Here is a 144,179-nt window from a genome sequence, read left to right on the forward strand (position 1 = left end):
TAGACCACTCGCCCCACTACTCTTTTAATGGACCTTTTCTTTTATTTATTAGATAACAGATCTATCACTGTTAAGTACGACCTAGTACGAACTGTATTTACAATGTATAATATTGATTAGCATTACTTTATCATGACGTGATTAAAAAATATCACCAAAGTCTATCACTTCATTAGCAAATCAGTTAATCTGTTCAATGGTGTTGGTAACATAGCAATATACTTTTTAAAAAAAAGAGGGGGTTGGGTACAAGGAATGCACAAAGTACTAAAATTTAATCCGAATGTAATGTGTTTAGCGTACTCATGTATGGAAATGTAATGAATTTAACGTACTACTTGGAAATGTAATGCGTTTAACATACTACTGTATGGAAATGTAATGCGTTTAACGTACCTCTACACTGAAATTGGTTGCGAAATTGGGACACGATTCCCACAGTTTGTTGTAAGAGGGTTTGCCCCAAGCGTTGTACTACATCAGGTACAAGTGGAGGTTGTGGGCATAACAAAGGTCAGTTCAGGGGCCCATAAATGAAAGGCTTCGTTCTCCATTTACGACGCAGACTATTGAAACACTATAAGTGGATTCTAAAGCTCACATTTTATTTGTTATGGGGTCACCATTTCGTCCATGGGCTCATCAACTAACATTATATGAACGCAGAACGAACAAAATAAAATGACAAAGTGAGTGACAAAACTACACCTTGACACTCGAAATCAAATCACAAGGTTTGTCATTCGGACAAGTAGCGTGGTCTCGATTCTCCGGGGGAGGGGGTGGGGGTGGATGGCCGAATGGTTAGCAAGCGCGCGCTGTATCATACGGTCTGTCATTGAGTCAACTGGCGGGGTTTCGATTCCCCGGTTGTACGTGACAAGGAGTAGGGTCGCCAGTCCAACCTCGTGGGTTTTCTCCGGGTCCTCCGGTTTCCTCCCACTGCTAAAGACCCTACGCGCAAGCGAATTATTGAAATAAAATTGAACCATATGTTAGTCCCGAAATGACCTAGTTTGTGTCGAGTGGGCGTTAAACCCATCTCTCTCTCTCTCTCTCTCTCGATTCTCCGCTTGGACGTGACAATGAGTATGTTATCTGTTTAACTTCGTGAGTTTTCTCCCTGTCCTCCGGTTTCCTCCCACTGCTAAAGACCCCTGCGCTCAAGCGAATTATTGAAATAATCCCAAAATGACCTAGTTTGTGTAGCATTTCTCTCTTACACACACCTTACCACGTACAAGCTTGGAATCGACCACGCCACTCGGTTCAGTAGTAATTGCGGACCGAGCTACACGCACAACATAACCGATAAGACCTCATGATGGATATTCGAATTAAAAAGCGTTTTCGGATCTTCGATATCCACTGTTCCGCGGCAAAGTTGACCCCCTGTTGATTTTCAGTAAATATTATTTTCAGAGATACATTATGTTTCCGAACAAACAAATGAACACGATAGAGATTTTTTGAAGGGTGTTAGATCCTTATTCAATTTATTCAACATCCAAGTTTTCCTTTCGGATAATTTGCAGTTGAGACAAAGATTCTGTGTGGGCGTAATTCCACACTTTGCGACGCTTTGCGTGGCTATCTTTGGTCATGAGCGAAGGATCACTATTGATTTTCGACGTTCGTGGTATTTGTCCTTTTGAACGGATAGAAGCTCGATTTTTGGAAGGATTGTTGCAAGTAGATAATGGACCTTATTGATTTGCAACGTTCCCTGACTTTTCATTATGGCTGTATCCCTCTTTCCCTGTAAACCTTGCGAACGCGATAAAGCACAGAGTTTTTCATGATTATTGTTTTAAAATCTGCTGCAAAGCATTTGGAACACTAGACAATAAACCCTGTGTCTAGCTTTATTCTAAAAGAAATATGATCTAAAAAGCATGCACAAAATGACACTTTCAATAAAACGTCACCAACATATAAATTAAAATTCAAAGCTTCACATATTCAAAGCTATTACTAATGCGGTAGGGGTTTATTTTCAACTTTGGTGCGAAGCATTGGGTCCAAAAGACGACTAACCCTATCGATTTTGATCATTTTCTGTATTTTTGTTTTTGACAAACTGGGTCAATGATTGGTTCACTACGTGGAGACACTGTCATAGGGTTTCGGGAAAACTAGAACTGGGGACATTATCATAAGTCGTCAAGATCTCGACAATATTTATATTCGAGATCTCGGGAAAATTTACACCGGATATTAATATCTCGAGAACATTAACCCGAATTCTCGAGATATTAACACAGGATGAAACTATCTCAGGAAAATTATCAAGGGATTTCGATAACATTATAATTGGATCTCGAGAAATTGCCAGGCGATTACGGGATTTCGACCAAGTATCACATGATCACTCATGCATGCAACGGACAGGCACAACGGCGTTCTTTGCTTTGATTACAGTTTTACAACTGTAAATAGAAGATTATATTCCTTTCCCTCATTGTCATTATCCCGGCCTGTGCAGAAACATTAAATACCATTTCATTCCCATTCCTTTCCATTGACTCTCTTCGAACGAGAGCGTAAAACTTATAAGCAATGACTATTTGGTATTGTTGATGTAGTCCAAAGCTGAATATCACACGATAAATTCTATGTTATATAAGATTACATTCTAAGAATTTTGTCTGTATACAGATACATCATTTATTTATCAAATTTGGTTTTAAGATAACGATACAAACTGATTGATAACGATACGTTCACCTATTTATTTATATGCACTGTCATTATCAGTAGACTGTATGACCACACCCCTCATCTCCTTTCACTTTTCTTTCATATTTCAAGAAAATTTAACGGCAAAAATTTCTTAGTTTATGATTTCAAAAAGAAAACGTCGAGAGAGGGGGAGAGAGAGGGGGGGGGGTGACGCCAACTCGACACAAACTAGGTCATTTCGGGACATGATTCAATTTTATTTCAATAATTCGCTTGCGCGTAGGGGTTTTTAGCAGTTGGAGGACACCGGAGGACCAGGGGAAAACCAACGAGGTTGGACAGGCGACCCTACTCCTTGTCACAAAAAAACGTGGCATAAGTGTACTAAAAGTAAAATATCAATGTATAACCTTCAGTAATTGTGACAAAATCAGCTAGCCTTCTACGATTAAAAAACAAACCTTTCTTATCTATCCGTTTAGATCTACGTATCATTCTCGCAAAACTGGAATTAAATTTGATATTCTGCACCTTGATTTTAAATAAAATGTCTCTAAAATGTGTGGTATGTCATTAAGTAATCTAACGCAGTAACGGCCATGCAACTCCGTTAATTAATCATCGATCAAAAGTTTTCAGCAATTCTGCAATTCCTTGACATGCGGTAACACCAGGTGGTGATTTCATTACGACACGCTAACTGATCTATTGTTAGCACATATTACAAAACATATCACATAAAGTAAATTAATTACAGAAAATAATGATATTTTAGTTGTTTTTGACGTAAAACCATTCAAGGAATCACAAGAAATCATATAAAAGATTCAAATTTTCTTGGTAAAATCAGCTCTTTACTGACAGCTCAAGGTGTTTGATCTGTTAGTATAGAATATCAAGATCTGTTCTGGTGGTCTGAGATCTTAGAGATCTGAGATGAGAACGTTCACAGTAACTGTCCTTTTATTAGGACTGGTTATACTTGCTTCAATCTTAGGAGGTAAGAAACCTTTCTACTTTGTTTTTGTTATTGTAATGGTTTCTATTACTGCCATGTAGAGGGCTGTATTGTCCGCTGAGTTACACCGACGTTCCCTTGAGTTTCGTTTCGAGACAAGCATCTGGGACCAGCCAGGGTGTACCTTCTCGTAGTTTGGAAGCAACTCAGGTGGTCTTGGGTTCGATTCCGGTGTTGGCCGAGAAAGTTGCTCTGGAATATCCCGGTGTGGATTCCCCTTAGAGGGCCTAGCAGAGCACATTTTCTGGTCTTTCGTATGTTGTGAAAAAAGAGATGCCGAAGACACCTTGGCGGGGTTTGTCCTTTTCAGTGGTACAGGACGGAGAGTTTGGCAAAGGGAGGAATGAAAAACCAAGGCCCTGTGTACAAATTGGCATGTCTTCCCCTTTTCAGCTGTGCAGGACGGGTGTCCAGGCAAAGGTGGGGCGAATTACCGAAGTCCCGTGTACACTTAAAAGACACCTTGACAGGTTGAATTCAAAATAAGAGTTAGTGCCGCCGTCCTCATAGCATACTGCATGGCATATGCCCATCTTCATTAGCCCAGTTGGTGCAGACAAGTAAGACATTAAACCCATGCACTTTATGAAATGGTAATTTCTGTTTGTAGATTTGGGAAGTTCTTATAGTTGATAACGTGACTGTATAATATCGTTTCAATAGTCAGTTGCTACACTCTGTTGCCACCCTATCTTTTCTTTAAATAAATGTGTGAACTATATTATTCATTTTCATGAACCGTCTTTTATTTTATCTTTTCAGATGCCGAAGCGCGTGAGTAAAACCCATTATTTTGCTATAACGGTAGTTTGTCGGATAGTACGATAAACTGTATGTATGATGAGTGTCTGTACAGAGATTATTATCACGTACATTCAACTTCTATTTTAATGAAAAATATGGGGTTATATATTTTTTAAACAAAACCCCCACAAACAGTGGGCTTTATATTTAAATTTTCGAGTTTAATTAATAACTATTTATCTGATATATGCATAAAAAATAAATATATCGCAATTTTATTCTTTCGCAGAAGAACGAAGAAGAGTAAGACGACGACGAAAAGGTAAATAAATTATTTGCCATCATACAGTCTGTATACATGTTGTTGGGAGCCAAGGTGGCCAAGATTTAAGGCGCTGGCTCGCTAACATGGACGAACCGCAGTGGCTCAGTGAGTGAGATGTTGGTGGCTCGCTATTCTGAAGGTCCCTTGATCAGCCCCACCGTTGGCCGAGAAAGTGGTTCGCCTTGTCAGTGGTACAGAAAAGAGGGTCTGGCAAGGGAAAACGTATAGTCGTTTGGAAGGGACAAAAAAACGAAGTCTGTATACATGTTGTTGGGAGCCAAAGTGGCCAAGGTTTAAGGCGCTGGCTCGCTAACTTGGGTGAGCCGCAGTGGCTCAGTGAGTGAGACGTTGGCTCGGTATCCTAGAGGTCACATGATCAGTCCCGTTGTTGGCTGAGAAAGTGGTTCGCCTTGTCAGTGGTACAGAACAGGGGGCCTGGCAAGGGGCAACGTATAGTCGTTTGGAAGGGACCAAAAAACTGAAGTCCAGAGTAGACATTGGCGTGCAGGTAAAAGAACCCTTGCATAACGTTAAATCCCATTTGGTGGCCGAGAAAGATCCTCGAGATTTACGCGCATTTTATCCCGGTATCAGTGGCGTATGGCAAATGGGATGGCCTGGCAACGCACAGCGTCTAGTCATTCGGATGACACGAAAAACGGAGAACCATTGACAGCTGGAATTGGAAATAAGAGTAGTCCGTAGTGCCGTTCTCCTGGCAAAATTTACCGCATAACACACCGCATGACGCTTGTCAGTCTTCATTAATAGTTCGGTCGGAGCAGACAAGTAGGGCGTTCATTTCACACAATTTGATGAAATTTATGGTTCCATTGTAGATGGTAATGTTGGCAATTTTGGTGTTGTAACCCATTTAAAACCATTTTATGAAAATCACTTTATTATTGTACATCCATGACAAGAACGAAACCTATCTAATTCTATTCATTCTGTTTTATTACTTTTCAATAGTTGTCTCATATGAATACGGTAAGAAAATTGTACCCTCAAATAGATTTGAAAAGTCTTATGACTGTCAAACTGTGCCAAAATTGACACCAGATGGACACGCGTTAAAGCAAATGTTCAAATTCGGCTCTGATCGTAAAAACGCGAGGGCATCTTAAGCCATCGTGCTGTGGAGTTTCTCGGGTTCCTCCAGCAACTTCGTGAGCGCTGACAAAAACTTTGGCATGCAAAAAAATTGCCGAAAGACTTTGTTATGGTTCATCATCGTGTTGAATTCGTGTTTCCATTTTGCCCCTCACAAGGTCATCTTGAGGGCATCTTGACAAATCGTGTCATCTTCGTCTTGACTTCGTGTGATCATCTGTGCCAATGGGCATTTTTCTCCCCGCGAAGACAATACAAAGTAAAGAAAAATCTGCCCGATTGTCTTAGGAAGGGAACACGACTAGGCGAAGCCCCCGAAATGCCGCCGTGTAGCCATCGTATGAGAAAAAGGTGTCAGAAAAGACAGCCGAATTTGAGTAAGTGAGTAAGAGCAGAGGCATGTGTAACTCCCAAATTTTCAATCACAATTCAGTTCCTGCAGCCATTGTGTGGCCTTTGTGTGTCCTGTGGGTATAAACTACTATTAAAATTTTCGTCTTCGTGTTACCTTCGTGTGTGGTTCGGGTGCATTCGCGTGACCTTTTGTATGCATCGTACTTGCTTCGGTTTTTGATTGGTCGTTTGTCAAGTTAGGGGCCATCTTTGCGCGAATTTCAAAATTTCATATGGCCACCTGGTGTTAATTTTGGGACATTGTGACGCCACCATAACAAAGGACAGAAGGATCCCTCCCAAACCCACAGGCTTACAACAGGGTCTGTGTAGGTTTATGTTATAATAGGCAATATATCTTTTATGGGTTTATATTATAAAAGGCAACATGGTTTTTTTATGGTTTTATATTCTAATAGGCAACAAGTCGAATAGGCAACTACTCTGTTATGAGTTTATATTAAAAAAGGCAGCAGGTTTTTGGGGTGGGGTGGGGGATTTTTATTGTATTATAACAGGCAACAGGTATTTTATGGGTGTATAATTTCATACTTGGCAACTGTTTCTACTTTCTTGCTGAACTTATATTAAAGATACATTATGGGAGATTTTTTTTATAGAGAGTTGGCCATTCTTGCTGTAACAGTTCAAAAGTAGATGATGAAAGAAGAATATATTGAAAAATTCAGTCAAATTACTTTATTCTGAACATAGTTATCATCGTTGTAATATTTGCCTAGAAATGGTAGCGAAATGTGTCTTCACCTTCGCCGGTCGTTTGATTGACAGGCGTTAACTCCACCTACATATCTCGATTATCAAGTAAAGTTTTCAATGGCATACGGAAACGCTTTACAGCGGCCTCGCTAAATACACTCTATCATTTAGCCTCGATCTAACAGACGTATTTTCATCAGGTTACCCCTTATCTGATTTAATCAATTAGTGAAATCCTATTTAAATCCGAGCTGTAGCCGAGCCATCCGTGGGTCAACAGAGTTGATTTTGGTCTTGTTGTTTAAATAAAGATCTAATTTATAATTTCTATAATAATCAGATTTAGCTCTTGCATAATGCATGTTTAAGCAGGCAACTAATAGTCTTATTAAAGAATGGGCATGCGTGCGTCTTGTATAATAGTTTTAATACATCACAATATAATCATGAAAATTGACTTCGGTTTAAATCTGGTCTTTATTTAGGATGATATTATAATACACCATCTTGCTATCCTGTTAAAAACAACATAGTATTGTTGAAGACTATAATTTAAAACCAGGTTTTGGATGCAGACAAGCATGATTATAACACGGCATACTCAAATTCAACTAAATCAATATTTCTTCTGTATATTAAACATAGTTCTGTATATTAAATATTATTTTGTATATTTGTTTCCTTTTTTGAGTAGAAGATGATGGAAGCTCCAGTGGTATGTTTTTTTGTTTTTTTTATTCTTTAAAATTAAACTTGCAAATATTCTACTCGCGTAAAATATCTAAGTCATTTTGCTTTAACCTTGATTTTGACGAAAATCAAATTTAATTTGTGTACGGATTTGACTAATATTTTCTTTTTAAAGCAAGCAGTAGTAGCAGTAGCAGCCGAAGTAGTAGCAGTGGCAGTAGCAGCAGATCCTCTTCTTCAGGTAATCAATCAATCAGTTCGTATTACTTGAATGTTTCGTCCAAGACCAAACTAATATTGTGGGTAGATTACACAAAGCCTTTTGATCTCACAGACGTTATCACAGGCGCCATGGTGGTACAAATTACCCATTGCTCCATTTTAAGACAGGCTCCGTGTTGATGCTTACTACTCGCAGCTTGATGTTAAGCCAGGTGATATGATGGCACCTACTACTCATAGCTCCACTTTAAGACAAGCGCATTGATGGTACCTACTACTCAAAGATCCAATTTAAGACAGGTGTCATGATGGTACCTACTACTCAAAGCTCCCGTTTAAGACAGGGTCATGATGGCACCCAGTACTCATATTTTATTGTCCTGGATGTATTCTTTTTGTTTTGTTGAATTGTTTCTGGTACTGTATATTATTAGGTCATTTTAGACCTTCGTATAATTTCCATTTACTCTCGTTATGAGTACAATAAGCAGTAGGGGTGGGTTTGAGGGGATGGCCTTGCTTGAATAGATTTGTCTACGAATAATTTTCATTGAAATACTCGATGAACGTCGGTAATTCATAACGTCTGGTGGAAAACAACCTACACATATAGGGCGAGTTCCATGTACATAACTTTTATTTTGATCGATGTATAAAAAAAGTATTGCACGGTAACACTTTTTTAAAATTATAGATGGGTCATCGTCAAGCAGAGGACGACGAGGTGGGAAAGGACGAAAAGCAAGGAGAGGAAGGAAAGGGCGACGAGGCAGGAAAGGGCAAAAGGGCAGACGAGGCCGAAAAGCACAAAAAGGTCGAAAAAGCAGAAAAGGACGACGAAGCAGAAAAGGAAGAAGAGGCCGTAAAGCAAGACGGGGTAGGAAAGGTCGAAAGGGCAGAAAAGGGCGACGAAGCAGAAAAGGTAGAAAAGGCCGTAAAGCAAGACGGGGTAGGAAAGGAAGAAAGGGACGACGAGGTAGGAAAGGACGAAAAGCAAGGCGAGGAAGCAAAGTCCGGCGAGGTAGGAAAGGGCGAAAAGGGAGGAGAGGCCGAAGAGGGAGAAAAGGAACAAAGGGTCGACGAGGTAGGAAAGGAAGAAAAGCGAGAAAAGGCAGAAAAGGTCGACGAGGCAGGAAAGGTCGAAAAGCGAGGAAAGGTCGAAAAGGCAGGAAAGGGCGAAAAGCCAGAAAAGGTCGGAAAGGGAGGAGATACCGAAGAACCAGAAAAGGTAGAAAGAGTCGACGGGGTAGGAAAGGAAGAAAAGGACGACAAGGTAGGAAAGGGCGAAAATAATGGATTCCATTGTTTTCACAAAAATCTTATTCTTACATTCCTATACCTTACATATTTAACCTATTTTCAACCGACCCGTTTAATTCCTCTAGTATATTTTATAGCCAAGTTGTAAATCAGATTATAACAGTATTCCTTGTTAAAATTGTTTATTGTTTGTTATTGTAAACAGCTAGTCGAGGAGGTAGAAGACGAGTAAGAAAAGGTAATATTTTTTGAAATATTAGTGATGTATTGATCACTATTTTTCCGAGATCGACCCATAATAAAATTTGTAAAGAGAGAGAGAGAGAGAGAGAGAGAGAGAGAGAGAGAGAGAGAGATGGGGTTAACGTCCACTCAACACAAACTATGTCATTTCGGGACTAACATATGGTTCGATTTTATTTCAATAATTCGCTTGCGCATAGGGGTCTTTAGTAGTGGGAGGAAACCGGTGGACCCGGAGAAAACCCACGAGGTTGGACAGGCGACCCTACGCCTTGTCACGTACAACCGGGCAATCGAAACCCCGCCAGTTGACCCAGTGACAGACTTTATGATACAGCGCGCACGTGCTAACCATTCAGCTATCCAACTCTTCAAAATTTGTAAAGTGAGAAGGTCGAAACATATTGGTTGTGATTTTGGCACATGGTCTATATGTACTTTTCTGGCGACAAAGTAAGCCAAAATTTGAAATGAAATTATTTTGAAATAAGAATTAAATCGTATGCAGCTTTCAACACAATTTAATACTTTATATTGACGTAAATCAAAGACGTTTAACACCTTTAAAATTCAATTTGTGAATTTTTATATTTTTAACAGAAAGTTGGGAATATGACTGGGAATACGTCGATGGCAAAAAAGTTAAACGACGACGAGGTGGAAGGAAAGGACGAAGAGCTCGTAAAGGTCGAAAAGGCAGACAGACCAGAAAAGGACGAAAGGGCAGACGTGGCCGTAAATCACAAAGAGGTCGAAAGGGCAGAAAAGGACGAAAGGCAAGACGAGGCAGGAAAGGTAGAGGAAGTAGAGGACGACGAGCTAGGAGAGGACGAAAGGGTCGAAGAGGCAGGAAAGGAAGAAAAGGTCGTAAAGCAAGACGAGGTAGGAAAGGAAGAAAGGGACGACGAGGTAGGAAAGGAAGAAAAGCAAGGAGAGGACGAAAGGGTCGACGAGGCAAGAAAGGAAGAAAAGGTCGTAAAGCAAGACGAGGAAGGAAAGGAAGAAAGGGACGACGAGGTGGGAAAGGACGAAAAGCAAGGCGAGGACGAAAGGGTCGAAAAGGCAGCAAAGGAAGAAAAGGTGAGTGAATATGGGATTTCACTGTTTTATTTTTACATTCCTACATCTTACGTATTTAACCCGTTTTCAAAAGAACCGTTTAATTCCCTTAGTGTTTTATAGCCAAGTTGTAAATCAGGGGCCTGTTTCGCGAAATTTTAACTAAGATAAAATCCAAATTTTAGTAATTTTATTGGATAATATTAGATTGACTTTAGTGCTTAACCAATCAAAATTGAAGTATCTACTAGAATTTGGATTTTATCTTTAGCTAAGATTTCGAGAAACAGGGTCCAGATTCTGACAGTATTTCTTGTTGAAATTTTCATTGTGTGTTGTTTTAATTTTAAACAGCTAGCCGAGGAGGTAGAAGACGAGTAAGAAAAGGTAATGTTTTACTAAGATCGACCCATAATAAAATTTTCAAACCCAGAAGGTCAAAACAAATTGGTTGTGATTGTATCACATGGTCTATATGTACTCCAAAATTTGAAATGAAATTATTTTGAAATTAAAATTAAATCGTATGCAGCTTTCAACACAATTTAATACTTTATATTGGCGTAAATCAAAGACGTTTAACGCCTTTAAAATTCAATTTGTGAATTTTTATGTTTTTAACAGAAAGATGGGAATATGACTGGGAATACGTCGATGGCAAAAAAGTTAAACGACGACGAGGTGGAAGGAAAGGACGAAAGGGTCGAAGAGGCAGGAAAGGAAGAAAAGGTCGTAAAGCAAGACGAGGTAGGAAAGGAAGAAAGGGACGACGAGGTGGGAAAGGAAGAAAAGCAAGGAGAGGACGAAAGGGTCGACGAGGCAAGAAAGGAAGAAAAGGTCGTAAAGCAAGACGAGGAAGGAAAGGAAGAAAGGGACGACGAGGTGGGAAAGGACGAAAAGCAAGGCGAGGACGAAAGGGTCGAAAAGGCGGCAAAGGAAGAAAAAGTGAGTGAATATGGGATTTCACTGTTTAATTTTTACATTCCTACATCTTACGTATTTAACCCGTTTTCAAAAGAACCGTTTAATTCCCTTAGTGTTTTATAGCCAAGTTGTAAATCAGGGGCCTGTTTCGCGAAATTTTAACTAAGATAAAATCCAAATTTTAGTAATTTTATTGGATAATATTAGATTGACTTTAGTGCTTAACCAATCAAAATTGAAGTATCTACTAAAATTTGGATTTTATCTTTAGTTAAGATTTCGAGAAACAGGGCCCAGATTCTGACAGTATTTCTTGTTGAAATTTTCATTGTGTGTTGTTTTAATTTTAAACAGCTAGCCGAGGAGGTAGAAGACGAGTAAGAAAAGGTAATGTTTTACTAAGATCGACCCATAATAAAATTTTCAAACCCAGAAGGTCAAAACAAATTGGTTGTGATTGTATCACATGGTCTATATGTACTCCAAAATTTGAAATGAAATTATTTTGAAATAAAAATTAAATCGTATGCAGCTTTCAACACAATTTAATACTTTATATTGATGTAAATCAAAGAAGTTTAACGCCTTTAAAATTCAATTTGTGAATTTTTATGTTTTTAACAGAAAGATGGGAATATGACTGGGAATACGTCGATGGCAAAAAAGTTAAACGACGACGAGGTGGAAGGAAAGGACGAAAGGGTCGAAGAGGCAGGAAAGGAAGAAAAGGTCGTAAAGCAAGACGAGGTAGGAAAGGAAGAAAGGGACGACGAGGTGGGAAAGGAAGAAAAGCAAGGAGAGGACGAAAGGGTCGACGAGGCAAGAAAGGAAGAAAAGGTCGTAAAGCAAGACGAGGAAGGAAAGGAAGAAAGGGACGACGAGGTGGGAAAGGACGAAAAGCAAGGCGAGGACGAAAGGGTCGAAAAGGCGGCAAAGGAAGAAAAGGTGAGTGAATATGAGATTTCACTGTTTAATTTTTACATTCCTACATCTTACGTATTTAACCCGTTTTCAAAAGAACCGTTTAATCCCCTTAGTGTTTTATAGCCAAGTTGTAAATCAGGGGCCTGTTTCACGAAATTTTAACTAAGATAAAATCCAAATTTTAGTAATTTTATTGGATAATATTAGATTGACTTTAGTGCTTAACCAATCAAAATTGAAGTATCTACTAAAATTTGGATTTTATCTTTAGTTAAGATTTCGAGAAACAGGGCCCAGATTCTGACAGTATTTCTTGTTGAAATTTTCATTGTGTGTTGTTTTAATTTTAAACAGCTAGCCGAGGAGGTAGAAGACGAGTAAGAAAAGGTAATGTTTTACTAAGATCGACCCATAATAAAATTTTCAAACCCAGAAGGTCAAAACAAATTGGTTGTGATTGTATCACATGGTATGTACTCCAAAATTTGAAATGAAATTATTTTGAAATAAAAATTAAATCGTATGCAGCTTTCAACACAATTTAATACTTTATATTGATGTAAATCAAAGAAGTTTATCGCCTTTAAAATTCAATTTGTGAATTTTTATGTTTTTAACAGAAAGATGGGAATATGACTGGGAATACGTCGATGGCAAAAAAGTTAAACGACGACGAGGTGGAAGGAAAGGACGAAAGGGTCGAAGAGGCAGGAAAGGAAGAAAAGGTCGTAAAGCAAGACGAGGTAGGAAAGGAAGAAAGGGACGACGAGGTGGGAAAGGAAGAAAAGCAAGGAGAGGACGAAAGGGTCGACGAGGCAAGAAAGGAAGAAAAGGTCGTAAAGCAAGACGAGGAAGGAAAGGAAGAAAGGGACGACGAGGTGGGAAAGGACGAAAAGCAAGGCGAGGACGAAAGGGTCGAAAAGGCGTCAAAACAAATTGGTTGTGATTGTATCACATGGTCTATATGTACTCCAAAATTTGAAATGAAATTATTTTGAAATTAAAATTAAATCGTATGCAGCTTTCAACACAATTTAATACTTTATATTGGCGTAAATCAAAGACGTTTAACACCTTTAAAATTTTTATATTTTTAACAGAAAGATGGGAATATGACTGGGAATACGTCGATGGTAAAAAAGTTAAACGACGACGAGGTGGAAGGAAAGGACGAAGAGCTCGTAAAGGTCGAAAAGGCAGACAGACCAGAAAAGGACGAACGGGCAGACGAGGCCGTAAAGCACGAAGAGGTCGAAAGGGCAGAAAAGGACGAAAGACAAGACGAGGCAGGAAAGTTAAACGAGACAGGAAAGGTAGAAGAGGCCGTAAAGCAAGACGAGGTAGGAAAGGAAGAAGAGGACGACGAGCTAGGAGAGGACGAAAGGGTCAAAGAGGCAGGAAAGGAAGAAAGGGTCGTAAAGCAAGACGAGGTAGGAAAGGAAGAAAGGGACGACGAGGTGGGAAAGGACGAAAAGCAAGGAGAGGACGAAAGGGTCGAAGGGGCAAGAAGGGAAGAAAAGGTCGTAAAGCAAGACGAGGTAGGAAAGGAAGAAAGGGACGACGAGGTGGGAAAGGACGAAAAGCAAGGAGAGGGCGAAAGGGTCGAAGAGGCAGGAAAGGAAGAAAAGGTCGTAAAGCAAGACGAGGTAGGAAAGGAAGAAAAGGACGACGAGGTGGGAAAGGACGAAAAGCAAGGAAAGGAAGAAAGGGTCGAAGAGGCAGGAAAGGTAGACGAGGTCGAAAACCAAGACGAGGTAGGAAAGGAAGAAGAGGTCGAAAAGCAAGACGAGGCAGGAAAGGTAGACGAGGTCGAAAAGCAAAACGGGGTAGGAAAGGTAGACGAGGTCGAAAAGGTAGGAGAGGTCGAAAAGCAAGACGAGGTCGAAAAACAAGACGAGGTAGGAAAGGTAGACGAGGTCGAAAACCAAGACGAGGCAGGAAAGGTAGACGAGGTCGAAAAGCAAAACGGGGTAGGAATGGTAAACGAGGTCGAAAAGGTAGGACAGGTCGAAAAGCAAGACGAGGTCGAAAAACAAGACGAGGTAGGAAAGGTAGACGAGGTCGAAAACCAAGACGAGGTAGGAAAGGAAGAAGAGGTCGAAAAGCAAGACGAGACAGGAAAGGTAGACGAGGTCGAAAAGCAAAACGGGGTAGGAAAGGTAGACGAGCCAGGAAAGGTACACGAGGTCGAAAAGCAAAACGAGGCAGGAAAGGTAGAAGAGGTCGAAAAGCGAGACGAGGCAGGAAAGGCCGAAAAGCAAGAGGAGGCAGGAAAGGTAGACGAAGTCGAAAAGTTGGACGCGGCAGGAAAGGACGACAAGCAAGGAAAGGACGACGGGGCAGCAAAAGGCGAAAAGCAAGAAAGGGAAGAAAAGGTAGAAGAGGCAGGAAAGCAAGGAAAGGAAGAAAGGCAAGACGAAGAAGGAAAGGTCGAAAAGCAAGAGGAGGCAGGAAAGGTAGACGAGGTCGAAAAGCAAGACGAGGTAGGAAAGGAAGAAGGGGTCGAAAAGCAAGACGAGGCCGGAAAGGTAGACGAAGTCGAAAAGTTGGACGCGGCAGGAAAGGACGACAAGCAAGGAAAGGACGACGGGGCAGCAAAAGGCGAAAAGCAAGAAAGGGAAGAAAAGGTAGAAGAGGCAGGAAAGCAAGGAAAGGAAGAAAGACAAGGCGAGGAAGGAAAGGTCGAAAAGCAAGAGGAGGCAGGAAGCGTAGACGAGGTCAAAAAGGTAGGAAAGGTAGAGAAAGTCAAAGAACACGCAGGAAAGGTAGACGAGGTCGCAGACCTAGACGAGGCAGGAAAGGCAGACGAGGTCGAAGACCAAGACGAGATGGAAACGGTAGACCAAGACGAGGCAAGAAAGGTAGACGAGGTCGAAGACCAAGACGAGATGGAAAAGGTAGACGAGATCGAAGACCAAGAAGCGGTGGAAAAGATAGACGAAGTCGAAAAGCAAGACGAGGCGGGAAAAGAGGAAGAGGCCGGAAAGGTAGACGAGGTCGAAAAGCAAGGCGAGTCAGAAAAGATAGACGAGGTAGAAGAGGTCGAAAATCAAGACGAGGTAAGGAAGGTAGAAGAGGTCGACAAGCCAAGGGAGACAGGAGAGGAAAAAATACAAGGCGAACCAGAAAAGCAAGACGAGTTAGGAAAGGACGAAAACGTAAGTACAAAAAGACAGTTATAACTAATAGTAGTGAAACCAAAAAAGAGAGTAAGAAACGGGGTTAACACCCACTCAACACAATCCAGGTAACTTCAAGACTAACATATGGTACAAGTTTATTTCAATAATTCGGCTTGGGGTCGAAGCCACGTCACTTGACCCAGTAATAGATCGTATCTAAACCGCACGCGGTAGACCCCTCGAACCACCTCACCAGTAACGCCAACGAATAATAATTTAAGATGTAAAACATACATATTTATATCCCCTTGAATGGAATTTTCATATAACAGTTATTGATAAAGCATGAATCATTCTGTTTGCAGCTATATAGTTCTTTTATTTATTATTAACAATGATAATAAAATAATTAATTTCCCTCTCACTTTCCAGCATCTCCGAGACCTGTTATCCTCCCTGCTATTTCTAAACCTAATAGAAACACTCAAGGTATGTTTGTCAGTAAATACTGAGCGGTGATGCAAAACGAAAAGAAAACCAATGAGCAAAAGAGTTTGTTGTGACATTTTAAGCCCCTAAACGTGCACTGACATCAAATCTATATAAGTCATTTACGTGATAGATTTTATTCCAAAATTAGGGGTAAGCTCTAGGGAGAGATTGTTTGTTCTCTGTCGGAATTTACAAGTAATTTAATGGTGATATTCATTTGTAGTTGATATAGTATTTAATGATGAAATCGACAATTAATGATGATTGAGTTATTACCATTATGGATGCCAGAAAATGGCGATTTGAAAAGTGTTATGTCTGGTAGTAAAGCCAGTGTTGATTAGTAATATAAACGTCTATTGAGTAATTGTTTTGTTTATTTGTAGAACCTCAAAGAACCCCCAAATCCCGTAAACCCGCAGGTATTGTTAATATTATTATCATCATTACTATTCAGTATATTTGTCATTATCTTGAAGCTCATTATCTGATCAGGTAAGGAGGAGTTGTCTTCCGTTAATTATATCACGACTATGACTTATAAAATCGCACACAATATTTGGGAATTTAATTTTGAAAATTTTTTCTGATTAAGTTCCATTTTTGAGCTATATTATTTCAATCCAAAGACCTGGTTTCAGATATGCAAATTCCGTAGAAATTTAAAACTAATTTTGACTATTTAATTATTGATAGTCGTATGTAATTCATGTGCTTAACCTATAATATTAATATTTTGGAATTTAATTTTGACAATTTTGTCTGATTAAGTACTACTTTTGAGCTATATAAAATGAAATGAAAAGCGGTTTAACGTCCTACTGTTCTGCTCCTATACTGGGCTAATGAAAACGGTTGAGCTATATAATTTCAACCCAAAGACCTAGTTTCAGATATACAATTTCCGTAGAAATTTAACTAATTTTGACTATTTAATTATTGATAGCCGTGTGTAATTCATGTGCTTAACCTATAATAATGTACTTCTAACAGGTAGAAGAAATCGCCGACGAAACCGACGTATTCGAAACCGACGTATTCGAAGACGACGTCGACCAACACAATATCGACCTGGATATCATCCACCACGAAGATACAGGAAACGACGTAAGTATTTAAAGTAAAATCATACCATAGGTATATCTGTTCGCGTGCGGAAATGAAACGTGTTACGTATTTGCAGTCTTTAAATTTTCGACTCGACATTTCCATTTACGTTCCCCGGAAGTCATACATCTGCCTCCAATTCCCAATATTCCTAATGCTATAAAATATACCTGTAGATGGTGCAAGATTTGACGTAAAGGTGCAACATTGCGGGAAGACTTGTATTAGTCTACAATTTATTTTAAAAATAAAATTGCCATAATGTATTTTCTAATAATTTACAATGTAACACCGAATACTATTTATATCTTCAGGATACATGAGACCTGATTATGATGATGTTGAATATGGTAAGCACAAAATTATTATAATACCCGTCTCAAAACACTGCCTCACCCAACCACACCTTTGTATAATTGATGGGATCTACTGAACTTTTAAAATTTAATTGCATATGTGGTGAGAATGGGGCATCATATAGATTACAGACCTTATGGTCTCAACATAAGCATATCAATTTACACGATGTTTTGATTTTTAGTCCTTTCAAACCAAAATGAAATGAAATGAAATGGGGTTTAACGTTCTACTGTTCTGCTCCTATACTGGGCTAATGAAGACGGGCATACGCCATACAGTGTGCTATGAGGGTAATTTTGCCCGGGCAGCGGCGCTACGGCCTACTCTTATATCGAATTCAAACTGCCAATGGATCTTTTACGTGCATTAAAAATGTATACACGGGACCTCGGTTTTTTGTCTCATCCGAAGGACTAGACAGCTGTCATTGTCAGGCCCTCCGTCCTGCATCCTTTCAAACCAACAGCTAAGCTTCGTTGTTTAAAACTAAAAACTCTCTTTTATTTTATTACAGAAACAGGTTACGATTACGGTCGACCTTATTACCGAGGTTACCGAGACAGCCACCGTGATGACGACAGCGATAAATTAATCTTTGATCTCAAGAATAACTTGAATCTCTGTGCATAAAGATACTGAAACTTTGATCGATACCAGATTTTGGAAACGATTTTTAGAAAGTATTTAATTTTATTGTACATAGCCTATTATTTAAATACAAGATACGCCTACAATATTGTATGGCCACGATGATAGGTTAAAACATTGTATTAAGACAACAATGAATGTATATATATATAATGACTTATTAAAACTGTTGCAAATTATTTATTGTGTGTTAGTCCTGAAAAATCAAATCATACACTTTTGCCAACAACAGAATGAAATGATATCGGTTTTAACGTCCTACTTTTCTGTATCGATTGGGCTAATCATGGGGTATAATTAAAAAACGAATAGTCAAAATTGTCCAGGCTAGATAATATTAGTACGGACAGTTGCTGCAATAGATATGCCGACCATTGTTATTATCATAATAAGATCGCGTTTGATATCAAAATATACGTTTTTGGGGTAGCCAAATATAATTATTTCCAATTATTTAAATTGGTGATACCACTGGGTCAATATTGGGGGAATCATTCGGGATGGTAAATATTTTGGTGATTAACTGGTTCCCATGTGTCAATATAGGCGGAAATCCAATTAGGGATTTAGGGGTTCGATTGGGAATGAATGAATGAAATGGGGTTAACGTCCTACTGTTCTGCTCCGAACTGGGCAAATGAAGACGGGCATACGCCATACAGTGTGCGATGTCGGATATTTTGCCCGGACAGCGGCACTATACCTACTCTTATATCGAATTCCAACTATCACGGGGTCGTTTACATGCATGCCAATGTGTACACGGGACCTCGGTTTTTTCGTACGATCTTAACGACTTGACAGCTGTCCTTGTCTGGCCCCCCGTCCTGCATCACTGACAAGGGGGAACCACGCCGGAAAATCTGGATGAACTTTCTCGGCTAATGCAGGGATCGAAACCCGACCTCTAGAGTGAGCTAGCGTCTTACCTACTTAGCTTAGCCACCGTGACTCCCCGAGCTACGACGGGTACAAAAACTATGACCAAATTGGCATTACTAGACAATAATACTTTAAATTTCAAAATCAAAATCCCGATGCCCTTCGCCGATGTATTCTTAGATTCGATAAACTTATATACACTGCATGATCTTACTAAATGACTTACCCCATCTTTCTTTGTTATTCCTCGTGAAAGTCCTAAGCAGTGGCTGCAGAGGCAATGGTCTTGAGTATCAGAACGCCTTTGTTTAGTCCAAATAGTTCACGTCTTGGCGATCTAGCTTGATGATATCTGCCTGTGAGTAATGAAAGAAAATGACATGACCTATACACTTTGTTATTCTGCCAGGCTTTAACATTGAAATAGAGTGGGCCAAATCTCTACAGGCTATGACCTTGATTAATGTGACTACACCAGACGAAAATATCTGATGATTTTCAACGAGATCGATAATCATGGATATTTAACAACTTTAAAAAAATCAGTGCAGAAGCCTATGTCAAATAAAGGGCCGTATTACAGGAAGGACTGACTGGTCTGCAGTCATTGGTCCCAATATTAAATAGGAACCGACATTAATTCTAAAATTGTTATTATACTATATTATATTATGTTGTGTTTTATTATGTTTGTGCCAAATATATAAATCTACCATACTGACATACAAATTGCATTTGTCTGAGCGTGGCCAGAATATGCCTCCCTTTCGCTGCTTGGCCCCAGTGACATTTTCAACAAGGAGCAACCATGCAAGCTTAATCCGGGCCTCCACAGACGTCTACTCAGGGACCCGTGGCTAGTCCTTTTCATTTTCTAAGAGTTTTGATTTTATAATTCATGGATATGGAACTGGGCAAAGATGTTACTTCATATATTTTGCATATCTTTCTATCTCACCCCTGTAAAACCGATAGTCACGATAAACAATGATGCTCGTTACTTTAAATACAACTGTAAATAGAATATTGCTTTTCCTTTCTATCTTAAACTTGTGTTGCTGTAGTCCAAAGGTGGACATTACAGAAATAATATATAAGATTACTTTCTAAGAATTTCGTCCTTATACAGATACATCATTTATTTATCAAATTTAGTTTTACGATAAGGATAATGTTCCCCTATTTACTGATGAAACAAAATTTAACAGTGGATGAAACAAAAAATTCTCTATTTAAGATTTTTTTTTTGAAAAAAAAATGAAATGGGGTTTAGCTTCCTATTTTTCTGAACAGACGCCATACAGTTGGTTGAGAGGAAAACTTTTCCCGGGCAGCGGCGCTACGACCTCTCAGGCGTTCTTTTACGTGCTCATGGAACCTACTCACCAGGCCCTCCGTCCTACACCACGCCTGAAAATCCCGTGGCGCCCATTTTAAAGAAAACAGAAAACGTGGAATAAGTGTAATAAACCGTAATCTAACCTTTTGCGCTGGGTTAAAATCAACTAACCCAATGTGTTGTTTGTCAATAAGAAATCTGACTTAGTAAAGTCCACAAATTACAAGAATAAATTAATTATCGATCTAAATGTCAGCATTATTTGGACATTCCTTAATGTCACTAACAACTGTCCAGGTGGTGATTTCATTACGACACGCTAACTGAGCTATTGTTCGGCTAAATTTAAAAAAGCATCACATAAAGCAAATTAATTACAGAAAATAATGATATTTTTGTTGTTTTTGACGTAAAACCATTCAAGGAATCACAAGAAATCATATAAAAGACTCAAATTTTCTTGATAAAATCAGCTCTTTACTGACAGCTCAAGGTGTTTGATCTGTTAGTATAGAATATCAAGATCTGTTCTGGTGGTCTGAGATCTTAGAGATCTGAGATGAGAACGTTCACAGTAACCGTCCTTTTATTAGGACTGGTTATACTTGCTTCAATCTTGGAAGGTAAAAAATCGTTCTACTTTGTTTTTATAATGTTAAAAATGCATTTTGCAAGATTTAGATACATAGTTGGACGTTATTGCTATATAAGAAAAAATGGATAATGACAAACGAATATATTTCAGTCATCTTCCTTTATTCAGAAATGAATGTCTGAAATTGTGACAAGACATAGTGTAATGTACCATTGCTGCGATACTAACATTTGTTTAATCCATTCAATATCTCAACCATCCGATTATCTAGCGAGTTGATAATGGGTTTGCTAAAGAGAATACATGATAATTTATATAACTTGTTGTAATACTCGGTTATCGCACCATTACTATTTTAATAATTCTTTCATTTTGTTTTTTTTTTCAGATACCGAAGCTCGTGAGTAAACCAATTTATTTTGATATAAATTTATATCATTGATAGTCACCATCTCCTTTAAAATTAATGACACATTAATTGTTAAACATATTTTTAAAAATCCACAGTGGTTTTTCATATTTAAATTTTCGCTATTAATGAAAAAATAATATCTATCTGATACACATGTATACAAATAAAAATATCTTAATTTTTCTTCTTTCACAGAACAACGAAGAAGAGTAAGACGACGACGAAAAGGTAAATAAATTATTTTCTATTTCATAGTCTTTATACATTTTGGTAAAACTAATATATCTAAAACAGTTTTTCTTGAAATAAGACCATCTGTGTAAACGGATATCTTGAAGGGAAAAAAGTTATTATAATTCGAATTTACAAAGGACGCTCCAGAAAAAAAGCGGCACAGTGACATGTGTCTAACTAATCATCTATCTCTTTTTTATTATTTTTTTTTTAAATAGTTGTCTCATACGAATACGGTAAGAAAATAGTATACTTAACTAGATTCGACCGAATTGTGATGGGCGAGTGCCACGCTAAAGGGCGAATATTAGGCAACTAGTCTTTTATTCGTGACACGACGTAGCGGATGAAATGATATGAAGTGTGGGGTTAACGTCATACTAAACTTGTCTGTGTCGGCTAGACTTAGACTAATGAAGACGGGCATACCTCATAGAGTGTATAAGGGTAATTTTGCACGGACAGCGGCGCTAAGGCACACTCTTAATTCGAATTCCAACTGCCACACGGTTCTTTTACTTGCATGCCAATGTGTACACTGGGCTTAGGTTTTTCGGTCCACCCGAACAACTTAACGCCGACAATGCCAGGCCAGCTGTCTGGCGCCACTACAAAGGGGAAACAACGAGAACCTGAAACCCTTATGTTTAACGAACCGGCGTGTTACGAACTGAGCTACACCGGCTCCCTATTAAAGAATGGGTATGCATATAGTATAATATAGTAAGAACGCTGAAAAGTTGAAGAAAGACAAGAAAATTGATTTCTCTTTTTATCTGGTCTTTAGTTGAGTTGATATCTTGATATACGGTTAGAAAGTAACATGGTATTATTGAAGACTATAATTTAAAACCAGATTTGTCTTAATTTGAGAAAATCTGTGGAATCCCAATGGATGCAGACGAACGAGCATGACTATAATACAGCATAATTATTCAAATCCAACTAAATCAACATTTCTTCTGTATATTAAACATAGTTCTGTATATTAAATATTATTTTGTATATTTGTTTCCTTTATTTAGTAGAAGATGGAGGAAGCTCCAGTGGTATGTTTTGTTATTTTTCTTATTCTTTAAAATTCCACTTGCATTTTTTTCCTTTTTTGAGTAGTTGATGGAGGAAGCTCCAGTGGTATGTTTTGTTATTTTTCTTATTCTTTAAAATTCCACTTGCAAATATTCTACTCGTGTAAAATATGTAACTTATTTTCCTTTAACCTCAATTTTGGCGAAAATCAAATATAATTTGTGTATAGATTTGCCTAATATTTTCTTTTTAAAGCAAGCAGTAGTAGCAGTAGCAGTCGAAGTAGTAGTAGTGGCAGTAGCAGCAGCTCCTCTTCTTCAGGTAATCAATCAGTTCGTATTTCTTGAATATTTCGTCCAAGAGTAAACTAATAATGCGGGTCCCGGTATTACGTTATGGCAAGTGTCATGGTGGTACCTACTACTCATAGCTCCACTTTATGACAGCCGCCATGCTCATGCACTAGGGAAATTAGGTTTAGACCTTTCGGAACACTTGCCGTCAAATGTTCTCCATTATGATTATTTGAAGTTATTCAGTTTAACATTTAAATAGCGTTGACACCCTGATAACGGGGTTTTCTATTATATTTTATTGTGTTGAATGTATTATTAGGTCATTTTATACATTCGTTATGAGTACAGTGAGAAGTAGGGGTGTGTTTGTGGAGGGTGGTCTTGCTTTTGTAGATGTGTCTACGAATAATTTTCATTGAAATACTGGACGAACCTCGGTAATTCGTTACGTCTGATTGAAAACAACCCACACATATAGTAGTAGTTCAATATACATAACTCTTATTATGATCCAAATTTCAAAATTATAGATGGGTCATCGTCAAGCAGAGGTCGACGAGGCGGGAAAGGACGAAATGCAAGGAGGGGTAGAAAAGGTAGACGAGGTCGTAAAGCAAGGCGAGGTAGGAAAGGAAGAAAAGGTCGAGGCGGCAGGAAAGGACGAAAAGCAAGGCGAGGCAGAAAGGGTCGAAGAGGCAGGAAAGGCCGGAAAGCCAGAAAAGGACGCAAAGGTGGAAGAGGCAGGAAAGGACGAAAGGGCAGAAAAGGACGCAAAGGCCGAAAAGCCAGAAAAGCCAGAAAAGGACGCAAAGGCCGAAAGGCCAGAAAAGGTCGCAAAGGTCGAAGAGGCAGGAAGGGCAGAAAAGGTACAAAGGGTCGACGAGGCAGGAAAGGTCGAAAAGCGAGGAAAGGCAGAAAGGGTCGACGAGGCAGGAAAGGCCGAAAAGCCAGGAAAGGTAGAAGAGGCGGGAAAGGCCGAAAAGCCAGAAAAGGACGCAAAGGCGGAAGAGGCAGGAAAGGTCGAAAAATCAGAAAAGGACGCAAAGGTAGGAAAGGTAGAAAGGGTCGAAGAGGCAGGAAAGCGAGAAAAGGTAGTAAAGGTCGACGAGGCAGGAAAGGGCGAAAAGCAAGGAGAGGAAAAAAAGCTCAAAGGGGCAGGAAAGGAAGAAAAGGTGAGTAAATAATGTTTTTTATTGTTTTTATATAATTGTTTTATTTTATATTTACATTCCTATACCTTACATATTTAGCCTATTTTCAACAGACCCGTTTAATTCCTCTAGTATATTTTATAGCCAAGTTGTAAATCAGATTATAACAGTATTCCTTGTTAAAATTGTTTATTGTTTGTTATTGTAAACAGCTAGTCGAGGAGGTAGAAGACGAGTAAGAAAAGGTAAATATAATTTGTTTTGAAATATTTGTCTGCAGAGAAGTGAAGGCCGAAACAATTAGGCTGAGGGTGTGGCACATGGTCTACGGACTCTTTTCTGGATGCTTAAAAATAGAATTTGTAAACAAATCGACTTCTGTTCATTCTTTCATCAAGATCACTCCAATTCAATATTATATTGACGTAAATATCGGTTTTATGTCTTTAAGCTTCAATTTCTGAATTATATTCTTTTAATAGAAAATTGGGAATATGAATGGGAATACGTTGATGGCAAAAAGGTTAAACGACGACGAGGCGGAAGAAAGGGACGAAAAGCTAGGAAAGGTCGAAAAGGCAGAGGAGGTAGAAAAGCACGAAAGGGCAGAAAGGGAAGGAAGGGACGAAAAGCTAGGAAAGGACGAAAAGGCAGAAAAGGACGAAAGGGTAAATATTTATTTTAATGTTATGATGTTTTAATTTTCTTTCTGTTGTTATTTTTTTTATTGTAAATAATGGGCTAGCTGTTTTCACCAGTTACACATTTTTCTTGTCCCTGTATGTATTATGTATTGAATTTGACCATGAATCGACTTTTAGACAGTATTAGTATTCATTTTATTAATTGCATGTCGTTTATTTTAACAGCAAGTCGACGAGGTCGAAATGGCAAACGAGTCCGAAAAGGTAAAGTCATTTTGGTTCCAAAATATTCATTTTTCTTTGTTTTTATTTTGTAAACCAACATTTATTCGATCGAAGACGGCAATCCCAAAATCATTTACAGTAAATTTTTTATCATGTTTTTTGATCAACTTTAAAACCAAGAGTCCATTCAACACAGCTAATTTTTTTATTTATCTCTTCAACAGAAAATTGGGAATGGGAATGGGAATACGTTGATGGCAAAAAAGTGAAAAGACGTCGAGGCGGAAGAAAAGGACGAAATGCTATAAAAGGTCGAAAAAGCAGACGAGGCAGGAAAGGACGAAAAGGCAGAAAGGGAAGGAAAGGACGAAAAGCTAGGAAGGGTCGAAAAGGAAGAAAAGGTCGAAAAGCTAGGGGAGGTCGAAAAGGAAGGAAAAATCGAGGCGGAAGAAAAGGACGAAAAGTCAGGCGAGGAAGGAAAGGACGAAAAGGTCGAAAAGCAAGGAAAGGTCGAAAAGGAAGAAAAGGTCGAAAAGCTAGGAAAGGTCGAAAGGGAAGAAAAGGTCGAAAAGCTAGGGGAGGTCGAAAAGGAAGAAAAGGACGAAAAGGAAGGAGGGCAAGACGAGGTCGAAAAGGCAGTAAAGGACGAAGAGGTAAATATGTTAAAGACCTTTAAATCGCATGGATTGTACGGTCTTATGTTTCAGAATCTGTACACATCAATCTACAGATCATATGTTATCAGTTTTATCTTTATCTGGCCTACGATTACATTAAATATAACTCATAAATATAACATTTTCCAAATTGACAAATGTTGATGACATTATGATATGTTTATTACAGCCAGTAAAGGTAAAGGTCGAAGACGAAGAGTAGGTTAGTTGAGTTTTTTCAATATTATAAAGGTTAAATCTGCCATTTTGAACCCGCTTTGCTGTTTTTTGATCGATGCCTACGAAAAAAATATATATTCTTATTGACTCCTCATATAAGAGGTTTAACGCCTTTAAGCTTCAATTTCTGAATTATATATTTCTAACAGAAAGATGGGAATATGATTGGGAATACGTCGATGGCAAAAAGGTTAAACGACGACGAGGCGGACAAAAAGGACGAAAAGCTAGTAAAGGCCGCAAAGGCAGGAAAGGAAGGAAAGGCCGACGCGGCAGGAAAGCACGAAGAGGTCGAAAGGGAAAGAAAGCAAGACGAGGTCGAAAAGGCAGAAAGGGTCGACGAGGCAGGAAAGGCCGACGAGGTAGGAAAGGACGAAAAGCAAGGAAAGGAAGAAAAGGCCGAAGGGGAAGGAAAGGAAAAAAAAGTGAGTTGATATTGGATGTCTTTGTTTTCATAAAATTAGTTTTACATTCCTATCCCGTTGCAATTAACCAGTTCTTAACCGTACAGTTTAATTTCTTTAGAACTTTTGCTAGCTTATTCTCCAAATTTGTAAATGCGATCCTTATACAATATTTCTTGTTGACATTCTTTATTGTTTGTTATTTTAAACAGCTAGTCGAGGAGGTAGAAGACGAGTAAGAAAAGGTAAGGGTAGTTTGTCTTGACATATTTTGAAATGTTTTACTGGGATCCGCTCATAATAAAATTTGTACAGCGAGAAGGTCGAAACAAATAGGTTGTAAGTGTGGCGCATGATCTATGGATACTCTTCTGGGTGTATACTTTGGGATTTTGCGTCTCTCTGGTGACAAAGTAATTCGAAATTTGAAATGAAATAATTTACAAGACTACAAACGATTAATATTTTGAAATAATAATAATAAAAAAATCAAATCTATATATAAATCAGATCAACCTAATTTAACGCCTTTCTGCTTCAATTTCTGAATTATATATTTCTAACAGAAAGATGGGAATATGATTGGGAATACGTCGATGGCAAAAAAGTTAAACGAGGACGAGGTGGAAGAAAAGGACGAAAAGCTAGTAAAGGTCGTAAAGCAAGAAGGGGTCGAAAGGGAAAGAAAGCAAGACGCAGTCGAAAAGGCGTAAAAGGGCGCCGGGGCAGGAAAGGAAGAAAGGCAAAACGAGGCAGGAAAGGTAGACGAGGCCGTAAAGCAAGACGAGGTAGGAAAGGAAGAAAGGGGCGAAAAGCCAGAAAAGGCCGAAAAGGTAGAAGAGGTCGAAAGGGAAAAAAAGCAAGACGCGGTCGAAAAGGCAGAAAGGGGCGACGAGGCAGGAAGGGACGAAAGGCAAGACGAGGCCGTAAACCAAGACGAGGTAGGAAAGGAAGAAAGGGGCGACGAGGCAGGAAAGTTCGAAAAGTAAGAAAAGGAAGAAAAGGGCGAAGGGGAAGCAAAGGGCGAAGAGTAAGGAAGGGACGACGGGGCGGCAAAAGGCGAAAAGCGAGAAAAGGAAAAAAAGTTCGAAGAAGCAGGAAAGGAAGAAAAGGAAGAAAATCAAGGAAGGGAAGAAAAGCGAGGAAAGGAAGAAAAATAAGACGAGGAAGGAAAGGACGAAAAGCAAGACGAGGCAGGAAAGGAAGAAAAACAAGACGAGGAAGGAAAGGACGAAAAGCAAGACGAGGCAGGAAAGGACGAAAAGCAAGACGAGGACGAAAAATCAGACGAGGCAAGAAAGGTAGAAGAGGTCGAAAAGCAAAACGAGGCCGGAAAGGTAGACGAGGTCGAAAAGCAAAACGAGGAAGGAAAGGTAGACGAGGTCGAAAAGCAAGACGAGGCAGGAAAGGTAGACGAGGTCGAAAAGCAAACCGAGGAAGGAAAGGTAGAAGAGGTCGAAAAGCAAGAAGAGGCAGGAAAGGAAGAAGAGGTCGAAAAGCAAGACGAGGCAGGAAAGAACGAAAAGCAAAACGAGGCAGGAAAGGTAGGCGGGGACGAAAAGCTAAACGAAGCAGGAAAGGTAGACGAGGTCGAAAAACAAAAAAAGGCAGGAAAGGTAGAAGAGGTCGAAAAGCAAAAAGAGGAAGGAAAGGACGAAAAGCAAGACGAGGAGGGAAAAGAAGAAGAGTTCGAAAAGCAAGACGAGGCAAGAAAGGTAGACGAGGTCGAAAAGTCAGAAAGGGTCGAAGAGTCAAGAAAGGACGAAAAGCAAGACGGGGCAGGAAAGGGCGAAAAGCAAGGAAAGGCCGAAAAGCAAGACAAGGCAGGAAAGGCCGAAAAGCAAGACGAGGCAGAAAAGGTAGACGAGGCAGGAAAGGTAGACGAGGCAGGAAAGGACGAAAAGCAAGACGAGGCAACAAAGGTCGAAAAGCAAGACGAGGTCGAAAAGGTAGAAGAGGACGAAAAATAAGACGAGGCAGGAAAGGACGAAAAGCTAGACGACGCAGGAAAGGACGAAAAGCAAGACGAGGACGAAAAGGACGAAATCGAAAAGCTAGACGAGGTCGAAAAGCTAGACGAGGCAAGAAAGCACGAAAAGCTAGACGAGGCAGGAAAGGACGAAAAGCAAGTCGAGGCAGGAAGGGAAGACAAGGGCGAAAAGCAAGACGAGGCAGGAAAGCTAGACGAGGTAGAAAACCAAGACGAGGCAGGAAAGCTAGACAAGGTAGAAAACCAAGACGAGGTAGAAAACTAAGACGAGGTAAGAAAGGTCGAAAAGCTAGACGAGGTCGAAAAGCAAGACGGGGCAGGAAAGCACGAAAAGCTAGACGAGGCAGGAAAGGACGAAAAGCAAGTCGAGGCAGGAAGGGAAGACAAGGGCGAAAAGCAAGACGAGGCAGGAAAGCTAGACGAGGTAGAAAACCAAGACGAGGCAGGAAAGCTAGACAAGGTAGAAAACCAAGACGAGGCAGAAAAGGTAGACGAGGCAGGAAAGGACGAAAAGCAAGACGAGGCAACAAAGGTCGAAAAGCAAGACGAGGTCGAAAAGGTAGAAGAGGACGAAAAATAAGACGAGGCAGGAAAGGACGAAAAGCTAGACGACGCAGGAAAGGACGAAAAGCAAGACGAGGACGAAAAGGACGAAGTCGAAAAGCTAGACGAGGTCGAAAAGCTAGACGAGGCAAGAAAGCACGAAAAGCTAGACGAGGCAGGAAAGGACGAAAAGCAAGTCGAGGCAGGAAGGGAAGACAAGGGCGAAAAGCAAGACGAGGCAGGAAAGCTAGACGAGGTAGAAAACCAAGACGAGGCAGGAAAGCTAGACAAGGTAGAAAACCAAGACGAGGTAGAAAACTAAGACGAGGTAAAAAAGGTCGAAAAGCTAGACGAGGTCGAAAAACAAGACGGGGCAGGAAAGCACGAAAAGCTAGACGAGGCAAAAAAGGACGAAAAGCAGGTCGAGGCAGGAAGGGAAGACAAGGCAGGAAAGGCCGAAAAGCAAGACGAGGCAGGAAAGGACGAAAAGCAAGACGAGGCAGGAAAGGACGAAAAGCAAGACGAGGCAAGAAAGGTCGAAAAGCAAGACGAGGTCGAAAAGCTAGACGAGGCCGAAAAGCAAGACTAGGTCGAAAAGCTAGACGAGGCCGAAAAGCAAGACGAGGCAAGAAAGCACGAAAAGCTAGACGAGGCAGGAAAGGACGAAAAGCAAGTCGAGGCAGGAAAGCTAGACGAGGTAGAAAATCAAGACGAGGCAAGAAAAGTCGAAAAGCAAGTCGAGGCAGGAAAGGTAGACAAGGTCGAAAAGCAAGACGAGGAAAGAAAGGTCGAAAAGCAAGACGAGGTCGAAAAGGTAGAACAGGGCGAAAAACAAGACGAGGCAGGAAAGGAAGAAAAGCAAGGCGAGCCAGAAAAGCACGACGACGACGACGACATTACCGACGATATGGATATTATCCACGACGAAGATACAGGAAACGACGTAAGTATTTAAAGTATTTGAATTCTGGGTGTTTTAAAGGAATTGCGGGAATACTAAACGGTAAGATAAATATTTATCTCTCAAAATGAAAAAGAACCATTTGGACTAAAATCAAAATAGCTTTCAGCGGCGTTACTTTTGTGGTAAATCAGACACTGAAAAATACTTTGTATCTGGCTGCAGTTGCCAATATTCCTGATATTATATATATATCCATAAATATTAGCACAGCCGTAAAACTGCACTACTTTGTTTCACGGTAAACGACATACTGCACGCAGCGAGCCATCTACGTCATACTTCTCAGAATGTGACACTGCACTGATTACCCACCATTTAAAACGTTCACTTGATCATTTTGGGGCGGGACTTATCGACTATACACTGTTTGTTTAGACAACAGAGTAAAAATAACCCAAGCACGTGTGTTTTATGTAAACACGCCATGTCGCTGACACTCGCGTAAAAGCGATATATAATATGTGCTATGGGTAATATTGCAATAAATTCTTTACCATTGTAAACTGTCTTTAGAGTTTCAATCTGTTTATCTTTCAAAACAAGGTTAGATACTCCTAAATTTGTTTTCGCAAACAAAACCGCCTCTGTGATATTATGTTTCATGGGCGCCGCCATATTGAATAATTAGAGGACTATTTTGTAATTCGACTTTGATTAGTTTGACGTCTTTCATACACACAGCGGCTAAATAAACATATTTAATTTCATTCAATATGACAATAGAAGAGAAATAAATACTTTTAAAAATTTCTAAAAGCATACTCAGTGTTTTCGACTAAAATCGTCGATGTAGGAATTAAAATGTCGGTTAATTAGCTCAGGGCCTATTCTCAGCCGGAGCTAGCTGTAGATAGGCAGCCTAAGTTTGGGATGGGTAAACGATGAAAAAGGTATGCCGAGACAAACTGATTTCAACACTGGTTTAATAACATTTTAACATTTTAAAGTACCTTTCGTCCGTCTTGGGACTATTAATAAATAATGTCATTGTATAAAGATGGACAGTATAGTATATTTATACATATTTACATAGTAACGCTGTGGTTTTAAAACATGTACACACGTGTGTCAATCTGTAGTATATGGGTTCAATTTAGGATATATCCCTGTCATTGAAACAAAATTTAAAGTAAGGGCGAAACATAAATATCCGTACTATTCTTATATATGTTTTTAAAGGAATTGTGGGAATAATAAACTTATTGTGTATTCGTTATTTCTGTTACTGAAAATGTAATATTTTCTAATGATTTAGAATATTACAATTTAACACCGAATACTATTTATATATTCAGGATACATGAGACCTGATTATGATGATGTTGAATACGGTAAGCACAAAATTATTATATATAATACCCGTCTCAAAACGGCACGTCCCTCGCCCTCAACTTTTATCAAAAGCCGTTGGCCCTGCTTTGTCTAATATGATTAAATTTCTCGGCACCTTGTATTTAATGACCTATGACCAACTCAATATTAACTATTAAGTGTGTGCTTGTGGTACCAAGCGCAGATGGTGGGGCCCTACAAAATATTTTTCAGCGCCTGATTTACCACAAAAGTAACGCTGCTGAACGCTATTTTGATTTTAGCATAAATGGTTCTTTTTCATTTTGAGAGATAAATATTTCTTTTTCATTTTGAGAGATAAATATTTATCTTACCGTTTAGTATCTATTAAGTACATACATGCGGTGGTGGTGATTGGAGTATAGTGGGGGTATAACTTTTTCAGTGCATAGGGCCGCAATAGGTCTTCACCATGCCATGCCTATAGCAATTTAAATTTAACACACGTACGAGTGCATGGATAAAATTATCTGTGAAATGAAATAGCCCGGTATGTTTCTTTCATTCTTTTCAAACCAAAAACTAAGTTTTGTTGTTTTTCTTTTATTACAGAAACAGGTTACGATTACGGTCGTCCTTATTACCGAGGTTACCGAGGCAGCCACCATGATGACGACAGTGATAAATTAATCTTTGATCTCAAGAATAACTTGAATCTCTGTGCATAAAGATACTGAAACATAGATCGATATCAGATTTTGGAAACGATTTTTAGAAAATATTTTATTTAATTGTACATAGCCTATTGTTTAAATACAAGATACGCCTACATAGAAAGGTACTAAATTCACACTATCGTATGGTCACAATGATAGGTTAAAACATTGTATTAAGACAGCAATGAATGTATAATGACTTATTAAAACTATTGCAAATTATTGATTTTGTTTTTAGTCTTTAAAATCAAATCATACGATGGGTCAATTTGTACAGGTTGTCCTAAAATTGTAAATGTTCCATGTATATATATTGATATCGCAAGCTGTTTCATCTAACATGGCTTCAATAAAGAAAAGGCTATACCTTGTCCATTGCACGAAGTTAAATATGATTGCACATTGACTTAATTTACACACGGCTACCCACAGCGTCGCAGTGGTCAACGTCCTGTGTAGGCTGTTTTTTTTTGTCGTTTTGTCGAATGGTATATGGGACGAATGGTATATGGGATAGTATAAAGGAAAGCAGTATGTCATGCGCTTGGGGTCGGTGTGGCGGGGGATGTTGGGGGGGGGGGGGGGGCTCTTGATATACTTTTACTTTTTAGTCTGAGTTCCATAAGAACTCAGTGTTTTGTCTGTCAATTCTTTATATCATTAATGTGTTTCCATACCTTGTTATAACTAAATGGCCACAGATCACTAAAGGTTTGCCCATTGACTTCAATGTTAATTCTCGTCTCTTAGACCGGCTCTACCTTTTTCCCAAATTTTCGTTGGGTAGAACGCTTTCTGCCACAGATGGAGCAACATGTGGCAAACTCTTGCCCAAAAGCATGTATGAGGTTCACCATGAAAAACTTGAGATACACCAGCTGGAAGGAGAAACAAGAAAATGCAATTTTGGACCCTACATTTCAACCTAACCAACCTCTCAACTCCTTCCGCCTCAAAATCATGAATATTCACCAAAACCTGGTAGAAAATGTATTTTCAAACCCTTTTCTTCGATTCTACACCAAAAAGTCAACAAAAATCGCCATGCAAAAGGGGAGGGAAAGACTAAAAATAACTTTCGCCCTACATTCGGTGACGGCGTAGAAATATTTGGTGAGCTGTGTCCAAATGTAAAATGCGTGTAGACATGCGCAGTTGTTTTCGAGATGTACAGTTCTACCATGCCGATGAATAAATGTTGTCCCAGCCATTCCTGATTTTATCCTTTCAAATATAAACCCACAAAAAGAATACTAAGATCTACCTTATGGAACGCTACATGACTTTTGGGTATCCAAGCGCGCTTCTTCCTGTTGAAGATGGAGAAAAGCCCATACATGTGAATGCGTCAGAGACAAATCGCCGGGACAACGGAATATTATAAGGAGTGGAGTCAGGATTTTTGGAAAGGAGTGTTGAATAACCTCATGGCAAAGTAGAAGAACAAGATTTTGAAAAAAAGAAAGAGAGAATTGAAAACAACTATAAACATTTTTACGTTTTATATAAGAAATATAATCCTGATTGTAACTTCTGGGGTTTTATAACATTTTACATAAAATACTGGTAACTCACAGCAACATGCATTGGCGATATCACTTCGGTGGAAGCGGGCGTTAAATATAGCTGTTTCTACACATCATATCCAAAATTTAAATTATTTCCTAAAAACAAATTTAAGAAATTCATGATAATTGAAATTTTATCACCTATACATATCTAATGAAACCAGCACACATAACTGATTGATTCAGGATGACTGCTAATGCACGCAATGTTTATTTTGAAATATTCCCAGTAGTATTTAACTAAACGTGGCCATTTTGGATATCACACATTTATTCTTATTTTTTCGTTTTATAAATAGTTTACCCAGTGTAAGCTTGTCAATCTTGTTCAGTCAGTAAATGAGTGACTGATTCTAATCGGTTTAATTTAGCGGTAATACGATCACTGTCGAAGTTGAAAATCATGGAAATCGACGAAGAGAACAACCATTCCCCCAATGCAAGTCTCGCTATCCGGTTAGTGTTTTACATGAGCTGAAGGTAATTAACGATAAAATATTTTTGTCCAAAACAATGTTAGGGGCTGTGGTAGGCGAATGGTCTGGACACTTGTTCTCGGCCAGAATATCCCGGGAATAAGGGATGGAAATGTTCACCAGCGGGATACAAAACCCCAGCTTTTCCGGCGTGTATAAGTGATCTAATAACTGTCAATGATGAAATGGGAAGAATCAGACTGTTCTACCGACTGCGAGTATTCCAGTGACGATGGTCCGATAGTTGTTGGTGTTTGACCGTGCATAATATGTGTCCTTATAAGAATACAGGGGGAACAATATCATCGGATTGGAATACCTTTTGCTCAGAACATGTTTTTATGTTCATATCCGAAGTAATTGACAACGAAAACCTATATTTCAATACATTACATGAATTTTGCCCCCTAGCGGAATTAGTCGTCACTTTTAGGAGGAATATCCAAGCTCGTTGGATTCAGCAGGTCTAATTCTTATAGAAACCATCTTCATACTAAGGTACAAGAAAATCTGTCCCGAATTTTGCCCCATTAAATTAAAGTAAATAACCACAAAATGCCCCATGGCGGCCATCTTGAATATTTGAATTTCCCCAAGGGTGCCAGGATGGCATGATCCGGATTCTGAATTTACACAAACTAAAGATATATAATCCATCAAAAAACATTAGGTAGACTATATTTCCAGGTTTGTTGACCTGCTGCCGGACTATTATGAGGTATACGACGCGAAATCTGAGAATCAAAATTAAAATATTTGTTTTTATATTTTCAGACAGATGATAAAAGTAGAATTTTGGTTAGAAAAAATATAAATGCATAGAATATTTCCCTTTTTTTTACATAATTTATTTTGATAAGAATTAAAAATATTACTGAGAATAGAAAATGTTGAATGTAAATCTTGTCTACAGCAATAACTTATAAAACTTGTAACATTCCTATCCAGACATTTTCGAAATATCGTATATAGTTATTAAAAAACGTTTTTACAATTATTTTATATTTTTTAATAATATTATTTATGTAACCAATTATGCTTTTAGGAAAACATTTTTTTATTAAAAATAATTTTGGTATTTCCTTATTTATATATTTATTTCCGTGATATTGGAATCTATTCCAAATAGTCTTTCCTACCAACCCCTTTATTATTCATGGCATCGTGTATGAACTGTTTATTTGGCTCTCTTACTGGTCCTTTACTAATCCTAATTACCGAGAAGATGGGCTAGGGTTTGTTTTTGGCAGTATCTCTCAAAGGAAAATATTTCTTATATTATAAATCTGCATAGTCTACACACAATCCACAATTTGTCGGTCATTTTTTCCGCTTTTGTTCAAATCCAATATGTAACACTATCCCTGCTGCAAACTCTTTGGTTTCGCCATTAATCGTCTAGGTATAACTGTCCTGGCACGTATATTGTTCAGCTCTCTAATCTTGAAGTTCACGTTGTTATAACTATTGACTTAATAAACATTTGACTTAGAAATAAATAAGAATTCTTATTGGTTTAGGTCAGCCGAGGGGACTTCTGGTCTTTTATATCCCTGACATCAAAATTAGCTGATTGGTTGATGATACCCAATGGCGCAAAGAATTATCCAAATATGGATTATGCAAACTGCGTCTACTATATTAAATTTGATGGTTCGACAACCGACGTTGGGTCTAGATACGTCACATAGGTCTGCAAAACAACGTGTTTAAACCATAATTTGAAAACAAGAGGAGAATGTTGTTACCAGATAAACTACAGAAGAATGACACTACTAACCAGGCGCTATTTCCGTAATATTGCTACACTAAGTCTTAATCAGAATTCCACAAACTAAAAAGAAAGCTCACTGTGTCTACATACAAGAAAGGTTTTGAAAGTGTAATAGTATGAGACCATTATCAGCAGATATATATGATCAATATGAATATAAATTAATAATACAGAATTGATCAATCAGTTTGTGAGGGCAATATATACTAAACAGCAAACAAAACAAAAACGTCAGTACGATTTCAAAATCAGAGAGGCACTTTAATCAAATCATTCTAGAAAACGACTTACTAAATGGATCAAAGCAATTTTTTGTGAACAGTTTGTTGACACATTAGGGATTAATTCATCACAATTCCAAGACATAACGAGAAGGTTTAGAGTCTGTACACAGACTGTACATCAGTATCTGGTGTGTCCACCGCGAGTGTCAATAACATCCCAAAGATGTTCAATCGGGTTTAAGTTCGGACTAAAGGCTTGTCAGTGCATAACTTTGACATCGTTCTGCTGTAGAAAGTCCCGTGTAACTCTGGCGGTGTGGGCACGGGCGTTGTCATGCTGGAAAACGTTGTTTCGATGACGTGCGAAATGTGGTATGACGTGGGTTCTGAGAGCTTGATCGATGTAGCGCACTGCTGTGATGCCGCTTCCTCTCCCTGGACCAAGATTTTGGAACACCACAGGACCAACTCTCTGCTTCAGGCCGATTCCACCCCAAACCATTATGCTTGGACATCCCCATATTCTGGTCCTGCCATTTGCAGTTGATACGCAATACCGACTCTCATCTGTAAACAGAATAGTGCTGAATTGCCTGTGTCGCCAGTTCTGGTGTTGTTGGGCAAACTGTAGACGTTCACATCGATGGTGAGGGGTGAGGATCGGTCCACAGTAAGGTTTACAGCAATGGATGTTCTCTCTGGTGAGACGTCGGCGCACTGTATCGGTACTGATGGGTCTTCCGTGTTTTCTCACGGTCTGACGTGCTGTCTCAGATGCCTGTGTGAAGGGATTCTGCACGTGCTGTCGCACAACATGGCGGTATTGTCGCCTTGCGGTAACACTTGGTCTACCAGTTCGGGTGCGATCATCCGTGATGTTGATGGCCCGAAAGCGTTGCTGAAGCCTGTAAATAGTCTGAACATTGACCTGGAAGTGATTGGCAACCAAGCGCCTGGTTCCTCTGAGCTGTCGTGAATCCTGGCATGCTGCTGACGTTGTAGTGTGAATGATTCAACCAGGTATGGGGGTGCATTTTATAGGGCTGGTCCCGGTGAACAGCACGTGCATCTCAGAAATCAGGTTGCGTTTTTGAGAACATTTCCTGGGTTCAATTCTGTGTTTGGGAATAAACCTTATTGCTCAGGTAAAGTTGGAGATGTGGTCACAAATATAAAATAAAAACATTTGGCAAGTGATATGCTGCTTAGTATATATTAAAACAGTGTTAATTCCGAGAGGCTTCTCTTTAAGTGTTATTCATCGTGAAAGTCCAGACATTACCATTATTCTACAAAGCCAGAGAAACTAAGCTTGATGATATCTGCATGTAAGTTATACAAGTGGTTGCCATGGACGGTACGCTTCACTTTGCAAGAGATTGAAGGAACACGGGGAATATATGACCTTAAGTTGGGCCACAAACTTTGTACATATTTCACATTTTGCTGAAAGGCTGGGGGCACAACTTTAGTATCCAGGAACCTTTGTAACTTAAAGGAAATGAAATGGGGTTTAATGTCCTACTGTTTTTCCCCGACTGGACTAATGAAATGGAATGGAATGAAAGGGGGTTTAACGTCCTACTCTTTTGCTCCGACTGGGCTAATGAAGACGGGCATACGCCAAACAATGTGCTATGAGAGAAATTTTTCCCAGGCAGCGGCACTATGGCCTACTCTTATATCGCATTCCAACAGCCAAGGGATCTTTTAAGTGCATGCCAATGTATACACGGGAGCTCGGTTTTTCGTCCCATGCCTTCCGTCCTGTACCACTGACAAGAGGAAACCACGTCGGAAAATCCCGATGAACTTTCTAGGCCAATGCAGGCATAGAACACGCGACCTCCAGGCTAGCAAGCCAGCGTCTTACCCACTTAGCCACCGTGGCTCCCAATACTTAAGGTAGCTATATGGCTATTCTTTGGCATCTAGAAATGGACACAAATGGGTCGCAAAGCATATAATAATATAATATGAATGTATATAAACTGATTTACATTCTATCGTTTCTGCTTTTACTGTAATTTATAATCAGTTATTTACGGCGAAATACGAGAAGGTTGCAAATTGAATAGTAGTCTTTGGCGTCTGGTTATTCCAGTCTACTCCTGTAGTCTTCCCTCCTTCATCCAGTCACTTCATTACAAAGGGCGCTCTAAAGCATTCTGGTACGCGATTTGTGTGCCAAGCTTAAAATTTTCATTGTGTGTTAAATATTGGATACCAGAAGCCCATCTTTTTACAATAAGATAGCATCAATGTTGATTTAAATAAAACAATAATTCGTGCTTGCAATGCCGAAGACTGTGGGTGATACTGAGTTAAAAACTTGGCTACTTTAACATAAATCGGACAAAGATTGTAATCACTAGAAGGCCCAGAACCTTGGTATTACATGCCCTTACACTATTTGCGTAAAGGGAGAGGATATTTTGACAGAATGTTTTCCGTCCGATTTTCATGACATTTCAAACTGAAACGTAATTATGGTGTAACGGTGATGAAATTAAATAATACTGATGGGTATATAGAGGATATTTGTCGTTTTAGAGTGAATAACATATTTTATTTCTTCGAGAAGCAAGAAAACTTATATTTTCACGAATGCGTAGCATGAGTGAAAATATAAACGTTTTCTTGCTTAGAGATGAAATAAAATATGTTATTCACGACAAAACGACAAATGTTCTATTTATTTTATGATTTTACAATCATTTTAGGTAAAAACAACATGGACTACTGCTAGCCAGTGGAATAACACTTTTATTTCGCTGATAAAATGCGGTATTCCACTACTGATCATAAAATAAAAACATATATTTTAAGTGCCATCAAAATCGGATAACAATCGTGACCTGTAAAGCGTACACAAGCTTTAAGGGTCAGATATAAATATCAAGGCCTAATCCAGAAAGTCATTGTCTGATACGCGCAAATATCGGAAGGAACCGATGTCTTTAGGGTATAAACATACTGTATGTTTTAAGTTTCATCAAAATTGGATAAAACATTGTATCTTCTAGAGGGCCCGCAAACTAAATATGCCATTTTTCAATCTATGTTAAATAAGGTTACATTCTAAGAATGTAGTCTGTATACCAATCTGAATGAAACACAGATCCTATTTCATTTCGTTTTTTATAATTCAAAATTACGTTTTACATGTCTGCACTGTAGAGGAACATATGGTTAGATCTATATACCAAAAGACCACCTGCAGATTTCCTCAAGGTCACGAGATATAAGACCCTCACATTGGGGGGGGGGGGGGCGAGGTTGATATACGAGGAGGCGACACTTCTTGGGTGGGGCGGGGTGAGGGTGGGGAATTATCTAAGTGCATACCAAAAATATAGCAGATCATCGGCTTTCGCTTCCCCTAAACCTGTGCAGACTAGTTCATATTTCAGCAAATAGAGAGGGTAAAATTATTATTGTCCCCAAATATATTATAATGTTTCTCGATCAAATGGAGAGTAAAGGGGGAAATAAACATACAATATTTACATATAAGTTGATTATCTATACTTAGTCTAAGCATAAAATGTTCACTACCAAACTCGGTCAAGGTTTTGAAGTACTTGGTAGTGAAACTATACACTAAGTTTCATCACTCTTCATTAGTTTAAATAAAGTTACCTTGTTCCAAGGCATCGACCAAAGTAATTGCTTAGCTCGGCTTAGCTTTAGTGGGAAATGTTAATCATTGAACTCAGTCAAGACATTCACCTTATCAAAACCATGACGCAAAGCGCGTCATTGCGTCGCTCTCACCTAGCCCATGTTCTGATCTCATTGCCACACCAAACGAAAAGACTAAGAGCGACTCTGAAATTCCAGAAGAAATTAAAACGTTTAGACCGACAAAAGAAAATTCTGGATTGACAATTGAAAACAACAGCCTAACAGAGAAAAATTCTGGATTTACAAATTATATTCATACGGCTCGAGCACAGTGGCGGCGCCAGGGGGGGGGGGGGGGGCAAGGGGGGCATCCCCCCCCCATTAATCTGGTCTGCCCTCTGTTTGCCCCCCCCCCCCACAATAATTTTAGAAATTAAAAAAAAGTATTTGTGATGCGTTTCGGTAATCAATACCTTCTACGGTGAATAAATCCCACATCCCCACTCAATCATAAACTTGCATGTTGTAGAGCATTTCCGACAGTCTATTTTTCAAAATTTTCTTGGCGAGGTCCCCAATGGACTCGCTACTTTGGCGCTCACAAGGGGAATTCGTTGAGGTTCGCAAGTCCGTTCGTTTGACATTTTGTTCTCTAGTCGGATAACCTAGTGATCAGGCGACGAACGGTATCTGGCCAGATATATTTTTTTCGACGAACGGTGCCTGACAGAATACTGTAAGAAAGCATTTCCGGCAGTCTGTTTTTTAAAATTTTCTGGGGGAGGACTCCCTACTTTGACGCTCGTGAGTCGGCTTTGTCGTGATTCGCAAGTCCGTTCGTTTGACACTTTACCTCATCGATCAGCAACCTGTTTTTCAAAATTTTCTGGGGGAGGCCCCCTACCCCTAGTTGAAGCTCGTGCCTTTGCCCCCTTAACCTTGGACTTTGCCCCAGCTTTGCTCCTCCAATCACCGACGGCTGGCGCCGCCACTGCTCGAGCAATAGCTCCCTTTGTAGTCCCATTTAGCGCAACAGCAGCAATTGCATCCAAAATCAGCAGAAAGCACTATTATACTGATCTCCGGGAAAATCACTCGAAAATCTTCACACAGAAACTTATAATTGCATATTCTAAAAATAAAAATCTGAATAAAACCAGTCCTCACTCTAACCCAAATCCAAGAATATATCAAACTCTAGCCCTTAGTAAATAAAGTCAACTAGATATAGAATCACTAGCCCTAACCCCGGGGATAGTGGAACAGACACACTTTTAGAAAATCAGTAGGAAGACCATCTACGCCCCCCCCACCCCACATTAAAAGAAAAAGCGAAACCAACTTTGTATATAAATTTAATCTATTTTATGTATTTCTATAAAACTAGGAAATATCACGAACTAATTTTCATCATCCTAGGTCAGTGCTAATGTAGAGACTTCACCTCTTCCTCAAATTCCTAAAGTTAACCCACAATCCTCGGCAACTATCACGTGCCCTAACCCTGTTTACATCTCGTGATCTTGAGGAAATCTGCAGGTGGCCTTGGTAAATAGATCTGACCGAGAGAACTTATCAAATTGGTCTTTAAGATAACGATATTCACCTGTATGGGGGAAAATCAGCCTAGAACCGTTTAGATCTACACGCCTAGATAATATAACTGATCTTAAAAAAAAGAAATCTCCAAAACGTGTTGTTTGTCAAAAAGAAGTCTGACGTAGAAAGGTCCATAAATTAAAATCGTTAATTAATTATTGATCAAATTATCAGCAAAATCAGCAATATTCAGACATTCTTTGACATTCAGTGTCACTATAAACTGACCAGATGGTGACTTCAATACGACACGCTAACTGATCTATTATTGTTCAAGTAAATTATATATAAAAAAAACATATCGTATAAAGCCAACGAATTACAGAAAATAATCATATTTTAGTTGTTTATGACGTAAAACCATTCAAGGAATCACAAGAAAACATATAAAAGACTCAAATTTTCTTGGTAAAATCAGCTCTTTACTGACAGCTCAGGGTGTTTGATCTGTTAGTATAGAATATCAAGATCTGTTCTGGTGGTCTGAGATCTTAGAGATCTGAGATGAGAACGTTCACAGTAACCGTCCTTTTATTAGGACTAGTTGTACTTGCTTCAATCTTAGGAGGTAAGAAACCTTTCTACTTTGTTTTTATAATGTTAAAGATGCATTGTGTAAGATTCAGTTTGGACGCTGTTGCTATAATAAGAAAAGAAAAATGGATAATAAAAAACGAATATATTTCAGTCAGATTCCATTTTTTTCAGATATGAATGTTTGAAATGTTGACAAGAAATAGTGTAAAGTACCATTGCTCGTTGATAACATTTGTTTAATCCATTCAATATCTCAGCCATCCGATTATCTAGAGAGTTGATAATAGGCATGCTAATGAGAACACATGATAATTTATATAATTTGTTGTAATACTCGGTCATCTCACCGTTACTATTTTGTTTAATAATTCTTTTATTTTGTCTTTTCAGATACCGAAGCGCGTGAGTAAACCAATTTATTTTGATATAAATTGATATCATTGATTGTCATCATATCCTTTAAATTTAATGACACATTAATTTTTCATATTTAAATTTTCGCTATTAATGAAAAAATATCATCTGATATACATGTATACAAATAAATATATCTTAATTTTTCTTCTTTCACAGAACAACGAAGAAGAGTAAGACGACGACGAAAAGGTAAATAAATTATTTTCTATTTCTTAGTCTTTATACATTTTGGTAAAACTAATATATCTAAAACAATTTTTCTTGAAATAAGACCATCTGTGTAAACGGATATCTTGAAGGGAAAAAAGTTATTATAATTCGAATTTACAAAGGACGCTCCAGAAAAAAAGCGGCACAGTGACATGTGTCTAACTAATCATCTATCTCTTTTTTATTATTTTTTTTTTTAAATAGTTGTCTCATATGAATACGGTAAGAAAATAGTATACTTAACTAGATTCGACCGAATTGTGATGGGCGAGTGCCACGCTAAAGGGCGAATATTAGGCAACTAGTCTTTCATTCGTGACACGACGTAGCGGATGAAATGATATGAAGTGTGGGGTTAACGTCATACTAAACTTGTCTGTGTCGGCTAGACTTAGACTAATGAAGACGGGCATACCTCATAGAGTGTATAAGGGTAATTTTGCACGGACAGCGGCGCTAAGGCACACTCTTAATTCGAATTCCAACTGCCACACGGTTCTTTTACTTGCATGCCAATGTGTACACAGGGCTTAGGTTTTTCGGTCCACCCGAACAACTTAACGCCGACAATGCCAGGCCATCTGTCTGGCGCCACTACAAAGGGGAAACAACGAGAACCTGAAACCCTTATGTTTAACGAACCGGCGTGTTACGAACTGAGCTACACCGACTCCCTATTAAAGAATGGGTATGCATATAGTATACTATAATATAGTAAGAACGCTGAAAAGTTGAAGAAAGACAAGAAAATTGATTTCTATTTATATCTGGTCTTTATTTGAGTTGATATCTTGATATACGGTTAGAAAGTAACATGGTATTATTGAAGACTATAATTTAAAACCAGATTTGTCTTAATTTGAGAAAATCTGTGGAATCCCAATGGATGCAGACGAGCGAGCATGACTATAACACAGCATATTCAAATCCAACTAAATCAACATTTCTTCTGTATATTAAACATAGTTCTGTATATTAAATATTATTTTGTATGTTTGTTTCCTTTATTTAGTAGAAGATGGAGGAAGCTCCAGTGGTATGTTTTGTTATTTTTCTTATTCTTTAAAATTCCACTTGCATTTTTTTCCTTTTTTGAGTAGTTGATGGAGGAAGCTCCAGTGGTATGTTTTGTTATTTTTCTTATTCTTTAAAATTCCACTTGCAAATATTCTACTCGTGTAAAATATGTAACTTATTTTCCTTTAACCTCAATTTTGGCGAAAATCAAATATAATTTGTGTATAGATTTGCCTAATATTTTCTTTTTAAAGCAAGCAGTAGTAGCAGTAGCAGTCGAAGTAGTAGTAGTGGCAGTAGCAGCAGCTCCTCTTCTTCAGGTAATCAATCAGTTCGTAATACTTGAATATTTCGTCCAAGAGTAAACTAATAATGCGGGTCCCGGTATTACGTTATGGCAAGTGTCATGGTGGTACCTACTACTCATAGCTCCACTTTATGACAGCCGCCATGCTCATGCACTAGGGAAATTAGGTTTAGACCTTTCGGAACACTTGCCGTCAAATGTTCTCCATTATGATTATTTGAAGTTATTCAGTTTAACATTTAAATAGCGTTGACACCCTGATAACGGGGTTTTCTATTATATTTTATTGTGTTGAATGTATTATTAGGTCATTTTATACATTCGTTATGAGTAGTGAGAAGTAGGGGTGTGTTTGTGGAGGTGGTCTTGCTTTTGTAGATGTGTCTACGAATAATTTTCATTGAAATACTGGACGAACCTCGGTAATTCGTTACGTCTGATTGAAAACAACCCCCACATATAGTAGTAGTTCAATATACATAACTCTTATTATGATCCAAATTTCAAAATTATAGATGGGTCATCGTCAAGCAGAGGTCGACGAGGCGGGAAAGGACGAAATGCAAGGAGGGGTAGAAAAGGTAGACGAGGTCGTAAAGCAAGGCGAGGTAGGAAAGGAAGAAAAGGTCGAGGCGGCAGGAAAGGACGAAAAGCGAGGCGAGGCAGAAAGGGTCGAAGAGGCAGGAAAGGCCGGAAAGCCAGAAAAGGACGCAAAGGTGGAAGAGGCAGGAAAGGACGAAAGGGCAGAAAAGGACGCAAAGGCCGAAAAGCCAGAAAAGCCAGAAAAGGACGCAAAGGCCGAAAGGCCAGAAAAGGTCGCAAAGGTCGAAGAGGCAGGAAGGGCAGAAAAGGTACAAAGGGTCGACGAGGCAGGAAAGGTCGAAAAGCGAGGAAAGGCAGAAAGGGTCGACGAGGCAGGAAAGGCCGAAAAGCCAGGAAAGGTAGAAGAGGCGGGAAAGGCCGAAAAGCCAGAAAAGGACGCAAAGGCGGAAGAGGCAGGAAAGGTCGAAAAATCAGAAAAGGACGCAAAGGTAGGAAAGGTAGAAAGGGTCGAAGAGGCAGGAAAGCGAGAAAAGGTAGTAAAGGTCGACGAGGCAGGAAAGGGCGAAAAGCAAGGAGAGGAAAAAAAGCTCAAAGGGGCAGGAAAGGAAGAAAAGGTGAGTAAATAATGTTTTTTATTGTTTTTATATAATTGTTTTATTTTATATTTACATTCCTATACCTTACATATTTAGCCTATTTTCAACAGACCCGTTTAATTCCTCTAGTATATTTTATAGCCAAGTTGTAAATCAGATTATAACAGTATTCCTTGTTAAAATTGTTTATTGTTTGTTATTGTAAACAGCTAGTCGAGGAGGTAGAAGACGAGTAAGAAAAGGTAAATATAATTTGTTTTGAAATATTTGTCTGCAGAGAAGTGAAGGCCGAAACAATTAGGCTGAGGGTGTGGCACATGGTCTACGGACTCTTTTCTGGATGCTTAAAAATAGAATTTGTAAACAAATCGACTTCTGTTCATTCTTTCATCAAGATCACTCCAATTCAATATTATATTGACGTAAATATCGGTTTTATGCCTTTAAGCTTCAATTTCTGAATTATATTCTTTTAATAGAAAATTGGGAATATGAATGGGAATACGTTGATGGCAAAAAGGTTAAACGACGACGAGGCGGAAGAAAGGGACGAAAAGCTAGGAAAGGTCGAAAAGGCAGAGGAGGTAGAAAAGCACGAAAGGGCAGAAAGGGAAGGAAGGGACGAAAAGCTAGGAAAGGACGAAAAGGCAGAAAAGGACGAAAGGGTAAATATTTATTTTAATGTTATGATGTTTTAATTTTCTTTCTGTTGTTATTTTTTTTATTGTAAATAATGGGCTGTTTTCACCAGTTACACATATTTCTTGTCCCTGTATGTATTATGTATTGAATTTGACCATGAATCGACTTTTAGACAGTATTAGTATTCATTTTATTAATTGCATGTCGTTTATTTTAACAGCAAGTCGACGAGGTCGAAATGGCAAACGAGTCCGAAAAGGTAAAGTCATTTTGGTTCCAAAATATTCATTTTTCTTTGTTTTTATTTTGTAAACCAACATTTATTCGATCGAAGACGGCAATCCCAAAATCATTTACAGTAAATTTTTTATCATGTTTTTTGATCAACTTTAAAACCAAGAGTCCATTCAACACAGCTAATTTTTTTATTTATCTCTTCAACAGAAAATTGGGAATGGGAATGGGAATACGTTGATGGCAAAAAAGTGAAAAGACGTCGAGGCGGAAGAAAAGGACGAAATGCTAGAAAAGGTCGAAAAAGCAGACGAGGCAGGAAAGGACGAAAAGGCAGAAAGGGAAGGAAAGGACGAAAAGCTAGGAAGGGTCGAAAAGGAAGAAAAGGTCGAAAAGCTAGGGGAGGTCGAAAAGGAAGGAAAAATCGAGGCGGAAGAAAAGGACGAAAAGTCAGGCGAGGAAGGAAAGGACGAAAAGGTCGAAAAGCAAGGAAAGGTCGAAAAGGAAGAAAAGGTCGAAAAGCTAGGAAAAGTCGAAAGGGAAGAAAAGGTCGAAAAGCTAGGGGAGGTCGAAAAGGAAGAAAAGGACGAAAAGGAAGGAGGGCAAGACGAGGTCGAAAAGGCAGTAAAGGACAAAGAGGTAAATATGTTAAAGACCTTTAAATCGCATGGATTGTACGGTCTTATGTTTCAGAATCTGTACACATCAATCTACAGATCATATGTTATCAGTTTTATCTTTATCTGGCCTACGATTACATTAAATATAACTCATAAATATAACATTTTCCAAATTGACAAATGTTGATGACATTATGATATGTTTATTACAGCCAGTAAAGGTAAAGGTCGAAGACGAAGAGTAGGTTAGTTGAGTTTTTTCAATATTATAAAGGTTAAATCTGCCATTTTGAACCCGCTTTGCTGTTTTTTGATCGATGCCTACGAAAAAAATATATATTCTTATTGACTCCTCATATAAGAGGTTTAACGCCTTTAAGCTTCAATTTCTGAATTATATATTTCTAACAGAAAGATGGGAATATGATTGGGAATACGTCGATGGCAAAAAGGTTAAACGACGACGAGGCGGACAAAAAGGACGAAAAGCTAGTAAAGGCCGCAAAGGCAGGAAAGGAAGGAAAGGCCGACGCGGCAGGAAAGCACGAAGAGGTCGAAAGGGAAAGAAAGCAAGACGAGGTCGAAAAGGCAGAAAGGGTCGACGAGGCAGGAAAGGCCGACGAGGTAGGAAAGGACGAAAAGCAAGGAAAGGAAGAAAAGGCCGAAGGGGAAGGAAAGGAAAAAAAAGTGAGTTGATATTGGATGTCTTTGTTTTCATAAAATTAGTTTTACATTCCTATCCCGTTGCAATTAACCAGTTCTTAACCGTACAGTTTAATTTCTTTAGAACTTTTGCTAGCTTATTCTCCAAATTTGTAAATGCGATCCTTATACAATATTTCTTGTTGACATTCTTTATTGTTTGTTATTTTAAACAGCTAGTCGAGGAGGTAGAAGACGAGTAAGAAAAGGTAAGGGTAGTTTGTCTTGACATATTTTGAAATGTTTTACTGGGATCCGCTCATAATAAAATTTGTACAGCGAGAAGGTCGAAACAAATAGGTTGTAAGTGTGGCGCATGATCTATGGATACTCTTCTGGGTGTATACTTTGGGATTTTTCGTCTCTCTGGTGACAAAGTAATTCGAAATTTGAAATGAAATAATTTACAAGACTACAAACGATTAATATTTTGAAATAATAATAATAAAAAAATCAAATCTATATATAAATCAGATCAACCTAATTTAACGCCTTTCTGCTTCAATTTCTGAATTATATATTTCTAACAGAAAGATGGGAATATGATTGGGAATACGTCGATGGCAAAAAAGTTAAACGAGGACGAGGTGGAAGAAAAGGACGAAAAGCTAGTAAAGGTCGTAAAGCAAGAAGGGGTCGAAAGGGAAAGAAAGCAAGACGCAGTCGAAAAGGCGTAAAAGGGCGCCGGGGCAGGAAAGGACGAAAGGCAAAACGAGGCAGGAAAGGTAGACGAGGCCGTAAAGCAAGACGAGGTAGGAAAGGAAGAAAGGGGCGAAAAGCCAGAAAAGGCCGAAAAGGTAGAAGAGGTCGAAAGGGAAAAAAAGCAAGACGCGGTCGAAAAGGCAGAAAGGGGCGACGAGGCAGGAAGGGACGAAAGGCAAGACGAGGCCGTAAACCAAGACGAGGTAGGAAAGGAAGAAAGGGGCGACGAGGCAGGAAAGTTCGAAAAGTAAGAAAAGGAAGAAAAGGGCGAAGGGGAAGCAAAGGGCGAAGAGCAAGGAAGGGACGACGGGGCGGCAAAAGGCGAAAAGCGAGAAAAGGAAAAAAAGTTCGAAGAAGCAGGAAAGGAAGAAAAGGAAGAAAATCAAGGAAGGGAAGAAAAGCGAGGAAAGGAAGAAAAATAAGACGAGGAAGGAAAGGACGAAAAGCAAGACGAGGCAGGAAAGGAAGAAAAACAAGACGAGGAAGGAAAGGACGAAAAGCAAGACGAGGCAGGAAAGGACGAAAAGCAAGACGAGGACGAAAAATCAGACGAGGCAAGAAAGGTAGAAGAGGTCGAAAAGCAAAACGAGGCCGGAAAGGTAGACGAGGTCGAAAAGCAAAACGAGGAAGGAAAGGTAGACGAGGTCGAAAAGCAAGACGAGGCAGGAAAGGTAGACGAGGTCGAAAAGCAAACCGAGGAAGGAAAGGTAGAAGAGGTCGAAAAGCAAGAAGAGGCAGGAAAGGAAGAAGAGGTCGAAAAGCAAGACGAGGCAGGAAAGAACGAAAAGCAAAACGAGGCAGGAAAGGTAGGCGGGGACGAAAAGCTAAACGAAGCAGGAAAGGTAGACGAGGTCGAAAAACAAAAAAAGGCAGGAAAGGTAGAAGAGGTCGAAAAGCAAAAAGAGGCAGGAAAGGACGAAAAGCAAGACGAGGAGGGAAAAGAAGAAGAGTTCGAAAAGCAAGACGAGGCAAGAAAGGTAGACGAGGTCGAAAAGTCAGAAAGGGTCGAAGAGTCAAGAAAGGACGAAAAGCAAGACGGGGCAGGAAAGGGCGAAAAGCAAGGAAAGGCCGAAAAGCAAGACGAGGCAGAAAAGGTAGACGAGGCAGGAAAGGTAGACGAGGCAGGAAAGGACGAAAAGCAAGACGAGGCAACAAAGGTCGAAAAGCAAGACGAGGTCGAAAAGGTAGAAGAGGACGAAAAATAAGACGAGGCAGGAAAGGACGAAAAGCTAGACGACGCAGGAAAGGACGAAAAGCAAGACGAGGACGAAAAGGACGAAGTCGAAAAGCTAGACGAGGTCGAAAAGCTAGACGAGGCAAGAAAGCACGAAAAGCTAGACGAGGCAGGAAAGGACGAAAAGCAAGTCGAGGCAGGAAGGGAAGACAAGGGCGAAAAGCAAGACGAGGCAGGAAAGCTAGACGAGGTAGAAAACCAAGACGAGGCAGGAAAGCTAGACAAGGTAGAAAACCAAGACGAGGTAGAAAACTAAGACGAGGTAAGAAAGGTCGAAAAGCTAGACGAGGTCGAAAAGCAAGACGGGGCAGGAAAGCACGAAAAGCTAGACGAGGCAGGAAAGGACGAAAAGCAAGTCGAGGCAGGAAGGGAAGACAAGGGCGAAAAGCAAGACGAGGCAGGAAAGCTAGACGAGGTAGAAAACCAAGACGAGGCAGGAAAGCTAGACAAGGTAGAAAACCAAGACGAGGCAGAAAAGGTAGACGAGGCAGGAAAGGACGAAAAGCAAGACGAGGCAACAAAGGTCGAAAAGCAAGACGAGGTCGAAAAGGTAGAAGAGGACGAAAAATAAGACGAGGAAGGAAAGGACGAAAAGCTAGACGACGCAGGAAAGGACGAAAAGCAAGACGAGGACGAAAAGGACGAAGTCGAAAAGCTAGACGAGGTCGAAAAGCTAGACGAGTCAAGAAAGCACGAAAAGCTAGACGAGGCAGGAAAGGACGAAAAGCAAGTCGAGGCAGGAAGGGAAGACAAGGGCGAAAAGCAAGACGAGGCAGGAAAGCTAGACGAGGTAGAAAACCAAGACGAGGCAGGAAAGCTAGACAAGGTAGAAAACCAAGACGAGGTAGAAAACTAAGACGAGGTAAAAAAGGTCGAAAAGCTAGACGAGGTCGAAAAACAAGACGGGGCAGGAAAGGACGAAAAGCTAGACGAGGCAAAAAAGGACGAAAAGCAGGTCGAGGCAGGAAGGGAAGACAAGGCAGGAAAGGCCGAAAAGCAAGACGAGGCAGGAAAGGACGAAAAGCAAGACGAGGCAGGAAAGGACGAAAAGCAAGACGAGGCAAGAAAGGTCGAAAAGCAAGACGAGGTCGAAAAGCTAGACGAGGCCGAAAAGCAAGACGAGGCAAGAAAGCACGAAAAGCTAGACGAGGCAGGAAAGGACGAAAAGCAAGTCGAGGCAGGAAGGGAAGACAAGGGCGAAAAGCAAGACGAGGCAGGAAAGCTAGACGAGGTAGAAAACCAAGACGAGGCAAGAAAAGTCGAAAAGCAAGTCGAGGCAGGAAAGGTAGACAAGGTCGAAAAGCAAGACGAGGAAAGAAAGGTCGAAAAGCAAGACGAGGTCGAAAAGGTAGAACAGGGCGAAAAACAAGACGAGGCAGGAAAGGAAGAAAAGCAAGGCGAGCCAGAAAAGCACGACGACGACGACGACATTACCGACGATATGGATATTATCCACGACGAAGATACAGGAAACGACGTAAGTATTTAAAGTAAAACTACACTAATAGGTATATGTATTTTGAATTCTGGGTGTTTTAAAGGAATTGCGGGAATACTAAACGGTAAGATAAATATTTATCTCTCAAAATGAAAAAGAACCATTTGGACTAAAATCAAAATAGCTTTCAGCGGCGTTAATTTTGTGGTAAATCAGACACTGAAAAATACTTTGTATCTGGCTGCAGTTGCCAATATTCCTGATATTATATATATATCCATAAATATTAGCACAGCCGTAAAACTGCACTACTTTGTTTCACGGTAAACGACATACTGCACGCAGCGAGCCATCTACGTCATACTTCTCAGAATGTGACACTGCACTGATTACCCACCATTTAAAACGTTCACTTGATCATTTTGGGGCGGGACTTACCGACTATACACTGTTTGTTTAGACAACAGAGTAAAAATAACCCAAGCACGTGTGTTTTATGTAAACACGCCATGTCGCTGACACTCGCGTAAAAGCGATATATAATATGTGCTATGGGTAATATTGCAATAAATTCTTTACCATTGTAAACTGTCTTTAGAGTTTCAATCTGTTTATCTTTCAAAACAAGGTTAGATACTCCTAAATTTGTTTTCGCAAACAAAACCGCCTCTGTGATATTATGTTTCATGGGCGCCGCCATATTGAATAATTAGAGGACTATTTTGTAATTCGACTTTGATTAGTTTGACATCTTTCATACACACAGCGGCTAAATAAACATATTTAATTTCATTCAATATGACAATAGAAGAGAAATAAATACTTTTAAAAATTTCTAAAAGCATACTCAGTGTTTTCGACTAAAATCGTCGATGTAGGAATTAAAATGTCGGTTAATTAGCTCAGGGCCTATTCTCAGCCGGAGCTAGCTGTAGATAGGCAGCCTAAGTTTGGGATGGATAAACGATGAAAAAGGTATGCCGAGACAAACTGATTTCAACACTGGTTTAATAACATTTTAACATTTTAAAGTACCTTTCGTCCGTCTTGGGACTATTAATAAATAATGTCATTGTATAAAGATGGACAGTATAGTATATTTATACATATTTACATAGTAACGCTGTGGTTTTAAAACATGTACACACGTGTGTCAATCTGTAGTATATGGGTTCAATTTAGGATATATCCCTGTCATTGAAACAAAATTTAAAGTAAGGGCGAAACATAAATATCCGTACTATTCTTATATATGTTTTTAAAGGAATTGTGGGAATAATAAACTTATTGTGTATTCGTTATTTCTGTTACTGAAAATGTAATATTTTCTAATGATTTAGAATATTACAATTTAACACCGAATACTATTTATATATTCAGGATACATGAGACCTGATTATGATGATGTTGAATATGGTAAGCACAAAATTATTATATATAATACCCGTCTCAAAACGGCACGTCCCTCGCCCTCAACTTTTATCAAAAGCCGTTGGCCCTGCTTTGTCTAATATGATTAAATTTCTCGGCACCTTGTATTTAATGACCTATGACCAACTCAATATTAACTATTAAGTGTGTGCTTGTGGTACCAAGCGCAGATGGTGGGGCCCTACAAAATATTTTTCAGCGCCTGATTTACCACAAAAGTAACGCTGCTGAACGCTATTTTGATTTTAGCATAAATGGTTCTTTTTCATTTTGAGAGATAAATATTTCTTTTTCATTTTGAGAGATAAATATTTATCTTACCGTTTAGTATCTATTAAGTACATACATGCGGTGGTGGTGATTGGAGTATAGTGGGGGTATAACTTTTTCAGTGCATAGGGCCGCAATAGGTCTTCACCATGCCATGCCTATAGCAATTTAAATTTAACACACGTACGAGTGCATGGATAAAATTATCTGTGAAATGAAATAGCCCGGTATGTTTCTTTCATTCTTTTCAAACCAAAAACTAAGTTTTGTTGTTTTTCTTTTATTACAGAAACAGGTTACGATTACGGTCGTCCTTATTACCGAGGTTACCGAGGCAGCCACCACGATGACGACAGTGATAAATTAATCTTTGATCTCAAGAATAACTTGAATCTCTGTGCATAAAGATACTGAAACATAGATCGATATCAGATTTTGGAAACGATTTTTAGAAAATATTTTATTTAATTGTACATAGCCTATTGTTTAAATACAAGATACGCCTACATAGAAAGGTGCTAAATTCACACTATCGTATGGTCACAATGATAGGTTAAAACATTGTATTAAGACAACAATGAATGTATAATGACTTATTAAAACTATTGCAAATTATTGATTTTGTTTTTAGTCTTTAAAATCAAATCATACGATGGGTCAATTTGTACAGGTTGTCCTATAATTGTAAATGTTCCATGTATATATATTGATATCGCAAGCTGTTTCATCTAACATGGCTTCAATAAAGAAAAGGCTATACCTTGTCCATTGCACGAAGTTAAATATGATTGCACATTGACTTAATTTACACACGGCTACCCACAGCGTCGCAGTGGTCAACGTCCTGTGTAGGCTGGGTTTTTTTTTGACGTTTTGTCGAATGGTATATGGGACGAATGGTATATGGGATAGTATAAAGGAAAGCAGTATGTCATGCGCTTGGGGTCGGTGTGGCGGGGGATGCTGGGGGGGGGGGGGCTCTTGATATACGTTTACTTTTTAGTCTGAGTTCCATAAGAACTAAGTGTTTTGTCTGTCAATTCTTCATATCATTAATGTGTTTCCATACCTTGTTATAACTAAATGGCCACAGATCACTAAAGGTTTGCCCATTGACTTCAATGTTAATTCTCGTCTCTTAGACCGGCTCTAACTTTTTCCCAAATTTTCGTTGGGTAGAACGCTTTCTGCCACAGATGGAGCAACATGTGGCAAACTCTTGCCCAAAAGCATGTATGAGGTTCACCATGAAAAACTTGAGATACACCAGCTGGAAGTAGAAACAAGAAAATGCAATTTTGGACCCTACATTTCAACCTAACCAACCTCTCAACTCTTGTATCCTTCCGCCTCAAAATCATGAATATTCACCAAAACCTGGTAGAAAATGTATTTTCAAACCCTTTTCTTCGATTCTACACCAAAAAGTCAACAAAAATCGCCATGCAAAAGGGGGAAAAAGGAAAGTGGAGAGAAAGACTAAAAATAACTTTCGCCCTACATTCGGTGACGGCGTAGAAATATTTGGTGAGCAGTTGTTTTCGAGATGTACAGTTCTACCATGCCGATGAATAAATGTTGTCCCAGCCATTCCTGATTTTATCCTTTCAAATATAAACCCACAAAAAGAATACTAAGATCTACCTTATGGAACGCTACATGACTTTTGGGTATCCAAGCGCGCTCCTTCCTGTTGAAGATGTAGAAAAGCCCATACATGTGAATGCGTCAGAGACAAATCGCCGGGACAACGAAATATTATAAGGAGTGGAGTCAGGATTTTTGGAAAGGAGTGTTGAATAACCTCATGGCAAAGTAAAAGAACAAGATTTTGAAAAAAGAAAGAGAGAATTGAAAACAACTATATACATTTTTACGTTTTATATAAGAAATATAATGCTGATTGTAACTTCTGGGGTTTTATAACATTTTACATAAAATACTGGTAACTCACAACAGCATGCATTGGCGATATCACTTCGGTGGAAGCGGGCGTTAAATATAGCTGTTTCTACACATCATATCCAAAATTTAAATTATTTCCTAAAAACAAATTTAAGAAATTCATGATAATTGAAATTTTATCACCTATACATATCTAATGAAACCAGCACACATAACTGATTGATTCAGGATGACTGCTAATGCACGCAATGTTTATTTTGAAATATTCCCAGTAGTATTTAACTAAACGTGGCCATTTTGGATATCACACATTTATTCTTATTTTTTCGTTTTATAAATAGTTTACCCAGTGTAAGCTTGTCAATCTTGTTCAGTCAGTAAATGAGTGACTGATTCTAATCGGTTTAATTTAGCGGTAATACGATCACTGTCGAAGTTGAAAATCATGGAAATCGACGAAGAGAACAACCATTACCCCAATGCAAGTCTCGCTATCCGGTTAGTGTTTTACATGAGCTGAAGGTAATTAACGATAAAATATTTTTGTCCAAAACAATGTTAGGGGCTGTGGTAGGCGATTGGTCTGGACACTTGTTCTCGGCCAGAATATCCCGGGAATAAGGGATGGAAATGTTCACCAGCGGGATACAAAACCCCAGCTTTTCCGGCGTGTTTAAGTGATCTAATAACTGTCAATGATGAAATGGGAAGAATCAGACTGTTCTACCGACTGCGAGTATTCCAGTGACGATGGTCCGATAGTTGTTGGTGTTTGACCGTGCATAATATGTGTCCTTATAAGAATACAGGGGGAACAATATCATCGGATTGGAATACCTTTTGCTCAGAACATGTTTTTATGTTCATATCCGAAGTAATTGACAACGAAAACCTATATTTCAATACATTACATGAATTTTGCCCCCTAGCGGAATTAGTCGTCACTTTTAGGAGGAATATCCAAGCTCGTTGGATTCAGCAGGTCTAATTCTTAAAGAAACCACCTTCATACTGAGGTTCGAGAAAATCTGTCCCGAATTTTGCCCCATTAAATTAAAGTAAATAACCACAAAATGCCCCATGGCGGCCATCTTGAATATTTGAATTTCCCCAAGGGTGCCAGGATGGCATGATCCGGATTCTGAATTTACACAAACTAAAGATATATAATCCATCAAAAAACATTAGGTAGACTATATTTCCAGGTTTGTTGACCTGCTGCCGGACTATTATGAGGTATACGACGCGAAATCTGAGAATCAAAATTAAAATATTTGTTTTTATATTTTCAGACAGATGATAAAAGTAGAATTTTGGTTAGAAAAAATATAAATGCATAGAATATTTCCCTTTTTTTTACATAATTTATTTTGATAAGAATTAAAAATATTACTGAGAATAGAAAATGTTGAATGTAAATCTTGTCTACAGCAATAGCTTATAAAACTTGTAACATTCCTATCCAGACATTTTCGAAATATCGTATATAGTTATTAAAAAACTTTTTTTTACAATTATTTTATATTTTTTAATAATATTATTTATGTAACCAATTATGCTTTTAGGAAAACATTTTTTTATTAAAAATAATTTTGGTATTTCCTTATTTATATATTTATTTCCGTGATATTGGAATCTATTCCAAATAGTCTTTCCTACCAACCCCTTTATTATTCATGGCATCGTGTATGAACTGTTTATTTGGCTCTCTTACTGGTCCTATACTAATCCTAATTACCGAGAAGATGGGCTAGGGTTTGTTTTTGGCAGTATCTCTCAAAGGAAAATATATCTTATATTATAAATCTGCATAGTCTACACACAATCCACAATTTGTCGGTCATTTTTTCCGCTTTTGTTCAAATCCAATATGTAACACTATCCCTGCTACAAACTCTTTGGTTTCGCCATTAATCGTCTAGGTATAACTGTCCTGGCACGTATATTGTTCAGCTCTCTAATCTTTGAAGTTCACGTTGTTATAACTATTGACTTAATAAACATTTGACTTAGAAATAAATAAGAATTCTTATTGGTTTAGGTCAGCCGAGGGGACTTCTGGTCTTTTATATCCCTGACATCAAAATTAGCTGATTGGTTGATGATACCCAATGGCGCAAAGAATTATCCAAATATGGATTATGCAAACTGCGTCTACTATATTAAATTTGATGGTTCGACAACCGACGTTGGGTCTAGATACGTCACATAGGTCTGCAAAACAACGTGTTTTAACCATAATTTGAAAACAAGAGGAGAATGTTGTTACCAGATAAACTACAGAAGAATGACACTACTAACCAGGCGCTATTTCCGTAATATTGCTACACTAAGTCTTAATCAGAATTCCACAAACTAAAAAGAAAGCTCACTGTGTCTACATACAAGAAAAGTTTTGAAAGTGTAATAGTATGAGACCATTATCAGCAGATATATATGATCAATATGAATATAAATTAATAATACAGAATTGATCAATCAGTTTGTGAGGGCAATTTATACTAAACAGCAAACAAAACAAAAACGTCAGTACGATTTCAAAATCAGAGAGGCACTTTAATCAAATCATTCTAGAAAACGACTTACTAAATGGATCAAAGCAATTTTTTGTGAACAGTTTGTTGACACATTAGGGATTAATTCATCACAATTCCAAGACATTACGAGAAGGTTTAGAGTCTGTACACAGACTGTACATCAGTATCTGGTGTGTCCACCGCGAGTGTCAATAACATCCCAAAGATGTTCAATCGGGTTTAAGTTCGGACTAAAGGCTTGTCAGTGCATAACTTTGACATCGTTCTGCTGTAGAAAGTCCCGTGTAACTCTGGCGGTGTGGGCACGGGCGTTGTCATGCTGGAAAACGTTGTTTCGATGACGTGCGAAATGTGGTATGACGTGGGTTCTGAGAGCTTGATCGATGTAGCGCACTGCTGTGATGCCGCTTCCTCTCCCTGGACCAAGATTTTGGAACACCACAGGACCAACTCTCTGCTTCAGGCCGATTCCACCCCAAACCATTATGCTTGGACATCCCCATATTCTGGTCCTGCCATTTGCAGTTGATACGCAATACCGACTCTCATCTGTAAACAGAATAGTGCTGAATTGCCTGTGTCGCCAGTTCTGGTGTTGTTGGGCAAACTGTAGACGTTCACATCGATGGTGAGGGGTGAGGATCGGTCCACAGTAAGGTTTACAGCAATGGATGTTCTCTCTGGTGAGACGTCGGCACACTGTATCGGTACTGATGGGTCTTCCGTGTTTTCTCACGGTCTGACGTGCTGTCTCAGATGCCTGTGTGAAGGGATTCTGCACGTGCTGTCGCACAACATGGCGGTATTGTCGCCTTGCGGTAACACTTGGTCTACCAGTTCGGGTGCGATCATCCGTGATGTTGATGGCCCGAAAGCGTTGCTGAAGCCTGTAAATAGTCCGAACATTGACCTGGAAGTGATTGGCAACCAAGCGCCTGGTTCCTCTGAGCTGTCGTGAATCCTGGCATGCTGCTGACGTTGTAGTGTGAATGATTCAACCAGGTATGGGGGTGCATTTTATAGGGCTGGTCCCGGTGAACAGCACGTGCATCTCAGAAATCAGGTTGCGTTTTTGAGAACATTTCCTGGGTTCAATTCTGTGTTTGGGAATAAACCTTATTGCTCAGGTAAAGTTGGAGATGTGGTCACAAATATAAAATAAAAACATTTGGCAAGTGATATGCTGCTTAGTATATATTAAAACAGTGTTAAGTCCGAGAGGCTTCTCTTTAAGTGTTATTCATCGTGAAAGTCCAGACATTACCATTATTCTACAAAGCCAGAGAAACTAAGCTTGATGATATCTGCATGTAAGTTATACAAGTGGTTGCCATGGACGGTACGCTTCACTTTGCAAGAGATTGAAGGAACACGGGGAATATATGACCTTAAGTTGGGCCACAAACTTTGTACATATTTCACATTTTGCTGAAAGGCTGGGGGCACAACTTTAGTATCCAGGAACCTTTGTAACTTAAAGGAAATGAAATGGGGTTTAATGTCCTACTGTTTTTCCCCGACTGGACTAATGAAATGGAATGAAATGAAAGGGGGTTTAACGTCCTACTCTTTTGCTCCGACTGGGCTAATGAAGACGGGCATACGCCAAACAATGTGCTATGAGAGAAATTTTTCCCAGGCAGCGGCACTATGGCCTACTCTTATATCGCATTCCAACAGCCAAGGGATCTTTTAAGTGCATGCCAATGTATACACGGGAGCTCGGTTTTTCGTCCCATGCCTTCCGTCCTGTACCACTGACAAGAGGAAACCACGTCGGAAAATCCCGATGAACTTTCTAGGCCAATGCATGCATAGAACACGCGACCTCCAGGCTAGCAAGCCAGCGTCTTACCCACTTAGCCACCGTGGCTCCCAATACTTAAGGTAGCTATATGGCTATTCTTTGGCATCTAGAAATGGACACAAATGGGTCGCAAAGCATATAATAATATAATATGAATGTATATAAACTGATTTACATTCTATCGTTTCTGCTTTTACTGTAATTTATAATCAGTTATTTACGGCGAAATACGAGAAGGTTGCAAATTGAATAGTAGTCTTTGGCGTCTGGTTATCCCAGTCTACTCCTGTAGTCTTCCCTCCTTCATCCAGTCACTTCATTACAAAGGGCGCTCTAAAGCATTCTGGTACGCGATTTGTGTGCCAAGCTTAAAATTTTCATTGTGTGTTAAATATTGGATACCAGAAGCCCATCTTTTTACAATAAGATAGCATCAATGTTGATTTAAATAAAACAATAATTCGTGCTTGCAATGCCGAAGACTGTGTTTGATACTGAGTTAAAAACTTGGCTACTTTAACATAAATCGGACAAAGATTGTAATCACTAGAAGGCCCAGAACCTTGGTATTACATGCCCTTACACTATTTGCGTAAAGGGAGAGGATATTTTGACAGAATGTTTTCCGTCCGATTTTCATGACATTTCAAACTGAAACGTAATTATGGTGTAACGGTGATGAAATTAAATAATACTGATGGGTATATAGAGGATATTTGTCGTTTTAGAGTGAATAACATATTTTATTTCTTCGAGAAGCAAGAAAACTTATATTTTCACGAATGCGTAGCATGAGTGAAAATATAAACGTTTTCTTGCTTAGAGATGAAATAAAATATGTTATTCACGACAAAACGACAAATGTTCTATTTATTTTATGATTTTACAATCATTTCAGGTAAAAACAACATGGACTACTGCTAGCCAGTGGAATAACACTTTTATTTCGCTGATAAAATGCGGTATTCCACTACTGATCATAAAATAAAAACATATATTTTAAGTGCCATCAAAATCGGATAACAATCGTGACCTGTAAAGCGTACACAAGCTTTAAGGGTCAGATATAAATATCAAGGCCTAATCCAGAAAGTCATTGTCTGATACGCGCAAATATCGGAAGGAACCGATGTCTTTAGGGTATAAACATACTGTATGTTTTAAGTTTCATCAAAATTGGATAAAACATTGTATCTTCTAGAGGGCCCGCAAACTAAATATGCCATTTTTCAATCTATGTTAAATAAGGTTACATTCTAAGAATGTAGTCTGTATACCAATCTGAATGAAACACAGATCCCATTTCATTTCGTTTTTTATAATTCAAAATTACGTTTTACATGTCTGCACTGTAGAGGAACATATGGTTAGATCTATATACCAAAAGACCACCTGCAGATTTCCTCAAGGTCACGAGATATAAGACCCTCACATTGGGGGGGGGGGGCGAGGTTGATATACGCGGAGGCGACACTTCTTGGGCGGGGCGGGGTGAGGGTGGGGAATTATCTAAGTGCATACCAAAAATATAGCAGATCATCGGCTTTCGCTTCCCCTAAACCTGTGCAGACTAGTTCATATTTCAGCAAATAGAGAGGGTAAAATTATTATTGTCCCCAAATATATTATAATGTTTCTCGATCAAATGGAGAATAAAGGGGGAAATAAACATACAATATTTACATATAAGTTGATTATCTATACTTAGTCTAAGCATAAAATGTTCACTACCAAACTCGGTCAAGGTTTTGAAGTACTTGGTAGTGAAACTATACACTAAGTTTCATCACTCTTCATTAGTTTAAATAAAGTTACCTTGTTCCAAGGCATCGACCAAAGTAATTGCTTAGCTCGGCTTAGCCTTAGTGGGAAATGTTAATCATTGAACTCAGTCAAGACATTCACCTTATGAATATCTACATCAAAACCATGACGCAAAGCGCGTCATTGCGTCGCTCTCACCTAGCCCATGTTCTGATCTCATTGCCACACCAAACGAAAAGACTAAGAACGACTCTGAAATTCCAGAAGAAATTAAAACGTTTAGACCGACAAAAGAAAATTCTGGATTGACAATTGAAAACAACAGCCTAACAGAGAAAAATTCTGGATTTACAAGTTATATTCATACGGCTCGAGCACAGTGGCGGCGCCAGGGGGGGGGGGGGGGCAAGGGGGGCATTTCCCCCCCCCCCATTAATCTGGTCTGCCCTCTGTTTGCCCCCCGACCCATAATTTTAGAAAATAAAAAAAAGTATTTGTGATGCGTTTCGGTAATCAATACCTACTACGGTAAATAAATCCCACATCCCCACTCAATCATAAACTTGCATGTTGTAGAGCATTTCCGACAGTCTATTTTTCAAAATTTTCTTGGCGAGATCCCCAATGGACTCGCTACTTTGGCGCTGACAAGGGGAATTCGTTGAGGTTCGCAAGTCCGTTCGTTTGACATTTTGTTCTCTAGTCGGATAACCTAGTGATCAGGCGACGAACGGTATCTGGCCAGATATATTTTTCTCGACGAACGGTGCCTGACAGAATACTGTAAGAAAGCATTTCCGGCAGTCTGTTTTTTAAAATTTTCTGGGGGAGGACTCCCTACTTTGACGCTCGTGAGTGGGATTCGTCGTGATTCGCAAGTCCGTTCGTTTGACACTTTACCTCATCGATCAGTGCCTGAAATACTGCCAGGCTGCATTTCCGGCAACCTGTTTTTCAAAATTTTCAGGGGGAGGCCCCCTAACCCTAGTTGAAGCTCGTGCCTTTGCCCCCTTAACCTTGGACTTTGCCCCAGCTTTGCCCCTCAAATCACCGACGGCTGGCGCCGCCACTGCTCGAGCAATAGCTCCCTTTGTAGTCCCATTTAGCGCAACAGCAGCAATTGCATCCAAAATCAGCAGAAAGCACTATTATATTGATCTCCGGGAAAATCACTCGAAAATCTTCACACAGAGACTTATAATTGCATATTCTAAAAATAAAAATCTGAATAAAACCAGTCCTCACCCTAACCCAAATCCAAGAATATATCAAACTCTAGCCCTAACCCTTAGTATATAAAATCAACTAGATATAGAATCACTAGCCCTAACCCCGGGGATAGTGGAACAGACACACTTTAAGAAAATCAGTAGGGAAGTAGGAAACAAAATATCAGAAACAAAAATATCAGAAGACCACCTAAGGAAGACCATCGACGCCCCCCCTCCCCACCTCACATTAAAAGAAAAAGCGAAACCAACTTTGTATATAAATTTAATCTATTTTTGTATATTTCTATAAAACTAGGTTATATCACGAACTAATTTTCATCATCCTAGGTCAGTGCTAATGTAGAGATTTAACCTCTACCTCAAATTCCTAAACTTAACCCACAATCCTCGGCAACTATCACGTGCCCTAACCCTGTTTACATCTCGTGATCTTGAGGAAATCTTCAGGTGGCCAATTATCAAATTGGTCTTTAAGATAACGATATTCACCTGTATGGGGGAAAATCAGCCTAGACTAGATAATATAACTGATTTTAAAAAAAAGAATTCTCCAAAACGTGTTGTTTGTCAAAAAGCAGCCCGACGTAGAAAGGTCCATAAATTAAAATCGTTAATTAATTATTGATCAAAATATCAGCAAAATTGGCAATATTCAGACATTCTTTGACATTCAGTGTCACTATAAACTGACCAGATGGTGACTTCAATACGACACGCTAACTGATCTATTATTGTTCGAGTAAATTGTATATAAAAAAAACATAACGTATAAAGCCAATGAATTACAGAAAATAATCATATTTTAGTTGTTTATGACGTAAAACCATTCAAGGAATCACAAGACATCATATAAAAGACTCAAATTTTCTTGGTAAAATCAGGGTGTTTGATCTGTTAGTATAGAATATCAAGATCTGTTCTGGTGGTCTGAGATCTTAGAGATCTGAGATGAGAACGTTCACAGTAACCGTCCTTTTATTAGGACTGGTTGTACTTGCTTCAATCTTAGGAGGTAAGAAACCTTTCTACTTTGTTTTTATAATGTTAAAGATGCATTGTGTAAGATTCAGATTGGACGCTGTTGCTATAATAAGAAAAGAAAAATGGATAATAAAAAACGAATATATTTCAGTCAGATTCCATTTATTCAGATATGAATGTTTGAAATGTTGACAAGAAATAGTGTAAAGTACCATTGCTCGTTGATAACATTTGTTTAATCCATTCAATATCTCAGCCATCCGATTATCTAGATTGTTGATAATAGGCATGCTAATGAGAATACATGATAATTTATATAATTTGTTGTAATACTCGGTTATTTCACCGTTAATATTTTATTTAATAATTCTTTTATTTTGTCTTTTCAGATACCGAAGCGCGTGAGTAAACCAATTTATTTTGATATAAATTGATATCATTGATTGTCATCATATCCTTTAAATTTAATGACACATTAATTTTTCATATTTAAATTTTCGCTATTAATGAAAAAATAATATCTGATATACATGTATACAAATAAATATATCTAAATTTTTCTTCTTTCACAGAACAACGAAGAAGAGTAAGACGACGACGAAAAGGTAAATAAAATGTTTTCTATTTCATAGTCTTTATACATTTTGGTAAAACTAATATATCTAGTGTACCTCATTGCCCAATTTTTCTTGAAATAAGACCATCCATGTAAAGGGATATCTTAAAGGGAAAAAAGGTTTTATAAGGACGCCCCAGAAAACAGCGGCGCAGTGACACGTGTCTAACTAATCATCTATCTCTTTTTTATTGTTTTTTAAATAGTTGTCTCATATGAATACGGTAAGAAAATTGTATATTCAAATAGATTTGAAGGGTATAATGTCTCACAAGGACAGAATTGTGCTACACTAAAGGGCTAATATTAGGCAACTAGTCTTTTATTCGTGACACGACGTAAAGAATGAAGTGATATGAAATGGGGGTTAACGTCTATGGTGGCCGTAAACTCGATAAAGTAAATACATTTAAACCATAAAATTTCTTTATTCTGTCCACCATAGGATTTATAAGTAAACCTTAAACCTTGTACATAGCGGTATTGAAACGCGTCACCGTCCCTTTAACTTGAAACTGCAGCCATGCCGTTACCAATACTCAATAGCCGATGTCTTGTTTACCGTTAGCCTTTCACATAGACACGACGAATTGAGACCTTAAACTAGCAGCTTATACAGTTCGCCATCGACACTCAATATCCGTTAACCGTGTGACATAAGCATTGAGCATCTATAGGAAAACTTTAACGTTAATACCGTTGACAACGGTTTCAAATAGTTTGAGACCGCTGTTTACTTCGCCATCTTTCGTTTGCACGCTTCCCGCTTGCTTACATCATCCTTTTTAATAAAGAGAGTTGCCTCCCTCTAACCGTTAAACTAAAATACATAAATTGATCGGCTGCGGGCACATACCCGGTCCCTAAATTAGGAAATCAATTTACAAACTAATATTCAGTCTTAATAACTGCAGCCGTTTAAACACATTAAAAATTGTCCACGTTAAACCGTAATACCATTAAAGTCATTTAAATACTATTAAACATTAAATCACTTAAAAGTCACTTTAACACGTTAATCACCATCTTCCTTCTCAAGTAGTAGAACCAATTTAGCAATAGGTCGGCGTAGTTGAGTGGTTGACGTTCTAATTTTAGCAGCTCTAACTAGTCCTTTATTATCAGTTTCTGTTGAAACGATTCTTCCCATTATCCATTCGTTTCTAGGGAGACTGTCATCACACACAAGAACAATATCATCAATCTGGATATTACGTTGAGGATGACACCATTTATTGCGTTCCTGTAAACATATCATATACTCCTTCTTCCATCGGGTCCAAAACAGATTGGCGAGATACTGGACTCTGCGCCACCTGCGACGTAGATATAGATCTTCACGTTGAAAACATCCAGGCGGTGATAAAACAACTTGAGTCTTAGTAGTTAAGATGTGATTGGGCGTTAAGGGATCTAAATCGTCTTTATCAGAAGAAAAGAATGTAAGAGGTCTAGAGTTTAAGATTTGTTCGACCTCGCACATTAAAGTTCTAAACGATTCATCATCTAGACATCTTCCATGTTCCTTGAGGAGAAAATTGAAGACCTTTCTAATTGAGCGAATTTGGCGCTCCCAAATTCCTCCCATGTGGCTTGGGGTTGGGGGGTTGAATATCCAATCAACGTTGAAATGCAGTAATTTATTTCTAACTTTATCCTTGTCCATTTCATCTAATGCCTGACGAAGCTCCTTTTCGGCACCAATGAAGTTGGATCCATTATCACTTCGTATCTGTCTAACGGGTCCTCTTCGGGCTATGAAACGTTGAAGAGCTTGTATGAATGAATCCGTTTCCAAAGAGTTCGAAACTTCGATGTGAATACTTCTGCTAGCTAGACAAGTGAAAATAGCTCCGTAACGTTTAAGTTCACGTCGTCCATCCTTAATATAGAACGGTCCGAAATAATCTAATCCCACGTAGGTAAACGGTGGTGAGGGGTTGACTCTTTCGGCTGGCAAATCCGCCATTTTCTGTATGTTTGGTTTAGCTCGGTTGCGTCGACAGGGAACACATTTAGTTATCACCTGGCGTACTGCGGCGTTGGCTCCTATTATCCAATACTTTTCTCGTAGCGATGCTAGAACATGACCTCTTCCTGCATGAGCAAGTCGTTGATGAGCATGGCGAATGATGTGTTCTGTTAAGTGACCCTTTCTGGGAACGATTACAGGGTGCTTTAAGGATTCCGAGACGTCGGCTCTGTCTAACCGTCCACCAACGCGGAGAACACCATTATCGATAACTGGATCGAGCTTCCATAAATTTGACAAATTCTTCGTTAACAACTTTTTGCACTTAAACTGTTGGCGACGATTATTCTGATTGAAGTCTGTTGATCTAAGAACTTTAAGTTCTTCAGCGTATTGATGTTCGTGAACGTACTTAAAAATACTACTTTCTGCTTTCTCCATTTCTAATACAGTTATGGGTAAGTTTAAGGATCTGAATGAGGATTTCCTCCGTTCAGTCATAAAGGCTTCTTCTGATCTATTTAAATGATTATGATCTTTTCTGTCCTTACTCAAACGCAGTAGAATTGATTTAAACCGTAAAAATATAACAACAGCACGTTTTAATCTGTGCCAATCTGAATAGTGTTCAATAAACAACTTCACAGGATTATTATCAGAACAAGTTACGTTCGTTACACAATTAGAAACTTCATCCTTTACTTCAGGATCTGATGAGGGAATTAGTCCAGGTAACACTGGTTGTTTGATCCATTCCTCTTCTGGCTTCCATAAGAATTCGGGACCTTTAAGCCATCTGTTTGACTGTAGGAATGTTAAGCTTGTTAAACCACGTGAGGCGTCATCAGCTGGATTACTTTTAGTGTCGATATACAGCCATTGGGATGGTTCTGAGCAGTTACGAATCGTTTGAACTCTGTTCGCAACAAAGATTTTGAATCGTCGTTGGTCATTATGAATGTATCTTAAGACAGTAGTTGAGTCTGTGTGATAAAAGACAGAATCCGGTTTATCAGTCAACTCATTTAACAACAGTTGGCCAATGCGTGTTGATACTGTAGCGGCCGTTAGTTCGAGTCTCGGTATAGTAACTGTCTTTATGGGTGCGAGTCTACTTTTACCTAGTAAAAATGAACAGTGTATTCGATCGTTATTATCCTTGAGTCGAAGATAAGCAACCGCTCCATACGCTGTAGAACTTGCATCCGAAAATACATAAACTTGCTTTGATAGTATAGGTCCAAATTCAACCGGTTTAACACATCGTTGAATCTCTATCTTCTCTAAAGCCAGAAGATTATCTTTCCAGTTTAACCATTGTCGTTGATACTCCACTGGTATAGCGTCATCCCAATCAAGATCAAGGCGGCATAAATCCTGTAATATTCGTTTGGCTGTTAACGGGGAAACAAATCCGAGTGGGTCATAGATTGACGATACCATGGATAAGATACCTCTGCGAGTTAAAGGTCTGTCCTTTAAGGTGATTGTGAAACCAAAAGTGTCCGATGAAACAACCCATTTTACGCCAAGCGCTCGTTCTACTGGTAGGTCTAAATTCAAATCCAACTCCCGAACTTCCTTAGCCCTTTCGTCCTCTGGAATAGATTCAAGAACCTCTTTATCAGAACAGATGAACTTGGTCAACCTAAATCCGCCTTTAAGGCATGCACCTTGTAACCTTCGTATTAAGTCTTTAGCGATTTCTGGAGTCTTGACACTTTTGAGGCAATCGTCTACATAAAAGTTATTACGAATAACATTTGCGACAGTTTTACCAAACTCTTCTTCTGATTCATCCGCAGTCTTCTTTAATGCGAAGTTTGAGCAGCTGGGGGATGAGGCAGCTCCAAACAGATGTACACACATACGGAACTCCTCTAAGTCGTTATCAATGTCGCCGTCCTTCCACCATAGAAGTCGTAGAAAGTCTCGATGGCGAGGTGGGACCATTACCTGATGGAACATTGATTCGATGTCTCCCATGAATGCGATACGTTCGTCCCGAAATCGAGTTAATACACCAATCAATGAGTTTGTCAGGTTTGGGCCCTGTAGTAGCTGATTATTCAAAGAGATACCTTGGTACTGCGCGCTACAATCGAACACGACTCGTATCTTGTCTAATTTACAAGGGTGGTAGACCCCATGATGAGGAAGATACCACGAATGTCCTGGTTCCGGTGAGGCATTTTCAGGAACTTTCTCGATAAAACCCTTATCGATAGTCTTGAATAAAACGTTTATAATGTTCATAATACTGAGAATCGCTTGACATCTTTTTCTTCTGCCATTCACAGCGTTTAACAGCTTGAAGTCGGTTATCTGGGAAGAGAATATGCTCTTTACGAAAAGGAAGTGGGATCTGATAGTGGCCGTTTACGTTACTTATACCATCATTGACAATTTCTATAAACTTCCTGTCGTCTTGAGACAAACCATATTCTTCTGAGTTTTGATTGATCGGATCCTCGTTAAAGTCTCTTTCGAACATTTCAAGAACTGTTTGCGGTGAGAATATTTCCTTGAACCTTTCTACTTCTCTAACAGTTATGCGATTTACTGAGACTTCGTTTGTTGACAAAGATTCTTCTACGGCAACTAGCCCACACACGGTCCAACCATGAGGCAAGCGCATAGCAAATGGTCCATTTCCTTCACTAGGTTTTACTTCTAACGGCCCTAGAGCTACGGGACAATTACTACCGATGAGAAGCCCAATGTCGCATCCTTGAATAAGTTGAGGGATTTTCTTTGCTATATCTTGAAGGTGTTCCCATTTACTAACGATTTCTGGTGTAGGAACCTGTGAGAGTGTGACGGGTATTTCACCTACTGTGTACGTTTTAGGTAATTCTATTCCATTATTGCCATCGATGTCAAGCACCAACAGGTTATTTATCATTTCTGAGTCTAACATGTCTTGACCATGCATGGTGCCCAGTTGTACTTTCGTTGAGACTCCTTTGGCATTTAATTTCGTCTGGGTGTCTTTTAGTAGAAAACAACCGCTGCTGCCATTATCATAAAAGGCAAGCGTAATAACCATTTTATCTTTCCACTGTAAACGTACTGGAAGGATGGGTTGTAAAATAATAGAGTTTACTGATCTGGTTACATTGCACACTGTTTTAGGAATAACATCTGATATCAAGTTAGCTGTATTTTCACTAGCCTTAGACGATTCAAGATGATTATCAACCATTTGAAGACTGAATCCATCAATATGTAAAGTTGTTGGATGTTTCTTTTGACATTTACTGCATGTGGCCCTTTGTAAACATCCCTTAGCCATGTGATTTGTTCCGAAGCAACTAAAGCAGAGTCTATTGTTTACCAAGAAAGTCTTCTTATCTTCCATTGTTTTCTTCGCAAAGGTTGGGCAATTATCTAAACCATGAGCGCCCTTACAAAGTTTACAGCTTAGTCCAACTTCTGATAACTGATTTTTGTACCCAGTCCCGTTTGAGCACCCGGAATTCGACGATACTGAACTCGTATTTGTAGCAAAGCTTTTCTGTTTGGGTATAAACGGTTTCCTACCATGTCCGTGTAAATCTTTATGCTGATAATGTGGTTTAGTAGCTTGACTGTTCGTTGAACTCGATTTCACCAAAGCGTCTTTACCGTATATGGGATCGTTTGCAGCTTCTGCAGCATCCTTTATAAAGTCTACCAGGTCAGTGAATAATGCAGTTTTCATTTCAACCTTTCGCATTCGGACAACACGTTCTCTCCATCTTGCTTGAAGACTGTATGGGAGTTTCTGTACAATGCACTGCATATTTGGTGGGTGATTCAAGACTAACATATAAGATAAACTACTCATGGCGTTTCTACACTTGATGAGAAACAGAGAAAATTTCTTTAATGCTGACGAATCTTCTTTAACTAAGGACCAATTAAGAACTTTGTCTGTGTACGATATTGAAAGCTTGTATGGGTCGCCATATTCTTGATCCAAAAGTTGTAACGCTTCTTCAAATCCTTCTTCGGGATCTAGATGTAAACATCCGTCGATTAAATGTCTAGGCTCTCCTTCTAAGTGCTGTTCAAGATAATAGAGACAATCGGCACTGTTGGAGACTTTAGACCGAATCCTTGCGTTGAAGGCTTTAATGAATGGCGTGTATTCTATCGGGTCGCCTTTAAACTTATTTACTTCCGGTTGAGGTAATGTCATTGCAGCCATTAATTGTCTATGCATCAAAACCACATCGTGTTGAATATTAGAGCTTGTAGCATTCTGATTTTCGTTTGACCTTGTCTGTAACTGTGTTGAATCCAAACATTCAGTGTTTGTCGGTTGAAATTCATTGGCTATGGGGTTAAGACGTTGGCCTTGCGGTGTGGTATTCTTTGTGCAGTAAGGCAGGGTTTGCTCTCGCGGTTGACGATAAATAAGCGGTGTACTCGAGATGGGTTGATTTAAATTACTTGCACTTGTTTGTTTATCATTTACATGTATATCAATGGCGGTATGGCTGTATGTGGAAGATCACTTGGTTTTACCGTACTAGAATGATCACTGTTACTTGAGGATCCGTTGACTTCTGAAAGAACAATATATTCGTTTGACAATCTGTTTACATTATCTTCATCAACGATTTCACGGAAAGCCTTCTCTCTGGCTTGAGCTTTAGCGATTTTCACTTCAAGTTCTAATTTCTGAATTTGTTGAGTTTTAGACAACATCGCCTGTTCAGTCAGCAGTTCTGCAACTTTGGCCTTTTCCCTTGCTCGGATCATAGAACTTGAATATCTTGACGAACTAGACGAATTTGAACTTTTGTGACTTTTCTTCGTGTGCCTTGATTTATTTGAACTGGTGTGTAAAGTACTATCATCATCGCTATCCCGTTCTGCTACCGTATCTTCATTATTGTTATTACGAAGTTCTATTATCAAGTCTTTACGTGAATCCATGTTGATAAACTGTCGACAATTGACTGTAGACAAACTATCAAAACACTATAGGACGTGTCATGCACTTTAATCTATGGAAAGTCACTTAATAACCATTAAACGAAACAGTTTTACAACGTTCATTCAGTCTATATGAGCGGCTATTCTATTTCAACCATTTGACAATACGTATGTATGGCGAGAAGTCAATAATTTTTACTATTTGAAACTAATATGGTGGCCGTAAACTCGATAAAGTAAATACATTTAAACCATAAAATTTCTTTATTCTGTCCACCATAGGATTTATAAGTAAACCTTAAACCTTGTACATAGCGGTATTGAAACGCGTCACCGTCCCTTTAACTTGAAACTGCAGCCATGCCGTTACCAATACTCAATAGCCGATGTCTTGTTTACCGTTAGCCTTTCACATAGACACGACGAATTGAGACCTTAAACTAGCAGCTTATACAGTTCGCCATCGACACTCAATATCCGTTAACCGTGTGACATAAGCATTGAGCATCTATAGGAAAACTTTAACGTTAATACCGTTGACAACGGTTTCAAATAGTTTGAGACCGCTGTTTACTTCGCCATCTTTCTTTTGCACGCTTCCCGCTTGCTTACATCATCCTTTTTAATAAAGAGAGTTGCCTCCCTCTAACCGTTAAACTAAAATACATAAATTGATCGGCTGCGGGCACAACGTCTGTGTCGACTAGATTTAGACTAATGAAGATAAGCATACCTCATGAGTGTATAAGGGTAATTTTGCCCGGACAGCGGCGCTAAGGCATACTCTTATTTCGAATTCCAACTGTTATAGGGTTCTTTTACTTGCATGCCAATGTGTACACAGGCCCATCCGAACAACTAAACGCTGTTAGTGCCAGGCAATCCGCCTGGCGCCACTACAAAGGGGAAACAACGCGAACACGAAACGCCCTTTAACGAACCGGCGTGTTATGAACTAAGCTACACCGGCTCCCTATTAAAGAATGGGTATGCAAATTGTATAATATAGTAAGAACGCTGAAAAGTTGAAGAAAGACAAGAAAATTGATTTCTGTTTAAATCTAGTCTTTATTTAAGTTGATATAATATGTATTTTCTTTATATCCGGTTAGAAAGTAACATGGTATTATTGAAGACTATAATTTAAAACCAGAGTTTATCTTAATTTGAGCAAATCTGTGAAATCCCAGTGGAGGCAGACGAGCGAGCGTGACTATAACAGAACATATTCAAATCCAACTAAATCAATAGTTCTGTATATTAAATATTATTTTGTATATTTGTTTCCTTTATTTAGTAGAAGATGGAGGAAGCTCTAGTGGTATGTTTTGTTATTTTTCTTATTCTTTAAAATTTCACTTGCAAATATTCTACTCGTGTAAAATATGTAACTTATTCTGCTTTAACCTCAATTTTGACGAAAATCAAATATAATTTGTGCATACATTTTGCCTAATATTTTCTTTTTAAAGCAAGCAGTAGTAGCAGTAGCAGTCGAAGTAGTAGTAGTGGCAGTAGCAGCAGCTCCTCTTCTTCAGGTAATCAATCAGTTCGTATTACTTAAATATTTCGTCCAAGTGTAAACTAATAATGTGGGTATTACGTTATGACAAGTGTTATGATGGTACCTACTACTTGTAGCTCCACTTTATGACAACCGCCATGCTCATGCACTAGGGAAATTATATTTAGGCCTTCGGAAGTTATTCAGTTTAATATTGAAATGATTAGTGTTGACACCGTGATAACGGTTTTTATATTATATTTTATTGTCCTGAATGTATTCTATTTGTTTTGTTGAGCTGGTATATTATTAGGTCATTTTAGACCTTCGCTATGAGTACAGTGAGAAGTAGGGGTGTGTTTGTGGAGGGTGGTCTTGCCTTTGTAGATGTGTCTACGAATAATTTTCATAGAAATACTGGACGAACCTCGGTAATTCGTTACGTCTGATTGAAAACAACCTACACATATAGGAAAACAACCTCCACATATAGGAGTAGTTCAATATACATAACTCTTATTATGATCCAAATTTCAAAATTATAGATGGGTCATCGTCAAGCAGAGGTCGACGAGGCGGGGAAGGACGAAATGCAAGGCGAGGAAGAAAGGGTCGACGGGGCAGGAAAGGCCGAAAAGCCAGAAAAGGACGCAAAGGCGGAAGAGGCAGGAAAGGCCGAAAAGGCAGAAAAGGCAGAAAAGGACGCAAAGGCCGAAAAGCCAGAAAAGGACGCAAAGGCAGAAAAGGTCGCAAAGGTCGAAGAGGCAGGAAAGCCAGAAAAGGACGCAAAGGCGTAAGAGGCAGGAAAGGTCGAAAAGCCAGAAAAGGACGCAAAGGCCGAAAAGGACGCAAAGGCCGAAAAGGTAGGAAAGGCAGTAAAGGTAGAAAGGGTCGACGAGGCAGGAAAGCGAGAAAAGGTAGTAAAGGTCGACGAGGCAGGAAAGCGAGAAAAGCGAGAAAAGTAAGGGGAGCCAGAAAGGGTAGAAAGGGTCGACGAGATAGGAAAGGGCGAAAAGCAAGGAGAGGAAAAAAAGTTCAAAGGGGCAGGAAAGGAAGAAAAGGTGAGTAAATAATGTTTTTTATTGTTTTTATATAATTGTTTTATTTTATATTTACATTCCTATACCTTACATATTTAGCCTATTTTCAACAGACCCGTTTAATTCTTCTAGTATATTTTATAGCCAAGTTGTAAATCAGATTATAACAGTATTCCTTGTTAAAATTGTTTATTGTTTGTTATTCTAAACAGCTAGTCGAGGAGGTAGAAGACGAGTAAGAAAAGGTAAATATAATTTGTTTTGAAATATTTGTCTGCAGAGAAGTGAAGGCAGAAAATATTAGGCTGAGGGTGTGGCACATGGTCTATGGACTCTTTTCTGGATGCTTAAAAATAGAATTTATAAACAAATCGACTTCTGTTCATTCTTTCATCAAGATCACTCCAATTCAATATTATATTGACGTAAATAATATCGGTTTTATGCCTTTAAGCTTCAATTTCTGAATTATATTCTTTTAATAGAAAATTGGGAATATGAATGGGAATACGTTGATGGCAAAAAGGTTAAACGACGACGAGGCGGAAGAAAGGGACGAAAAGCTAGGAAAGGTCGAAAAGGCAGAGGAGGAAGGAAAGTACGAAAGGGCAGAAAGGGAAGGAAGGGACGAAAAGCTAGGAAAGGTCGAAAAGGCAGAAAGGGACGAAAAGGTAAATATTTATTTTAATGTTATTATGTTTTATTTTACTTTCTGAGGTTATTTTTTTTTATTGTAATTAATGGTCTGTTTTCACCAGTTACACCTATTTTATGTCCCTGTACGTATTATGTATTGGATTTGACCATGAATCGACTTTTAGACAGTATTAGTATTCATTTTATTAATTGTATGTCGTTTATTTTAACAGCAAGTCGACGAGGTCGAAATGGCAAACGAGTCCGAAAAGGTAAAGTTATTTTGGTTCCAAAATATTCATTTTTCTTTGTTTTATTTTGTGAACCAACATTTATTCGACCGAAGACGGCAATCCCAAAATTATTTACTCTACAGTAAACATTTTATCATGTTTTTTGATCAACTTTAAAACCAAGAGTCCATTCAACGCAACTAATTTTTATTATATCTGTTCAACAGAAAATTGGGAATACGAATGGGAATACGTTGATGGCAAAAAAGTGAAAAGACGACGAGGCGGAAGAAAAGGACGAAAAGCTAGGAAAGGTCGAAAAGTCAGGCGAGGCAGGAAAGGGCGATAGGGCAGAAAGGGAAGGAAAGGACGAAAGGGTCGAAAAGCTAGGAAAGGTCGAAAAGGTCGAAAAGCTAGGAAAGGACGAAAAGCTAGGAGAGGACGAAAAGGTCGAAAAGGAAGGAAAGGTCGAAAAGGAAGGAAAGGTCGAAAAGGAAGGAAGGCAAGACGAGGTCGAAGGGGCAGTAAAGGACGAAAGGGTAAATATGTTAAAATCCTTTAAATCGTATTGATTGTACGGTCTTATGTTTCAGAATCTGTACACATCAATCTACAGATCATATGTTAGTTTCAGTTTATCTTTATCTGGCCTACGATTACACTAAATATAACATTTTTCAAATTGACAAATGTTGATGACATTATGATTTGTTTATTACAGCCAGTAAAGGTAAAGGTCGAAGACGAAGAGTAGGTTAGTTAAGTTTTTTAATATAAAGGTTAAACCTGCCATTTTAAACTCGCTTTGCTGTTTGTTGATCGATGCCTACCAGAAAATTATATTTCTTATTGACTCCTCATAAAAGAGGTTTAAAGCCTTTAAGCTTCAATTTCTGAATTATATATTTTTAATAGAAAGATGGGAGTATGATTGGGAATACGTCGATGGCAAAAAGGTTAAACGACGACGAGGCGGACAAAAAGGACGAAGAGCTAGTAAAGGCCGCAAAGGCAAGCGGGGCAGGAAAGGGAGAAAAGGCCAACGGGGCAGGAAAGCACGAAGAGGTCGAAAGGGAAAGAAAGCAAGACGGGCTCGAAAAGGCAGAAAAGGGCAACGAGGCAGAAAAAGCCGACGAGGTAAGAAAGGACGAAAAGCAAGGAAGGGAAGAAAAGGCCGAAAGGGAAGGAAAGGAAAAAAAGGTGAGTTGATATTGGATGACTTTGTTTTCATAAAATTATTTTTACATTCCTATACTCGTCGTATTTAACCAGTTTTCAACCGAACCGTTTAATTCCTTTAGTACTTTTCGTAGCTTATTCTCCAAATTTGTTAATGCGATCCTTATACAGCATTTCTTGTTGACATTCTTTATTGTTTGTTATTTTAAACAGCTAGTCGAGGAGGTAGAAGACGAGTAAGAAAAGGTAAGAGTAGTTTGTCTTCAAATATTTTGAAATGTTTTACCGAGATCCGCTCATAATAAAATTTGTAAAGCGAGAAGGGTGTGAGTGTGGCGCATGATCTGTGGGTACTTTTCGGGGTGTATACTTTGAGATTTTGCGTCTCTCTGATGACAAAGTAATCCGAAATTTGAAATGAAATAATTTACAAGACTACAGACGATTAATCTTTTGAAATAAAAAAAAAATCTATACATATATCACTATTTAAAATAGCATATCAGGTCAACCCAATTTAACGTCGTTCAGCTTCAATTTCTGAATTATATATTTCTAACAGAAAGATGGGAATATGATTGGGAATACGTCGATGGCAAAAAAGTTAAACGAGGACGAGGTGGCAGAAAAGGACGAAAAGCTAGTAAAGGTCGCAAAGGCAGCCGAGGTCGTAAATCAGGAAGGGGTCGTAAGGGAAAGAAAGCAAGACGTGGTCGAAAAGGCAGAAAAGGGCGACGAAGCAAGAAAGGGCGAAAGGCAAGACGAGGCAGGAAAGGTAGACGAGGCCGTAAAGCAAGACGAGGTAGGAAAGGAAGAAAGGGGCGAAAAGGCAGGAAAGGCCGAAAAGCAAGAAAAGGAAGAAAAGGGCGAAGGGGCAGCAAAAGGCGAAAAGCAAGAAAAGGAAAGAAAGGTCGAAGAGGCAGGAAAGGAAGAAAAGCAAGGAAAGGAAGAAAAGCAAACAAAGGAAGAAAAGCGAGGAAAGGAAGAAAAACAAGACGAGGAAGGAAAGGACGAAAAGCAAGACGAGGCAGGAAAGGAAGAAAAACAAGACGAGGAAGGAAAGGACGAAAATCAAGACGAGGCAGGAAAGGGCGAAGGGGCAGGAAAGGGCGAAAAGCAAGAAAAGGAAAAAAAGGTCGAAGAGGCAGGAAAGGCAGAAAAGTAAAGAAAGGAACAAAAGCAAGAAAAGCAAGGAAAGGAAGAAAAACAAGACGAGGAAGGAAAGGACGAAAAGCAAGACGAGGCAGGAAAGGAAGAAAAACAAGACGAGGAAGGAAAGGACGAAAAGCAAGACGAGGCAGGAAAGGAAGAAAAACAAGACGAGGAAGGAAAGGACGAAAAGCAAGACGAGGCAGGAAAGGAAGAAAAACAAGACGAAGCAGGAAAGGAAGAAAAGCAAGACGAGGCAGGAAAGGAAGAAAAACAAGACGAGGAAGGAAAGGACGAAAAGCAAGACGAGGCAGGAAAGGGCGAAGGGGCAGGAAAGGGCGAAAAGCAAGACGAGGAAAAAAAGGTCGAAGAGGTAGGAAAGGAAGAAAAGCAAGAAAAGGAAGAAAAGCAAGGAAAGGAAGAAAAACAAGGCGAGGAAGGAAAGGACGAAAAGCAAGACGAGGCAGGAAAGGAAGAAAAGCAAGACGAGGCAGGAAAGGTAGAAAAACAAGACGAGGCAAGAAAGGTAGAAGAGGTCGAAAAGCAAGACGAGGCAGGAAAGGTAGAAAAACAAGACGAGGAAGGAAAGGACGAAAAGCAAGACGAGGCAGGAAAGGTAGAAAAGCAAGACGAGGCAGGAAAGGTAGAAAAGCAAGACGAGGCAGGAAAGGTAGAAAAACAAGACAAGGCAAGAAAGGTAGAAGAGGTCGAAAAGCAAGACGAGGCAGGAAAGGTAGAAAAACAAGACGAGGAAGGAAAGGACGAAAAGCAAGACGAGGCAGGAAAGGTAGAAAAGCAAGACGAGGCAGGAAAGGTAGAAAAACAAGACGAGGCAAGAAAGGTAGAAGAGGTCGAAAAGCAAGACGAGGCAGGAAAGGTAGAAAAATAAGACGAGGAAGGAAAGGACGAAAAGCAAGACGAGGCAGGAAAGGTAGAAAAATAAGACGAGGCAGGAAGGGACGAAAAGCAAGACGGGGCAGGAAAGGCAGAAAAACAAGACGAGGAAGGAAAGGACGAAAAGCAAGACGAGGCAGGAAAGGTAGAAAAACAAGACGAGGAAGGAAAGGTAGAAAAGCAAGACGAGGCAGGAAAGGTAGACGAGGTCGAAAAGCAAGACGAGGCAGGAAAGGGCGAAGGAGTAGTAAAGGGCGAAAAGCAAGAAAAGGAAAAAAAGGTCGAAGAGGAAGGAAAGGAAGAAAAGCAACAAAAGGTAGAAAAGCAAGGAAAGGAAGAAAAACAAGACGAGGAAGGAAAGGACGAAAAGCAAGACGAGGTAGGAAAGGGCGAAGGGGCAGGGAAGGGCGAAAAGCAAGAAAAGGAAAAAAAGTTCGAAGAGGTAGGAAAGGAAGAAAAGTCAAGAAAGGAAGAAAAGGAAGAAAAGCAAGGAAAGGAAGAAAAACAAGACGAGGAAGGAAAGGACGAAAAGCAAGACGAGGCAGAAAAGGAAGAAAAACAAGACGAGGAAGGAAAGGACGAAAAGCAAGACGAGGCAGGAAAGGTAGTCGAGGACGAAAAACAAGACGAGGCAGGAAGGGCAAACGAGGTCGAAAAGTAAGACGAGGCAGGAAAGGTAGACGAGGTAGAAAACTAAGACGAGGTAAAAAAGTTAGACGAGGTCGAAAAGCTAGACGAGGAAGGAAAGGACGAAAAGCAAGACGAGGCAGAAAAGGTAGTCGAGGACGAAAAACAAGACGAGGCAAGAAAGGTAGAAGAGGTCGAAAAGCAAGACGAGGTAGGAAAGGTAGACGAGGTCGAAAAGCAAAACGAGGCAGTAAAGCCAGAAGAGGTCGAAAAGCAAGAAGAGGCAGGAAAGGCAGGAAAGGACGAAAAGCAAAACGAGGTCGGAAAGCAAAACGAGGCAGGAAAGTTAGACAAGGTCGAAAAGTAAAACGAGGCAGCAAAGGTAGAAGAGGTCGAAAAGCAGGACGAGGTAGGAAAGGTAGACGAGGACGAAAAACAAGACAAGGCAAGAAAGGTAGAAGAGGTCGAAAAGCAAGACGAGGTAGGAAAGGTAGTTTAGGTCGAAAAGCAAAACGTGGCAGTAAAGCCAGAAGAGGTCGAAAAGCAAGAAGAGGCAGGAAAGCACGAAAAGCTAGACGAGGCAGGAAAGGTCGAAAAGCAAGTCGAGGCAGGAAGGGTAGACGAGGTCGACAAGCAAGACGAGGACGAAAAGGTAGAAGTGGGCGAAAAACAAGACGAGGCAGGAAAGGACAAAAAGCTAGACGAAGCAGGAAAGGACGAAAAGCAAGACGAGACCGGGAAGGAAGAAGAGGTAGAAAACTAAGACGAGGTAAGAAAGGTAAACGAATAATATTGCGGGAATAATAAATCTGTTACGTATACGCGGTTTTGAAGTTTTCGTTTCAATATTTCCATTACTGAAAACGTGCGTGTCTTTTGGATCTGTTTGCAGTTCCCAATATTCCTGATATATATCTGTCATTGAAACAAAATTGGAAGTACTTTCATTATATGTGTTTTAAAGGAATTGTGGGAATAATAAACTTATTGTGTAATCGATATTTCAATTACTGAAAATGTTATCGTATTTTCCGAAGGAACGGACTGCCCCAAGTTCCCACTATTCCTAATGCTATAAAATATAGTTGTATAATTGGTGCAAACGTTGAGGTAAGGACGAAATATTGCTGGGAGACTTGTATTAGTCTACAATTTATTTTAAAAATAAGATTGCCATAATGTATTTTCTAATAATTTACAATTTAACACCGAATACTATTTATATCTTCAGGATACATGAGACCTGATTATGATGATGTTGAATATGGTAAGCACAAAATTATTATAATACCCATCTCAAAACTGCACGTCCCTCGCCCCCAACCTTTATCAAAAGCCGCTGGCCCTGGTTTGTCTATATTAACTATTAAGTGTGTGCTTGTGGTACCAATCGCAGAGGGTGGGGCATCACAAAGTATTTTTCAGTGCCTGATTTACCACAAAAGTAATGCCGCTAAAAGTTATTGTGATTTTAGCGTAAATGGTTCTTTTTCATTTTGAGAGATACATATTTATCTTACTGTTTAGTATCTATTTAAGTACATACATGCGGTGGTGGTGATTGGTGTGTAGTGGGGGGTGGGGGGGTATAACTATATCGGTACATAGGGCCGCATTAGGTCTTCACCATGCCATGCCTATAGCAATTCAACATAAGTACGAGAGCATGGATAAAATTATCTGTGAAATGAAATCGCCCGGTGTGTTACTAAGTTTTGTTTTTTTTAAACCAAAAAATGTCTTTTATTTTTATTACAGAAACAGGTTACGATTACGGTCGTCCTTATTACCGAGGTTACCGATACAGACACCGTGATGACGACAGCGATAAGTTAATCTTTGATCTCAAGAATAACTTGAATCTCTGTGCATAAAGATACTGAAACTTTGATCGACACCAGATTTTGGAAACGATTTTTAGAAAGTATTTTATGTTATTGTACATAGCCTATTGTTTAAATTCATGATTTGCCTACATAGAAGGGTGCTAAATTCACAATATTGTATGGTCACAATGACAGGTTATAACATTGTATTAAGACAACAATGAATGTATATTATATAATGACTTATTAAAACTATTGCAAATTATTTATTGTGTGTTAGTCCTTAAAAATCATATACGCTGAGTCACTTGGTACAGGGTTCCCTAACGTGGTAAAAATGTTTATTGATATCGCAAGCTGTTTTATCTAAGGCCTGAATAAATATAAAGCTATACATAGTCCATCATTATCATGTGTCAATATAATAAACAAACATGCCACGACGGAGCTACCTCTGCTCCACAGGGGCTTGTAAATTATCTAGGATATTTGTTGAATCTCTGTTCTTGATTCAATATCGATTCTAGTGCATGTCCTTGTAGAGAATTACCTATCCGGTTGTATTAATCAAAGAGGCTTAAGTATTGTCTATTCCCATTTAGAAGTAAAATGAATGTCGCCTCCATTGTAGATTAATTAACCTAAAGCTGTACGAAATGTATATCGATATGCGCGGAGGGGGGGAGGGGGGGTAATTGCTCATTGCACGTACATGTATTATGGACGATGAAAACGCAAGTGGGTCTGCAATGAAAATCGGGCGAAGCAAAAATTTTCGTTGCAATACTTAACAAAATGATAACCACGTGTGCAATAGATTGGTATAACTGTATGTGTGATTTTAAGAAATATGAAAATTCGATTAGAAAGGGTGATTTTTAATAGGGTGCGGATATTTTGTCCCGACATCATCATTTTCAACTTTTTTATTTGTTTTGGAAGGGATTCTTCAGTCAAAGAAAATAGCTGCAGGTTAACGGAAAAACGGTGGCTTGAAACAGTCGGGTGGGATAAATCAAACTGAAATCAATCTGGGGCAATAAAACGCAAATCTTTAAATTCTAAAGAGTTTGTTCGGAAAATTGGAAAAGTTTGATGGACAGATTCAAGAATCCCAGCAACATTATTTCTCACCTCATTTGTGAGTGGGGGAAAAATAATGCCAATATAACATACCTTTACAGAATTGTGAGATCCAGTTAAGCGAACTTTATGCTCGAAAAATTTGTCGAATTTGTAGCACTGAAAAATGTAGCACCTAAAGCGGTTCGCCAAAATTCTATATCTTTCGATAGGAATGTACAACCCCCCCCCCCCCCCCCAAAAAAAAGATAAAAAAAACCCCAAAAAACAAAAACAAAAACAAAATCGCTGACTATACCTCACAATATATATATATTATACCTATCAAATTATCAAAAATATTGCGTTCTGAAAAGAGAAAGCATTCTTTCTGACTCGCCATACACACCCAATCACTACTGTTCACTTTGCTTATGTGTAGAAGTAACGTTTCTTAATCCACAAATTGTAATCGGCATAAAATATTTGCGAAGAATCAGAAGAATAAAAACATACGTATCACGCCCCTTTGGCAAGAGTCTGACTATAACTTACCTCCCTTTAATTGTTATTCTCCCAAAGAGGTATACTTTGTTTTTTTTCTTAAAAGATTCACGTCTTGATGATCTAGACTTTGGCGTCCAGGTACAACGACTACAAGGATGCTGGAAGAAAGCTCGACGACAACTCTGTGTAGGCCCTACTGTAAGTTACTACGGTATATGAAATAACATTTCATGTTTACTTCTTTGTTCAGTGTGTTGTCTGATTTCTCACATATAGAGGTGATATATTTACAATTACATTGATGGGAATGATCAGATGTAATTTTAAAGTGCAAAAAGTCTCATGAACAGCCAACAAGAAAAGAGGATTCATCTACAAAAAGTACTAGATCTAACATATGTCACTACTAACTATTGACAACAGAGAGGTTGATTTTGGATGTGATCTGACAATGTTTTTTTCATTTCGGCATGATATATTCTAAATGGGGTGTGGGGTGTAATCTATACTGAATTATTTAAAGCCTAGACCAATGCTGATATTAGAATTACCATCCCAAATTGTCTGAGCTAGGTGAACGACTATGCTTAAAGTAGCTAAGTCTCTAACTCAGTATCATCCAAAACCTTCGACAATGAAAACACAAATTATTTGTCAATTTTAATCAACATTGGTGTTGTGGTCTTACCGGGAAAAGATGGGCTTCTGATATCCAATATTAAAGACGAAGTAAACATTTTACGATTGGTACACGAATCGTGTACCATAATGCGTTTCAGCGCAATTTGTAACAAGCGACTCGGAAGAACGTCCCGAGGTTAGACATATTCCACAAGTCATGTCAAAAGGTGACCCCATATTCTTATCTGGAGAGCATGCTCAATAAATACTATCGGTGTAGACTGAAATAACCGGATGCTAGAGATTGCCATTCGATTGAGACTTCAGGCGTATTTCGCTGAACATAACTGATTTGAAATTAGAGTAAAAATGGAAACGATTGAATGTAAATCAGTATATTTACATTCATATTACATTGTTATATACGTTGCGAGCCATTTGTGTCAATTTGCAGGTCCCAAATATTAGCGATTTAGCTCCTTTAAGAACTAGGCCTAGTGTCGTGAACATTTCTATAAAAAGGAAGAGCTGTTTTGAGGGGTTAGAGATCGTAAGATCTGCCATTGAGTCTAGTAGTGTGGTTTCAATTCCCTGCTTTTATGTGACAAGGAGTAGGGTCGTCTGTCCATCTTCATGAGTTTTATCTGGGTTCTCTGGTATCTTCCCACTGCTAAAGACCCCAACACACAAGCGAATTATTGAAATAAAATTGAATCGTATGTCAGTTCTGAAAAGACCTAGTTTGTATTGGGTGGATATTTAAAAAAAAAACATTTCTCACTCTCAACCACAGAGATAAACTGTTCAGTGCCTATTTTATTGCCAATAACAGTGCATGTATTTCAACTTCATTGTTTGTTATAAAAGCATAAAATATCAATACAAATTATAACGATATGTGTTGAAAATGATTTGTTTGAGACTATTTTTATATTTGTAAAGCATTAATAATGAATGTACCAATTGTATCGAAAACAACATCAACAGTACGGTACAATATAGCAGCTATTATTTACTAAGTTTAATTACAGGGTTAATTTAGTAAATATATCATTTTTGATAACATCAATGGTTTCTTTTTTCAGTTCAAAGACAAGAGAAGGAATGAGGCTAAGAAAATAACTGTATTCATTTCTGACTGAAAATAGAATCAATTCATCATGATTTGGAGGAACACTTTTTTCAAACATACAATAGCTGTGATATGTCTTGTCAATGTTGTTGGAATTTTATTGTTTGTTAATTTTTTGTTCGATTCAAATTTTTTTAATACTAAAATGAAAGCAAGCAAAAATATTCCTTTCGATAATTATATGCCTGTACTAGAAAACAAACATCGTAAAAACTATGCTTTACCAGTACAGAAACAGAAAGAAGCTGATATGCCTTATCTTCCAGGGATTCCACCTGTACCTGATTATTCTTCCTCCGACATCATCAGTCCAGTGGAAGAGAAAATTGTAAAGCATTTTCTGCAATACAAACCAATGAAATATCAGGAGAAAGTATTAATATTAACTCCTATACATAATGTTGCTAATTTGTTAATTCGTTTCAGTAATTTGTTAAAATCGCTCACATATCCCCACGATTTAATTTCCATAGCATTTGGAGAAGATTGTAGTGGAGACTCCACCTTAAGTGTTGCCCAATCCATTGCTCTTGATTTAGAAAAATCGTTTAGGAGTGTAAAGGTTTTCCATTTTAATCTTACCGGTCAGATAAAAGGAGCATGGAATGACATCCATAACCAGTTTTTGCAACTTCCTCGCAGAAAACATTTGGCAGAGTCGCGTAATTTATTGTTAAAGTCTGGATTAAGAGATGAAGATTGGGTTTTGTGGATTGACAGTGACATATCATTTCTTCCTCCAGATATTATTCAGCATCTTCTATCTTCTGATAAAGATATTGTTGTGCCTTCTTGTGTTTATCAAGACAATAATAATAAAAGAGTTTATGATAAAAATACCTGGCGTGAGACCGAATTGTCGATGAATAAGCAGAAAGAACTTGAAGAGAATGAGCTTATGCTTGAAGGTTATGGTAGAATAACACGCCTGTATCTTTCTGATCTCCGTGCAGAAGGTCGAGTTGTACCTATTGATGGCGTTGGGGGCTGTACCTTGTTAATTAATGCTGATCTTCACAGAAAAGGATTGAATTTTCCAGAAACCGTTATTGACCATCATATTGAAACTGAGGGACTAGCTAAAATGGCCAAACGTATGGGATTTGGAGTTTATGGGATGCCTTTTGTTGAGGTTTTTCATTAATTTGCATCTACAGAGGTAGAATGTATACTCCAATTTTACTTTTGTTGAAGTTTTTCATTAATATGTATACACAGAGGTAGAATTTAGTTGCATATGTATAAAATTGGAAATCAATATAGTGGCGTATAGAAGTCCCAGATTTCTCTGATTAAGCCACTAGTTTTGTTAATTGTTCTTATGCAAACTCTTAAATAAGATGGTGCGACTGTTCCCTTTATATAATAAGAATAATTGAGCTTTCAAAGACTGATCCCAGTAGTGACAAAAATATGTCACTGAGAAAGCATTTGATTCAAAATTGTTTGACCTGAAGACCTTTCACCGAATGGCATAATGATACAATGATTTAGTCCTGAAATATCTTTTCTGTGAGTGAAATAATTTGGGTAATAAATACTTTATCAGGGTAAAGGAAATCCATATTATAAAATCAATGTGTTCTTTATTTTTGTCACACATTATAAAATCAAGATTATTTTAGCTAATGATATTTATTTGCATTGAATATTTTTTATTTTTGATATTTATAATGATATATTATTATATGCATTCCATTATTTTTATATGTACAAAGATATATTGTTTTATATGTATATTGATTCAAATAATTTGAACAGCCTTTCAAAACATTATATGTCCAAAATAAGTGTCAAATGTTGGTTTGATAATTTATCTTTTGAAAAAATTAATTATTTTGAATACAAAAGCGCTCGATGAAAGTTAATATAAAATTGATCTCATAATATTTGACTGCTGCAACTTAATGGATATTGTGTGCTTTAAATTATGTTATGATACATACACTTACACAATCTGATTAAAATACAGATCTATATTTCGTTCCGTGTTTTTAAACTTTCAATGGCCTACATTACATGAAGATCTGACAAGTTGTACTGGAAGGTCATGTCAGGGGTCATACAAGCGGCTTTTGATCCTATCACGTCAGACATTGATTATTCAATCAGTGTTCACGTTTCTAGTGGTTTACCCACAGTTCCGTGCATGGCACGCCAAGAAGTCGCCGTAACCGACCGTGTCATTGGCTAATCCATCACTTCAACCAAAACGCCGGTAATATAACAACTCTTCCAGATCCTAGTGTAGTAAAGACAAGTAAAACGAAATTTTGAACTATAAAAAAAAATGAAACGAAATAGGATCTGGGTTTTAATCAGATTGGAATTTTACATAGAGTTGTGATATTGATTGCATCGTCAATTCCAGTCTTTCACCCAAGCATGTTTTTATAATTATCTGTTGAAATTAATCAAATTATAGCAGATTCGTCAGATTTTCATCATTTGCATATTTCAGACAAAACAAATTTTTCACTACTTTATCCACTCTAATTATGGAGTCAAATTGATTATTTAATTATGAAAACAAAACCAAAATATAATATGCAGCAATTTTTCATATAATGGAATATGTAACAAAAATCGTCCAGAAATTCAAACTTTGTTTCTAAAAGTGTGAACAAATTAAAATTAGAATTGTCAATTAAAAATGTCACCTCAGATTTTCATCATTTGCATGGTTTCTGTAGTGGGTAAATCGTAAAAGAATAGCTTTATTGTGTCTCCCTTCTATCGTCCACTGATTTTTATACCCTGCCAAATACTCTTGCCACCCTTTGTCCAGAGTCATCCACAATTTCGTGTAACCACTATACAGGTCAGAGTTTTTTCTGGGTTGTAAAATTTACTGGAATTTTTCATTTGTTAATAAGGAAAATCATAATTTTTCAGTAGCATACCATAGGGCAAAAATAGAAATACCTATGTTTACGGTTACTGACCGACTCTATTTCTTGGGGCGAAAATTGTTCACTTTACAATTTACATTTTTTTAAAGATTTGATTTTGATGATGCTTTATAGGCCAGACAAAGTTTTACAGAATGTTTGATAAGGAATAAGTTTATCTCTAAGTTAAACAGTAATATACTAAGAAACTTGTGCCATATTTTGAACAGAACAGATGATAAATTTCTGATGGGTGTACTTTTATATCATGGAGAGAGTCTATTATATTTTTATATGCCCACATGGAAATGTGGTATACATTATTGCCTCTGTCCGTTGTCCACAATTTCTTGTGAACAGTCTACAGATTACATTTATTATCTGATCATTTTGAAATTTATGTATATTGTTTGCATTTGTAAGACGATGAAGTCTATTTAACCCTTGTGCAGATCCAAGGGGTATTTCGGGGACCTGCGACCATATCCTGAGACCATATCCTGAGAGATACATTATGTAAGATTTAGATAAAGAGCTGACCATTTTTGCTATAATACATGTAGCTTAAAAATAGATAATGTAACATGAAAATTTCATTCAAATTACTTCATTCTGAACAAAGTTATCACAGTTTGTAGTTTTGACAAGTTTGTGCATTGTGGTAACCAGGGCACTGGTATATTCGAGACTTTAATTAGTTAAAATCTTGAGTATCCGATGCCATTGAGAGTTGATTATGGTTGTGTTTTGTTAATAAATATCTAATTAAAAGTTTATATAACATTTCAGGCCTAAAAAAAGGCCTGCAGTAGGCTGATTTGGCTCTTGCATAATGTATCTTTAACATATACATCGTCAGCAACTTAACGTTGAGTATAATGCTACAAATAGAACGGAAGTGAGACTGTGGCAACATTCGCCATTTGACAAGAAACTAAGAGTATTACATTATCGGAAACAAAGGGTCAGCAATTTCAGTTTTTATCTTCTAGAGTTATGGTATTTGTTTCACTTTGTTGACCCTTGTGAATGCTCTATCATCATCCGATCTGTATTTTAAAAATTTAGATGCTTTACTTAGATCAGTAAAACGAAGAATCCTATTGAATTTCAGCAATTTCCGTTGATTACTCCTTGAGTTCTGGCCCTTGATTCACTTTGTTGAACATAATTATTGCATTAAATATAGTTGGTAGAATTAAACACAATTAAAACACTGATAATGTCCCATAAAACATGGGTTGCTTAATGGTTAATGCGTACGCATTGCATCATAAGGTCTGTCATTGAGTCAAGTGGCGTGGTTTCATTTCACCGCATGTCGCCTTTCCAACCTCGTAGGTTTTCTCCTGAGCCTCCTGTTTGTGTAGAGTCGATGTTAAACACTATTTCTCTCTCTCTCCCATTAAACTAAATAGATTTAACAACAATTAAAATGCTACTATTGTCCAGATATATGTATGTGTGTATATATACGGTCTAAAAAAAAAAAAAAAATAATTGATATAAAGGCTCCTTGACCGAGATATGATTATGGTCTTCTGGTTCACCTTTAAAAATCTTCAACCGGTATTAAGATAACCAATTGCTCTATGGCGCACTGTATTTAATGTGTCCTACATTCTGGCTTCATTGTCCATATGGAATAATGTAATGAGCCCCTTTCTGCTGCGTATTTAGTAAGTTTTTGGCTTCGTGACCTTTAAATGTACATCGAGGGCACATGTCTCATTTTTGTAAGAACTCTTTTCTCTCCGAAATTAGCTTCTGTCTTAGCTCTGAACTGTGTTCAAGCCAGTGATCTGATCTGCAGTCAAGACATCAAGGATTATTTCTCCTGCCTGCAGCATTCTGTCGATTGCTCATAGCCCTTCCCAGAATTTCCAAATGCTATGGTTGGATATTTCTGCATGTCTTTAAAAGGTCTGTGGAACCTTTCAGTGTCAGTTGTAGAGCACTCGCCAAATACTGGGTTTCCAAGTGCCCTGGCTAGTTTTTTAATGAAGTTTATATAAATATCAAAAGTTGGTTCAGTTTTCTTGTCACGAAGGTATTAGATGTCCTCATGACATTTGTTCTTCATGCCCCAAGATAAAAATTCAAAGGCATTCTTGATGACTGACATCATTTATTTTTCTGGTGTATCCAAGCCATTTTAAAGATTCTGAACAATTTTCGAGAAAGTTAGCAAATCATCTGAGTGATTTGGCGTTGGCTGCTTTTAGCTTAGGCCAGGTTTCAAGCTTCTTAAGGTATGCCTCGCAAATAGCTACAGGATTCCCATATTCCTCTTCGAGCTTCCTCATGGCCTTTTCGAAATTCTGCATAATTATGCAGTGTGCTTTCAATCAGATAAAACCCTCACCTGACATATAGTCAGCCAAATAACCTTAAATTTTTTCTGGGTGGTTCATTCTCTTTTCAAAACAGTCTAAAACTACTTCTCCACTTCTGGTACATCATTTTATTTCCATGAAAAACAAGTGGTTTTAAATCTGGCAGTGTAGTTCTGGCCATAATTTTTCCTAAGGCCTAAACTACGTTGTTGGTATTTAAATGTAGGCTGTTCTGGCTGTTAAACAGTGGTTAGTGTTTAGGTGATTATGTTGTCGAGTCAATTCCACGACTTTCTGTTTAATCCTAGCTGAAGCAAACTCGGTTTGTAAATCAACATTCTAGACATATTGTTGATGTTGCAGATGCAGATCTATTTGTCTCCGACTCTCATTTTGCTTTAGTTTTGCAAGTTCTTCATTTTGTTTGATCCGTTAGGCTTTCAATTTCATTTCAGCTAAGCTGCTCTCAATTACAGCCGCGCGCTGTCTTTCAGATCTTTTTCTTGATGTATCCGTTCTCTTTGATCGGTTTGTAGAGTTGGAAAACGTTTCAGATGTTTCTGAATATTCAATGTCTTCTCTACCTTTAAGCTTTCTCTTAAAGAACAGGATCTGTTGTACAGTTTGGTGGTACACCATTTGGTCAATTTCTGGCACTATTTCATCAGCGAAAATTAATGATTCAATCCCGGAAAATGTATCTGAAACTTCAGTCATGTATGTATTTAGTTCCAGTAATGTCTTAGTCAAATCGTCATGACAAAGTTTTCCTATGTCTTCTTCTCTGTCTGTCATAAATTTGGTAACATTATCGATGGATGAAGTAAATACGACTCTGGTTTTTCCAAGTTGCGAACTCCTGCCTCTCTCTGTCATGTCCAATGGATCTTTTTTTTTCAGTGATGTTTCTGTTGTGTCACAGGTATCACCTTTGGATGCCATAAGTATGGTTTTCAAGGTGTTTTCTATCCTGGTATTTGAATAGAAATCGGATTATCTCTGTGACATAAATTCCAGGTTGCAAATCTGTTTTTGATACAGTAAAACTGGAACTTTTCTTCTATTCTTGTCTTGTCTGTTCAGATTTTATCATAGAGGGTCACATTCTGACCCTGCCTGATAAGAGTACCAAGATTCTTACAATTAAAATACATCAGTATTACAGCTGGTATACATATACTATGAAAGCAATAGCCAACTACTCACTGACAGTCACAAAATGAAAAAGCCAATTGATTTTCAGCATTTTCCATCAAATACTTAAGAGTAATAGCCCATTTATTTCACTTTGTTGAACCCCTTATGAATGCTCTAACAATGAAGGGGATCACGTGGCTAAGTGGGTAAGACGCTGGCTCGCTAGCCTGGAGGTCGGGTGTTCGATTCCTGCATTGGCCGAGAAAGTTCATCCAGATTTTCCAGCGTGGTTTTCCCCTTGTCAGTGATGCAGGACGGAGGACCTGACAAGGACAGCTGTCTAGTCGTTCGGATGGGACGAAAAACCGAGGTCCCGTGTACACATTGGCGTGCACGTAAAAGATCCCATGGCAGTTGGAATTCGATACAAGAGTAGGCCGTAGTGCCGCTGCCCGGGCAAAATTTCCCTCATAGCACACTGTATGACGTATGCCCGTCTTCATTAGCCCATTTTAGGAGCAGAACAGTAGGACGTTAAACCCCATTTCATTTCATTTCATTTCTAACGATGAAAGTTCTCTTTCGATCTGTATGAAATGGATATCAGTGTCTTGTAAAAGCTCCCATTACCAACAAAAGAATAAATATGCGACAACCGTTGGCAACTGCTGGGATGATTTAGCTACTGAGGGTGTGTGTTTTGTTGCCGAACAACCTATCATTGAATCATTATATTATATTGTATTATATTATATTATATTATGATGCCTATCAATATTTTGTTTTGTGACACAAGTAATTAAATGCTTTAACATAGCAGTTTGAAAAATGTGTTGTCATTAATCAGCCTTTTATCTAGCAAAATGTAGAATATGCACAATAATTCAGAAATTATGCAACGAAAATAAGTGTTATATAACATTGTTGAAGAATTTAATATTTTACTTAGAGTATTTATAACTGATTATTGAATTTTAAGTTGGATTAATTACTCTTTACTTTTAAGCATAAATGACAATTTCTTATTTGGGTATATTTAATTTGGTGTGGTTTAGTCTACTTTTGGTAGCATTTCCCCAAATAATACAGCAATAATCAAATATTGGTAGTATGTAACTGTTATAAAACAAAATTCTTGTCTCGTAAGGTAAATGATCTTTTATCTTATTTAGGAGAAACATTTTTGATGCAAGTTTTTTTAGACATATCTGCTATCTGTGCTTCCCAATTAAAGTCTTGGTCAATTTGAATTCCAAGTAATTTTGCGGTAGTAACCGTCTCAATTTTCTCACCATGGAGTGATAAAGTTAGGTTTTTCTGATTTTTATTTGTGTTTTGTTGAAATCAGCATTGATTTTGTTGTCGAAGGATTGATTACCATCCCATTGTTTTAACAACATTTAGCAACCAAATAGAGATCATTTTGGAGATTATTGGCGATGGATAAAATATCTTTGTGTGAACAATGCAGGGTACTGTCATCAGCAAACAAATCTATCTGACTTGATTCAATATTGAGTGGGAGATCATTTATAAAAATAAGGAATAGGAGAGGACCCAGGATCGAACCTTGTGGAACCCCGCATTTGACTGTAGTAATTGAGGAGGTAATTGATCCTAAACATACTTTTTGTTTCCGGGAGTCACGATATGATTCAATCAGTCACTGTTTTTCTGAAAAATCACTTATTGGTTAGGCAAAGTGTTAGTAAATATTCTCAAAGGTATCCCATGCTTTAATATTTTTATTGAATTAATATTATTATACATTTTTTAATATAGCCTTGTTTTATCAAAAATACTTCATATTTTGGTAATATTCCCTTTTATACAATAATTGAAAGAAAGTAAATAAAATGTACAATTAAAAGAAAACAACTGAAGCAATATTTTTTCTGTGTTATTGGAGAAAATGACTTGTTAATTTATTAGATTATTTGAGGTCCCAAACAAATGCCTTATTCAGCCTTGATATATTTTATTTTTATATTGTCTTATGAATAAATAATTTTTAAATGTTCTTAGTTTCTTTTGTTGGTACTTGTTAATGTTTGGGGGTTAGGTGAATGAATGGTTAAACAAGTGCGCTTTAGATCATCAGATCTGTCTTTGAGTCAAATTCCACTGTTTCAATTCCACAATTGTATGTGACAAGGGGTAAGGTTGCCTGTCCAATCTCATGGTTTCCTCCCACAGCAAAAGACCTTACCCGCAAGCGATTTATTGAAATAAAATTGAACTATATGGTAGTCTCGAAATGAGCTATTTTTTGTCAATTGGATGTTAAATTCCATTTTGTCTGCCTTTGAACTTTGTGTGGGGCTGTGATAGTCAATACAGGGAGGTTAAATCTCTCCTAATAGAGAAATTTTGTTTCAATATGTACTATATCATATAAAAATCCATCAAAATTGTAAGGCAAACTTGAAACTTTTGTCATGGGACTGCCTCAAAGCAGAAATTTAAAAATTATCAATACAATGTAGAAGTGTGTGGTGGGTCTAGGGCTGGGTCTGGCCGGTACATGGTTGATAAACAGAAATCTTGACAAGTTTGCCTGGACAATGAAAATGATGTAAGTTGAATTTAGACAGTTATAGAAAATGGACATCCGATTTTATCAGTTTTCAAAATTTTCTCAATGGTGGGTGAGGGATGAAATAGGTGACTATTATAAATTATTTAAGTCAAAATATGAGTATGACTGGAAGAATAATCTGCAAAACATGTTCCAGAAATGAAGGTTAGTGATTGCATTTATAACAAGTTCATAAAGTTTCCCATATTTAAAAAGATAAGACTCACAAAGAAAAATTGTCACATGAAGAGATTTCTTCCTTTCAATAGGATAGACAACCAAAATCAGTTTGAGATAGGTACAGGTAGGTTTCATAATTGCTAACATCATGCCGGATCCAGGATTTTGTCGAGGAGGGGGGGGGGGCATACATTGGAGTAAAGGGTAATCATCAGAGTGCCACATGCATTGGTGGTTTGGTGTAGTCCCCAGAGGCCAGAGTCTCCGTCGCAGCCTCATTAAACAGAAACTAACATCTTGGAATCCCATTGCTGGCTCCAGGTGCTGGTCTGAACAGTGATGACCAGCCTCACTAGCCCTAATCCTATAGAGTGACTATAAGTCAGACATCTTGTGGAATCGGCGGCGTATACACTCATGCCCATCACCGACGCGCATGAGTGCAACTTGATGTAGCATTGTTTCATGTGTGGACAGTACAATGTACAAGATACAAGGCTAAAATAGTGAATTAGTGGCTAGGGAATAGATTCGTCTTGACAATTTTCGAGTCGCATGTTCAAATGGCTTTTTTGCTCGATTTTAAAGCTCTTTTTCAACGATTTCCGAACGTTTACTTAGACGAAAATATCAGCCAAATAGCTCCTGGAATGGCTACAGATGCAAGGAAATGACGGATAATTTTCTTTGCCCCCCCCCCCCAAAAAAAAAAAAATCCCCTCTCCGCGGCGTGCCCCGTCTCCGCGGTCAGTGCCCTCATTTTGCGGCGCCCCCCCCCCCCTTTTCAAAATTCCTAGATCCGCCCCTGTATTGTACTAAAATGTGAATGACTGACATGCAAAAGGGTTGGGGTAAGTGACGACAGTCAACAACATTAAAATGTGGACGCACTAGAAAATTGGAACAATAACATGTTTTATAAATACTATTAAAAGTCCTGAAAGTATAGGCTACGGTTATAATTTTTTAGAAAAAAAGTTTATTTCTGAGTTGAGAAGGAGATATCTAAAATAACATTTTTATGTTTTAGGCCTATAACAGTATTTTAAAATTTCGCCTTTGTCCCCGGTTTTATTATGGTAGAAGTGTAAACCCTAAAAATGCATATATATAATTATGTAGGAGCTCAATCTCTCTATTATTGGTCTTTATTTTGGCTTCAATTTAGACATTTATTCACATGACAAGCCTACAATCAACTCCCTAGGCCATCGGATGGTGAAGATTAAAGCGAATTAAAAGACGGATGCCATTTAATGATTTAAAGACTAGGTTGCTAAGCAACGAAACATACACCTACAGCAGCTAGATCGTCTGGACACTTGACAAGGGTGTCACATATACTCTTCAAAAAAAGTAGGGGATATTCAAAAACAATACAAAACTGGGGAAATGTACAGCTGTTTTTATTAGAGGTATAGCCAGTGTATGTTAATAACAAGCCAATTGCCTACACATGAACATAAATAGTTCATGTTGTCGGCTTATCTGACGGACCCATTTCACTGCAAAGAGATACACTGTCAAAAGTGAAAATGGACGTTTTTGATTTTTGTCTTAATAATGAGTAATTTCTCCACCAATCCTCAGACATTCAGCAATTCGTCGGGGCATGCTCCTATAATCAACCATCCAATCACGATTTGGGGCAATCTAACCCACTCCTCTTGCAGTGCCACAGCCAATTCTTGCAGTGTTGTCGGTTGACGTTGACGAACAAGTCTCCTGGTCAAATTAAACGTAACACACTAAAGCAAAGATAAGCTAAAGAGTAAATCTTATGCAAGAACCGATAGGAAAGCAAACATGGATAGGATAAACCAGCAAGCAGTGCTCAGTTTTCATCAACCTTTCCTTGAAGTGTCAAAATTTGACAATGAACCCCTCCCGCGTGTATGGCGCTATTGCGTGTCGCACATGCAGCTCAGTGGGTCTTTGGGGCGATAAGTTCTTCATCTGTGAAATGAAATGAAATGAAATGAAATGGGGTTTAACGTCCTACTGTTCTGCTCCTATGCTGGGCTAATGAAGACGGGCATACGCCATACAGTGTGCTATGAGGGAAAGTTTGCCCGGGCAGCGGCACTATCGCCTACTCTTATATCGAATTCCAACTGCCAAGGGATCTTTTACGTGCATTCCAATGTATACACGGGACCTCGGTTTTTCGTCTCATCCGAGAACTAGACAGCTGTCCTTGTCAGGTCCTCCGTCCTGCATCACTGACAAGGGGAACCACGTCGGAAAATCTGGATGAACTTTCTCGGCCAATGCAGGGATCGAACACCCGACCTCCAGGCTAGCGATCCAGTGCCTTATTCACTTAGCCACGTGATCCCCGTCTTCATCTGTGAACATACATGTACTCACAAAGCTTGTCGAGTGTCTATGACTATTTATCATATCACAACCTGCATAGGTATTTGCATTTCAATATCCCCTACTTTTTTTAAAGAGTATATTTATGCTTTGTAGGTAATAGGAGCAAGACACTGATAGGCCCTATCAGTTTCATACAGATCAATGGTGAATCAAAGTGAAACAAAGGCGTATAGCTGTTATTAACAGAAATTACTGAAATTCAATAGGATTTTTCATTTTACAAATCTAAATAATGAAAATAAATTTCAAACAGATCGGATGATAACTTACATTCACAAGGTTCAACGGAATAAAACACGGACCGTAACTCGAGAAGTTATAAACGGAAATTGCTGAAATTCAATAGGTTTATTCGTTTTACTGATAAATTACATACAGATTGGATGAACTGTTATCGATATAGAGCACTCAAAAGGTTCAACATAGTGAAACAAGGGCCATAAGTCTCGCAGTAAGTAATGGAAATTGTTGAAATTCAATAGGCTTCTTTGTTTTAGTGATCTAAATACTGCATATAAATTTCATACATATTGGACGATAACTTTTGTCGATTGAGCGTTCACATGGTTCAACAAAGTCAAACATGGGCCATAACTCGAGAAGTAATTAATGGAAATTACATGCTGAAATTCGATATATGCACTTCTTCATTTTAGTAATTCAAATAATGTATGCAAATTTAATACAGCATCATTCAACAAAGTGAAATAAGGGCCATTACTTATAAATGGAAATTCCTGAAATTCAAGACGCTTCTTCGTTTTACTAATTTGAATAATAAATGTAACTTTATTACAGATTGGATGATAACTTTAGTCATTAGAGCGTTCACATGAGGACCATAATTCTAGACGTAGGGGAGAGTGGGGACCAATGAGCATATGGGACCGATGAGCCACCCCTTGTATCAGATATGTGAATGGAAAAATTGAATTTATGTAACCTTTATCTAACCTAGAATACATTGCTGATTTGCCTAGACTGCTATCAACACATTAATGCCTCACAGCCTCACAAGTTTATTTAACCATAGTAAAAGCTTATTTCGTTATATTTTGCAATATTTTTCATGTCCCAAAGTAATAAAGTGTCATCAAGATGTGCTTTACACCAACATATAAGCCTAGTAGTTATCTAGGCTTTGCACTCAAAATCAAATGCCACGGTGGCTGACTCTACAGTTAATAAAGCTAAATATATATTTAAACCTACATTATGCAAGAGCTAAATCTGTCTATTGCAGGTCTTTCTTTGGGCCTGAAATGTTATCTAAATTATTAATTAGACATTAATTAACTTATCCAGACCATTAATCAACTCTAGATGGCATAGCTAGCCTGCGATCTTAAGTGGATTGTGATCCGATTTACTGCATAACTTTCCTTCTCGATTAAATGATTAACTGGATAATCGAGACTATGCTGTTTAACACACTGAATTTAGTAATGATGACCGAGGCTAGGCAGAAATTTTATTCGCTTAGTGCTCGGTTCATAGTGGATCAATTTGAATGAAATTTTCAGCAAATTGCCTTTACGTTATCTAGTTTGTAATTATTATAGTGAGAACTGCCAACTCGTTATCGAATCTCCCATAATGCATGTTTAAATACTGTGGGGACCAATGGACCACTTGCAGGTCGGTTCCTATGTGCATGGCCCATGGGTCCCCAGAGGCACGATCCATAGGTCCAGGTCATATTTTTATGAAAATTGTGCTTACGATTAGGTTTCAAATTTTAATCTAGAGTTCCAAGAAATAGAAAGAGAACGACAGACGAGAATGTTTGATGCCGAAACAAGGCGACCCTACTTCCCACGTATAAGTCGGGAATCAAAAGATGCTACTTGACTCAATGACAGACCTTATGGATCTAACATGCATGTTTTCCCCATTTGCACACCTCTCCCCCTTAGCCCCCCACCCCCTCCACACACACACCCTTGACTACGTTAGTATTATCAAGAATGGTGATAAAAATAGTGGCTTTGAAGTATTTTTTTTTCACAAGCGCCAAACAGCACATCATTTATTTGTGCATTCATAGTTAAAGATACTGACACTGTAATATGCTCAAATATAGTAGCCATTGCTTCCCGAACCAATAAAATTAGAAATTTCCTGAATTCTGGTTGATCGAAAACTGTGGTCTTGAATGTTTATATATCTTATTATAACTACTGAACGGTCCCCGGGCGGTCCATATCCGACCCACACCCTTAGGTCCGTTATATGGGTCATGATCCTGAGTGATGAAGAAAAATAGGCATAATTTCACTTTTCTTTAAGGTATAAACTCTGCATGTGTATAGGTTAGTATCTGATAAATGAAGTTGCAAAGATTAGTTATCCTCGTTGATTTGTTATCTGTAAAATAAAAAAAAAATCGGCCCGTCGGACCCCGCTCTCCCCTAATTAACGGAAATTGTTGAAATTAAATGGGCCTCTTTGTCTCACTAATTTAAACAAATTTCAAACTTATCAGAAAATAAATTTAGTTTGTAGAGTGTTTTCACAAGTGGATGACGGGCGGACCGATGGACGGACGGGCGGACTGTCGGCCAGACGAACGGACTGCCGGCCAGTCTGTCGGAGGCGACAGCAATATACGAGTAACGACCACATTTCCATGTCGGAGTATAAAAATGGCAAATTCAGGCTTAGTCTCAAATAACAAGTAACGTTGTTGCGATAATTAATAAACAATCTTTGCCACATCTTGTTAAAACTTCAGGTATAGTGATAACGTCGCTCAGAATTAAGTAATCCGAGTGAAATTTTCAAAAATATATTCATTTTGCCATGGACCTTATAATCAGGGGCGGATTGGGCCATCGGACGATCGCGATGGGCTGGTCGGACAAAAAATGAAAAAAATAATTTTTTCCAATTCGTCTAAAAATCCTTTTTCTGCTGAACGTTATATTTGGGGGGGGGGGGGTATTGGACCGGCCATAGAGCGATGATGATCATGTTGTGTGTGGCCAGTGGCTTTAACGGGCCGCCACGCCATCACTGGAGTCTGGAATGGGCTGGTATAATAGACTTTCTGGACCGGGTGTGCTGGCAATCTGTTTCACAGAGATCTTTTAATATCTCTGTTACAGATGACCGTTTCGGCACGTGACGTCACATCACGCGGCGTCAATCATTGGCTCAATAGCGCATGCATTGTTTACATAAGACGTTACTGATTCGGGCTAAATTGTGAATTTTACTTATTTTAATACCCATTTACACTAAATAGGAAATGGTTTTTACCTACAAACAATTCAAACGTACCGTCTTTATTTATTTTTGTAATAAATGAAAAATTCACTGATGATCAGTGTGGTGTGCTGGGTGTGGGCCGGAATTCGGAATCCAGCATAATATGACGATATGATAATTTCACAGGTTGATGGTTGTAAATTACTTGCAGGTCGGGGTTTTGGCCAAAATTAATCGATTTATGAGATATATTATTTGACAGAGATTATAATCAGATATATGCCACCAAATCGCATATTTGGGGTTCATTTTTCTAAATTTTCCCGGGGGAGAGCCCCCGAACCACCCGTCTGGGCTCCGCGGTCAGTAAAAGGGGCCGCACCGACACGAGAGCCCGGGCCGGTTCCCGGCCCCATGCAATCCGCCCCTGCTTATAATACTTTAAGATCCATGATTTTGCATTAACTATTTTTGAACTATTATAGCTAGGACATACTTGCATTATATACATCTTACATAATGCACCTTGGGGTAAACTGGGAGCCACTGCTACAAAGTTCAGTGACAGACGAAGTTTGGCCATAGACATACTAGGCTAGTAAAGCCCCCCGGGCCCTTTGTAGTCCGTGTAATGGTAGTCGCTTATGTCTTAGACTTGTAACTAAACTTGATCCATAACGTAGCCACGTTTTTACAGAACTAAATGAGAAATGTGTATTTAATGATAATTTGGTCAACTTTAACTATTAATTGATATTCAATGTCTGAAATGTATCATTGTTTAGATCATAAGCGGCATTTTCGTACTGACGAAAAAGATGGCCGCCTCCTGGAAAACGGAAATTGACTTATGAAAATAAAACCGGATTAATAGTACATAAGACGATGTTGTTCAATGAAACAACCAACAAGTTCTAGTACAAGGCATGAATTTTGTTTATAAGTTGATGGCAAGGTTACCATGCCATTTTTTCGAAGAAAAACAGGTATGTTTTAAACAAGAGTCACATTGGCAGGAAAGTAGGCGTTGCCGTGTTGTTTGTTATGTTAGATGTCACTGTAACAAACTCCGGACTGTCAGTGCTACACCGCTAACCGAACTTGATTTGATTGTCGTTATGAAATACGTTTTTCTTGTGTTTGATAATATGTTACCAAAATGTCAAAATGATCGCAATCGATCATTAGGCCTACTGTTTGAAGCTTTCTAAACCTCTCGTAAGATTCAGCAACAACTAGATTTAAAACGATTTCCTGTTGCGTTTATGATTCATTTAGGCCTAGTAGTTATAATAAGGTAGATCTTTGCGCGGTCATTGCTAGTCATCCTTAACATCCCCTGAAAATTTTAAGTCTCTACGACAACCGGAACTGGTAGAGGTGCGAAAGTGCAATAGCGCCGATCTTTGCACTGATTTAATTGAATACCAGTGGAAATGTTAAAAGCTAATGTACTTAAAGGAGCTAAATCGCTAACATTTGGGACCTAGAAATTGAGCCAAATGGGTCTCAACGCATATAATAATGTAATCTGATTGTATATGAACTGATTTACATTCAATTGTTTCCGTTTTGACTCTAATTTCAAATCAGTTACCGGTATGTCCAGCGAAATACGGCATGAGTCTCAACCAAATAGAAATTCCTATCGTCTGGTTATTCCAGTCTATTGCGCATATTCTCCAGATAAGTTATGGCGTCACCTTTTGACATGAGTTGTGGAATATGTCTAGCCTCATTCTTTCTGTTCACTTGTTACAAATGATGCTGAAACGTACTATGGTACACAATTCATGTTTTCAACGTGTAAGACTTCGGGTGATATTGGGTTAACGACTTAGCTACTTTAAATTGAAATATGATACCATGCACTTTATGGTACATAGGCCTACATTTAATATCATAATATACATCCTCATGTATATCATATCAATTATAGATAAAAACCAAGCCGGTAATTCTGGGTCACAGAAGACATCAACAGTTAAAAGAACACCATCATCAGTTAGTACAGGGAGCTCAACTGGTTTAGGTAGTCCAGATAGTAATGGAGGTGAGAATATATATTACCGGTAGCCTTCATGTAGCCTTAATAATCATAACTTTATGTTTGCTTTCAATATTGCAATGACTTTAGCTCATTGTCTTTTTGATTTATTTTGTCGAGTGAAAGTTTGTCTTTGTTAAAAATTGTACCCATCCATAACTGAGATATATCAGTAATATATATTACTAAACTGTGTGTTACTTCAGTTATGGATGGGTCAAGCTTTTTGTTTTGAAAGATTAATTGTAAGTCAGCTTGATTTGTAATATTCGATGTACTAGTACTTATGTTCATAGAGAGTTAGGGATCGGGTGGCTAAGTGGGTAAGACGCTGGCTTGCTAGCCTGGAGGTCGGGTGTTCGATCCCTGCATTGGCTGAGAAAGTTCATCCAGATTTTCTAGCGTGATTCCCCCTTGTCAGTGATGCAGGACGGGGGGCCTGACAAGGACAGCTGTCTAGCCGTTCAGATGGGATGAAAAACCGAGGTCCCGTTTACACATTGGCATGCACGTAAAAGATCCCTTGACAGTTGGAATTCGATATAAGAGTAGGCCCCGGGCAAAATTTGCCTCATAGCACACTGTATGGCGTATGCTCGTCTTCATTAACCCAGTTTGGAGCAGAACAGTAGGATGTTAAACCCCATTTCATTTCATTTATGTTCATAGTGGATAATAATTTCCATTATACTTCACGGCTGGCTCTATCCTTGGATGTAAAATTTTGAACAAGGACAATATTGTCTTCCAACAGAACTGATCAACATACATGTATACAATTTAGTGAAAAAACAAATTTATTTTTAACACATCAAAGAAGTCTAGACACTTGCAAAGGGGAACATTGACAGCATGGTATATGCACAACTGTTGTAAAATCTACAATGATCACATGTTACTTGTTAGTGCCCCACATCTAAATTTATTGTCAAGTCATTACAATTTATCAGTGGTATCATCTGTTTTCACAAAGTACATGTATGTGTTACGCTTTCAAATACAATAATTTATAGTGTTGTTCTCTCATGTTTGATCTATTTTTACTATGGTTAAGTAATTATGCATATATTTGATTTTAGGTCCACCGGTGTTACTGTTGTCTGATGATTTTGAAGAAAGGGGTGATTTGGGTATGGCTTTAAAGTTTAATAAGAATTTGAAAACTAGAATTTAAAATTTTAAAAAGATATTATTTACTGATTTACTGTTCATTTTGGGATGTAAAGCAAGGCCTGAAATGTTTATTTGTTTTGTTTTCTACATGAAGCAGAGTATTTGTGGAGATCCCAAACCAGATACTTGTACCATATTAAAACATGAAATATTTATTTTATATTTTTGTAAGCCCACATTTAATGTGAGGGTATAGTTGTTGCCTCTGGGTCATTCCATATCAACTTTTCCAATGGTGGGAACATGCCCCCCTTCAAAAAAATTATAGAAAATATATGTTATAGTGTATATGGCCTTAAATAACAAATCTGACTTGTTAGCTTAAGGCCATATACTATAACATATATGTTTTATAATTTTTTTGGAGAGGGTCCTGTCCCCAACTTTTCGAAATTTGGTCCACTTGACATGGAATGACTCCTGTCAGTTCACCAGTCAGTGTTCCAAATTCTTGTAAACACCCTATAAGTATAAGAGATTTTAAGAAATTTTTTAAAAACTTTGTGGGATTATTCAGCTAGTTCGATGACCTGACGAGGAACCTAGTCAAAGTTTAGTGACACATTTCTTTTTTTTACAGAGTTATTCTCCTTGTCAGTGAAACCATGTAAATGCACCACAATTTGGAATTTTTGAGACATTTTCTTTTTCAAACTTGGTAGGATTGTTTAACTAGTTGTACCATATGTAAATTCAGACTCTGTAATTACACACTGATTTTATATGGAGATAATGCACCTATCATCAAAACCTTATTTGAGTTTGACACAAAGCTGATGGTGGGTAATAGTGGGTATATTTGACTATATTCCTTGCATGGCAATTCTATTATATATTTTTAAAGCAAATATACAATCTATCTATACCATATCAAAAGCTTCCAGCAAATGTCAGTATGTCAGTTGTGACCATGCAATGATTAATTACCTTATGATGACCTATACATGTACTATTTATGTAATGTGGAGTGTATATATATCTTACATAATTAACTGATATTCATTTCTTCACCTTGTAAGGGGGACAGTTTGATGATTTATATTTCATATATAATTATGTTTAGTCATTTTAGGACATTTTTTATTTTCTTGATAAGGCATCTTGACCATTGGTATTGTTTGACACATACCTGCATTTAAAGTAGCTAAGTCTTTAACTCAATATCATCCGCAGTCTTTGACATTGAAAACGCAAATTATTTGTCAATTTAAATCAACATTGATGTTGTGATCTTACCGGGAAAAGATGAGCGCCAATTTAGCTCCTTCAGATAATACATTTAGGTAGACTCCACTGTAGTTATTATATAGGCTTTCATCCTATTTATATAATTTGGATGACAGGTGTGAAGTATCAGCCCCGGTTTCACAAAGTATTCTCAGGCATAAACAGACATTATGCAAGAGCTAAATCTGCCTATTGCAGGTCTTTCTTGAGGCCTTAGATGTTATATGAATTATTAATTAGACATAATTACATGACAAGACCATAATCAACTCTTGATGCCATTGGATGGAAGTAGATTAAAAAGGTTCTGCCATTTAATGATATAATTTAAAAATGGATAATCGAGACTTTTTTTGTTATCGTAACAACGTTAGCAATGATGATCGAGGCTACACTGTTCTTCTAATGGCGATATCTCGGCTCGAATTGAAGTAATTTGACTGAAATTTTCAACACATTCCCTTTTCGTTATAGCGAGAACTGTCGGCTCCTTATCTAATCTTACATAATGCCCCCTTAAGTTAAGAATTTACTCAACTTTTAATCACTGTTTCTTATTGATGTACATAATAAGAAGTTTGGGTAAATTCTTAACTTAAGTCTGAGAATGTTTTGTTCCAACTAACTATTACAACAACACAATGCTACATGTATGTCCTCTCACACTGACAACCACAGGTTAACTGATTCTCTCTCACACATATATAGTATGAACATTAAGCTCCTTGATCATGAAACTAATTAAAACAGTGAAATAGAAAAGTTCAACATCACTAATAATGGCAATATCGGCTTCATGGATGTTAGTGAAATATGGATTTTTTTATTTCAGGAATTACAGAACCCCAATCACCCATGCGAACTACTTCACGTTTGTCAAAAGCCCTGACAGAAATAATACATGATAGAGATGCATTACCCTTATTTATTAGTTTTATGGAAACCAAGAAAGCTGATCATTTTATACGATTTTGGTTGGATGCCGAAAGTTTTCAAATTGCCACACTCACTAGAAAACGGACACAATCTTTTAAATCAGGTAGCTCGACTTCTCTCAGTAACCAACAGAACCAGACATCAAAGTCAAATTTAGAAAACGTGGAAGAAAATTGTAATAGGGAAGGAGCTAATGGACAGAAAATACCCGATAGTGTTGTTCAGGCTAGTGAAAATTCTGGTAAAATCGAATCACATCATGAAGTTGTTGTGGGTGAAGGAGAGAATATAAATAAACCATCTGAACAAAATCCAGGGTGTGTTGACATTGAATCAAATAAAAGTGATACGGAAAATAGTGGAGTTAATGAACGATTGACTAAAACACAGGATGAAGATGGTGATACTAGTGTTCAATTAAGTCAAAGTGCTATAAATCCAAACTCTTCCGAATCCTCATGTGATAAAACTGGTGTAAAAAACAGACATCTTTCAGAACCCAATGCATCTGATAAAACCAATGAAAATTCGGGTTCAAGTCCAAAACATAGACATGCATCTGAATCCAATATTCCAACTTCTGTTGAGGTTAATGAAACACGTAAACCAAAGCCATCACTTTCTATAGAAGAATTGAAAGAAAAATTAAAAAAGAGTAAGTCATTAGCTTTCATTTATCTTTAGTTTGAATTTGTATATGGAGATGTGTATATACCATTTGAGAGCTACAGTGGCTGAGTAAGTAAAATGGGGGGCAGAGGAACGTATTTTTTTGCCCGATTGCGCCGATTTTTAAAATCAGTCAAAAAATTGCCTGTGTGCCCCTTCATGGCGACAACGATTCTGCTCTGTGAACCATTCGCCCAATCAATCACTCATATCTAGCTTGTTAGATAGTTTTGGCCGAATATTTTTCGCCGGCGATCTAATTCGTGTGTGTGCCCGTGTCCAGCATATATTGTCAGACGAACCATTTTTATAAGCCAATCTTAGACATGATTGATCTCAAGATGTCTGCCTCCACTGCCGAAAGATGGTATCTAACTCCTGTACCACAATTTTCAATTTGTCCAACGAGCCCTTCTAGGCATTCTGCGTTTTATTTTAAGCTACAAGAGCAGTCTTACGATTTCGGCGAGTCACCATTTAGAACAAGTCACATGATTGAGGTAATTTACTCGCAGAATAACATACACTCTCTATACTATCTCTAAGTGTGCCCGTTCGAGATCTGCCTTAAAAATCGATGGCAAATTCTAATTGCGCTATTGCCGTGAAAATAAAAGAACCCTTGAAAGTAGGCATTTAAAATACATATAAGAGTAGGCCATAGCACACTGCATGGTTCATAGCTCGAGCTCGTCTTCATTGGCTCAGTTCAGGGCCTGCAACAGGGCACTCCAGGCCGTGGGACAAGCAACTCAGAAATTACGAAAGATACATGGTCTTTAGCGTCATTTTGGCGTACATCTGGGGGTATCTGGAGGTCACTTTGCTATAATACAGAAACTGAGATTTAACACATCAACATAAGACATACTGATGTAATAATAATCAAATGTGCATGATTTTGACAGGAAATTTTAAGCAAGCCAACAAATGGAAAACAAATACTGTGACCATACTTAGTGTATAGTTTCACTACCGAGTTCTTTGATCATGAACATTTTATGCTTAGCCTAAGTATAGATAATCAGTTTGATTGCTTAATCGTTTTGATAAAGTAAAATGTGCATTTAATCAATATGTGTCATCTATTTATTTATGGAATTCGGGTGGGGACATCAGCCTCACTGTTGGCTTGTTTTTGTTCATTTATACCAACAATTTAAAAAAACAAAAACATAACTTCGGGCCCCTCCAGACTCCGGACCCCTGGACAAGTGTCTCCGCTGCCCCCCCCCTTCTCACAGGCCCTGGCTCACTTGGATTAAAAAAGTAGGATGCTAAACCCCATTGCATTAATCATCTATATAGTTCTAGATTTTTCATCTGATTTTAATGTAATGGGGTATGTTACTTCTTTGTATGGATCAAGGTCCCATGTACACATTGGCGTGCACGTAAAAGATCCCGTGGCAGTTGGAATTTGATATAATTTCCCTCATAGCACACTGTATTGTGTATGCCCATCTTCATTAGCCCAGTTCAGAGCAGAACAGTAGGACGTTAAAACCCATTTCATTTTATTTCATTTCATTTCATTTCTTTGTATGGATATTAGATGATGGGTTTCGCTTAAATTTCCTTTTAAACCATTATATTTATTTTCATCACATCATGAAGTTTTCTTTGCTGTTATTAATAATGTTTCCTTTTTAGGTATAGAACGTGATGCTGTAAATATTTTTACTAAATACATATCCCAAGATGCCACCCACCCAATTGGAGTGTCAGATGAACTTCGAAATGAAACAATAAGTAAGTTTACAAACGTGAACCTCTCCCCGCCAAAAGTCAAGATTATTTTGTGAATAAACCAATAACTACAGTTATGCCAAATAAAAATTGAAAATATTTATGATGTACAGTAGTCTCACACTGGTATTTTCATCTTTTATTCAGCAGAAGTTTTTTTTTATCCAATTGTTATACAATATATCAATTTCTTTCAAGGTTATATTTGCCGTGAAGATGGAGAAGTGGACCCTACTTGTTTTACTAAATGTCAAAAATTTGCTGTAGATGTTATGCAAAAAAAGTAAGTGAATAATTTTATAAGAATGCGGAAACAAGACAAAATATGTACAATATGTACCTTATTATAAATATATCCAACGTGAAGATATTACTGGTATTCTGAATACTGGTATTTCAAATTGAAACCCATCCAATCATAGCTACAAAAGTTTATTTCTTCAGTATTGTTAACAAAGAGTTCCTAATGTTATTTATGTTTTCTTGTGGGTATGATTCATATAAAGGGACATAATACTGCCTATTTATTTATTCATTTCAATTTAATCTTGCTAGTTTTCGTATTGAAATGAACTAAATTATGTCCCATTATGTGCTGCACCATTTGATAGTTTGACACGTTTGGTTCAATTGGGGAGTGAGGCGGTGGCTCGCTAACCTAGATGTCCTGGGTCCGATCCCGGTGATGGCCGATAAAGTCCCTTAGTCATACAGCGTCTAGCCAAACAGATTTTACAAAAAAATGAGGTCCTGTGTACACATTGGTGTGCACGTAAAAGAACCCTTGACAATTTGAATTGGAAATAAGAGTAATCTGCATCCCAACTGTCAAGGCAAAAGTTTGCCCATTCACATTGCATGAAATTTATGTTATAATTCTTTGAAGTTAATAACATGTGCATGCAAATGGTAAGTTTAGATGGCAATTTTAAAACTGTGTGGCATGATGGCTTTGTTGCAATATCAATATTCTTTGAAGTTAATAACATGTGCATCCAAATGGTAAGTTTAGATGGCAAGTTTTAAACTGTGTGACACTATGGCTTTGTTGCAATATCAATATTGACATATCTATAAAAGTAACAATGACCAGGTACATGTAATTGAGTTTTAGTATTATGCCCCTTTCATTATAATATTATATAATGAAAAATGTATTTGTCTGTGATTATATAGTAAAATTTTTTATTTCTTTGTTTCAGTTATTTTCCAGCATTTCAGGGTAGTGAATATCATTGTAAACATCAAGTTGATATTTTAACTAGTGGTAAAGTGTATTTAGCTGATATTTTATATAATGAGATGGCTCTATTCTACTTGACAGAGGTAATCACTATTTTCATATCAACATGACATTGTTTATTTATAATTCCTAATCATTTTTTTAGAATTGTATGCAGAGGACAAAAAGGGAAATTAAAAATTCACCAAAGACAAACTAGCTAGGGTTCTTGATCCATTTTGAAAGAAAGAAACCGGACAGAATAGTGTCACTAGTAGTTACTACAGGTCATTGTCAACCTCAAGAAATATTATCAAACAGGCTTCACCCAAAAATTAGTATTTTCATTTTGATAATTTCAGTTTTTAGAACAGGAAGATGCCAGCCACCTTTTACAATTTTGGATGGCTGTAGATAATTTTCAACAACATTTAGCTTCCCAACAAGGAAAATATGATGGAATGCAGGCTCAAAGTGATGCTATGGTATTTTATGATAAGTAAGTCTTGTGATGCTTTTTTTGCTGATATGAGTCTTTAAGGGAATAAAATGTAAAATAAAATGGTTGCCCATGTTTTAAGGATTAGGACTTCTCTTATGAATGCTAATGAAAATCCTTGTCATTGGTGCAGGATGTTGGGCCTGGCAAGGACCAACATATAGTCGTTTGGTTGAGACAAAAAACTTAAGTCCTGTGTTCACATTGGCTTGCACAACCCCCCCCCCCTTGATAATTAGATGTATGGAAAAAATTTCCCTCATAGAACACTGTATGGCATATGTGCTGTCTTCATTAACCCAGTCTGTGCAGAAATATTGAACAATAAACTGGTTAAACACCATTTCATTTTGTTTATTGTCTAAAACAATTCGAGAAATTGAGTTTTAAGATAGTGTTAGTTTGATAATTGTGTATTTTTTAGGCATTTATTTGAAAGTAAAGTGTAATTTTATTTATTGTTTAGGTATTTTTCTCTACAAGCTAGTCAGCCACTAGGGTTTGATGATAAAACAAGATTTGAAGTAGAGAGTAATATATGTAGAGAGGAAGGACCATTACCAGATGTCTTCTCTAAACCTAAAGATATAGTGTTACGTACTCTAGATAAGGTAAGAATAATTACTTTGTCTTGTGTAATTGTTTGTGTGTGGTGCCCCCCCCCCTCCCCCCTGCACTTACTAATTAATAGAAATTAAAGCTGATTTAAAATCAAAATGACTGTAACCAAGAATAACCTTAAGTTAGAAATGATTGAATAATATTTTGAACCTAACAAATGTATTAAGTGTATCGATATTTAACCTTTATTCTGGCATTTTGAGGCTTTAAGAAATACAAACTCTTTTATAAAGTATTACAGTGACACTGGATGATACATAAGTTCAAACAATAATTTACATGGCACCTATTGGCAGAAGTAGGCCTACCCAATGTTGCTCTGTATCTGTATTTTTTCTCACAATTTCCCCCAAAAAGATGTGTTTTAATTAAGGTGAGATTTGAAGGCGGCAAAGGTAGTCAGATGCTTAATGTATGATGGCAATAATCATTCATAGCTTCAGGTCCTGACAGAAAAATAGTAGTTTAAGTGATAAATGTTATTTTAATCATAATTTCAGGTATATTTTGAACATTTTTTAAAAAGTGAAATGTATTATAAATATTTATCTGACCTGATCTCGACAGTTAATATGGCACAAGACTTGCCAACCAAACGCAAACGCACAGGTGAGCAAATTAAAAAAGATTATTTGTGTGTGTATTTTCAAAAAATTTCTCAGATTCTTACATTATGATACATTTGCATGTTATGCTAAAATATCAAATTTCTCAAGGATTAATCTACCCTAATATGTACTCAGATTGATTAGTTTTACATTTAATTAAAAAATCAAAATACCAACGCTATATAATCTCACTGCGTCAGATCAGATTTAAAACAGGCCTATCAATTTGGTTCACGGCAAATAAAAATAAGCTTTTCAATTTGTTATATCTTTTTAAATACTGGAAGGAATTGAACCAGCTTTGGACTGATATTACCATTTGAGATTCTACTTTCACAATTTTGTAGTTAGCAAGGCATTCTATAGCATTAAAATCATGCATGCATACAGTCTTTTATGTAACGAAAAAGAAAATACATTTCCATAAATAATAAATGTCCTACTACTTGTTACTATGCAATTATATTTGTTGAATGTAATTCATTTCAAGTAAATAAATTAAACCGATATTTGTTTTCAACAGGAAGTGATGCATCATCAGAACATAGTGGTGGAAGTCAGAGTGTTGGAGCTGACAGTCTTTCATCTCATAAAAATACTCTACTAGCCATGGATAGCAGTAGTATTAAAAAAGCCCTCAACAAGCTTGATATAGATATGCGAATTGATAATCAACTATTAAATCCAGAAGAATTATGGAAACGACCAGTTGAAAAGTAAGTTCGATGTTTGTGTAATTGAAAAGAAGGCAGAAAATATGAGTTGAATAATGCCCCTTTTTCTTTAAAATTAGAGTAATTTCCCTTAGTTTTCATATTACAGATATGTGGTAACTCTTTGAATATATTATATTTGTCCCAGATTGTCATTCAGTTATAATTTATAAATGATAGATAAAGATATAGTTGAATTAGAGAAAAGAGTAAAAAGATTTAGTGAAATATTGTCCTCTTTTATTCGTAGTGCTAAAGAATCAAAATCAAAAAAAAAAAAATAACGTGACATTTACTCATCATCTTTTGGTATTTGCTAGAATTATTGGCTTCTCATCAAATTATTTCAAAACATTTTTGTTCCACTGGAATTCTAAATTAAGACCATTCTACACCAAAATTTAAAGTAGTGTACCACAGAAATTCTAAAATGTAAAATGACTCCAACCCATTAGTTTATTTACCCAGAAATTGTCTTTAATTTCAGAAAAATGTCTCTAGGAAGTGTCAATGATTATGGACAGTTTGTATCAGAGTTCACTCGAGAACCAGATCATAAAGAGAAAAAAGGTTGGTGAAACAATTATTACTAAGATCTAAAAACTTTTATTCTACTGGAATTTTAAGTGTTTATTAACTTAATCAGAAAATGTTTTAGATAATTTATCTGTCTCTAAAACTGGAATTAAATGGTAAAGTTAAACACACTGTACAATTCAAAGAAGAATTGTCTAAGAGATAAATTTGCCTGTTGAGATTGAGATATATTATTCACATAGCAAGCCATAATCAACTCTCTAGTCCATCAAATGGCTTAGATATTGAGTGGATTAGACAATCTTTATACTGTCTTAAATATAATTTTATCCAATATTTTTTTCAGCATTGTTTTTTAAGAAAAGTCGCACAAAAGAGAAGGTAATTAAAAATCAATATTTATTATAACTATCTGGGGCATTTTCAGAAATTTAAGCAGTGGGGGTCCAATGTGGAGACAACCTTAAGTTTGGCGTGAGATCGTGAGATTACCCAAGAATTTGATCAAATCAGAAGCTATGAGATAATATTTCTGCTTATTTAGTTGCATACATGTATACGATTAGAGTGGAGTTCGACCGACGTTATTTCGACGAATGTAGGAGAACAAAATATATCCTTTTGAAATCTTTAAAACCGATTCTTCGTGTACATACAGGTGGTAAAAGATCCATTAATGTTTCCAACCGTACAGACACTGATGGGTTTATGAATTTCGAAGAGTTTTATGATCAGATTAGGACCGAAATACACATTAAATATTTCACCAAGAGTTTCTATGATTGAAATATATTGAGATGTTTTATAAGGTTGATTTTATGACTTGTTTCAATCTATGTAAACATGGCTACTTAAGACTCGCATGTGGTCAATAGCTAAATAAGGTAATCCGGTAATGGGACCGGAAGTGTCATAATTAACACGATACGATCTCAGGGTTATAAATTTGAATGGACTCATTTTTAAACTGATGTGATTGGTATTTCATGCTGCACACAGAAACAATTTAAACAGCTCCCTGGTAAAGGTTGTCATTTATTTTTATAAATATAAAATTTTCTGCAAGGGAGTTTAAAATAAAAAGATTAAAAATTTAAGAAGTCTGCTTATTTCACTATTCACTATTAGATTCTAAAATAAATATTTTTCTGTAATCTTTATAAAATGTGATTTCAGGAACAAGAGGAGATGGCACTACAAATTGCTCAGATGATTTTAAATGATGTTGCTACGATGACAAAAACAGGTGATTTATGTTCAGGAAAAGATAACCCATCAACTAGCGCAAAACCAGATAAACAAAAACAACATAAGTTATAGCAGTAACTTGTATCATTTAATATTTTATTGAGTTTTTAATTTGTATATTATGTTTTTTTTATAAAGAAAAAAAAAACATTCTTAGAAATCGAAGATAAGTAAAATTTGACTTACACTGATGCAATTTTTTAGTGACTATGCGGTGGTGATCAACTTTCTATACGAAACATAGTTGTGTATTTTTCGGTTAAAAGTACATATATAATATATTCTGTTGAAAGTATATGTATAATCAATATACTATATTGTCACAAACAAAAGTGTTTTATAACATAGAGTTTCGAATGGCTGATAAATTGTTGATATGATGACATTTGATTGACTTGATATAGGAAATGAAAATGTAATATCAATTTTGAAATATATTGTTGTTTTCAATATTTGTGACATAATAAATTTTGAAAATCAAAAAAATTCAATATAGATACTGAACCTGATGTTTTGGAGCATTAGTAGAATCTGTTTTTAAATAATCTATTCTTTTCAAAGTTTGTGATATTAAAACCTAGAGATTAAATTAATTTAATACAGATAAAAATTCTGAACCTCAGAATATTATATTGTAGGAGCTATTGTCATCATCATCATCATTATCATGTGAAAATCAAATTAAATTCCTATCATCAAACTTTAATATTTTTTAGAGAATGTCAACATGGGTGATTACAAATAGTTCAGTTTGATACCAAACCATTACATAGAGTGTAGTAATTGAGGAATTTATTGAGGATAATAATAATGATAGCTTCTACCAATATATGTCTGAAGTTTAAGACTAATTTTCCACTACCTATTAATATTATAAAACAGTATATTGTACATTTAGTTCATGTTTAAACTGGTAATCTTATTTATTGATTTTTTATATGCTCCCACATTTTCATGTAGACGTATATTGTCGTCGCTCCTGTCCGTCCGTTCACATTTGTTTATGGACAGTCTACAGGTCACAATTTTTATCCGATTTTGACAAAACTTGAAATATGGGTTTATTTCCCATCTATACTGGCATGTATCGGGCCATAACTTCATGGATTATGGCCACTAATTGTACGAAAAATCAAGTTTTTAGCTTGTGGACACTCTAGAGGTCACAATTTTCATCTTAATTTGATGAAACTTGAAATGTATGTTCATAACCCAAAGATCTAGGTTCCTGTCGATAGCTTGTGGACACTCTAGAGGTCACAATTTTCATCTTAATTTGATGAAACTTGAAATGTATGTTCATAACCCAAAGATCTAGGTTCCTGTCGATATTCGCGCATATCGGACTGTAATTTCCTGGATTATGGCTCCTGAATGTATGAACATCGTGTTTTTAGATTGTGATTCGTCTAGAGGTCACAGTTTTTATCTGATTTAAAAAAAACGTTCAACTTTATCACTTTTACACCATAATGATGTTTGAGTTCAAATTTCATGAAATAAGACAGAAACTGTCGGTCAAAATGGCTGCTCCTCGTACGCAAATAGTGTAAAAATATGTAATACCAAGGTTGTGAAACCTCTAGAGGTCACAATTCTGATCCGATTTTTATGAAATTTTAAATTCATGTTTATATCACAAAGATCTTGGTTCCTTTCGATAATATTGGAACGTAACTTCCTGGATTATGGCTCTTAATACCAAGGTTGTGAACCCTCTAGAAGTCACAATTTTTATCTGATTTTGATGAAACTTGAAATACATATGTTTATAACCCAAAGATCTCGGTTTCCTTCGATATTCGTGCCTATCGGACCGTAACTTCCTGGATAATGGCCCCTGATTGTACGAAAAATTGCATTTTTTTTTTTTTAGCTCATTCTCAATCCATCTGTTGCAAAATGTGCACGTATCTTGCATGGCAACCGCTTGTTTACACAAGATTTACATTATTTTTATAATACGAGACGTACACCTGACCTGAAGTCATGGATACTTGCGGACAAACACTGTCTTGTACAATTGTTGCATCATGAATGTGGTACTGGTAATATTATGTAGGTAAAATGTGTTTAAAAGTATATAAGACTATTATTATTTACATGATATTAACAGTTATATTTAAAGACTGTGCTTACTTTTACTGTTTACCATATGATATGTTAATATATCTGAAGTATGACTGTGTAGCCACTCAGACCAATTTACTACTAAATAATTGATTTTATGAGAAAAATAAATATGGCTGTTTAGTTTAATTAGAAGAGTTGTCTTAATGGCATTGTTAACATCAGTTGGTGATTATTATTGATGTTTTAATTCTCCACACACTATTTTATTGATCAAATGAATCTAGGGTCGGAACTCAGATGTAAGCTGTAAGGAAATGGAAATACTTTAGATGGCTGGATTTTGAAGGCTCTTTTGGCTAATATAAAAAGTGGAATTTCCATATAAAAGTTCTCTACTGGAAAGAATAAATCATTGTTTAAGATTAAGTTATTTTTGGGGATAAACCAGGACACTTTTAATTTTTCAGAACCATACTGTAAATTACGAAATTGACAATAAATAATAATTTAAAAAAAAGCATATATATTATGGTAAAAATTGCATTTAGACTTGAGTGTGGTAGCTTATATTATTTCGCAAACTTCCTATTAAAAGCTCACTTTCACTTTATTAACATCAAAAAATTTTATTTTGGTGCCTAAACCCTCCAAATAAAACACCTTCTACTGGTTATTTTGAATACATAGTTTATTGATTGATATAGATAAAAATTGACTTAAGAATTGTTGAATTCCTGAATAAATTCTGCAATTTACCACTGCTATTATCTGAGAGACTGATACAAGTGTTTTGGTATGAGGTACTTCCAAAAAACAACAAAATGTCACACCATTTGGTTCTAGTATTATATAATTTAGCAAGTATAATGAAAATGCGAAGTATTAAAGCTATAAATCGAACAATAATAATAATAATAATAATAAATAAATCTTTTTTGTACTAGAGGGTATGGTAGTACCATGATACATGTTAGGTATTCATTAATTTGTATATCAGAAATATTTAAAATCATAATTACATGTTTTAGACATTTATTTATTTGGTTCAAATCCACAATTTTCTTGCATCAAGTGAAATTAAGTGTATTCTATATAGCAATTATATAATGATACCATAGAGGAAGGTCGTACAATATGAATGATGTACTATTTAGTATATTTGTATATTTTTATAGGATTTGTATAAAACCGCAAATTATTACAATGCCATTGTTCATTTATAGAGAGAAAATGTGTGTATTTTTGTGCTATCATAGTGTAAGAGATGTCTTTCTTATATATATATATATATATATATATATATATATATATATATGTACATAAGACAGATAGTTATATATATATATTGTAATTCACAAATAAAATATAAGAAATAAATTTATAAAAGTCCAGAATATTCTAATGTGATTGATCTGTGTAATAGTGTTTAATTCAGCCTCTATCATTTTCAATTTCAATTTAATGGTATATTGTCGTTGGTCCGTCCACATTTAATTTTATTCACTCTGTTAAATTCTTAAACCATTTTGATTAAATTTCCATAATTTTGCCCCTGCTGGATAAACAAACATTCCCGTATTGGTATTCACTCTAACATCCGAGTTCTTGTCCAGAGTTTCAAACCCTGACTTGTGATTGTTAATATTTGCCTATATTGTACTCACCCTGGCCACTTTTCACAAAACACAAAATTAGGATCATGATCAATATTTGTGGTGTAAGCCCCTTATCCCAAAACCACATTTTCGAAAAAAAAAAACAACCACCAACAAAAAAACCATGATATATGAAGAGTTATATTAGAGTGCAAGCTACAAATTTGCTAGTGTACTATGTTAACTTGTCTGTCACTATGTGTTTAATAAGGCCAGTTATGTCTACATTATGGTGATCTGCAAACACAACATCAGCTTTTGATCTTTTAATTTGATATAAAAATTTCTGTTATGTCTTTGACTTTATCAACTCTACAGTGATGTACTAACGCTATTGAATCCAAGAATTGCTTTATTAAAAAGATGCGGGGTTTGACAAAAACCTTACTTTGTTTCTGAATAATATGTTGCCCGAGTTATAAAACTTCCATAAATCGACTGTTTTATTATAGGTTGTACAATATTCGTTAAAACACTCAAATCCAATTAAAATCATCAAACTATTTTCCCTAAAACTAAAGCTACAGTAACAGTTATATGAAGAAGCTGCCTTGAAATTAACTAGTTAGTAGTATTTGGCCATATCTGTACAATAATCCGGGTCATATAGTTATATTTAATTGGCGTCTGTTTAGTTTCACAATCACATAGAATATTTACCTATAATTCCTGTTGATAGAGAAAATGTATACTAATCAAATCTGAATATTATTTGTTGAATGTTTGTATGTTATTATTATTATATTATTAGAGATATGTTAATAAATAATGTTTTCAATATAATACTTATTTTTTGGTTCTATATGCCTACTTTATAATTATATTTTAAAAAATCTATTTTTAGAAGCCATGTTTGTCAAGTAACTTGATTGAGGGAGGGCTTATTTCCAGAATGTATTTGTCGTTACTTACTGTCCATTTACCATAAGTAAATTCTTGGAGTTTCTTCTCCAATGTTCCCCAAACTGCTTAACCATTCGATCAAGAAATAACAACCACTCCCCCAGTCAAGTTGGCAGACAATGTTTTCTTTAATTTTTAGCTCAAGATGTTGAGCCGTTTAGAAATAATTACAATGGGGGCTCTAAGAGCATTCCATAAAGAATTATTAAGTTATATTCTCTAAAACAGCTGATTAAAATTCAAACACTTTTAGTCTATGATGGATCATCCAGATCATCTAGATTTAAATCTTTCATCTTTCTTACTCTCCCTGCATGCACTTCTTTCGCTCTCAATCTTTCCTTCAACTCAAGCAATCTTTTCTCTCTATTTAATTGGGCATTCATCATTTTTTCTATCTGTAATTTCTCATTTTCTTTCATTACTTCTGCTGCCAGCTTTGGCATTCTGTTGTCTTCTTCCATTTTCTATTGAACAAAATAGAAAAAACAATTTTAATTTATTCAACACTGGACTGAACTCATGAGTCAGCAAGAACCTTGTTGTGGGACACTTGTTGCATCGATGAACGAGCCGGATGGTATGGCGGTCTGACAATCAGACTTTTCGGCCAGAGGGGTAAAGTGAGAAAAAAAAATTAATAAAGTGGCCGAAATCACAGTTTTCGGGCATCGGTCATTATTTGTGTTATCAATTTTTCGACAATCGGAATATAGTCCTTTTTTGGAGAAAAAAATATCTTGCCTTCTAGTCGGAAAAATAAAGTTCCCGAAACCTTTTGACTAGAGCCACATTTCATTCGGGCATCATCATTTAGTTTCATCAGTTTTTGCGGTAATTAGGATTTCTAGTGTCCGGTGAATGCAGCTACAAGAGTGGGATTAATGATGCAAAACCATATGAAAAAGGCTATATTGGACCACTATCAAGTTGTCGGAGAGAGGGTTAGGGTGGGGTAAGCGTCCACTCGACACAAAGTAGGTTATTTCGGGACCTAACATTTAATAATTCACATCGAGCGTAGGTGTGGGACTCTGAGTCTGAACACCTCAGAGACAGAACAGGCTATACAATCAAGTTGCTGCACTTACGGGTAGGTTTCAAATTCTCACCAACTGCGCGTTTCTCGCCTTGGGCGTTTGCGGCGCAAAGGAATCTAAACGGGTATTTTTCCGCCATTTCAGTTTTGCCCCAATCGCGATTGCAGCTGTCTAATTTTCGAAATACCACCCTGTTAAAACAGCTCATGGAGCTCGTGCATCAATGGGCTACCGTCTGTGGTGCTGACCCGGAATACGTGAATAATAGTTTGGATGGCACGAAATAACGAACTAAACCGGTGTGCATTTTGCGCGTTTTCAACAGCTTAAATTTTAAGACACGTTGGCAGAAAAGCTGTTGTCTTGGAACAATAATTTGACACACGCAACCATAAAACTATAAACTACTGTAGTTATATAGTCGCAAAATGACCGATATTGTGTCGACCAGATGTTAACCAGTATTCCTTCTGATATAGGAGACAATAGTATTACTAGCCTCTCGTCCATTTTGTTTCAGATTTCCCTTCTCCAATTTACTCGTTCTTCTTCTACTCAGGGTTTCCAGCCTTGCTGCGTGTCCTTCTGGTAGTGTGTGGTTGATCTGAATAATTTGAAAGCTCATGAAACCCGCCGATGTTTGTGTTTCTGGTAGGCTGACCAAAGAACCGCCGATATGATCTCCAGTTATTTCTCTTCCGTTTCTTACTACCTCTGACTGATTGCGTTTTTCTTTCAACCGATCTCTTAATTCTTTTAATCTCATCTCTCTATTTTGTTCCGCGGCAACCATTTTATCTTTTTGAAATTCTTGTTTGTCTACCTTCTTTTCTCTACATTCATTATGGAATTTCTTTGCCATATCTGCTTTTATTTCCTATTCAAAAAAAATATATATATTTCAATGACGAATTTCAAACTTCAATATACATGTAATGATATCCGCCACTGTGGTAAGAATATGCGTCAACCACCGCTGAGTTTTAAGATGAATCCTAGAAAATCCTTACAAATGTCTTACGGTCGCTGCTAGCAAATCCTTACAAATTTCGTACGATCAGCAGAAAAGCCTTGCCGTCAATAATATTAATAATGGCTTGTGATTGCTTACGAAAGTGTTGCGAATGGAACTAGAATATTATTTCCTGACGGAGGGTTGGATGGCCGAATGGTTAGCGCATGAGTCAGCTGGCGTGGTTTCGATTCCCCGTTTGTATACGTGACAATGAGGAGGGTCGCCTGTCTAACCTCGTGGGTTTCTCGGGGTCCTCCCACTGCTAAGTCCCCTACGAGTAAGCGAATTATTCTCTCTCTCTCTCCCTCTCCTGACGGAGGGTTGGATGGCCGAATGGTTAGCGCATGCGCGCTGCATCATAAGGTCTGCCATTGAGTCAGCTGGCGTGGTTTCGATTCCCCGGTTGTATACGTGACAATGAGGAGGGTCGTCTGTCTAACCTCGTGGGTTTCTCGGGGTCCTCCGGTTTCCTCCCACTGCTAAGACCCCTACGAGTAAGCGAATTATTCTCTCTCTCTCTCCCTCTCCCTCTCCTGAGAGTATTAGGATTAGGCCTATGTTCTTAATATTCGCAACACGCCATTTGCAACACCTACGAAGGTGGCGGATTTTATTCGTAATCCCATTCACCGCTGTCTACATTTGCAGTAGATGGGCCAGGTAGATTAGGTATATAGTTTGCTTGGTCTGGGGTTAAGGTATTTCTTTTTAACTAACCTTCCGCCTTTTCTCTGCTTTTTCTAACTTGGTTTTCTGTTCTTCTGTGACACCTTTATCCTCTATCTATTCTCTGTATTTTTGCCGGTGCTGTTTTCCTGGGACTAGCCTCCACTACCTCACAACTTATACCTCCAGACGCTCGAACTTTAGTTCGGCTAATCCACTCCTGCTGATTTATTGCTAGAGTTGGTGATGAACATGTCTTCGTTCTTGTATTTCTGGTTACAACAAAGAGATCAGATTTATCTGTAGATCTATCTTTTCCAGGATTTTCTGGATTTTTCACCAATATTGTTTCAACTCGGTTGATAATTTTAGAATAAATACATAACATTTTTATGTTTTTGTCAAACGTTTGATAAATCCGTAAAAAGCGCGCAACTCTATCTTAATAATCTAGCTAGGCATAGAAAAGACGTTACTGGGTTACCTATGTGCATCATGGGATTGGACACAATTGAGTGACGTTATTTTGAATTTGGGGGTTGCGCGCTTCTCTATAAACATGGCGTCTACATTTTTACCGTAACATATCTATGACTTGACCCATTTATTACGCGGGGCGTTTTACATGTCCAATACCAAGACATATTCATACTGCAATAAAGATTTTTAATATGAAGTGATGTTTTCATAATAAACTTGCGAAAAATAACCTCCTAGGCTGTATCTGGGTAGGGCCTACCAATGGTGCTGACGTATAAATTATACACTCAATAAATAGGCTATCAGTTTATGTTGGGTTATTTTCATAGGCGTACGGGCTGGATGACAGTTAGGGAGGGGGAGGGCAGAACCCGAAATGACCGAAAGAAATTCGGGTTTACAGACAGGCGCCGGTCTTCAAGAGAAGCTTACCTTGTATGGACTCCTCTCCCCCCCCCCCCCCCCACAGGAAAATTTTGGAATATTTGACGGCTGCAAACACGTTTTCCTCCTATTTCAGCCCGTGAACAAAGCAACTTCAAAGTGATCTAATATAGCCCAATTAAGATGGCTGACTCGAATTCCAATCAATCATTTACAGTCCACGGAGACGGGACCGTTAATGGGAGAAAATTTTGAAAATTTAACTGCCGCAAACGCGTTTTCCTGCTGTTCCAGCCTGTGAATACAGCAACTTCAATTTGGTCCAATATAGCCAACCTGGCTGACCCGAATTCCAAGCAACCAATCAATCGTCGCGGGATATCGGGGCCTCACCCTCCCGGAGAAAATTTTGAAAATTTACCGCAAATGCGTTTTTTGCTATTCTAGCCCGTGTAGCCTAAGCGACCCGAAAAGTATCCAATGGTTTTGTAACCGAAATCCCATTCTGAATTCCAACCAACCAATCAGACTGCTGCAGCTGCATTCACAAAAAATAATCGATGCCCGAAAAATGTCAAAGAAGAGTGGCTCCAGACAAAATGTTTTAATCCATAGTCAACTCAGTACAAATTCGTGGTATTCAATTAAAAGAACAAATGTAAAAGTAATGTTTTATTAGGGCTCGGTGACAGTTAGGGAAGCAAAACTAGAAATGCCCGAAAAAATTTCAGGTTTACAGACAGCGGCGCCGGTTTTCTTCGACCCAATGGACCCCCCCCCCTCCCAAAGAAAATTTTGTAATATTTAACGGCCGCAAATGCGTTTTACTACTATTCCAGCCCCTAAAATTAGTGTTTTATTAGATTTCAAGCACATTATTTTCCAAGTAGATGAAATAAACATTTTTTTTCACTTTACCCGTCTGCCCGAAAAGTCAGCTTGCCCGAAAGTTAGGGGGCAGCTGCCCCCCACCCCCCTGCCCCCCTGGCTCGTACGGTATGGTTATTTTTATACTCAATAACGTTTAGTTAATGTTAAGTTACTAATACACTCAATAACTTTTAGTTTATGTTGGGTTATCTAGATCGTCCGACGTTTTCTCTTTATTTGTCTGTAAGTTCTTTAAACCCTTTTACTTTTCGAAATTCCTCATCTCTTATATGCCAATATTTTTGTGAAATTATATTAATTCTGTAAACACTTTCGTAAATCTAAGACACGCCACAGCATTAAACCAGCGAATAAAATCTGTTTTGTTCACCTTGAATATTATTCTTTGTTGAATATTTAACCTGCGGTTGCCAGGCAAGATACGCCCACATTTTGCAAGAGATGAACAGAGAACAAGCTATGAAAAAAGCGATTTTTTCTACAATCCGGGGCCATAATGCAGGAAGTTATTATCTGAAATGCAAGAATATCGAAATGAACTGAGACATTTGGGATATAAAGATATATTTAAAGTTTCATCAAAATCGGATACAAAATAAAAATTGTGACTTCTAGAGAGTCCACAGCCTTGGTATTACATACTTTTACCCTATTTGCGCACAAGGAGTAGCCATTTTGTCAGGCAGTTTCGGTCCGATTTTCACAAAATTCGAATTTAAGCGTCATTATAGATGTAACGGTCATATATTTAAACGTAATTTAAAACCCGATCTAGAGGGTCCACAAGCTAAAAACGTGATTTTTCGTGCAATCAGTGCTCATATCAGGAAGATATGCGCAAATATCGAATTGTACTCATACATTTAACTATTGAAAGGAAACCAATTCCTCAAGGTGTTATTTATGTATTTCATACATAAAATTTTAAGTTTAAATAAGATATTGTTGTTGAATTAATTTCCTAATAAACCAATATATTCTTATTGTTATAGTACAGGGAATGAGGGAAGCCAGGCAACAGGAAGAGTAAATGGAAATGAAATGCAATGGGGTTTAACACCCTACTCTTCTGCTCCGGCTGGGTTAATGAAAACGGGCATGCGACTATATGAAAAATTTTGACCGGAAAGCGGAGCTACGGCCTACTCTTACATCGAATTCCATCTGCCAAGGGAGCTTTTACGTGCACACCAATGTGTACACGGGACCACAATTTTCCGTACATTCCGATCGACAAGACAGCTGTCCATGTCATGCCCTCCGTCCTAAACCACTGACATGGGGAATCCAAGTCGGAAAATCCCGATGAACTTTCTCGGTAAACACCGGGAGAAAATCCGCGACCATCAGACAAGCGAGCCTGCGTCTTACTCACTTAGCCACCGTGGCTCCCAATATAAAGAGTATCTGGATCGTTTACTAACAGCAGCAATTGACAAGGCACCCTGGTTACTGGTCAAGATCGAAGAAAAATTAGACACATCTATTATTGATATTGATAGAAATGAGTGGTGTTAGTTATAACTGTGATAATAAATTGTTGTTCTTAGCGTTTAACGTCCGCTTCCACCGAAGGTGATATCGCAGACAAGTTCATTTTAATGATCTTAGCGCACGCGCAGGGGTCTTTGCTGTGGGAGGAAACCGGAGTACCCGGAGTAAACCCACGAGGTTGAGAAGGCGCCCCTATCTCCAAGCCACATACGCTCACACCTGGGATCGAAACCACAGCCGTAAGCCAGAGGTGACCGGCCAACTAGAGGTCGAAGCGTGACACTCTAGACCACTAGGCCATCCTAACTAAAATAGAGTTTCTGCGTGTATTTAATCTTCCTGATGATGTCTACTACATCTGTTAACACTGTTCATCATGTGCATTTTTCATACGGGAAGTCCATTGGCCAATTACGCAATTTTACCGAGATTTCGTGTAATAGTTTGGATGCTGCTATGGCGCCAGGCAGGGTAAGCTTACTCTTCCGAACACCCGTTATTTTGTATTTTGTCCATTTGCTGACTACATTATTTTGTATATACCGTTTTTTTTGGGGTTTTTTTTTTTGGGGGGGGGGGAGTATAGGACTTCGAATTTAGTCTAATGGTTTGGATTGTTCGTACTTGGTTTTATTCTGTTTACTTCCTAATAATAGTATCAGGTGAATGAAAACGGTTTCAGTTTAAACATACATTATGCAAGAGTTAAATCTGCCTATTGCAGGTATTTCTTTTGGTCTTAAATTTTTATATAAACTATTAAGGGCAAGGTAAAGTGACAAAAATTATCACAACACCTGAAATGGGGGGCGAGGGAGGTCCTAAAAAAATCTTTCACGGAATGTGTAGTGCCTGTATTTTGGTATCTAAATGTGCTTGAGATGATACTGAACAATAAAAAATGGATGGAAATCATAAATAATGACTTTGACATTTTTGTAACTTTGGAAAATATGAATATACCATTCAGCATCACAAAGTCTCACACAGATGCCTGCATATATACACTACATAGGCCCCCTACGTCAAGATTTCAAATTTTGAAAACTATCTTTGTTTTAGTACAACAAGTCTATATAATCAAACTTCTTTTCCAAATATCCTCCATTTTTTCCAAGGGACTACTTTCAGAATTTTTGTATGGAGTACCATCATAAACATCATTTAGATGAAATATTTCGGGTCTATATGGAAAATGATAAATACTGCATCAAAATTCCCTTCAATCTCCTTTTGTTTTCAGCTATTTTATAGGCCTAATGAATTATATGAATACACATTGCTAACATTTTTATGACTTCTTTTAATTCACCCTTCGAAACTTTTTGTCTGGAAGCATAAAGATACACTGGCAATTATACATTGGGCATGCATATTTACTAAGTTTTTCATTAAATATTTTGTAATACATTTTATTCAATATTTATTTAAACTCATCACAGTGTTTAATCTTTGTTAAATTTACACTAAGTTCAAAACTGAATGTGGAAATGTCCAGCTGAATGTTTGATTGGAACAGATGATGTGTTGTAAATGGTACTCCATAGAAAAGAATTTGCCATATAAAAATTACATTTAGGTTACAAATTCTATACCAAGCCCTCAAAATGCTTATTATTCTAACATAAATGAATAATAATCTATCCAAAATTTAGAAACAAGCCTTTTTGTTAACATTTACCAACACTTGACAACGGCAGTCATGATAGCTTAGATTTTGACAGTTCTGTTTTCATCAATAATTTATAGAAAGCTCTATATGAACAATGTTGACATTAAAAGATGTGACCGGTCTTGCAAATGATGGTTGATAGTCTATATTACGATTTAACACCTGATTTATCGACAATTGTGATAGTATAAGTCAAAAAGTATTTACTGCATCTTTATTTACCTTTCTGTGTTGAATTGCCGCTCAACGGAAGTGCTGATTATATATACGACAATAAGTTCGTGAATAATATAAGTTTTAATATGATCAAATCACGTAAATGACACCTCATTTGTATTCAGATATTAATAAATCTTATTCCGCATAAATTAAAATAAGCACTTTGCTCGTTGATATTAGCAGAAGGTTAAAGATGTTAGATGTTCGGACACGAAGGTAGAAATCGGTCAACGGAATACGGCATAATAGTGTGTATGGTGGTGTAAATGAAACTTTTACATATCGATATAATTTTCCGGTAAACGCTGTCAGTTCAACGAGTATTCGCATCGCTCGTATAAAGACATGAAGGGTCATTTTCAAGGTTGAAAAAAAAATGGCGGACCCAAACCGCGTGGTGGCAAGGACACGGAAATCTCACACTACATGGAAACAGGAAAGCAACCCCAAAACCTAAGACTCGACTAATGTACTACATAGATCACAGTATCAATAGAGAGATAATAGCTGTCCCCAAGTTTTATCGTTTTGTCTGTAGGTGTAACCGCGTCAATTGGGCAAGAAAGCGATGAAATTGAAATGTTCGTTTACATGATAACACGCGGGTGTACGATTTAAAGGGATATTGACAGTGAAATAGTGTATTGTGAGTAATGAAGCTTACTGACAGATAGAAATTAAAATAAAAGTAGGCAAAAACCCGGTTGGTACAGAAATGAAAGACATAAAATCCATTTCATTTTATTTATATATATTCAAAAGTACTATCTTAATGTAGCAGGATTCTGGTAGTATAGCTTCTGGATTTTATTGTGGATTGTTTTTTAATATTATACAGATAACAAAAACTCTGAAAGACACAAAGAAATTTTTAAAAATTAAGAATAATATTAGTTTACACTATATACATATATTTCAAATAGAGGCGGAAAGTCATGAATTGGAAACAAAGGAATGTAAAAGGGTTTATAAAATTAGAATGAACTCCTAATAAATACATACCCTATCAAATAGGAGTTTATATACATGTATAATAATACTGAATATTTCCAAGAGTTTTACCATATAAAATACAGGACTGAAATTAACAATATGAATGGATTAAACGAAGTATAACATTCTAAAAATGCACAAATATAACTATTGAAATACTTATAGAAATATACTAGTAACTTAATTATTTCATATATAAAATAGACTCTAATTATATTAAATATATAGATTTGTAACATGGATGGGAAGTCTTCCTTTGTTCTTTTCGCTGAATAAGCAGATTGTTTTCCCTCTAGTAGATTGGGTGAAGCTTAACCGTGCAATAACTAGACATGTTCAATGTTATTGCACACTTTTGCTGGTTTACACTAGTTTTAGTAGAAATCATACAGAGAAGTGGGGTGGGTTTTCTGTGCAATAACAATAAGCATGTAGAGCAGTTGTCAGTGTTACAAGTCATTTATAGCACGCTTCATTCGTTAACAGGTTTAACCCCTCGGCCTTCGGCCTCTGGTTAAACCTCTTAACTTAAGAAAGCCGTGCTATAAATATAACATAAAAGTCAAGTCAAATACATATAAAACTTACCAAGTGATATAATGTGGTCCTTGTACCAAGGTTAAGTTGCAAGTGAGATTTGAAATAGAAGCTGAGATGTAATTAGTGAGTAGAGATTAGAATTGTTATTATAAAGACATTGTAGGCCAGCTTAGAGATATACTATTAAAGGGACAATACCACAAACACCAAATATACCATAAATAACCAATATATTAAAGGGGCAATAATAGGGCAAATACTCAAGATACAATAAATACAAATATACACTGCCACATTAACAATATTCATTATACATGTAAATACTTTTAAAATGTTCAGATAGTTATTCCGAGATCTGGTACATACGCTAACTGAGTTGGCACATCCAATTGAACACCAACATGTTAGGAACGGGCTAACCCATTTACCATGTTGCAATACATAGTCTGATGTAATGGAATGGGCCTCTATAGTTGTAGAAGACTTGTATAATTTATATCTAAATATATATTTTGAACTGTTACCCAAATCATTTTCTATTGGTATCTAATTTCTATATGAATACACCGTACTTCAGCATACCTGTGTCAAATCCGAGTTTTGTTTGTCACGATTTTCCATTGCCACTTTGTTGCTAAACAGAAGTTTTAGCGCCTCCTATATTACATATAGAGCTACACACCCGTTATACCTCCTGAAAATCAGTGACATTTTCAGCGAAAGTGTTTTGGACATGTGCCTTTTGATAAAATATTTTCTTTACCAAAATGAATAAATATCGATTACTTTACAATGGTAGATAGTAGTATCAGCGTTGGTACAAAATGGCACGTTTACAGAAGTTATATCAGCGATTGGAGTCAAAGTATTTTCGTTCCAAGCAAGTTTCAGCGACGGCCAAATTTACCGATGCAAGTATTGATGTTTGCTCCCAATGCACCCAAGCGTAAAATTTACTCGATGTCAGCAATATCAAACACTGAGATTTTATTAGGAGGTCATAAGCGGTCAGTCATGAAAATTGCCCTGAGTGTCTGCTTAATACAGATTCTACTGTATATCTATTATTTATCATGATTGACTTACGAATTCCTTGGTTTAAATCAAGAACGAAAACATAAATATGTCCATATTATTGTAAACAATCAGCGAATCCCCATAAGAGCTGGCCCGAGTGAGGACTCATTAAAGTTAATCTAACCATAAATATAATAAAAGAAGCGTTCTTGCCTTATAAACATGCTTAAAATGATCAAATCAATGTATAAATATGATAATCACGCTGTCCACATAATATTTCCCGTTGTCCAATGACAGATGATATTATATTATTAGGTATCAAATATGGTTATGTGAATTATTAATATCTAAACGGGTTTTAACATCCTTCTTTTGTGTTACATAATAGCATAGTCATCTGATGGTATACTATTTTAACTAAAAATCATTGTGATTATTATTGATAATGATACAGTCCTACGATAAGATGATTTTAGATAATAAGATATTCATACGATAATCAGATAGATTTGTAATATTATTTTAGGTATGTGATAATATTATTTTAGATGATAAGATAGTTATGTAATACTATTGTGCTGTGATCCAAACATTTAAATTATATAAATACTGAGAGGATCGTGTAATGATACTATTTCCGCTAGTTAGACTTTTACAGGAGTTGGGGTTGAGAGAAAGATGTTAATTTTAATTAATCTACCTCCGTGCTTTATATAAAATGTAGAACTGAAATGTTGCATTGTTATTCCTGGTAAGACAAACGTCTTAACTAATGGGAAGATAACGGCTTAACGGCGGAGATAGTAAGAAGACAATACATAACGTGAAAAAGAAGACAATTAAACATACTAGACGATCACAAGGCTATTAAGATATGTAGTAAGAAAAGAGTATATGGGTTATACGTAGGATGTGGCGACTAGATTCGGTCGGCCCGCTTTCCACGTCTGACAAAACAACTCATGGTGCTATCCAATTTATCTGCCAAGGTATATGTACATAGCACCAATGGTGGCATTATCTTTTTCTTTTCATGTTCTTTTGATTAAATGTCACCCCGCTGTCATAACACACTGTATGACGTTGTTTGCCCGTCTTTTATTAGCCCAATCGGAGCAGAACGGACATAGCCAATATAGAGAAAGGGCTAAGCCAAATGGCACCACGTGGGAGATTATAATATTTATTTACCTGCCATTGCGTACAGATCTGTTGTCAAGACTACCAAGGTCAAGTCGAGTTTGATTTAAAAACAGATAAAGCCGGAATAACAAAAGTTAAAGAAATACAAGATTCGACTATCGGACTTCAAGAAAAAGATGTGCCTTTGCCATTTCCATTTAAACTCACAGATATAACTAAGACCTGTGTTTGTAGTCCCAAAAACTTGTCATATCTCGACATAGCATCGATTTTTTTTAAAAAAATAATTAATTTAACCAACGTAATCTATATATTACATATTTAAATTTTTATACGCCCACATTTTCATGTGGACGTATATTGTCGTCGCCCCTGTCCGTCTGGACGTCCGTCCGTCCACAATTTGTTTGTGGACTCTCTACAGGTCACAATTCTTGTCCGATTTTGACGAAACTTGAAATATAGGTTTATCCCCAAAAGATCTAGGCTGCTTTCGATATTGGCATGTATCGGATCGAAACTTCATGGATTATGGCCCCTGTTTGTACGAAAAATCACGTTTTTAGCTTGTGGACCCTATAGAGGTCACAATTTTTATCCGATTTTGTTGAAACTTGACATGTAAGGTTATAACCCAAAGATCTCAGTTCCTTTCGATATTCGTGCATATCGGACCGTAACTTCCTGAATTATGGCCCCTGATTGTACGAAAAATCGCGTTTTTAGCTTGTGGACCCTATAGAGGTCATAATTTTTATCCGATTTAAAAAACCGTATTATTATATCACCGCTACACCTTAAGGAAGGTTGAGTTCTAATTTCGTGAAAATCGGACCAAAATTGCCGGACAAAATGGCCGCCATTTGTACGCGAATAGTGTAAAAATATGGTAAATCAAGGTTGTGGACCCTATAGAGGTCACAATTTTTATCCAATTTTGTTGAAACTTGAAATGTAAGTTTATAACCCAATGATCTCGGTTCCTTTCGATATTCGCGCATATCGATCTTGGTTCCTTTCGATATTTGCGCATATCGAATTGTAACTTCATGAATTATGGCCCTTGATTGTAGGAAAAATCACTTTCTTTTTAGCTTGTTCTCTATCCATCTCTCAAAAATGTGGGCGTATCCTGCCTGGCAGCCGCTGGTTGTTATTAAGATGATTTTTCATTTCTCAAAATTTCGTGTTTTTAATGTATTTCTTTTTTTTATAAAGCAAAATATTTCTTTGAATTTAAAGAGTTTAGAGTTAAGTTGTCACCAATTACACAGGGACGAAATGGGTTAAAAACCTGTCAACAGAATTTTAAAACCAACGAGAGAAATCAAAATGGTTGTATGTCGAAAATACCCCGCGTAAATTTGAAGTTTCTGATGCCATTTTTAAAATAGACAGTGGAGAAATGTATTACAAGTTCAAACTATATCTACAAAATATCCACCTTCATTATTTTACAAGTAACTGAATATTAAAGTAACGGTGCGTGATTTACAGTTTTCGGAAAATATCATATTCATAATATGTAAGCAAAAAAAACCCAAAAACAAAACAAAAAAAAACAACAAAAAACAAAAAAAATGTTAGATAATCAACCAATCGGATAAAAAACAGGCCCATCAATAAGATTTCCGGAAAATATAAAGATGACGGTGGGTCCTCGTGCTGTATCAATATTTCACTTAATGCCTCGCTCTCGACCATTAAACCACACATGTATAATAACCCTGTATTGTACATAATAACTTGGTTTCACGTTATTATTTCACAATAACCCGGGGGTAGATTAATGTAGTAACTATACACACCCATTATGTTTCATGTGCATGCAAAGCGATCCAATTTCCTAATGAATATTCGACAACTATTAAACCATTATGAACGATTTCGTATTGCAAGCAGCCCAAGATTCGTTGTAGCCTCGTACAAAACGCCCAAGTGTATACATTAATATATACAAAAGTCAGAGATTTAGTAAATATAATGGTGATTCCACAAAGGAATGGTGTAACATGGTTCATAGAAGGCATGTGTGGAAACTAGGGACACTCCATACATTATATACTATAAAGCAGCATAAGAAACGCCATGTTGGTATATTACTCTGAATAGACGCATTGCATAAAACTTGCCAAATGTTTTTATTGTATATTTGTGACCATATCTCCAACTTTACCTGAGCAATAAGGCTCCTTTCCAAACACAGAATTGAACCCAGGAAATGTTCTCAAATGTGTTCTCCATGATTTTCATGTAACTCATGCTGCACATGCTGTTCACCGGGACCAGACCTATAAAATGCACCCCATACCTGGTTGAATCATCCACACTACAACGTCAGCAGCATGCTACGACCCACGACAACTCAGAGGAACCGGGCACTTGGAAGACTCGATACTGGGCACACTGCCCAAGCCGTTGGCAATCACTTCCAGGTCAATGTTCGGACCACTTACAGACTTCAGCAACACTTTCGGGCCACCAACACCACGGAGGATCACCCCGGATCTGATATACCAAGGGTTACCACAAAGCGACAAGAACGCCGTGTTGTGCGACAGCACGTGCAGAATCTCCTCACACAAGCATCTGAGACAGCCCGTCAGACAGTGGCAACACACGGAAGATCCATCAGTACCGATACAGTGCGCCGACGTCTCACCATAGAGAACATCCATTGCCGTATACCTTACGATGGACCTATCCTCACCCATCGCCATCGACGTGAATGTCTACAGTTTGCCCAACATCACCAGAACTGGCGACACAGGCAATGGAGAACTGTGGCCAGCGTCATTCTGACCAATGTATCATTGAATGAGACTCATGGGTAGGTCCACGAATAATGGTTTGGGGTGGAATCGGCCTGAACAAGAGAGTGGGTCCTGTGTTGTTCCAAAATCTTGGTCCATGGAGAGGAGGCGGCATCACAGCAGTGCGCTACATCGATCAATATCTTAGACCCCACGTCAAACCACATTTCACACGTCATCGAAACAACGTTTTCCAGCATGACAACGCCCGTGCCCACACCACCCGAGTTACTCGGGACTTTCTACAGCAGAACGGTGTTAACGTTATGCACTGGTCAGCCCGGACTTAAACCCGATTGAACAGAGGAAACTTAATAAAGTCGTACCGATACCAAACACAGCCAATGGACTGCGACAGGCTTTTCTGAGAGTGTGGTTCCAGGTGCCAATGGCGTTCATCAATCGCCTGGTCCACTCCATGTACAGACGCTGCGCTGCTTTTATTGAGACTCGCGGTGAACACACCAGATACTGATGTATAGACTGTGGACAGACTCTTAACCTTCTCGTAATATAATGGAATTGTGATGAATTAATCACTAATGTGTCAACGTATTGTTCACAAACAAGTGCTTTGATCCATTTAGTAAGTCGTTTTCTAGAATAATTTGATTAGAGTGCCACTCTGATTTTTTTTTTCCTGTTTAGTATATCATAAAAATGTCCAATCCCCCTTATATATAATGTCCCATCCGAACGACTAGACCCTGTTCTTTGTCCTACCCCACCGCCAAGAGGCAAACCACTCCGGAATATCCAGAGGAACTTTCTCGTCGAACACCTGGAGTAAAACGAGAAGTAAAGGAGTGCAATATAGATTACAGAATAAGAAAACTTTACAATATATGCTTCAATGTGTTTTAATACAATACTACACGAGAGTTTAAATTAAAACCGAACACGAACCAACCTTAGAAAATGTGTTTTAATATAATACTACACGACATAAAGTGTTAAGTACAACGTTTTTCATAGTGTACAGAGTTTAAATTAAAACCGAACACGAACCAACCTTAGAAAGAAAATATTTGAATAAAGATTTAATATAAAGTGATTATTTCCAACATGTGATAGCTAACTATATTTAATAAAACTATCTGAGAATGGGAGGGACCACCACAAACACGGCGGTATTTAAAATCCGCCCTTTTTTATGCTACGGGTTTTGAATAGAACGCCATTTGCTTTATGAATATCAGTAAACATTAATATTTAACGGAGGAGTACATTTCACTGGCTCTCTGAAAAAGAAAAGTTTTGCTAATTGAACGCCAAATTATGAAGAAATTCTAGCATATTTGCGTTTTCTTTAAGTTTGACCCGTTTAGAAATAATTACAAAAAGGGCTCTAAGAGCATTCCAAAAAGAATTATTAAGTTATACTACTACTTGTAGTACTACTTTCGCTCCCAATCTTTCCCTCAACTCCAGTAATCTTTTCTCTATTTAATTGGGCATTCATCATTTTTTTCTATCTGTAATTTCTCTTTTTCTTTCTTTGCTGCTGGCATCCTATTGCTATTGAACAAAAAAGAGAAAACAATTTTAATTTATTCAACACTTGACTGAACTCATGAGTCGGACAGTTGTTGCATCGATGCACGAGCTGAGTGGCATGGCGGTCTGACAATCAAATTTTCGGCCAGAGAGGTAATACAATAGTATTACTAACCTCTCGTCCATTTAAGTTTTGTTTTTGATTTTCCTTTTCCAATTTACTCGTTCTTCTTCTACTCAGGGTTTCCAGCCTTGCTGGGTGTCCTTCTGGTAGTGTGTGGTTGATCTGAATAATTTGAAAGCTCATGAAACCCGCCGATGTTTGTGTTCCTGGTATGCTGACCAAAGAACCGCCGATATGATCTCCAGTTATTTCTCTTCTGTTTCTTACTATCTCTGACTTATTGTGTTTTTCTTTCAATCTATCTCTTAATTCTTTTAACCTAATCTCTCTATTTTGTTCGGCGGCAACCATTTTATCTTTTTGGGATTCTTGTTTTTCTACGATCATTTTTTGCGCGAGTTTTTCAAATACTACCCTCTTTTCTCCACATTCATTCTGGAACTTCTTTATCATAACTTCTTTTATTTCCTATTGAAAAAAAAATATTTCAATGACGAGTTGTGCTTAATTTTACATCCATAAACTGTTTATATGTTTATAAATTTGTGCTTACTCTTTGTTCTTTCCAGAAGTGAATCCAACCTTTTCTAAAATAGTGTAGTGGGTAATTATTTAACAGTATACGTTGTCAAGTCATTTACTGGAAATAGCACAGACCGAGTTAATATTCGAAAATCGTATCTAGATAAAGTTGAGGCAATAAGGACGGGATATCGTATGCACTTTGTTTTCTTATGCGACTCTCTCGCAATGGCGAATATCCTTGCATGCGAATATGAAAGTTTGAAATTCGCTGGAAAATCGTCGAAAATGATAGCCTAAGTTTGGCATGCAGAAATACGAATGCCCTTGTAAATGCTTACGAACGCATTACGAATGAAACGACTATACAATGCTTACATGACGAATAAGAAATTTGCAAGCATTTGTAAGGTCTCACTTTTTTAAATATTTCTCCAGACCAATCGTATCATTTTCCGCAAATTTGACACGAATTTGAAATTTTCATATAAAGATATCCGCCACTGTGTTAAGAGTATTCGCCAGCCGCCGCTGAGTTAAGATGAATCCTAGAAAATCCTTACAAATGTCTTACGGTCGCTGCTAGCAAATACTTACAAATGTATGATCATCACAAAAGCCTTGCCGTCAATAATATTAATAATGGCTTACGAAAGTGTTGCAAAAGGAACTAGAATATTATTTCCTAATGGTTAGTGCGTGTGCGCTGCATCATAAGGTCTCATTCAGTCAACTGGCGTGGTTTCGATTCCCCGGTTGTGCGTGACAAGGAGTAGGATTGCCTGTCCAACCTCGTGGGTTTTCTTCGAGTCCTCCGGTTTCCTCCAACTGCTAAAGACCCCTACAAGCATGCGAATTATTGAAATAAAATTTAACCATATGTTAGTCCCGAAATGACTAGTTTGTGTCGCGTGGACGTTACTCCCCACCCCACCCACCCCCTCTCTCTCTCTCATTATTTCCAGACGAATATTAGGAGCATGTTCTTATTATTCGCAACACCCCATTTACAACAGCGAATGCCCAAGAACACCTACGAAGGTCTCTGCGAATTGGTGGCAGATTATATTCGTAATCCCATTCGCCGCTGTTTACATTTGCAGTAGATGGGCCAGGTAGATTAGCTAGTTTGGTTGGTTTTGGGTTAAGGTATTTCTTTTTAACTTAAAGGACACTATTGGTGTCAGTCATTATTACATATGTGATAGAACTGGTTAAATACATTCTAAATATAATTTTAACACAAAGATCATTGCTACGGGAGATGTGTAAGATGCACGTAAAGAAACGGGAAGTGACGCCAAACATGACAAACACGAGTTATCCTTCTATATAACTGATTGAATTAACGAGCGATAACAGACAAACGATCGAATTTCATTTCACTGATAATTCCGTTGAAGTTGAAAAGTTATTATATGGGACGGCGAGAGGGTATCTCACAATTCAAAAAAAAAATGGCTGTCACTAGATAAGGGAAAACGAGAAAATTAGAAAAATCCCGTGCATTCCCCCGTTTTTATTCATTCTGTTCTTAATAAAAACATGGTAATGCACGGACTTTTTCTAATTTGATCTACTGAGGGTAGCAATGCTGCTGATTTATTTATACACTCAATGAATTTCAGTTTATGTTGGATTATTTTTTATACACATTAACATTTAGTTAATATTGAGTTAGACTACTAATACACTCAATAACTTTTAGTTTATGTTGGGTTATCAAGATCGTCCTACTTTTTCTCTTTATTTATCTGTTAGTTCTTTCAACCTTTTCTTTTTTTGAAACTGTCATTTTTGTGAACAAATATATTGTCGCCACCATTATCCGTTCTGTTCGTTCACAGTTCTTGTTGTAAACACTTTCGTAAATCTAAGACTCGTCACAGCACATTAAACCAGAGAGAGAGAGAGGGAGAAAAATGGGGGTTTACGTCCACTCGACACAAACTAGGTCATTTCGGGACTAGCACATTAAACCAGCGAATGAAATGAAATGAAAACTAGGGCCTAAAACCAATTAAATCTGTTTTGTTCTCCTTGAATATTATTCTTTGTTGAATATTTATTTAAAAAATATGTTGGCATTTTTTATTCAGGACAGAAACTAACCCAGCTATATTAGAAAAAATACAGAACCTCCAAAATCAGGTTGGTCGGTATGCACTAACTGTTGTTTTGTCTTGGAGATTTTGGGGGTTCATAATCCATGCAAACAACTGTGAGGGATTAAATGTTATTACTGCTGATGTGTGGTATATATTTCACAATAGAGTCTAGGGACGGTGCATTAGGCGCTGCATGTTTATTCTTTCTATAGTGCGCCCAATACCATGTAGCTAACAAACTACTGATGAATTTGTTTCACAGTGACGGTGCATTATGCGCTCTATTCTCACTCCTATTGTATCAAATACCACGTAGCTAACAACCGCTGTAGTACTGGTGAATCTGTTTTATACTTTTAATTACAAAGAAAGAGTAACTGGATCGTTTACTAACAGAGTAATTGGCAAGGCACCCTGGTTGCTGGTCAAGATGTAAGAAAAATTAGACACATCTATTATTATTATTATTATTAAGTATGGTGGCTGTTAGCGGCCATTCAAATGTCATCTAAATCGTCGCCTTATGAAGAAGGCGACAAGTCGACGAAATCAACCCGCCAACACGACAAAATAACCCGACGATCGTCGACAATTAGTCGAAATAATTGTATTTTGTCGACTTGTCGGGTTGTGAATAAGTCGAAGTTGACAAGTCGACAGAATTGACCCGACAAGTCGACGAAATGAAGGCGACGATCGTCGGGTCAATTCGTCGACTTGTCGGGTTGTGAATAAGTCGAAGGCGACAAGTCGACAGAATTGACCCGACAAGTCGGCGAAATGAAGGTCACGATCGTCGAGTTATTTTGTCGTGTTGGCGGGTTGATTTTGTCGACTTGTCGACTTCTTCTCAAGGCGACGATTTAGATTCATTTGAATGGCCGCTAACAGCCACCATAATTAAGAGTGGTGTTAGTTAACTGTGACAATAAATTAATAATACAACTGCGTGTGTTCAATTACTTCCTAATAAGGCGAATGAAAACGGTTTCAGTTTAAACATACATTATGCAACAGCTAAATCTGCCTATTGCAGGTATCTCTTTTGGCCTTAAATTTTATATAAACTATTAATTAGACATTCATTAACACGACAAGACCATAATCAACCCTCGGTGCCATCTGATGGGTCTAATTTTCAACAGATTTTAATCCGATGCGGTTCAACGGCCTTTGATGATTAACCATAATACTCGAGACTTAGTTTATTGTCGTAGCAACGGACAAAATGACAACCAATGCTACAGTGTTATGAGAGAGAGAGAGAGAGAGAGTATACCACAAACTACGTTTATTTCAATATTTTGCTTGTGCGTAGGGGTTTTTAGCAGTGGGAGGAAACCGAAGGACCTGGAGAAAACCTTTAGAGGTTAGAAAGACGACTCTACGCGTTTACCCACTAGACTACTCCACGCCCCGCTCACATCACCTCCCCCCCCCCCCCTTCACTCCCTTCCCCTTCCGATGATAGAGACAAGGATCATAGTAAATATAGTCTGCAATTCCAGTGGACATTACTATTCTGTACTTTGTCAGGGGGTAACTAAAAAAAAGGCCAGAGAGAAACTTACGGAAATTTGCTTAAATTCAAAATCAATAATTTCTGATACCGTGAATGATATAACGTATAAAAATGTAAATGGTCGGATGGACATTTCCATTTACAACCCGAACTTTAATTTTAGAACATGATAGTGGAGTAACTACTTCGGTGTTAGCATTATTAACCCCACAGAAGCGCTACAAATTAAATGTTATTAACATGATATCATCTCCCGAACAGCCGCTATAATAATTTCCCGTCACGCCATCTTCTATTACAATAGTTTACTTTAAAATAGCATAAGAGCCATAGAAAGTTAATTAATTAAATCTTTTATATATTTTTTCTTTCAGTTAAAGATACTTTCCCAGAGAAGTATTTATCGGGTGGTTATTTCCTATAAAAGTATGCCAAATTTGGTATATATGGAAAGAATAGACACGCAATCTTACTAGAAAAATACTGGATTACCCGAAAATCGCCCATGGGGCAAGCACTGGGCAAAATTATTGTCAGGGTATCACTAACTGGCAACCTAACTGTTATCTGCCAGCCTATTGTGTGCCAGTTTAAGTGAGGGAGCGGTTGTTATTTCTTGATCAAATGGTTGGGCGGTTTTAGGGACATTTTGAGGGGTGTCAACGTACAAAAGACTCTGCAAATAAAAGGCGAAAAAAGAAGTGGGCAGAAATAATTAAGAATTTACTTAGGCCTCAATATTTATGGTAAATGTACAGTAAGTAATGATAAATACATTCTGAAAAATGGACGCTCCCACAATGAAGCTAAGTTGACAGACATTGCGTCTAACAACAGCTTACGTATAGCAATAGGTATCCCCGGTGAATACAAAGTTTTGAGAGGGAATTGAAGCAAACTTTTGATAGATTGGTTACTTTGAATATGTTTTTAGTCCAAATATATCATCAAGTCACAAAGTTTGTGCGCGTGAATGTATCTTTAATCTCCTGGTTGAAATCTGATTTCAAATTTTCGCCAAATGTTCCGAACAAATGTTATAATTTTAATGCTGTCACTTATATTTGAGCAGAAATGTGAATTCGAAAAAAGGAAAACTATTAAATACCCGGCATTATAGACCCGCTAGAGCCTAGAGGCAAATTTACGCCCTTTATCACCCGCTCTTTCTTTGTGGCAAGCAGCATGTCAAGCACCAACATTAGGACACACATCCATAATAACTAGTACAGCATACAGAAAAATTAACATAATATGTATAAATAAGACACCTGATTATGGGCAGACAGCTAGCTAATGATTCGACGTATATCAGAATGAAGAAGTAAACGTGATTGATTGTTTTTTAACTGAACGAATTTTTTTTAAAATCCATATCCACTGCCCCTACAACCTCTTAAAACGTTACTCGACCAGATAATACCTGTATAGGTATTAGTTTTAAGAGCGTGTCCGCGAGAACACTATGCAGAAGGTGCTAAGGCTTCAATCACAGATTTTGACTCAATTTGGTTTATAAGTTGGGATAGTCCCAAAACACACATTGTCTGCGATATCACCTCGGTGGAAGCGGACGTAAAATACAACTAACTCATCATCAAAACACACAAAAATGTGCAATATCAGATAAATCTTTCAATTCCTGAATGAGAAATTTTAAAAAACATTTTTCATATGGTGAAATTTCCAAAATCCGTCTTTTCTCAAATACCAACTTTGTCAATTCCTCACATCTTTACTATACATAGCAAAAAGACCAAACTCACACAGTTTGTAGATGACCTACTGCTGTTACCACAAAATTAATTTCAGACGAGATCTGCATACGGCCTTGATATCAGAGCTTATCTAAATTCCCCATTTTTCGTTACCCAAAGTTTGACGCCCAATCGCTACTTCTTTCATGGGGTGGATTTAAAAAAATGTATGCTCACGTGAACAAGCAACCTCCCAACATTTGATACAAAAAATAAAAATGACCGGAATCGACTCGAGAAAAACTAGGTAAAGGAAACAATAACACGTGAAATTAACCTGTAATTTCCCTATTTTGGAGAAAATTAACTAACCGTAGTAGATAAAAAAAAAACACCTAACAATTTTTTTTTCATTTCATTCATATGGTGTTTACTACCAGCCTTAAAATACATTAGTATATGTTTTATAAAAATGTCTTGAAAAAATACTTTAAAAATCCTGTAATCGTTCATGGTCCATCTGACGCCAACGGGAATTGGCTTCCGCAGTTGTCCACGAGTTTCTATTGGAGTATCGACGTGCTCAATGAAATGATCTTAACAAAACATATCCATTACTCCAACCACCACCCACATGATTGCCCCCGACCCACACCCTCACCGAGTTGCTTGTCCCAGGGCCCCAGGGTCCATGTCGTGGGCCCTGTTCAGGGGGATTGCCGGATTGCATAGGGTCTCTCTTATTCTAAATCCGGCCCTGAAGGTGTAGCTGACGGCGCTCGAGAACCGTAGCTACCATGCTACACTGTTCAACGTCGCCCAATTCGACGCAAGGCTGCGTTGCCGTTAAAATTTAAGCTTCCGCATTTCTGTATTGTAGAAATCAGTGGATGTGTCCCAAAATGAATAGTGGAAACATGCTCTGAAATTGAACATTTTGACCTGTTGGAAAATGAAACCTTAAAGAGACAATACAACAAATATGTTAAAGGGACAATACATAATATACAATAAATGCAAATATACACTTATATACAGTACAACATGGTATAATTAATGATGGCTATGGATATGATGAAAACGTATAAAAGTCAACAATTTTATTTCTCTAATTAAATTTGCAAAAAAATGTATCACAAAAGCTTATTTTTAGCACCTTTCAATAAGCTCTATATTTTAAGTATGTTGCATTCCGGTCATTTTTTCTCAACACCTATTGATACTATGTGCTTAGCACTTCAAAACCACCCTACTTTCGACAATGCGAATATGGTACCCTAAAACAAGTTCACAAAAAATTAGTATTTACCCATAAAATGACTATTTCCAGTACTGTCCTTTATAGCGACATTAGGTTGCAACCACTTCAGCGTGCCACCTCTTGCCCATAAGTGCCACCTCTTGTCATACCATAAGTTTGATCAAAAACTTCCGACCCCCCATCTTAGCACATTTTGCGATTTTTGCCTGGTCTTCTCGCGGATACACTCTTAAGTGATGGATAATGGCCGAAGACTGTCCATTATGTATTTACATAATGGACAAAACACCCCCAGTCATACAACGCATGCATACACAGACGGTCTAAAATATTCGACATGGAGACGACATGTTTATAACACTGTCGAAAACAAATAATAATGAGAATATATGTGATAAGCATTTGGAAGATAATAGCCGTAAAAATTGTGATCTTCTTGATATGGGGGACAATAGCCGTCAAAGTTGTGATGGAAAGGCTGCACGCGAAAATGATTTAGATATAATATTCTTAGTACTGTGGTTAATATGGAGGGTACTAGCCGTCCAGATTTTGATTTGAAATTGAATATATATTCTGATATAAGTGACAGGACACAGGATCAAAGGCACAAACCAATTCACGAAATTCGAACTCAACTGTCATTATGGTGTAACGGTGATATATTTGAACGGTTTTTAAATCGGATAAAAATTGTGACCTATATAGGTTCCACAGGCTCAAGTTTTTTGTTCAATCAGGGGCCATAATCCAGGAAGTAACGGTTCGATATGCGTCAATATCGCAAGGAATCGAGATCTTTGGGTTATAAACACACATGTTCAGTTTGATCTCTAGTGTATAGAATCAGCGGCCATAATCCATAAAGTTGTGGTCCCATACAAGCCAATATCGAAAGGAACCAAGATCTTTGGGATATATACCTATATTTCAAGTTATGACCTGTAGAGTGTCCACAAAGAAGGTGTGAAAATGTGGGCGGATAAAAACGTATCATCGATCTAGTGTCGAACGTACTATTAAACGGACAAGTGACATATAACGGACGGATTTAAGTGGAACTCTTTATGTAGGCAAACACGTGAAATCGACATTCGGTCATGTGACATTTCGGTAACTATAAGGTTTTAAAGTAATTTCATGTACTGTAATTTAATTTATTCAGATAATAAATTATCCCAAAATACATGTATGTTTTTCAGATAAGTCTCTATTATTGGTAAACCTGTCCATTATTTTCAATAAATAATGGACAGTTTTATAAATAATAAACGATTGTTTAAGAAAAGCGTACATTCACCTATATACTGGTTAAAAACACCAAAGGGTGACGTCATATCTATGTTTTAACTAATAATATGACGTGATATCTCAATATATTAACAATTATATATTAATTTAATGAACAGACACGCCTGTGTTTATAACGGGGCAAATGTGGGGATCTCATCGTGTCAGACGCCTTTAGTGTCGTATTTTGTAGCTAATCCAGTCTTATTCCGAGAACATTTTTTATTATAATTCCTTAAAACATAAAGATTTCGATTATTACAGATTCATAACTGCACAGATTCTAAAAAATATAGCTATTATTAAAGGGGCATTATTCCAGAGCTAAATCTGCCTGTTACAGATCTTTCTTTAGGCCTTAATATAAATTATTAATTAGACATTATATTGCCAGGACTATAATCAACTTATGACGAATTTAAACATTTATTAAAGATACATTATGGGATATTTTTATAGAGAGTTGGCCATTCTTGCTATAACAGTTTAAAAGTAGATGATGAAAGAAGAATGTATTGAAAATTTCAGTCAAATTACTTTATTCTGAACATAGTTATCATCGTTGTAATATTTGACTAGAAATGGTAGCGAAATGCGTCTTCACCTTGGCCTATCGTTTGATTGACAGGCGTTAAATCCACCTACATATCTCGATTATCAAGTAAAGTTTTCAATGGCATACGGAAACGCTTTACAGCGGGCTCGCTAAGTACACTCTATCATTTAGCCTCGATCTAACTGACGTATTTTCATCCGGTTGCGCCATTATTTGATTTAATCAATTAGTGAAATCCTATTGAAATCCGAGCTGTAGCCGAGCCATCCGTGGGTCTACAGAATTTATTTTGGGCTTGTTGTTTAAATAAAGATATAATTTATAATTTATATAACATCTGAAGCCTAAATTAAGACTTGCAATAATCAGGTTTAGCTCTTGCATAATGCATGTTTAAATTGCCAGGACTATAATCAACTTATGACGGATAATCGAGATAAGTAGATTAGATCCTTTATTATCGAAACAACGGTAGCAATGACCGCCGTGCCTACTCTAATCAAAGCAGCCGGTATATCGTCTTATGCTCTTACTTCGTCCAACCGTGTACATATTGCTGTGCAGTTAGAATATGAATAAGATTAGGTCTTTTCGCCGTTGCCCGGGCAATATCTATCCCTAGCATTATTCATTTCAATCGGGAGTCGAAACAGCAGCGAAATTGGCAGATAATATCTCGCACCTAATACCTAAATTCTAGCAAATGATATGTGGCATTAAAACAATAATATGTATAGAGTTCAAATAAATAATGCAATAATGTTGATTGTATATGATGCGTGTGCACGGCTTACGTGATACCATGAAAATAGAATTTATATCTTGAAAGAACAATAGACTTCCATATAGTCTAACAAACAATACATAAAAACAGAGAACAAACAGTATAGTAAACAGTTCAGAAAAGATAATAAAGCTTAATCAATAATAAAGATGATGGTTAAATTTGTTTTTGAAAAGACGTTCTTGATTATGAATTGGAATTGGGTTATTGGATGATAAATATATATTTTTGTTCAGCAACAAGGGTGTAAACATAATATCCTTAGAAACAAATGATCAAAGAGCATTGTTATTAATAATTCAAAAAATCTATACTAGTTAACACCATCTTCATCACAGATCGATCATAAATATACATATGTATTTGATAAAGATCCGTGTCACGATCTCAAATACATTATTTGTTAAGACAATGGGTAAACTAAATTCTACTTTAATCGGGTTCTAATCTAGTAGACCAACCGTTTAGATATAAGTTATTGAATACCCTACTCTACTTTAAACTCAAAAAGGACCCAGGTTTCTTCACAGATCTGATTCATTTGTTTCCTTTGTAAAGTTATTCGTATCGCATTCCGCCATGGGAGCCGAGTTGACTCAGTGAGAAAGAACTAGCCGGCATTATCTGAAAAAAAATATGGCTTTTGGTTAATATTTAATATTTAAAACGTAATCCACATCAAAATCGATTTCACAACGAAAAAATAATTCTATCAAAGGAATTTCTTTTATTCCAGGGAACAATAGAATGGTCCCCACAATTTATATTAATACAATATACCAACAAACATATTGTTGTATAAAGATATTGTACATTTTGGTGGATATGGCTATCAATCCTATTTATGTTAGATTTGCATCGACAAGAATAAAAGATGAGTTTAAATGATAGAACTATTAAATTAAAGGGATGAATTTAAATGATAGAACTATTAATTTATAAGGAATTCGGTGGTTTCCTGGACAAAGTAAAACCAATTGTAAAACTGTAAAACGAAACGTGAATTCTTCACCTAATCTTTTGGAAATATAAATGAAAAATGAAGTTTTTGGGTATTTGTTACCGTTTTGATCTTGGCATACGGAAGACCATTAGGGTCAATCAAATGAAAAAAAAATATTCTGATTATCTTGTAATTACAAGTACGGAGAAGCCCATTAGGGTCGATCACATGAAAAAGGTGTTTTAAGTAGTTTAATTAAAGGTCGCCCTACACTGATATATCGGATAGCTACAGCTAGGCCAACGAAGTACTTTTTTTTATGTTACTGGATCGGCACTTTCGGGTCATGCTCCCATTAATATCATTCCTTATTTCATGCCCTCAGAAAATTTGGGTAATCCAAGCTAGATTGTACAAAAATTGATTATTAAAGAAATCAAAATCAAGATCGCAACGATAGATAATTTGCAGGCTTGGATTCAATCTAATTAAATAAAGGCGCATCAAAGAGGTTCAACGAAACGTAAAGATGGCAATGGCTTGTTTAAAAGGGATATAGACGAAACGGCGCTAATTCCAGACGATCAAAACTTATATAACTGTGTAAAGTTAAAACGAACGAAAACAAAACGGACAAAAATGTGATAAACATTTACCTAAATATACGCCAGTGGGTTCTTATTAAATATACTAAATCTGTCTATTGCAGGTCTTTCTCTGGGCCTTAAATGTTATATAAACTATTAATTAGACATTTATTAACATGAAAAGACCAAAATCAACTCCCGATGCCAACGGATGACTTCGATTTTTAACAGATTTAAATCATATTTGCTGTTCAACGCGCGTTGATGATTAACCGTAAAAGTTGATAATCGAGACTAAACTCGGCAACTTCCGCAGACAATAAAAACGGATGAAATGAAATGGGGTTTAACGTCCTACTGTTCTGCTCTTATACTGGGCTAATGAAGACGGGCATACGCCATACAGTGTGCTATGAGGGAAATTGTAAAGTCACGACAAACGAAAATAAAATAATCAGAATTTTCTTCCATTTGATTGACCATAATGGTCTTCCGTAAAAAAGAGCCAAAATCTGCGTCCAATACAAATAGATATGGTTATTACTATATTAGTATATATGAGGTGCAACCGTACATGTTTCAAATGCAAATTAAATAGGGTTTAATGTCCTACCTTTCTGCATCGATTGGGATAATAGAGGCAGGCGTACCCCATACAGTATCTATGAGAGAAATTCTGCCTTGCTCTTATAATATCGAATTCCAACTGTCAAGGGTTCTTGTACGTGCAAAAACCAAAGGAACCTTGGTTTTTCGGCCCATCCTAAAGATCCAGACCTTCTGCCCTGCACCACTGACAAGGATAACCACGCTAGAAAATCCCCGACCAACACCGGGATCGAACCCCAGACCCCCCTGGTTAGTGAATCTGCGCCGTACTCACTTAACCATCGCGGCTTCCCATATGTTTTTAAGCCAAGACGGATGCTTCAAACAAGAGTCTGGATTAACAGCCTTTTATTAATGTTGTCTACCATACTAAAAAGTTTCGGAGATTTGTCCCTTTAAGTGATCAATCAATCATAGTCAATCAATCGATCAATTATTCAAGGTTGAATGGAATACCAGTCGTCTTCTTTCCGTTATTATTTTACTATATTCTATCAAATGTGTAAATGGAGACTAGAGATGAATGTTCAGTTGACACGTGGCAGACATCCCACTATAATAACCGATCAATAGCGATCTACTACACGTGCTACTGTCATATAAGTCCCGTTAGTTTCTACTTTAAGCATTACCATTCTGTAAACTTATATAGTCACGGACTTGCCAGGCTTACCATGACTATATAATAGTTACGTTTATATAAGGTACTGTTTTAATTACTAGATCAAAAACATTTCACGGATAACTTCGTGCGACACCGGGTAAACAGCAAGCTGTCTCCATCGAGGATATTTCATTTGGATAATTCACTTAAGTTAAAGTTCCAGTTATTTACTGCTTTTTTAAAAGTGTGCAGTGGAAATAAAAACATTCATATTATATAGACTTTCAGTGTAAGAATTAGATGTATAATGCACACCAATGAAAATCAATACTGATTTCATGGGTAAATATTGTTGTCAATAGTTTTACTTATTCCGCTTTTAAAATGACGTCAACGAACTATTAATGATAATCTACCTGAATTAAATCAATACCACCACAGCTAATGAAAATTGTCACCAAACATGTTTTACACGTTGAAGGGTAATTGAAAGATAATAGCTAAAATTTATCGCACCGCTGATGCGTGTTTTGCAATACAATGATAATATGTGATAATGTACGCCACCGCAAAAAAGAAAACTATTTTAATTAAATAAATATTGTGGACCCATCCAGAAAATAAATGCATACTTTAGATAATTCTGTCTATAAAATGACAAGAACGAATCTAAAGTATTAGTTCCAAAAGTGATGTATGGTATGCAGTTTAAAGACTTATCAATGGATAACTTCACGGGTTCGAATCAAAGCAACGACCACAATAAATTTAAATCAACATTTTATCCATGGGAGGACTATATCATCGGACTTCTTCTTATTCTGGGAAGTAAGTATTAGCTCTTTAATTCTCCATATTACGCCATGGACAAGAAATTGCATATTTTGGAGTAGACCGACTCGTCGTTTTCAGCCATTTTGTATAAAACGTTAAAAAATTCTCTTCCTAATGTACATTTTCTTTCTACCATATTTATGTCTGTATTACTCAGACTAATCACGACGTAGCCAGGTATAATCAGAGTGACGTAAACAGGTGCATATCTAATTATACTTTTATTATGCATATAATATATAAATGCCTGAAGAGCAACTTCGGTTGTGAAAACGTTAGCACACATTATGTAGTTTCATTTCG

The 144,179-nt window shown here is 37.4% G+C and overlaps 5 protein-coding genes, 2 long non-coding RNA genes and 1 pseudogene across 10 annotated transcripts; 7 read left to right on the forward strand and 1 right to left on the reverse strand.

The window, feature by feature from the left end:
- Nucleotides 1-3,571: 3,571 nt before the first annotated feature.
- On the forward strand, nucleotides 3,572-13,260 carry LOC130013136 (collagen alpha-1(XXVII) chain-like). Its single transcript, XM_056101719.1, has 15 exons — nucleotides 3,572-3,682; nucleotides 4,463-4,474; nucleotides 4,734-4,766; nucleotides 5,742-5,759; nucleotides 7,687-7,707; nucleotides 7,858-7,923; nucleotides 8,599-9,177; nucleotides 9,370-9,402; nucleotides 10,008-10,487; nucleotides 10,821-10,853; nucleotides 11,091-11,411; nucleotides 11,745-11,777; nucleotides 12,015-12,335; nucleotides 12,669-12,701; nucleotides 12,935-13,260. The coding sequence occupies exons 1-15, from the start codon at nucleotides 3,619-3,621 to the stop codon at nucleotides 13,258-13,260; spliced, it is 2,373 nt and encodes a 790-aa protein (XP_055957694.1). The 5' UTR covers nucleotides 3,572-3,618.
- Nucleotides 13,261-14,290: 1,030 nt separating this feature from the next.
- On the forward strand, nucleotides 14,291-18,012 carry LOC126824302 (cilia- and flagella-associated protein 251-like). Its single transcript, XM_050553501.2, has 6 exons — nucleotides 14,291-15,472; nucleotides 15,869-15,925; nucleotides 16,315-16,350; nucleotides 16,922-17,035; nucleotides 17,350-17,385; nucleotides 17,910-18,012. The coding sequence occupies exons 1-5, from the start codon at nucleotides 14,291-14,293 to the stop codon at nucleotides 17,356-17,358; spliced, it is 1,398 nt and encodes a 465-aa protein (XP_050409458.2). The 3' UTR covers nucleotides 17,359-17,385; nucleotides 17,910-18,012.
- Nucleotides 18,013-26,908: 8,896 nt separating this feature from the next.
- Nucleotides 26,909-44,787, forward strand: LOC130013137 (uncharacterized; annotated as a pseudogene).
- Nucleotides 44,788-48,446: 3,659 nt separating this feature from the next.
- LOC126824303 (high mobility group nucleosome-binding domain-containing protein 5-like) lies at nucleotides 48,447-76,194 on the forward strand (the record flags this gene model as incomplete). The annotated part of the gene is made up of 4 exons (XM_056101720.1): nucleotides 48,447-48,545; nucleotides 49,848-49,970; nucleotides 75,046-75,255; nucleotides 75,667-76,194. Coding segments are annotated over 4 exons (960 nt in total), but the record flags the coding sequence as incomplete, so codon positions are not given.
- A 1,384-nt stretch (nucleotides 76,195-77,578) lies between these two features.
- Nucleotides 77,579-78,653, forward strand: LOC126824849 (uncharacterized). Its single transcript, XR_007681651.2, has 3 exons — nucleotides 77,579-77,595; nucleotides 78,058-78,093; nucleotides 78,585-78,653. It is a non-coding gene; the product is annotated as an uncharacterized LOC126824849 (long non-coding RNA).
- Nucleotides 78,654-80,310: 1,657 nt separating this feature from the next.
- On the forward strand, nucleotides 80,311-85,151 carry LOC126824842 (uncharacterized). The gene is made up of 2 exons (XM_050554237.2): nucleotides 80,311-80,419; nucleotides 81,928-85,151. The coding sequence occupies exon 2, from the start codon at nucleotides 82,003-82,005 to the stop codon at nucleotides 83,116-83,118; it is 1,116 nt and encodes a 371-aa protein (XP_050410194.2). The 5' UTR covers nucleotides 80,311-80,419; nucleotides 81,928-82,002; the 3' UTR covers nucleotides 83,119-85,151.
- A 12,356-nt stretch (nucleotides 85,152-97,507) lies between these two features.
- On the forward strand, nucleotides 97,508-114,448 carry LOC126824839 (A-kinase anchor protein 10, mitochondrial). 4 transcript variants are annotated; one of them, XR_008788562.1, is made up of 15 exons: nucleotides 97,508-97,674; nucleotides 98,628-98,741; nucleotides 99,815-99,865; nucleotides 101,968-102,726; nucleotides 104,394-104,492; nucleotides 104,688-104,772; nucleotides 105,692-105,815; nucleotides 106,074-106,210; nucleotides 106,677-106,821; nucleotides 107,332-107,440; nucleotides 107,963-108,155; nucleotides 108,640-108,722; nucleotides 109,036-109,070; nucleotides 109,866-111,099; nucleotides 111,194-114,448. XR_008788562.1 is itself a non-coding variant. In XM_050554233.2 (15 exons), exons 1-15 carry the CDS (start codon nucleotides 97,650-97,652, stop codon nucleotides 110,680-110,682), a joined length of 2,058 nt encoding a protein of 685 aa, XP_050410190.1. In that variant the 5' UTR covers nucleotides 97,508-97,649; the 3' UTR covers nucleotides 110,683-111,168. The 4 variants fall into 4 exon arrangements, 3 of the variants coding, with proteins under 3 accessions (XP_050410190.1, XP_050410187.1, XP_050410189.1); XM_050554233.2 differs by lacking the exon at nucleotides 111,194-114,448 and having other exon boundaries at nucleotides 109,866-109,935; nucleotides 110,654-111,168; XM_050554230.2 differs by lacking the exon at nucleotides 111,194-114,448 and having other exon boundaries at nucleotides 109,866-111,168.
- Nucleotides 114,449-123,160: 8,712 nt separating this feature from the next.
- Nucleotides 123,161-124,046, reverse strand: LOC126824848 (uncharacterized). The gene is made up of 3 exons (XR_007681649.2): nucleotides 124,011-124,046; nucleotides 123,432-123,507; nucleotides 123,161-123,279 (listed from the first exon to the last, which is right to left on the reverse strand). It is a non-coding gene; the product is annotated as an uncharacterized LOC126824848 (long non-coding RNA).
- Nucleotides 124,047-144,179: the final 20,133 nt, after the last annotated feature.

The sequence above is a fragment of the Patella vulgata genome, chromosome 6 (genome assembly GCF_932274485.2).
Source record: "Patella vulgata chromosome 6, xgPatVulg1.2, whole genome shotgun sequence".
Classification (NCBI taxonomy): Eukaryota; Metazoa; Mollusca; class Gastropoda; family Patellidae; genus Patella; species Patella vulgata.

Excerpts from the sequence above, each read along its gene's own strand:
- LOC126824842 (XM_050554237.2), top strand. The coding sequence starts at position 82,003 with ATGATTTGGAGGAACACTTTTTTCAAACATACAATAGCTGTGATATGT.
- LOC130013136 (XM_056101719.1), top strand. The coding sequence starts at position 3,619 with ATGAGAACGTTCACAGTAACTGTCCTTTTATTAGGACTGGTTATACTT. Across the intron at positions 7,708-7,857 it reads AGATGATGGAAGCTCCAGTG|CAAGCAGTAGTAGCAGTAGC; the intron begins GTATGTTTTTTT and ends TTCTTTTTAAAG. Across the intron at positions 10,488-10,820 it reads AGGCAGCAAAGGAAGAAAAG|CTAGCCGAGGAGGTAGAAGA; the intron begins GTGAGTGAATAT and ends AATTTTAAACAG.
- LOC126824839 (XM_050554230.2), top strand. The coding sequence starts at position 97,650 with ATGCCATTTTTTCGAAGAAAAACAG. Across the intron at positions 108,723-109,035 it reads AGATCATAAAGAGAAAAAAG|CATTGTTTTTTAAGAAAAGT; the intron begins GTTGGTGAAACA and ends TATTTTTTTCAG. Across the intron at positions 109,071-109,865 it reads AAAGTCGCACAAAAGAGAAG|GAACAAGAGGAGATGGCACT; the intron begins GTAATTAAAAAT and ends ATGTGATTTCAG.
- LOC126824302 (XM_050553501.2), top strand. The coding sequence starts at position 14,291 with ATGGTAAACGAGGTCGAAAAGGTAGGACAGGTCGAAAAGCAAGACGAG. Across the intron at positions 15,473-15,868 it reads AGTTAGGAAAGGACGAAAAC|CATCTCCGAGACCTGTTATC; the intron begins GTAAGTACAAAA and ends CTCACTTTCCAG. Across the intron at positions 15,926-16,314 it reads ACCTAATAGAAACACTCAAG|AACCTCAAAGAACCCCCAAA; the intron begins GTATGTTTGTCA and ends GTTTATTTGTAG.